This window comes from Molossus molossus, unplaced genomic scaffold (genome assembly GCF_014108415.1).
Source record: "Molossus molossus isolate mMolMol1 unplaced genomic scaffold, mMolMol1.p scaffold_m16_p_11, whole genome shotgun sequence".
In the NCBI taxonomy this organism is placed as follows: Eukaryota; Metazoa; Chordata; class Mammalia; order Chiroptera; family Molossidae; genus Molossus; species Molossus molossus.
In genome coordinates this window covers 64,642,367-64,786,545 of record NW_023425346.1, presented here as the reverse complement: position 1 = coordinate 64,786,545, position 144,179 = coordinate 64,642,367, and the positions used below count along the sequence as shown (strand labels likewise).

General features: G+C 39.3%; 2 protein-coding genes across 3 annotated transcripts; both read left to right on the top strand.

Moving 5' to 3' along the window:
- Positions 1-40,184: 40,184 nt before the first annotated feature.
- Positions 40,185-134,755, top strand: ITGAV (integrin subunit alpha V). 2 transcript variants are annotated; one of them, XM_036253859.1, is made up of 30 exons: positions 40,185-40,487; positions 50,273-50,403; positions 73,600-73,691; positions 74,606-74,720; positions 80,326-80,387; positions 82,207-82,252; positions 84,948-85,073; positions 86,865-86,909; positions 87,979-88,022; positions 88,110-88,166; positions 90,323-90,375; positions 90,768-90,970; positions 95,319-95,510; positions 98,071-98,116; positions 100,468-100,575; positions 102,200-102,258; positions 103,492-103,646; positions 107,898-108,035; positions 117,614-117,681; positions 118,336-118,483; positions 118,989-119,081; positions 122,262-122,341; positions 122,751-122,831; positions 123,329-123,434; positions 124,758-124,916; positions 125,881-125,994; positions 131,159-131,272; positions 131,372-131,479; positions 132,099-132,221; positions 132,494-134,755. In XM_036253859.1, the coding sequence occupies exons 1-30, from the start codon at positions 40,303-40,305 to the stop codon at positions 132,587-132,589; spliced, it is 3,147 nt and encodes a 1,048-aa protein (XP_036109752.1). In that variant the 5' UTR covers positions 40,185-40,302; the 3' UTR covers positions 132,590-134,755. The 2 variants fall into 2 exon arrangements, with proteins under 2 accessions (XP_036109752.1, XP_036109754.1); XM_036253861.1 differs by having other exon boundaries at positions 40,296-40,487; positions 50,276-50,403.
- On the top strand, positions 56,642-57,032 carry LOC118625209 (uncharacterized protein C11orf98-like). The gene has a single exon (XM_036253862.1). The coding sequence runs from the start codon at positions 56,642-56,644 to the stop codon at positions 57,008-57,010; it is 369 nt and encodes a 122-aa protein (XP_036109755.1). The 3' UTR covers positions 57,011-57,032.
- Positions 134,756-144,179: the final 9,424 nt, after the last annotated feature.

Genomic DNA, 144,179 nt, shown 5'->3' with positions numbered 1-144,179 from the left:
ACTGCCCCCTGCCTGAATTCAGCCCCCCTGCTTAGTCCCCTTAGGTTCATATCTCAGTTGGACTTTGATCTTGCTCCCTGGCACTTTCTTCTATAACTCTGAACTCCACATTCTCCAGACAACTGGTCAATTTCCATTATTCCCTGTCTCTCCCTGTCTGTCTTAGACAGACAGACACACACACACACACACACACACACACACACACAACCTCCCATCCCCAGGACCAGAGCTCAGGTTCACAGCCTCAAATTTAAACAAATACTTCAGAACCTTTAAATGGATGAGTTTACACCTTAGTTACAACCGAAAGGGAAAGAAATGAACTGTCCTGCTCTGGAAAAATTATCTATGTTCACGAGAATGCTATCTGCTAAAAACAGACTAGCAAGTCATCAAAATTAATTACTTGAAATTTTGTTTCCATTTAAAACACTGTGTTGAATGAGCAATTGTTCTGTTGAGGGATGGTATACATCTTTCCAGTCAGCAGGATATTGTTCAAACTGTGTTTCCACAAAAATAATGAGTTATGATGATTTGACACTTGCCCAAAGAATTGTAATTCCTGTTTTGAAGCCAACACAAGCCCAGATGCTTCTGACTGTGTTAGCACTGACTGGAAACAGAGCCTTTAAGTGAATGAATCATTGAACAAAATTATTTATTATTATTATTATTTTATGCTCACCTGAGGATATTTTTCCTATTTATCTTCAGATAGAGTGAGAGAGGGAGGAGAGAGAGAAGGAGAGAAAAACATCTAAGTGAGAAGGACACATTGACTGGTTTCCCCCTATATGGCCCCAACCAGGACTGGGGACGAACTGCAACCAAGGTACGTGCCTTTGACCGGAATCAAACCTGCGACTCATTGGTCTGCAAGCTGACGCTGTAACTGCTGAGCCAAACCAGCCAGGGTAACAAAATGATTTATTGATACTGACTTTACATAGGGCACCCAGCCAGACCCCCTACCTTCTAGTAGCTTGCAATATAACAAGGAGACAGGACAGGTGTGTGTGTGTGTATGTGTGTGTATGTTTAAAGATGAACACTAAAAAACGCCCTGGCCGGTTTGGCTCAGCAGTTGGAGCATCAGCCTGCGGACCAGAGAGTCTCGGGATCGGTTCCCACTAGGGGCACGTACCAAAAAAAAAACCAACAACAACAACAACAACAAAACACCCTAAATTATATGCCAATGACTAGGGTAGCCCAGCACTGCTAAGACTATCTAAACTGGAGTGTAGAACAATTACTGGTACTGTTTTATATTCTTAAAGACATTTCACACCTAATGCCAAAGCAAGAGTATGTTTTCTCAGCATTCCTACTGGGTATACTACAGTAGCATTTCAACAGTGCCTACAACACATGGCAAGGTGAAATAATGGGAAACGTAGTAAACATTGTTTTCTGGCTGCCCAATATCTACATACCCTACTTCTAGCAAGAGCTCACAATTTATGTTTGGAGATTGACCCCTCCTCACTCCCAAGGCAGGTAGTTCACATGCAGCTAATTTCCCTTTCAGTTCTGGAGGGTGTCATGTGACCCAGTCTTGGCCAGAGCATCATTTTATATGATGTCCATTACTAATTCACAAGCAAGTCAATCATGTTAATGAGACTATCAGGCTTTTGCGTGAGCCATCAAGATGGCAGACTCCTTCCTTCTTGCTGGACTGTAATCAGAAAGTCGTGAGGCTGGGGCTGCTGCAGCTCTCTTGTTACCATGAGGAGCCTTAAAATGAAACCTGAGCTTGGATCCTCATGTGGAGATTAGAGTTAAGTTAAAAGATGACAGAAGCCAGGGGCTTCCTTTAACTGGATTTTTCAGTTATGTGAGGCAGTAAATTTCTCTCTCTCTCTCTTTTTTTTAATCCTCACCCAAGGATATTTTTCTATTTCTCTTCAGATAGAGTGGGAGGGAGGGAGAAAAAGAGAGGGAGAGAAACACCGATGTGAGAGGGACACATCGACTGGTTGCCTCCTGCATGATCCTGACCAGGGCTGGGGATGAACTGCAACTGAGGTACGTGCCCTTGACCAGAATCGAACCCGAGACTCTTTGGTTCATGGGTCGACGCTTTAACCACTGAGCCAAACCAGCCAGGGCCAGTACGTTCCTCTCTTAAACAGGTTTGTGTTTGAGGGATTTTTTGTGTGTTTTGTTTTTGCCTAATACAACTTGCAAGTGTGGTTTATTTTATCTCAGACAAACAGTGTCTAATTCGGGAGCAAGTCCTTAAGGAAACTCCCTCCTCTCACTCCACTGAGTCAGTGCTGCCTCCCCTCCAGGATCCAGGACTCACAGGCTGCAGCCAGACTTGTTGCTCCTCTCCAGGCAGATTTCCTCTGCCACCCACTCTATGCTGGAAGTACCCCAGGAGCCACTGTGTGGGGGGCTCTATCACCTCTCCCACCTCTGACCTCATGGCACCGGGGCCATGGGGCCTGGGAGACCCTCTCCGCCTCCACCCTCTCTCCCCTCTCACCGCCTCGGCTGCTGCAGTCCTTCCTCTTGGCAGTTCTCCTGTGTCCATCCGTGAGGAAGGGTCTTGTCTGCCCAGGTGAAGCGTGGGCATCTTCTCCTCACGTTCTGCTCCGTAGGCAAGTCTAGTTAACAGTTGTTGAATGCACATTAAGAGTCACGGCTAAGAGCTTCATGGAGATAATCTCACATATCCTCCTAACCCTGACCGGTGGTTTAATTGTTCCTACTTTACAGATCAGGAAATAGAGGGATAGGTCAGCTGAATAAATTTCACAAGGTCACACAACCAGTAAGTAGCAGTGTCACAAGACGGGAAGGAATAGTACATCCTCCTGTGAATCTTGGCAATGATTGTTTTGGACTGATCATTTTTATATGTTACAGGACTGGGGAGGGAAGGGGAAAAGGAACCCAGGGTCAGGCAGAGACCAGATGATTCATTAAATGGAGATAAAGCAGAAGAATGTGTGTAAGATCTATCTAGGGTGGAAAAGAACAGAATGATATATATAATTACAAGAACACCATGTCTTCCCATTTGCAATTGCTCATAGCAAATACCCTTCTGGGAAGACGTGATGCCTCACAAATCCATGTCTCTTTTGTCCTGCACAGGCCCCATTCCAGAAACTTTGCCTTGCTATGTACTTTATCATCATTCTTTTTCCTTTCAGCATGTCCTCTGCATATTCATTTCATTAAGCAAGCAACTTTTTCTTGCGTATTTATTAGGTACCAGACATGGGGGTACAATTGAGGTGTTTCAGAAGAGACAGGGGGTCACACCGTGAGAGCCAATGATGGGAGAAGTAGCCCAGTGAGGGAGGCTCCGAAGAAACAAAAAAGGTATATATTTGGAAAACATTTGTTCAGGCCCTCAGTCCCCACATTGGTTTCAGCTGAAATACTCCCCTTCATGATTTTATTTCTATTTCTCAACTTCTGAACACTTTTAAGCCCTCTACAATGAATGCCCACACTCCACCACAACCCACCCACACACTACCCAAGCCAGCCCTTCCTACCTTTTGCCAAGCCCCGGCTCATTCTCCAGCCCCTAGCTCCCAATCCAACTACATATGTCTTACCTCTGTCTCATTCTCCAGGCCTTGTTCTCTTTTCAAATTGTGTCGTTGTGATCACTCTGCCTAGAGGTGGCAAAGACTGCCAACTACCTTGCCAGTATCCACCGGTCCCTTGTGCCTTGGTATCGAAATCTTGATTTTATTTGATATATTAATGTACCTAGCTAAAAATACTATGTTCTTCAGGCTCCCTGGAACTAGGTGTGGCCATATGACTAAATTCTGGCAAATGATATACACAAATGTTATATGAAAGCTTCCAGAAAACTTCCTAAAAAGGCAACTCTTGCCCTGGCTGGTTTGGCTCAGCGGTTAGAGCGTCGGCCTGTGGTCCAGAGAGACCGGGTTCGGTTCCCGCTAAGGGCACATACTTCGGTTGCAGTTTGTCCCCGTTCCTGGTTGGTTTGTGTGGGTAGCAGCCACTTGATGTGTCCCTTTCATGTCGATGTTTCTATCTCTCTCTCTTCATCTCTCTCCCGCCCACTCTATCTGAGCAAAACAATGGAAAAATGTCCTCAGATGAGGATAAAAAAAAAAGGTAACCCTTGTGGGCTGTTTGCCTCTTTTTCTTTTATAGCTCTTTCTCTTTTCTGCTGACTAGAATGTAGGTATGGTATGTAAAGGGGGAAAAACCACATTCTCATCATTCTTTCTCAGTGTTTCCCTACTCTCAATATTTGACCTGCACTCAGAACACGCCGCAACACTTCTGACACCAGATGTGTGGGTTTTCCACACACCGAGCAGTTCTGCGCACCAGCTCGGTGTCCTAACATTTAACTCAATTCTGACGCTATCTGCCTGGAACCAGGTCAGACCACAGTCCCACCGTCTGCCTGCCCCTCCACCCACTCCAGACACCAGTCAAGTGGGTTCAGGTTGTCACCTGTGATTCTGTGGGGTAGCTATAAGTCAGGGATTCCCACAACCCCTTCCTTGGGTTCAATGGATTTGCTAGAGTGGCTCACAGAACTCAGGAAAACAGTGCACTTACTAGTTTTTACCCACTTTTTATACAAGGGTTTAACTCAGGAACAGCCGGATGGAAGAGATGCACAGGGCAAGGTGTGCGGGGAGGGCTCGGGCTCCCATGAGCTCCCCAAGGGGCTCCTCTCCCAGCACCTCAGTGTGGCTGGTTTTCCTGGCAACCAGCCCTCATCTGTAGGGGCTTTCCAAAACTTACTTCATTAACATAAACCCTGGAGTGACTGAACGGTGTTTTTATGAATAACAAAACACATCTTTATCTCCCTCTCACAGGAAATTCCGAAGGTTTCAGGAGCTCTGTGCCAGGAACCAGGATGAAGACCAATGACACATTTCTTATTATAAATCACAACATCACACGGTGGCTGGAGCTAGAGCAGCACCCGTACCTGGCACACCCCTGAGCACGTTAATCCGTATCTTATTTCATCTTTACCAAAACCTGCCATCCTTACCCCTATTTCACATAGGCAGATACCCAAGTTTCAAGAACCGAGACACTGGATTGGTGGCATAGTGGACCCAACCAACAGAGAGCCCTTCCTACCAATTCTTAGTACTGTGAGGCAGAATAAAATAAATTATGTCATAAGTACCTAGTGAGCTTGCAATAAAGTATGGGAAACCACCAGACACTGAGAAGGAACTACAACTGGGCGTGCCCCTGAGCTGACGCTGCGTCTGCCCCGGGCGGTTCTCTGTTTGAACCTTCTCATTCAACAGAAATGAGAGCCGAGGCAGAGATTTGAAACTGAGACCTCTATATGAACTCAGACCCACAAAGGTCCCCGCCTTCTGTTCAAGGAGAACTGCAAAAAGGCTGCCCAAGAGTCCCCAGGAGAGCTCCAGGAAACTGTGCCAGGACAGATTGACGCTGGATCAGTGATGTCACTGAGCCCAGGAGAGTCAAGGGAAGAGCACTGTGGAGAGCTCTTCCATAAACACGGCCACAGCAGGCTCCCGCAGCAAGAGTGGCCTGCGGATCCGACACACCTAAGGAAAGAACTTCATGAGGGAGAGTCAGCAGACATTGTAACTGGGGAGATGAGCACGTCCATGAACTTGAGAAAATAGAATAATGTGAAATAGGCTACAAAATACGTATTTTGAAAATAAGGAAACACATAAAAGAAAGAAGAGAAACATAAGAGAAAAAAAAGAGAATAGGTTTCCCTGTGTGGTTCAGTTGGTGAGCGTCATCCCATACACCGAAAGGTCCCTGGTAGATTCCCAGTCAGGGCACATGCCCAGGTTAGGGGTTCGATCCCTGGTTGGGATGTGTAAGGGAGGTGGCCAATCAATGTCTCTCCCCAACCCCCTCTTTCTCCAAACTCAATAAAAACATATTTTTAAAAAAATAGGTAGATTTTAAAAAGGACCAGATAGATAAACTGGAAAAGGAAAATATAGTCACTGAGAGGTTGCCGTGCGTGAGGCCACTCAGCTAAAAAAGTGACAGAACTAGAGCTGAAAACTCAGCCTTGTCTGCTCTGCACGATGTTCTAAACATCTGGGCACTGGAGCTGGTGACTTCCACAGGAGAGTCTCACTCTTGGGTTTGGCAAAAAGCACTTCAGAGTGGGCATATTTATTAAAAATTACATGCAGGGTACTGAAATAAAACCAAAGTAAACCCTTGATTTTTGGTAGAAAATTAACAAGTTACAACAAAAATGGTTTATGAAATTGTTAAGGAAGATTTTTATAAATCATTAAGGGAACAGATCCATTAGCAGCTTTAACTTGAATGACCCAACTCGTCTATTTTTCTTTAAGCTTCTGAACCGCTGTCATGGGTGGTTGTTTGGATTAGTGGTGTTGGGGTCTGGGTGAGATTACTGTGTGGAGGTGGGTCATTGAGCCACAGAGGTGATACATAAGAAGAGAGGTGAAAATTCACATTCTTCTCTAGTTAGCTCTTGCCTTCTCCTCCCTAACTCTTCTACCAGTCCTGAGAAACAGGCCATTTATAGACCATTACTCCAACCTGAACAATGATGGCCACTGGGAGTTTGCTCAGCTTTGTTGTTCTAGGGGACTGGCAATAACTAAAGCATGAAAACACTGTTCCTCTGAGCCACGTCCAGGTCATGGAGCTAGATTTTTTTATATCAAACTTTTTATTTGAGGGTTTGTTGTATTGGACATTTAACAAATACATTATTGTTTTCAAGTAATACAGTCTCCAGTGCAAGGACCTATAAAGGTTATTGTTGATGAAAAACCCATGTTGCCCTTCTCCCAGATTAGCATTAGTTTGTAGGTTTATATCTCTTCATTCCCAGGATGTCAATGCAGTTAATGTCTTATACTATTCTTTCCACATTTTTTCATGTCACCTCATGCATAAAGTGTTCAAAATGTTAGCAAACACAAAGAAGAATAGAATCTAAGATAATTAATTTCAAAGGACAACCCCACTCTTTTTACTTGGCAAATATTACTAAAATTATGCATTATGTGGTTGATGCCAGGTGGTAAGCTATAAGGAAATGAACATGATATATATCCCCCTTTCTAACTGATGCCTGAATACAGGGGACATTGTATCTCCTCACTTCCAAATATGCTAGAACTTTCCAAAAGGTGCTTATTAAAACCTGAATCATGCAAGTAAGGGCTAACAGAGACTGGGCTTATGTTTTCTGATTTTGTGTTTTCAGTGTGTAATTTGATTTTGTTTTTGTCACGCAAGCAGAAGCTGGAAGATTTAAGGGCACTACCTGAAATTGGGCTAAGACTTCCCTCCAGGACATGTTCGGCAGCAGTGCTGAGCCAGCTGGGCAGATGGATAGCTCTGGGAGAGCATCTCTCTGCAGTCACTCAAGAAGGGAAGGTAGTCTGGTCATCCTCTCAGGCCATAATTACATTCTATTCCATTGACCAGCGGTAATTAATTGTACTTTGTACCCAGTGTAAAAATAAACAGACAGGGGAAAGTGCAGTGTCTGGCAAATGTCACAGGCATTCTTGGAATTTGGGCTGTTTTGTTTGAATGGTGTAAAGGAAGTGAAACCCTCATGTTTTCCCACAATAATATCAGGTTGCAGCAAGCAGATGACCCGTAAACCACCCCCAACGAGACTTTAAGTTTGGTAACTCTTGATAACAAAAACAGAAGCTTTACAAAATAAAGCATTAACATTGCTTATAGTCTCAAAAAACATGTTACCTGTACAAACCTACATAGAGTTAGACCTACAAATGCACTTTGAGAGAAAGACAAATTAATGTGCAGACTGCTGAGGATACAATGAGTGTAGAACCATAGACTAAAGGGCTAGCAGAAACAATTCAATACTTAATTTCTTGTTGGAGAAACTGAATTCAAGGAGTGTTACTAGGGCCTGTGTAAGGGTAGTTAGTAGCAAAGTTTGGATCCAACCTGCAGCCTCTGAACATGAGTCAGAAGCTCTTTCTATTGAATCAGAATGAAGCACATTAAGTGATTCAAATGTTTAAGAGAGTCAGGGATGTCTGAAATCCTTCTGCCTGAGACTAGGACCAGACAGGTGGGGAACTCTGTTTTCGACTATTTGGAATTAACCCCACAGGCCTCCATGGCTGACTGACAACCTGTGATTGAATGTCTTTCCTTTGGCTGGCCTTGGAGTCTGCTCTGATTCTATATCTTTCTGACGATAATTTGACTTTCCCGACAGGTCTGTCTAGAACCCTCAAATCTAGGGTCCAGAAGAATCCAAAAGCAATTAAGATTCTATTTTCTTTAGAATTACACTTTTCATTTCTTCCTTAATTTGAACATTTTCATATAGCTAGTGGAAAAAAGACTGCAGTCTTTTTTTTTCTTGTTACTCTAACTATTCTAGACTTTTGCCATTGAAGTTCTAAACTGCATGATTTTTGACATATGTGCATATCAACTCTACTATGTACTTTTAAAAAATGTATTTTAACCCCGGCCAGTTTGGCTCAGCGGTTAAAGCATCGGTCTGCGGTCCAGAGAGACCTGGATTCGGTTCCCGCTAAGGGCACATACTTCGGTTGCAGTTTGTCCCTGGCCCTGGTTGGTCGTGCAGGTAACAGCCACTCGATGTGTCCCTTTCACATCGATGTTTCTCTCTCTCTCTCTCTCTCTCTCTCTCTCTCTCTTCCTCCCACTCTATCTGAACAAAAAATGGAAAAAAATGTCCTTGGGTGAGGACAAAAAATATATATATATATATATTTATATAAATATATATATAAAATACATATATTTTTTATTTTATTGCAAAAAGACACATATTCCTGCCACAAATAAAACATTATAATTTGCCATAAATAGAAGGTAAACTTAGAAATGAACAAAAAACAATGTTACTAAGTTCTCAGTAGATACTATTGTCTACTAAAGATTCCCAGTCCAAAGCCTGTCCTTCTTTGTTAAAAAGGATGATTAGCAAATATGAGTGGTAATGTTAAACACAATTTAACACCAATCTGAACTTGCCTTTGTTATACGCAGAAAGACTGGGAGAAAATGGAAAAGTGAATATAATTCTTAATGTGATGTACTATATAACACTTCAAATAATCTTTAACCATGTGTTCAGTTGGAGGAAACTACTACACTTAATGCGTTTACAATCATTAACATATAAAATTAAGGTCCTCTAGGATCCTGGTATTCCCTGCAAGAACTATAAGTGTAGTGTAGCATAGTGGAAGCCCTATGTCATTCAAACACATGGTAGCTAAGCTAGCCTCGGGGTTTCGCCTCTACCTTGATTTGCTGGGATTTGCATCCTGGCCTTCCTACCCATTTATCTGTGTGACCATGGGCAAGTCAGCGTTCTCGAAGCTTCAATTTCTCCACTTTAAAAATACCAATGTCAATCGTACTTGTTGGGTGTTACAAAACAAAGATTGAATGGCCTAATGCATATAAAAACACATGGTGAGTGCATAATATAGATTAGCTTAGCTACTGTTTTGTTATAAGATTGTGTACTGCACTGCTATACTGTGGGCTAAGTTTTAAGTAAATGCGTATAAGCCTTTCGTGGCAGGAACGGTAAACTACCATTACAAAACATTTTTAGGTGGCTACTTTGTATGCAAGGCAGATCTTCCACTCTGTCCTCCCGGCTGCCAAAGTTGTCTGACAGGGCGCACTCGGAACCTGCAGCTAAATGCTTGCGCAGTAATTTGCCACCCACCCTCTAATGGTTTTGCTGTACCTCTTCTGAGCCAGCTTTTGGTGTTGGCAGCCTTTCAACCTGCTGATGGGGCCACCCAGGGTCAGGGGCGTGTGTGGGCCTCTGAAGGTTGTTTCCCAGGGTGTGGTAACTACTGCTGGAGTCGGTGAGGGAGGCGGGTCAAGGGAGAGGTCTGGGCACAGGTTCCAAGGTCTGGGCACAAGGTGGAGAGCTGTGCAGAGAAGCGATGGGTGTGCAGGCTGGGCATGAATGAGAGAAGAGAGGTCAATGCGTCATGAATGAAGTGGACAAAAAAAAAGAGAGAGAGAAATAAAAATAAAAATAAAAAGATTCTGTGGGGTAGAGTACAAGAAACCCAAAATGCTAAACAATTCTGCAGAAAAGATGGAAATTTCAGGAAGAGGACATAAAAGTGGATGACACGGAAGTAACAAAATTAGAAGAAAAAAGAGGAAGGTGTTTGTTAAGAAACAAGGCTTTTGTAGAAGTGTGCCTCCGCGGATTTTACGGTACCAGCTGTTTGCCCCGTGTAAATACGTGTTATATACACGCTATATATATGTCTGTATTTCTACCAGCAGCTTTGAGAACACACTTTTATTTTCATTGACATGTCTTTGTGTGAAAAACAAGAACTTAAAGATTTAATTTTCTTCCTTAAGTTACATTCCTTGACTCTAGCCAAGCCTCACTAAGAGTAACAGACGATAAATTCCAGTCTTTCCAAGCCAGACCGACTCTGAGGTGGTGGCTGTTTGGTTTCCATTAGAAACATTAAGAGAAATAAATTATTTTAGACTCATGGAAAAAATGTGTGTTACAGATATAAAATTTCCAAACTTGGAAAATACTTAGTGATCTAACAGTGAAAATAATAAAACCTATTGCTCTTTTTTCAGTTGCTTAGAAAGCATGACTGAAAGCGAAGGCGTTGCGAAGTCTGGGGTGGCCTACTCCCCAGCTCCCAAGATTGCAGCTCAGGTGTCAGGGTCACCACGCCAGCTCTGTTTCTCTAAAGGCTTTGCCCCCCAGCCAGGTGATAATAGACATGAACCAGTGCCAAACCGGCCTCATCAAAGACAAAGCTTCGCAACATCGGCTGCACACTGGAAACACCCGGGGAGCTTTCAAAAACATTCACAGAGTGGGAGGAACATTGAAAACCTTGTAACTGAAAAGTGTGGTCCATGGACGACCAGACTGTCAGGCCCCACCCCAGGCTGCCGAATGAGAATCTGAATCTTGCCAAAATCCCCATGGGGCTTAAATGCGCATTCAAGTCTGGGAAGCCCTGCTCTAAAGAATTCTTGTCGTTGATAATTTGTTTCTTTCTCTGATGTTAGACAGTCGTTACATGATAAACAAGAAGTGAAAGAAAATTAGCTCAACTTTGGTTTTCTAAAACTTAGGAAAATAGACTTTCCTCTCTGACATCTTGCAGAGTAATAAAAGGTGGATAATATGAAGTGAGATCCACACGTGTAGGGTTGTCAGATACTATAGGATGCCTAGTTAAGTGTAAATTTCCAGTAAGTGATGATATTTTGTTAGGATAAGTGTGTGACAAATATTGCACAAAACATACATACTGTATACTGGAAAAGTAGGCATTGTTTATCTGAAATCCAAATTTAGCCAGGCAGCCTGCATTTTTATTTGCTCAATCTGGTAGCCTTGCATGTGTTCCCAAGGGTGTCTCTTTGCTCTCTAGGCTTTCCCAGTAAAAAGGGGGAAATGATACCATAAATGGCCAAGGCCCTGCCCCCTAAGCTGTCTAGACCGATTGACTGTAATGTTGTTTCTTATCCTGCCCAGACAGCCAGCACTCTGTGACTCCTCTAAGCAGGCCTGGTGACTCACCCAACAGGAGAGTAATGGGAAATTTACTTGCTGACTCAGGAAGACATAAACCTTGGCAAGCTTTTCCTTCAGTCTAAACCAAAAGAAAAAATTTCCAGAGCAAATGTTAAATAGAGTACAATATATTTAAAACAGTAACTTGAAGCAGCAGGCAAATGCAGGGGCTTGTATTCACATGTTTTCTATTAGTTGATTAAAAAGACATTTTCATGGTGTGCTCCACTCTTGCACTCAGAAGCTGGTATTTTTCTTAAGAATTACTGCTATTTAAGCCTCCTCAGAGACCACTTTCCAAGAATGCATTTTAGATCTGTTCTCTCAGTACTGTATGCACTTTGCAAATAAAGTGGGAAATTCCTGAAGCAGAGACATGGGTGTGAATTGGATGGCCACCCTCCATGTGTCACTACGAATAGGTTTTGTAACAATAGGCACATCTGATATTTCAGTCCTTTCTCCTAGAATGATTTTTTAATTTTATAATCTGTACCTAACTTCTCTTTACTCTGTCCCACCACTTTACCATGTTAAAATAAGACCTCTTGCTGTTGTCAAATCACTAAATGATCAGCTATGTTAGAAGAAGAAACTAAATACATACTAGCCAATTCTGACTTTTTTTTTTTAATTTGGAAAAAGTTTGATCAGAAAAATCTGAATAAAATAGTTGTGGAAACTATGCAATCCTACTACATGAATGATTTTTCTTATATAATTTCGTAGTTGCTTTTGAGTAGGTTGAAAGTGGAAGTGTGGCCCTGGCCGGTTTGGCTCAGCGGTTGGAGCATCGGCCTGCGGTCCGGAGAGACCCGTGTTCAGTTCCTGCTAAGGGCACATACCTCGGTTGCAGTCTGTCCCCGGCCATGGTTGGGTTGTGTGGGTGGCAACCACTCGATGTGTCCCCTTTACGTCGATGTTTTTCTCTCCCTCTCTCTCTCTCCCTCCCACTCTATCTGAACAAAATATTGAAAAATGTCCTCGGGTGAGGATTAAAAAACAAACAAACAAGCAAAAAGAAAGTGGAAGTGTAGATACCCTTTTTGTAGTGTCGGAATTTTTTCTGCTGAGGTTGGGCCCTTATATTTAATAAGTTATGATATTGACAATCCAGGTTTCAGGACCTGAAAACAAACCAACTTGTTTCTAGCAAACATAGGAAGAAATTTCCATTGAAATGCAAAGCCCACCAAACACCATATTCCAGAAGTTTCATAACCACTTCAATCCTGCAGACATGAATATGAAGGCTAAAAGTATGAAGTACCTGATATGTACTCAGCAACACACTCCGAAGAGTCGGGGAATAGAGCCACAAAGGCTTTGCAGCTCACTCTGTCAAGAAATGGAATCTATTTTCCCATGCTTTGAACCTGGTCTGACCTGGTAACTGGCTCTGACCAATAGAATGTGACTGCAATGATGATGTGCAAATAAAGCCCAGGGCTCAGGGGAGCTTGCAGCTTCTACCTTGTTGGGACGCTGCCTTGAGAATGCCTTGTAAGGAAGTCGCTCCTGGTTTCAGGGGCCAAGTAGGGGGTGAGAAGCCACGGGAAGGAGAACGGAGGGACTCCTCTGACAGCCGGCGCCGGCTGACAAACAGTATGTCAATGCATGAGGCTGTTCTGGACTTTCCTGTCTAGCAGTGCCCCCACCAGAATGGTGCTGCCCCAGTGAGCCAGCAGAAACTGCTGGTCAATACCCATGAAGCAGGAGAAATGATAAGTCATTGCTTGAAGCCATTATGTATGGGGTGCCAGAAAACAGGATTGTTACTTAGCAATAGGTAACTAAAACTCTCCAAAGGAAATTGTTAAGAAGGCAGATCCCACCCTGGCTGGTTTGGCTCAGCGGTTAGAGTGTTGGCCCGCGGACCGGAGAGTCCAGGGTTCAGTTCCGCTAAGGGCATGTACCTCTGTTGCAGTTTGTCCAGGGCCGGGGTCGTTTGGGTGGCAGCCAGTCGATGTGTCTCTCACATCGATACTTCTCTCTCTCTCTCTCTTCCTTCCTGTCTCCCTCCCACTCTATCTGAAGATAAATGCAAAAACGTCCTTAGGGAGGATTAAAAAAAAAAAATAGGCAGATCCCAGGTCCCCACCCCAGAGACTCTGATTCAGTAGGTCTGGCTTGGGATCCTGGTATCATACTTTTCCTATGAGGACCCCCAATGAAGGTGGGCCTCAGGCTGTCCTTTGAGAAACACATCCCAGCAAGGTTTCCCTTGGTACTGAGCAGGCCTGAGGCAAGTGGCCACGGAAGAGGGCGTCCCACCGGCCGGTGGCGTTCCTGGAGTGGTGCAGGGACGATAGATGGCGTCCAGGTACCAACGGCACCTTTTAAAAAATGTGTGTGTGAAAAGATACAAAGAGAAAATAGATAAAATTTTTATTTTTGTTTACTTATAAAATAGCAATGGAAAAGGTATTTTTATTCTTCTCCCTTTGCCTATGATGGATTAATTGGGTGAGCAGCAACAGCACAGGCCTCCTGGAGAAAGATTTGTTGGGAGATTTTGAATGACGCTGATGTGGGCTAAAATCTTGAAGTAAGAGGCTAGATATAAGAAAAAAATGCAGCCGTATTGAGGCAGACACAAAGGACGTGCAGATTTCTGAGCATTGTGAAAGGAGGAGACAGGACAGGGAAGGCAGATGCTCAGGGAGGTTTTCTGAGTGGAGAACATGCAGTGCTGGTGAATGTTCTGAAACCACGATAGGAAGATGACAGATGACGGTGAATCAGCTTGAGAGAAACGAAGTCTTTTACTTGTGTGTGCTCCCTTATTTTTATTTATTTATTTATTTATTTATTTATTTATTTATTTATTTATTTTTTGGTACATGCCCCTAGCGGGAACCGAACCCAGGACTCTCTGGTCCACAGGCCGATGCTCCAAACGCTGAGCCAAACCGGCCAGGGCTGTGCTCCCTTATTAACGCCAGGACAGGTGTGCTGTGCTAGGTGGTGACCCTTGGAACTTCTGGGTTCTGCTTTTACCCTTCTTATATATGTGAATTCTGCTGACACATTGTCGAAAGAGAGGGTTCCATCGCCAAGAAATGTTTGAAAGCCAATGAGCTAAACGAGGAGAAAATGCTATTTAATTGAAGAGAAAGCTTAATTATCAGACAAGTGTCATTTCAGTTTCGGAGATGGCGGCTTCTCATGGGTGGATAGAAAGTAAAACTCAGTCTTCTCGGGGATTCTCTTTTGCCCTCAAGAGGTGGTGAGAACCTGAAAACCCTCAACAACTGATACCTTTTCAGGATCTTTGGTGAGGTCAATCTGCATTTTCTTTTGCTGGAGTGAAAGTGAAATCACTTGGGGTATAAATCCCACTTTCTAGTATGGTAACATAACATACCCAGAAATCTCCCTTTTCAGAAGCTGTTTGTGAAAATTTAGTTGCTGAAATGAAGAATAAGAAAAAAAATCAAGCTATTTACAGATAGCTAACATAGAAAATCCTTCTGGGCTTTTAGGGGTGTGAGACTCTGACAGTCACCAAACTGTGATCCTCGCTTCTCTTGGGAAAAGGTGGAATTAAACTGTCACTCTTTGGAAAATCACACAAATGTATGTGTGTTTTTGCATAGAATATAAATTATAAATACTGTAATAATGGAAAATATATAATATTTACATAATTATGGTAAGAATCTTTCTGTTTATAAATTACGCAATTTGCCCTGGCTGGTTTGGCTCAGTGGTTGGAGCGTCGGCCTGTGGTCCAGAGAGACCCGGGTTCGGTTCCCGCTAAGGGCATGTACCTCGGTTGCAGTTTGTCCCCGGCCCTGGTTGGGTCGTGCAGGTGGCAACCACTCGATGTGTCCCTTTCACATCAATGTTTCTCTCTCTCTCTCTCCCTCCCACTCTATCTGAACAAAAAAAATGGAAAAATGTCCTCGGGTGAGGATAAAATAAAATAAAATAAAATATGCAGTTTAACACATCTGTATTTGTCAGCATTGACTAGGATGTGTTACAGTATCAAATTAAGTCACAGATCTCAGTGGCCTAACCCAACAAAAGCTTGAATTTCACTCTACTGCATGTGAGACACAGTTAGTAAAAATGATGCAAACTTAAGGTTTTCAAATTCCTTTCCATATATCAAGACAGCATGTGTAACATACATTATGCTTTCTAGCCAGTAAAACTCCTATAAAAATAACGATGGGTTTTTCTGTCAAAGCTATAATAAATTGTCCCTAAATATAGTAGCAACCAAAGTGTAGTAAAGCCAAGAAACAACTTTCTAACCATCGCAGCCACACAACCTGGGTTAACCGAGGACATGGCTTGTTAGAATAATAGTTTTCACAACACCTAAAGATAGTTTATAATGTATTGTACAGAGAAAAGGTTTTTTGGCTGATGGTCAACTGTTACCTTTATTTTGTCTGAAAAGGTCTTCATTTTTGAAAAGTGTTTTGTTGGGATATAGAATAATTCTTTGACTATTTTTTTTTTCAGTAATTTAAAGTATATCAGCCTCCACATTTTCTTTCTTTCTTTTTTTCTTATTGGATCAATGATTTAATAAATAATCCTCTGATCATTTTTTTAAAAAAAGAGAGAGGAGGTGGGTCAAGAAGGCAGCGTAGGTAAATTCAATATCGCCTCCTCCCACAACCACATCAAAATTACAACAAAACTACAACACAACCATCTTTCAGAACCGCCTGACATCGAGCTGAATGGAAGTCCTACAACTAGGAAATTAAAGAAGCCGCCACATCAAGACTGGTAGGAGGGGCAGAGGCTCAATGGGCTGGTCCCACACCCACATGTGGTGGATAAAAATCAGGAGAGATCTGGCTGGGAAGGTCCTCCCTGAGGAGTGAAGGGTCCCCGTCCCACACCAGGCGCCCAGCTCAGGGTCCCAGTGCCAGGAAGAGAATCCCCATCACTTCTGGCTATAAAACCAGTGGGAACTGAGGCAGAGGGAGGCTGTGGCTTCTGGAGCCCCAGCAGTTCCTCTTAAAGGGCCCGCGCACAGACTAACTCAGACCCACTCCCTCTGAGCTCCAAGGGGAGGCAGCTTGAGGGGGCACCAGAGAACAGGGAAGAACTGAGCTGTTTGGCCTCCAGAAGAGGGCTGGAGGGGCAGCTTTCTCCTGGACAGAGGTGCTGGCGGAGGCCGTTGTTCTTTTGGTGAGCCCTTCCCTGGGGCAGGCAGACAGCTGCCATATCTGGGACTCCAGCAACCTGGCTCACACTGTTTGCCCCGCCAAGTGATTCCTTGAGGCCCCGCCCCACCCAGCTTTCGGGCCCACCCAAGTTATTTCCAAAGGCTTTACCATAGGATTGGCCTGTCTTGGATCCAGCTTCAGAGTTTCCTAAAATCTCTCAAACAAACAGCATCTAAAACCTGAGCCCACCAGTGCACCTGGCACCATCGGATCAGTGGACACCCTGTGTCAACACAGACAAGTACACAATAGTGAAGCTGTCAAGGTGCGATTGTGAAACCGCAAACCGCCAGGATCCCAGCACCATCCCCTGCAGTAGCAGCCTGATCAGAATCGAGATATACCCCCAGCAACAGAGGCAAGGGAGCAGACATCCATCCCCAGGCATCAGAAGCACAGACCAGCAGCAGAGAACCATCCCCCAAAACGATAGCAAAAGCTAAGCCGGAACTGAGCCCCACTGGGCAGCAGCACTCACCAGCCACCAGTGGCGGGACTTGGGGCTCCATAGGGCCCTGTGAAACACAGGTGCCCACAAAAGCAGAGAGAAGCCAGGAATCCAAAGGGACCTGTGCGACCAAGCATCCCACAAGAGCGGTATGGAGCCAGAGCTTGAGAGGGGCCAGTCTCAGTGAGCCCAATACCTCTCGTTAAGTGGCCCCAGGCCTGGCACTAAAAGCAGCTAGCCTTGGTTCACAACTTGGCTTTTCCTGGACACCTCCAAGCCCAGCACAAGAAGCAGCCATCAGCAGTTTACTTTGTAGCTTATGCCAGGTGGCCCTGGATAGAGCACAGGCAGTGGTTGACCTGGCCCAGAGTCAGCACACCTGGTGGACAGCTTCAGACCACATCGAAACACCACCACCCAACCACCTCCACAAGTGACATACTCAATGAGTGGATTTAGTGGGTAAGTCCTGCTGAAGTAAGAGCCCTGCTGAAGTAAGTCTTGCTCTGTGTGGTGGGCCCCTACACAGCTGATCCTCCAAGGTAGTGGCTAGTGGGCACAGCCAGTCCTTGCAACTGATCAACCTGAGTAAACCCCTCCCACTGACATGCCAACAGCAATCAATACTCAATTACAAGAGAAGTGTGTACAGTCCACACTAGAGGTGCACCACAAGGGCCCACCTGGGTTGATCAGGGAGACTGTGCCACTGGATCCTACAGGACACCTACAACAGCAGGCACCCTATGAAGCCTAGGAGGCAAAGCCACTCTGCCTAATACATAGAAACAATCACAAGGAAGCAGCCAAAATGAGGAGACAAAGAAACATGGCCCAAGTGAAAGAAAAGAACAGAACTCCAGGAAAAGAGCTAAACAAAATGGAGATATGCAATCTAACAGATGCAGAGTTCAGAACACAGATTATAAGGTTGCTCAGGAAACTTGGTGAGACATCCAAGGGACTTAGTGAGACCTTCAAGAAACTTAAGGAGACCTCCTAGGAACTTAGTGAGAACATCAACAACATAAAAAAGGGCCACTCAGAAATTAAGGATGTACTAACTGAAATAAAGAATAATTTACAGGAAATCAATAGTAGAGTAGGTAAAGCCAAGAAGCAAACCATCGATTTGGAATATAAGGAAGCAGAAAACACCTAACCAAAACAGCAAAAAGAAAAAAAAAAATCCAGAAAAATGAGGATAGTGTAAGGAGCCTCTGGGACAACTTCAAGCGTGCCAATATTTGCATCATAGGGGTGCCTGAAGAAGAAGAGAGAGAGCAAGAAATTGAAAACCTGTTTGAAACAATAATGACAGAAAACCTCCCTAACTTGGTGAAGGGAACAGACATACAAGTCCAGGAAGCACAGAGAGTCCCCAAACAAGTTGAACCCAAAGAGGCCCACACCAAGACACATCATCATCAAAATGCCAAAGGTTAAACACAAAGAGAGAATCTTAAAAGCAGCGAGAGAAGAACAGTTCATTACCTACAAAGGTGCTCCCATAAGACTGTCAGTTGGTTTCTCAAAAGAAACTTTGCAGGCCAGAAAGGAGTGGCAAGAGATATATATTTAAGGTGATGAAAAGCAATGACCTACAACCAAGATTACTCTATCACTTAGAATTGATGGACATATCAAGAGTTTTCCAGACAAGAAAAAGCTAAAGGAATTCATCACCACCAAACCAGTATTGTATGAAATGTTGAAGGGTCTTCTTGAAGGTGAAGAAGAACAAAAATATGAACAATAAAATGGCAATTAATAGATATCAATTGAATCCACAAACAAAATGAGCAAGCAGAACAGAAATAGACTCATAGATACAGAGAACTTCTTGTTGCTTGCCAGATGGGTGGGGGCTGGGGGGAAGGGTGAAAAAGATGAAGGAATTAAGAAGTACAAATTGGTTGTTAGACTGATGAACCTCAAAGGGAAAGGGGGAGGGAGGGTGAGATGAGATAAACCAAAGAACTTGTATGCATATGTACATAACCAATGAACACCAACAATAGTGTGGGGAAGGCAGGAGGGGGCGGGGATGGGGAAAAGGGGGTCAATGGGGAAAAAAGGGAGAAACATCTGTAATACATTCAACAATAAAGATGAGTTTAAAATAAGTAGATAAATAAAAATAAAAATAAGAGAGAAAAATAAAAATTTTAAGCCAACATTGCATTTTGACCACAAAAATATGTGAATGATTAAATAATTTTCACAGTTTAAAACCAACAAAACCAGCTTTACATAACAATAAGAAAGACTGAGGGATATTTTAATGTTTTATAATAGAGATAACTAATTAACACTGAAATTAAAATTTGGGGCATGCCCAGCCAGTGTGGCTCAGTGGTTGAGTGTTGACCCATGCACTAAGAGGACACTGGTTCGATTTTCAGTCAGGGCACATGCCCTGGTTGTGGGCCAAATCCCCAGTGGGGGGCATGTTGGAGGCAGCCAATCTGTTCTCACTCATCAATCTCTCTCCTTCCTTCTTCAATCTTTCAAAAAAATCAACAAAGGGAAAAAATTTTTTTTAAATTTGGGGCACATGCGGGGATACCTCCCTCGGAGATACTAAGATTTATTTGGGAAAAACTCTTTGAGGACAAGACATGTTACTTATGAATCCACAGTGGGCATATATTATATGTATATACACACATAACCAACCACTTTTAAAATTCATACAGTTTTATTTTTTAAATGATTTCTTTTCCAAATGTTTGTCATGCCATTTTTCTAGTGCTCATGAAATATTTCCCATTGGGGACAATATTATAAGTGGTTGTCAGATTCTCAGACATGTTTACAAAATTATATTTAACTCATGTTGCTTATGGCTATAACATAATGGAAAGATAAACACTTTTCAAGAGCCTGGCCTTATAGTCCCCATAACACTTTTTATTATTTTTATGACTGTGGCCAAATCTTCTCTGAAACTCATTTTCTTATAGCAATATATAATTATATGGCCTATCTATTTATTTGAAATAAAATTATATTTAAAAATCCTGAGCAAGAATCCTTTTTAGGGTAAAAAGTTTTTTTTTAACTTAGATTTTTATTTGAAAAATTGAGTCTGGCAATGTAAGTCCTAAACATGGTCTGAGAAAACAAGGCAAAGCAAAAAGAAGCTGAATTACTCAGAATATAAATACAAGAGAAATTTGGACATGCCCTTTGCCCAGAGGGAAGAAATGGAAGCCTGATAATGAGGTGAAGAGAAAAAAAGAGGGTCTGATGGAGATGGGTGCAAACAACAAGGTAGGGGGTCAAGAGTCCGAGGAGGAGACACAGGCGGAAGTTCCCACAGCAGGAATGCCGGGGGCTTTAAAGAGCAGGTTTAAGAAACAACCATCAAGATGGAAAGGGAACTCACTCTACAGGAGACCATAATTGCCAATGACACGTCAGATAGGGGGTTAATTTCCAAAATATATAGAGTACTCATACAACTCAACAAAAGGAAGACAAAGAACCCAATTAAAAAATGGGCAGAAGACCTAAAGAGACACCTCTCCAAACAAGACATACAAATGGCCAAGAGACATATGAAAAAATGCTCAACATCCCTAATCATCAGAGAGATGCAAATTAAAACAACAATGAGGTATCACCTCACATCTGTCAGAATGGCCGCCATCAACAAATCATCAAACAACAAGTGCTGGTGAAGGTGTGGAGAAAAGGGGACTCTAGTACACTGCTGGTGGGAATGCAGACTGGTGCAGACACTGTGAAAAACACTATGGTGTTTCCTCAAAAAATTAAAAATTGAACTTCCATTTGATACAGTGATCCCACTTCTAGGAATATACCCTAAGAAGCCTAAAAAACCAATCAGAAAGAATATATGTACCCCCATGTTCATAGCAGCACTATTTACAATAGCTAAGATCTAGAAACAGCCCAAATGTCCATCAGTAGACAAATGGATAAAAAAGCTGTGGTACATGTACACAATGGAGTACTATGCAGCTGTAAGAAAGAAAGGTCTCTTATCATTTGAGACGACATGGAGGGACCTGGAGAGTATTATCCTAAGAGAAACAAGCCAAGCAGAGAATGACAAATATGACATGATCTCACTTATTTGTGGAATATAATGAACGTAACAGTCTGAGAAATGGGGTAGTCCCAGAGACATGGAAGTGGGGTATAGACTGACAATCCCCAGAAGAGGGGGGGGTGGGGAGAGGTAAACCACGGAACTTATATGCATGTGTGCATGAACAATGGACATGGACAACAAAGCTGGGGACAGGGCGAGGAGTGTGGGGAGGCAGGTATCAGTGGGGGGAAAAGGAGAAACATCTGTAACAAAAATAACTAATTTAATTAAATAAAAAATAAAATTAAATAAAATTTAAAGTTTAATTTCTCCATCATACCAGCTACATTTCAAGTGCTCAATCATCACATGCACCTAATGCAAGTATTTGGGGTAGTATAGGTACAGAATATTTCCATCATGGCAAAAAGTTCTATTAGACAACACTGATCTATTGCACCCCAACCTTAGCTTGAATTATTACTTTAAAGTATGTTTTTATTGATTTTTAGAGGGAGAGGAAAAGAGAGATAGAAATATTGATTAGAGAGAAACATCAATTGGCTGTCTCTTACACACCCCTAGTGGGGATTGAGCCCACAACCTGGGCACCTGCCCTGACTTGGAATCGAACCAGTTACCTCTTGGTCCGTGGGTCAACGTTCAACCACTGGGCCACACCGGCTGGGCTTGAATTATTTTTAAGGAGTGTCATTCCCTATTAGTTTTGGGCCCAACATAATTGTTAGTCTGTCCTTGAAGTTTTTTCCACATATTTATCCTAGATTGTTTAGACATATGGAAATATTTATTCTCTATAGGGAGCATCTTATTATAGTAACAGTTTAGAAATTTTGTTAATAATAAATATATTTTATTATAAACTAAATTATAGTTTTATTATAAACTAAATTAGAATATCTAACCTGAAACAGTTAAAATTAAAAAGTTAATTCAGTTTCTTAAAGAATCTCATTTATGCCTAAAGAGCACTAATTAATATAACCATCTCCATGATAGTAATTTTTTCAAAACTCAAAAGAAAAAAAAAAACATCTGTAGAAAGAACTTTAGGCTTCATGAAAATGCTGACTATGTACTAAACCTTTCATTTAATTATTTTCTGTTTCTATGCGCTAAACCTAATGCAATTATGTAATTTAGAGTTCTGTATCTAACCCCTTAGTGATTGTGATTATTTCCTATTAAATCCAAATATTTAACATTTTATGAAAATTCCTTTATTTTTTCCTTAATGACTGAAAGGTAGAAATCGTTAATTAGTCTCCAATGCTTTAGAGGAAGTTAAGACTGGAGAGTTTAGAAAAACCCCTAAATGAATTATTTAAATGGGACAAAATTGGTGAATGACTAATCTATCTACAATAGTATTACTCACAAGAACTTAATTCATAATTCCTTTATTAATACCAACAACTGAATGAGCCTTCATAGGACATATAAAACTCTACTAGGCATTAGAGAGTGAACCAACTCTGCTTTCTGTAAATAATAATAACCTTATATCATCAAGAAAACTGTCAAACAATGCTTCTGTTTTAGCTACTTAAAAAAGTTAGAAAGACTGGCAATATAGCTAGAACAATTTCTATAAAATAGGGTAAGAATACAAATTTTGAGTACCAATACTCAAAATATAAATCTATTGTTTGAGGAAGTAAGGTGGGTGCAGTAGTTAGGATTAGTTGAGTTAAGGTATAACTGAAAACCTTAGTAATATCTGCTTAAACAAAGATAAAGGTATATTTTTCTCTCAGATAATATAGTCTGCAGAAATGATAGGTCATGTTTATCAGAAACCCAGACTTTCAGCCCTGTCATTCTTAGATCATGACCTCTTTTACCAAGTGAGGCTGCTGTAGCTCCAACCACCACATTCATGTTCCAGGCATCAGCTATACAGAAATTGCAGAAGAAAAGGGGACCTGATTGTTCAGCTATCCCCCTTCTAAGAGCTTTTCAGTAGCTGCACCTGACAACTCCCACTGATATCTTTTGGTTCTACAAGGAACTGGGTGAGAAGTGCAGCTTCTTTTGTTTTTAGTTTTTTGTTTTGTTTTGTTTTGTTTTTTTTCCCAGCTGGACAGGTTATTGCCACCACACAATATAGAGGTTTTATCACCAAACGGGGAGAAGACATAAATATTGGGTAGGTAGCTAGCAGTCTCTGTCAGAGCAGGCAGATTATCCCTTCCCTGTGCTATATATCCATTGTTGGACTGGTCACATTGTATATACTTATTTATACAGGAAACAGCATGTGTTGCAATAAAGAGCATAGGCTGTAATTAGAGTGATCTTATGTTTCAGTTTGCCCTAGAAAATTCCAGTGCATAGCTGCTATACCAATGTAATTATTAACAGTATCCCTGTCACTTTCTAAATTGACCCAGTTGGACAATAAATTATATGGTCCCTTTAGCTATAATAGACTGGCTGGAACATTGCTAACACTTTCTAGCTCTATGACCTCAGCAAATTACATAACTTCTCTAAGCTCATTGCATTAGTTATTTATTGCAGAATAACAAATTATCCCCTAAATTGGGGATAAGTTATAATCTCATAGTTTCTGTGGGTCAGTAATTAAAGAGCAGATTAGATGGATAGTGTCTGGCTCAGAGTCTGAGGTTAGATGAAGGCTTGACTGGGCAGAAGGATCCACTTTGAAAATGACTCCCATGCTGTAAGAAGGAGGCCTCGGGGCCTCACCACACGGGCCTCTCCATAGGGCAGCTTGTATACAGCAGCTGGCTTCCCATCCAGAGAGAGAGCAAAAGGAAGCCACAGTGCCTTTTATGACCTATCAACAAAGCTGTACAAATACTTTCTCCTTATTCTATTCATTAAAAGCAATTCACAAAATCCAGCTCACACTCAAGGGGTGAGGAATTAGGCACCACCTCTTGAGGGAACACAATTTAACATCACCACACTTATTGTTCTCATCAATAAAATGGGACAAAATTACCCACAGGCAGTAATAATTGTACTGTGATGAAGATGCGTGATCCACATAAGCATTTTCATAGAGCACTTGGCACACAGTAAAATATGTCCCTTAGTAAAACATGATCTAATATCACCTACTTATTTGTCTAATTAAACTAGTTTTTTTGACAGGAATCATGTCTGATTTCTATTAGTAATTCAAACCCCAACTGAAGTGTTGAGCATATAGAGGGAATGTAATAAATATTTTATAAATAAGTGAATGATTAACATATTCTTTAATAAGACCAATTAAGTGGAGCATTCCTATAAGTGGAAACATACTGCAATAGACATTTGAATAAATTCATGTGGTTTTTGTGTGTGTGTGTGTGTGTGTGTTTGTTCAGGTACAGTGGGAGGGAGAGAGAGGAAGAGAGAGAGAGAGAGAGAGAGAGAGAGAGAGAGAGAGAGAGAGAGGGAGAGAAACATCGACGTGAAAGGGACACATCGAGTGGCTGCCACCCGCACGACCGATCAGGGCCGGGGACAAACTACAACCAAGGTACATGCCCTTAGCGGGAACCGAACCCGGGTCTCTCGGAACCGCAGGCTGATGCTCTAACCGCTGAGCCAAACCGGCCAGGGCATCATGTGGTTTTTTAAAAAAAGATTTTTTATTGATTTTTAGAGAGAGGAAGAGAGAGGGAGGGAGAGAGAGAAAAACATAGATGTGAGAGCAAAACATTGATTAGCCGCCTCCCACAGGTCCCACCAAGCCACAACTCGTGCATGTACCCTGACTAGGAATCAAACCAGCAACCTTTTGGTGCACAGGGCCATGCTCAACCAACAGAGCTACACCAGACAGGGCAAGTTCATGTTTTATTTGTGTTAAAATTAGACTTTCATAGCTCCTTATATAATAGGACATGAAAAAGTGCATACTAATATAACGTGTACTAAGTTTTGTAACTTTAATAATATTCACTTATATATATAACGCTATTATAGGATCACCTTCTTATATTCTTGATATTAAAATTGTTTCTTCAGAATTGTGTTTTGTAGATGTATATCTAACTATGTCTTTTTGAGACACAGAGATTATTTTTATTACTGAAGAAAATATTTCAATAATCACTTAAATTGCATATTACTGCCCCACTGGTGTGGCTTAGTGGTTGAGCGTCAACCCATGCACCAAGAGGTCACTGGTTCAGTTTCTGGTCTGGGCACATGCCCAGGTTGTGGGCCTGATCCCCAGTGGGGGGCATGCAGGAGGTGGCCAACTGATGTTCTTTCTCATCGATGTTTCTATCTCTCTCTCTAAAATCAATAAAGAAGAAAAAATAAATAAATCAATTATATATTACTGAACTATAGGATTAAAGCATGTATCTAAGGAAAAATCTTTTGGAACTATACACACATATGTATTATATTAATGGTGTGTTTTGTCATTAATGACACATTTTCTTGCCATTTTTCACCCCCCAAGAAGTAAATATATATGTAACTTTGTAGATATAGTTGTTAAAGATCTTTGGTTATGAGTGTTTACATTTATCATAAATCTGAAGAAAAAAGAGTTAGAAGGTTTAATTTATAATATCCAGATACAACAAGGCTACATTTATAACAATAATTAGTAGGAGGAAAGTAATAGCAGTCATCTACCAAGTGCCAGAAACATTTTAAATTATGCCACATGACTTCTTTTATGACTCATGACAGAAATAAAACATAGTGAATTTTTAAAATGTTATGCTTTCTTGATGTATTTTATATTTTAAAACTTATTTGCTAATTCTGAATATACCACAAATATTTTGCTTTCTATATCCGAGCCTTTCATTTGACTTTTCAGTGATAAAAGAGTCACTTAGACAGCATTGCCTTCTTCCAAACATGGATTTTTCTTGTGGTGTCAGCTCTGTACAGAAAAAAGTGATTTATTTTTAATTAAAAATTTATTTTTCTTTATTGATTTTAGAGAGAGAGGAAGTGAGAGGGAGAGAGAAATAGAAACATTGATGAGAGAGAACATTGATTGCCACCTCCTGAATGCCCCCCACTAGGGATTTGGCCCACAGCCTGGGCATGTGCCCTGACCAGGAATTGAACCGGCGACCTCTTGGTTCACAGGTCGGCACTCAACCAGTGAGTCACATCGGCCGGGCGTGATTTATTTTTTAACACACATCAGAGCACACTTCAACATTTCAAGCTTTTAAAACAAATTAAATCCCTTTGGTAGTTAAAATGTAAGAAAATGCTGTAATCTTTAATGAACTTAAATGGAATAATAGACATAATTATCCTTTTACATTTCATAGTTAATCATTTGACGGGAAGTTCTGAAAGCCACAGGACATGTCCTTGAAGCAAAGACATACTTGAGAGCACAGTGCTTTTCCCCAGTGAGAAGTAGACGACTCCAGGAGGGCACAGGATGTTTCTTGCTATTCATGATTAATTTTTATCTCCTCATAAACCCCAAACCCTTTTCCCAGATTGCAGCCATGAATGAAAAGTATCTGCACTATCTTAGAAACACTATTCTAGATGAAGTTATTTTAATGCTATTTCTTCAGCAGTTAGGCCGTGAATCTACTAGATATTGCTAAGCTTTTCTACTTCTTGAAAAGTACATATTCATTCATTAGCGCAAGAATACTTATTATTCCCTTCATGTGTTCAATTTATAAAGGTGACAATTGCTTTTTTATTCATACATTCATTCATTTGTCCTTTGGTTTCCTGCTATTCAGTAAATTGTGCTGGGACTGTCCATGTACTGATGGATAAGATCAACATGCTCTTTACAATGTTGTCAGTTACATCTCAGTAAAGCTGGGGAGGGGGAAGATTAACATGTTCACTTCCCTCATGGAATTTACAGACAATTCATCAACAAGTTCCTTGTGATGTTTTAAAATATAAATTTAGCATTGTAGTCAATGTTATTAGAGAATATATAAATTAAGAAAACATAGCTTCTATTTTTAAGGAACTGATCATTTTACTAGGGAAAAAATACTAAGATGCCTGAAATCATCAAGAATTACTATCAAATACTGTCAAGATGCTGACGTTTGGGTGAAATTGGAATAGAAGAGCAGGTGAAAGAATGATATTGCAGGTTGAGAAGAAAAGGACCTCAGGGACAGAGGCGCAGAGGAGGTGGCTAGCGCCGCGCATTTGTCAGCCTTGGGGAGACCAGCACAGGTGCTCACCTTGCAGAAGCGCCCCACCCAGTGCTCTGCTCCCTCTGGGCACCAACTGCAGGGCTGGTCTGCCTTTCCCAGGTACAAAAGGATTCTTAGGATTTTTATACAAAATTAATTAATATGGTCTTTTCAATTTGACCTTTAAGTCCCACAGTATGAAAAAGAGAAGCTGAAAATTTCAAAACCAGATTGTATAAGTAAACCGAGTAGACTGAATGCATGTTGGAAAGAAAACAGAGATTCAGATGGTAAAATATTCTACAAGATAACAATCTAGAGATAAAAGAGTACATACAGGATTTGGTGAAAGTAGATTTATAGTTGTTCATATGGAAAATAGTATAGTAACTGATAAGCAATAATATAAGAATAAACTCACAACTGTAAACATACTTTTGTCAGAACCTGTATTTTTTTTTTTTGGCTTATCAACATAACCAGTCCTGAGGGGACCTATCCAAAGATTAGTTATCTGTGTCTTGTTCTTTAAGCAAAGGAACTAAGTCCACAACATTTTCTCAACATTTATCTGAGATTTCTTAAGTTTGTAACTAACTTTTTCTAGTACATGGAAGGAGTATCTGATCAGAAGGCCACAAATGATTGATTTCCTACTGTTTTGAAAATATAGCTATATTACCTATCAATGAAGATGAGAAACATTCCCCTTTTCATTCCTGACATTCGTGGATGTGAGCCGGTTTATCCTCGGTCATATCATTATTCTGCCTAGTGTACGGGAAAGATATTTGAATGAGACCAGATAGCTGCATTTCATGGGGGCTATCAACAACACCTTAATTACTCGGAAGAGGCCAACGAGACCCCAAGGTCTTGGGGTGGGCAAGATCTCGGAGATCATCACCAGCTTCCGTCCTTGCCCACAGGATATGAAGATCAGGAGGTGTGAAGAAATTAGCAGAGGAAATATACACACAAAATTGTCTCTTCTCTTTGAGATTAACTCCATAAACCCTGCCAGTGTGGCTCAGTGGATTGAGTGTTGTCCCATGGACTGAGAGGACCTGGTTCGATTCCTGGTCAGGGCACATGCCAGGGTTACAGACTTGATCCCCAGTGAGGGGCGTGCAGGAGGCAGCCCATTGATGTTTCTCTCTCACATAGAAGTTTCTAACTGTCCCTTCCTCTCTCTCTCTAAAATATATATAAATGAATAAACAAATATATATATATTAAACAAATATATATAATATATTATATATAAACAAATATAATATATTGTATATATTATATATTATATATATAAATAAAATCAATAGATTAACCCCACAGATATTCATTTACAACTATTTTCTTCATGTTTAAACTTTAGTAAATTAAGACCATTTATAATCCTTACTAAAATCATAGATCAATTACTCTTTCATAATTTCTTTTTTAAAATATGTTTTTATTGATTTTTTTTAGAGAGAGAGGAAGGGGGAGAGAGAAACATCGATGTGATAGAGAAACATCAGTCAGCAGCCTCCTGCATACCCCCTGCTGGGAATCAAGCCCACAATCTGGGCATGTGCTCTGATTGGGAATCGAACCAGGGCCTCTCAGTCTACGGGATGACGCTCAATCCACTGAGCCACACCAGATCATAGTTTCTTCTTAGACAAACTTTTCTAAGTTTTTAGAACTTATTTGATAAATATAACTCATAATAAAGTTTGATTAAAGTATTTTATTGGTAAACATTATGCTATAAAAAATTCAGTATTTATCTTTGTTTATTCTTATAGATATTATATATTTTTATATTGTAAAAGGCGACTTAATGCCAACAAATGTGAGCTTGGAGTCAGATCATCATGCAATCAAAATCCGCCTCTGACACACTACCTTTGTGACCTTTGATAAAGTATTCAATGTTGAAGAAAATCAGTCTTTACATCTTTAAATTGTGACTACTAATAGAACCTACCTGGTAGGGTTTTATGATTAATAAATAACTTAATATGTTCCCTAAATCCTTAGCACAGCACCCAGCACATAATAAGTCTCCAGACAATGGAATTATTTTCATCGTTGAGCTCAATGATGAGCTCAGACAATACAAAAACAAAAAGGCAGGTTCTTGATAGAAGGTTTCCTTTAGGACATGATGATGCTTGATACACATCTCGAAAGAAGCGTAGGAAATAGCAGGCAGAGAACATTGTGTAGGTTTGTATGTGGCAGAAGGATGAAGATGAGGGATGTGCTTACAGAGGAGGGCCAACGACTTCTAGGAAGACAGAACCCTGTGAGCAAAGAGCATGCTGAGGAAGCTGTAAGTGATCAATTTAATATTGCTAAAACGTCTTTGTGAGGTGGCTTGTGGGAAGAGGTGATAGCGGAGAGCATGACAGTGAATGAGATCATGCTGGGGTTGCGCAGAATGAGAAACGCAGTGAGTCTAGGAAAGAGGCCTGGACAACCCTAACACTGAAGGAATAGATTGGGTAGTCAAGCCCAGAAAGAAGATAAGCTTCCTGCTTTCCTTCTCTACTTTCTATGCACCCATTAAGCATAGGTGTTGGGAATCTTCTATGATACAGATCGGGTAGGAAAAGGCAGCATTGGGCGTGGGAGTGGGGGTACAGCCAGAGAGGCCAAGTCACTCTTCCTACACAGCTGGGAGAGGAGAGGTAGGAGAGGCAGACAAAAAAGCAACAGCAGCAAACTGTGGAGCTGGGTTTGGCGGATTAGAAGCTCTGGAGCAATGAAGAGTGGAAGAAGGGAATTTCAGAAGGGTTTCGGTGGATTATGAACTGAATGTGCTTTGATATTCTCCGAGAGGTAAAAACTTGAAATTACTCTTAAATTATTTTGGGGTAACTTGACTGAGCTCCTTTTTGTGCAGAGAAAAATCAAATGGAACCTTGGTTTGATTATGGTTATTAAAGCAACTTTTGGATTGGTACTAGGAGAACTAAGAGAGTGCACTAGTCATACAAATTTACTATTACTACTGTACTAAACTAACAGTACTGGAAGTGTTAATGGCAGCAAGTACGATTCAATTCTATGGGGTAGGTGCTATCAGTATTGCCATTTAATAGACTAGAAAACGGAGGCAAAGGATGGCTGGAGTGATTGCCCAGGGTCACACAAATAACTATTCCTTGATGAAGCCAGGAATTAAACTCAGGCATTTGAATGTACAGAAACAACTAGAATCAAGATTTTAACTAGAGGACAAAGGGGTAGAGGGTAAAATTTAAAGTCAAAATTCTTTTTACTATCTCATATTTTATTTTCTCTATTAGAAAGTGATTATACTAATATAGATATATTATAGAGCTCTTTCAGTTGGAAAATCGCTACAATGTAGTTTAAAGAGTCCTGGGAATAGGGGAGGGGAGACAGAGCTTTTCTTCCATAGAATAAAATATACTTTTCCTTTTCCCATGCACACAGTAACCCAGCACATTGTGGATTCTGGCTGAATGTATGTGTACCGCAAATTGATATGTACTGTAATAAACTCCCCCAATTTGCAAGGCACTGGGTAGATGACTACTCAAGCATGACTACTCTGTTACAAAAGTGCATGCATTTATAACCCAGGGTGATTTAAGGCACTATATTAGTCCAAGTCACTGTCTCCTAATAGAAATAAGGTCATGATACACTCAAGTTTTGGTGAGCACAAGGGTGTTACCAGTGCTGTGGTTTCGTCCTTTCCCTGTTCTTCTCATTTCTTCCCTCCCTTCCTCTGGTCTGTTGGACTTCTGTCAGAAGTTGGGCAGTGGGAGGGCTGACTGGGTCCAGCCAGAGTATAGACCTCTTCTGCCTTTGCTATCTGGATGGATCGGGGTGGGAAGTGTGGGGAGAGACACTGGTATTTATATATAAGTATTTGTGTAGGATGGGCTGTTTTGCATGGTAATTTCCTTTAGGCAAGTTCTGGACCATGGTTTGTAAAACGTGCCCAAGGTTTTGCTGCATATCTTTTAATCAAATTTAAAAATAAAAATTTATAATGCAATTAAGCACTATGTAAATTCAAATCAGACCTTTCATTTCAATTTAGATACATATCACTTCAGAGGATTAAGTTTTTTAGGTTAATGTGCATTGTGATTAACTTTTAATAGTTCCTTTGGGAAAACAATCCGAAATTACCATTTCTAGTATTTGTAAGTTTTTAAGGTCCACACAATGTATTTATACTCTTAGTCTTGTTCACCAAATTCTTTATTTTATTTTTAATTTTCTTTAATTTATTTTTCAATTACAGTTGATGTGCAAATATTACATTAGTTTCAGGTGTACAACCCAGTGTTTAGACATTTATATAATTTACGAAATGATCACCCCATCTGACACCATATATAGTTATTACAATATTATTCCTTATGCTATGCTTTACAACCCATGACTATTTTGTAATTACCAATTTGTACTCCTTTTTTTTTTTAATCCTCGCCCAAGGATATTTTTACATTTATCTTCAGACAAAGTTGGGGAAGGGGGGGAGAGACATCAATGTGAGAGAGATACATCTCTTGGTTGCCACCCGCACTTACCACAGCTGAGGTGCGTGCCCTTGGCCGGAATCGAACCTGGGACTCTTTGATCCGCAGGCCAATGCTCTAACTCCTCTAACTGCTGAGCCAAACCGGCCAGGGCCCAATTTGTACTTCTTAATCCCTTCACCTTTTTCACTCACCCTTCAACCTTTGCTCCCATCTGGTAACTGTCATAATGTTTTCTGTATCTATGAGTCTGTTTCTATTCTGCTTGTTCATTTGTTTTTTCGATTCCACATATAAGTGAAATCATATGGCATTTGTCTTTCTCTGTCTGATTTATTTCACACAGCACAATACCCTCTAGGTCCATCCATGTTATTGCAGATGGCAAGATTTCATTCTTTTATATGTCTGAGTTGTATTCCATTGTATATATGCAATATTTCTTCACCCATTTATCTATTGATGGACACAAGTTGATTCCATATCTTGGCTATTGTAAATAATGCTACAGTGGACATATGGATGCATATGTCCTTTTTTAAAAAAATGTTTTCTTTATTGATTTAGAAAGAGAGGAAGGGAGAGAGAGAGAGATAGAAACGTCGATGAGAGAGAACATCAATTGGCTGCCTCCTGCATGCCCCACACTGGGGATCAGGCCCACAACCTGGGCATGTGCCCTGACCGGGAATCAAACCGGTGACCTCTTGGTGCATGGGTCGATGCTCAACCACTGAGCTACACCAGATGGGCTGGATGTATATGTCCTTTTGGTTTAGTGTTTTGTGTTTCCTTGGATAAATATCCAGAAGGGGAATTGCTGGGTCCTTTTTTGTCTCTTGTTATAGCCTTTGTTTTAAAGTCTATTTTGTCTGGTACTGTGTAAGTATTGCTACCCAGATTTTTTTCCCCATTTTCATAAAATATACTTGTCATCCCTTTACTTTCAGTCTGTGTGTGTCCTTTGATCTTAAGTGAGTCTTTTGTAGACAGCATATGTAAGTGTTTTGTTTTCTTATCCATTGATCAATCCAATGTCTTTTTTGTTTTTATTGTTGTTAATCCTCACCTGAGGATATTTTTCCATTGATTTTAAGATAGAATGGAAGGGAGGGAGGGAGAGAAGGAGAGACAGAGATTAGTGTGAGACATTGATTGGCTGCCTCCTGTACAACCCCCACCAGGGCCTGGGATGAACCTGCGACCCAGGTACATGCCCTTGACAGGGTATTGAACCATGACCCTTCTTTTTTTTTTTTTTTTAATCCTCACCCGAGGACATTTTTCCATTTTTTGTTCAGGTACAGTGGGAGGGAGAGAGAGGAACAGAGAGAGAGAGAGAAACATTGATGTGAAAGGAATACATCGAGTGGCTGCCACCCGCACAACCGACCAGGGTCGGGGACAAACTGCAACTGAGGTACGTGCCCTTAGCGGGAACCGAACCCGGGTCTCTCAGGACCGCAGGCCGATGCTCTAACCGCTGAACCAAACTGGCCAGGGCAACCATGACCCTTCTGTCCATGGGCTGACACTCTAACGGCTGAGCCAAACTGTCCAGGGAACATTTAATCCATTTGTATTTAAATTAATTATTGATAGGTATGTATTTATTATGACCCTTTAACTTTTCTTGTAATACTGATATGGCGGTGATCTAGCTCTTTATCTGTTCTTTGATTCTAAATGATAGCTTTGCTGAGTAGAGTAATCTTGGTTGGAGGTCCTTGCTTTTTATTAATGTGAATATTTCATGCAAATTCCTTCTGGCCTGCAAAGTTTATGTTGAGAAATCAGCTGGCAATCTTATGATAGCTCTTTTGTAGGTAACTGTCTTTCTCTTGCTACTTTTTTTTAAAAAAAATTATTTATTAGAGAAAGAGAAACACTGATGTGAGAGAGTCATATCAACTGGTTGCCACCCACACGACCCCAACCTGGGCCGGGGACAAACTGTAACGGAGGTACGTGCCCTTAGTGGAACCGAATCTGGGACTCTGGTCCGCAGGCCGACACTCTAACTGCTGAGCCAAACCGGCCAGGGCTTTCTCTTGCTACTTTTAGGATTCTCTCTTTGTTTTTAACCTTTGACATTTTAATTATGAGGTGTGTTGGTTTGGGCCTTTTTGGGTTCATTCTTTTTGGGACTCCCTGTGCTTCCTGTACTTGTATGTCTATTTCTTACACCAGGTTAGGGAAATTTTCAGTCATTATTTCTTCAACTCGGTCCTCAATTCCTTGCTCTCTCTCTTCTATGATGTGTATGTTGTTATGCTTGATGTTGTCCCAGAGGTCCCTTGTACTATCCTCATTTTAAAAAAATTCTTTCTTTCCTTTTCTTTTTTGTTTAATGCTCTGACTGGGTGTTTTCTGCTGCCTTGTCTTCCAAATCACTGATTCGATCCTGTGCTTTATCTAATCTGTTCTTCATTTCCCATAATGTAGTCTTCATTTCTGACTGATTCTTTTTTTAAGATTTCTATGTCTTTTTTTATACCGTTGCAGTTCTCACTAAGGTCCTTGGGTATTCTTATAACAGTTGTTTTGAACTCTGTATCTGGTAGTTTGCCTGCCTCCATTTCATGCAGTTCTTTTTCTGGAGATTTTTCCTACTCTTTCATTTGGGACATGTTTATTTGTCTTCCCATTTTACTGCCTCACTGTGTTTGTTTCTATGTATTAGGTATATCTGCTATGTCTCCCAATATTGGGAGGGTGATCTTATGTAGTAGGTGTCCTGTAGGGCCCAGTGGCACTGCCTCCCCAGTCACCTGAGTGTGCACTTTAGGTACTTCCCCCATATGGACTGTGTGCACCCTCCTGCAGTAGCTGAGCCTTGATTGCTGTTGGCACATCAGTGGGAGGGACTGATCCGTAGGACAATCAGCTATAAGAACCAGCTATGACTAAGGCAGAGGAGCTGCTGTGCAGGGACTGACCCCCATGGAGCAGAACTTGTTTCAGTGGGGCTCTGGTACAGGCCGAGTCCACTACTTGAGTGTGTTGCTCATAGAAGTGATTGAGTGGTGCTCTGGCATGGTCTGAACCTGGGCACCTGGTGTGCTGGCTCTGAGGCCTCCTGGGAGTGCAGGTCAAGGTCAGCCACTGCCTGTGTCCTGAGCAGGGCCACCCTCTGCGAGCTACAAAGTGATCTGCAGATGGCTGCTTTTTGTGCTGGGCTTGGAGGTGCCCAGGAAAGACAGAGTGTAAACAAACTTTTAGTTCTGGGCCTGGGGCCATTTAGCAAGAGGTACGTGGAACACTGAGGCCAGGTGTTGCTTGTTTGGGGTTTGTGAACTTTTGAGAGAATATAGGAAAGTCAGCAGCATAAGCCAAGACCTACCATTTGTATGGAAAAAGCACCAGAGGCAGCTTGGGTGGGACCTCAAGTTGGGTAGTGCAGAGTCTCAGGGAATTATCAGGGCAGGGGGGAAAGTGTTAGTCAGGTTGATGGAGACTCAGATATGGCACCTGCCTGTGCCTGGAAGGGGAGGGCTCAGCAAAGGAACAAGGGCTTCTGCCAACACTTTTGTCTGTGAGGAAGCTGCCCCTCTAGAACCTCACCCTAAAGCCAGAAAACTCAGTTCCTTCCCATATGTCCCTGACACCTTCTGAGCTGCTGCTCTAGCTCTGGAGCTCAGAGTGAGTGAGTCCAAGTAAGCCTGGGCATAGGCCCTTTAGAACAAGACCTGGGACTCCAGCAGCACCAGGGTCTTACTCAGCCACACTGTCTGCTGGTTTTCACAGCCAGAAGTTATGGAGAGTTCTCTTCCTGGCACTGGAACCCTGGGCTGTGGAGCCTAGCACTGATTTGAGACTCCTTGCTCCTTAAGGGGATCTCTGCAGCTGAGATATCCCTCCTGATAATTAACTGCCACATGTGGGTAGGTATGGGACAAGCCAAGTTCCCCTTCTTTTTTTTTAAATTAAAAAAAATTTTTTTTATCCATATTGTTGAATGTATTACAGATGTTCCTCATTTTTCTCCCATTGACCCCCTTCTCCCCACTCCTGCCTCCCTCCTGCCTTTCCCCACACTGTTGTCTGTGTCCATTGGTTATGCATATATGCATATAAGTTTTTCGGTTTATTTCTTCCCACCCCATAACCCTCTTTCCCTTTGAGGTTTGTCAGTCTAACAACCAATTTGTACTTCTTAATCCCTTCACCCTTTTCACCCATTCTCCCAACCCCCCCTCCCATCTGGCAACTAACAAAATGTTCTCTGTATCTATGACAATGTTTCTATTCTGCTTGTTCATTTTGTTTGTAGAGTCAATTGTCCATAGATATGTATTCATTGCCATTTTGTTTCTTCATATTTTTTATCTTCTTCTTCAAGAAGACCCTTCAGCCCTGGCCGGTTTGGCTCAACATTTCATATAATAATGGTTTAGTGGTGATGAACTCCTTTAGCTTTTCCTTGTCTGGGAAACTCTTTATATGGCCATCAATTCTAAACAACAGCTTTCCTGGTCGGTTTGGCTCAGTGGTTAGAGCGTTGGCCTGCGGTCCAGCGAGACCTGGGTTCAGTTCCCGCTAAGGGCATGTACCTCAGTTGCAGTTTGTCCCCGTCCCCGGTTGGGGTCGTGTGGGTGGCAACCACTCGATGTGTCCCTTTCACGTTGATGTTTCTCTCTCTCTCTCTCCCTCCCACTCTATCTAAACAAAAAATGGAAAAATGTCCTCGGGTGAGGATTAAAAACAAAAAAACAAAAACAAACATACCTACTGCACTGCCAGTTTTAAATAAAAAAAAAAATAAACGACAGCTTTGCAGAATAGAGTATCTTGGTTGTAGGTTCTTGCTTTTCATCACTCTGATTATTTCTTGTCACTCCCTTCTGGCCTGCAAAGTTTCTTTAGAGAAATCAACTGACAGTCTTATGGGAACTCCCTTGTAGGTAACTAACTGCTTTTCTCCTGCTGCTTTTAAAATTCCCTCTTTGTATTTAACCTTTGGCATTTTGATGATGATGTGTCTTGGTGTGGGCCTCTTGGGGTTCATCTTGTTTGGAACTCTCTGTGCTTCCTGGACTTGTATGTCTGTTTTCTTCACCAAGTTAGGGAAGTTTTCTGCCATTATTGTTTCAAATAGGTTTTCAATTTCTTATTCTCTCTCTTCTCCTTCTGGCACCCCCAGATGCGAATGTTGGCACCCCTTGCAGTTGTCCCAGAGGCTCCTTACACTATCCTCATATTTTTGGATTCTTTTTTCTTTTTGCTGTTCTGATTGGGTGTTTTTTGCTTCCTTATATTCCAAATCGATGGTTTGCTTCTTGGCTTTACCTACCGTACTATTGAATCTGTGTAAATTCTTCTTCTTCTTCTTTTTTTTTATCCTCACCCGAGGACATTTTTCCATTTTTTGTTCAGGTAGAGTGGGAGGGAGAGAGAGGAACAGAGAGAGAGAGAGAAATATGGATATGAAAGGAACACATCGAGTGGCTGCCACCCATACAACCGACCAGGGCCGGGGACAAACTGCAACCGAGGTACGCGCCCTTAGCGGGAACTGAACCCGGGTCTCTCAGGACCGCAGGCCGACGCTCTAACCGCTGAGCCAAACCGGCCAGGGCATAAATTATTCTTTATTTCAGTTACTGTCTCCTTCATTTCTGACTGTGCATCCTTCATTTCTGACTGGTTCTTTTTTATGCTCTTAAGGCCCTCACTAAGTTTGCTGAGGTTCTCATTAAGTTCATTGAGCATCTTTACAAGCAGTGTTTTGAACTCAGCATCTGTTAGGTTGCTTATCACCATTTTGCTTAGTTCTTTTCCTGGAGTTTTGTTCTGTTCTTTTATTTGGGACCTGTTTCTTTGTCTCCTCATTTTGGCTGCCTCCCTGTGTTTGTTTCAGTGTGTTACTTCACTAGAGGTATGGGGCTAGCTGAGGCCAGATGCTGCTTGTTTGAAAGAATTTAGGAAAACCTGAAGCAGGGTCCAAGACAGGCCAATCCTATGGTTAAGCAACTGGCAACAGCTTGGGTGGGCCTGAAAGTTGGGTGGGGCAAGGCCTCAGGGAATCACCAGGGCAGGGCTACCAGTGTGAGCCAGGTTGCTGGAGTCCCAGATATGGTGACTGTCTGCCGCCCCAGGGAAGGGCTCACCAAAGGAACAAAAGCCTCTGACAGCACATCTATCCAGGAGAAAGCCCCCTCTCCAGCCCTTGCTCCAGTGCCAAACAGCTCAGTTCTTCCCTGTATGTCTCTGGCGCCCCTCCAGCTGCCTCCCCTCTAAGCTTAGAGGGAGTGAGTTGGATAAGTCCATGCACGGGCCCTTTAAGAGGAGCTGCCTGAGCCCTGGCCGGTTTGGCTCAGCGGTTAGAGCATCGGTCTGCGGTCCTGAGAGACCCGGGTTCAGTTCCCACTAAGGGCATGTACCTCAGTTGCAGTTTGTCCCCGGTCCTGGTCGGTTGTATGGGTGGCAGCCACTCGATGTGTTCCTTTCACATCGATGTTTCTCTCTCTCTCTCAATTCCTCTTTCTCCCTCCCACTCTACCTGAACAAAAAATGGAAAAATGTCCTCGGGTGAGGATAAAAAATAAAAAAATAAAAAAATAAAAAAATAAGAGGAGCTGCCTGAGGCTCCAGCCGCTCAGCCTCCCTCAGCCTCAGTTCCCGCTGGTTTTTCCAGCCAGAAGTTATGGGGACTTCTCTTCCTGCCACTGGTATCCTGAGTGGGGTGCCTGGTGTGGGACGGAGACCCCTCAGTCCTCAGGAAGGACCTTCGTAGTGGAGGTATCCTCCTAATTTTTATCTGCCACATGTGAGTGTGGGGCCAGCCCCTGGTGCCTCCGCCCCTCCTACCAGTCTCCATGCGGCTTCTTCTTTAATTTCATAGTTGTAGGACTTCCATTCAACTTGATTTTAGGTGGTTCTGAATGATGATTGTTCTGTAGTTTAGTTGTAACTTTGATGTGGTTGTGGGAGGACCCTCGTTTACCTACCCTGCCATCTTGACCGGAAGTCCCAGTTCCCCTTCTATCCCCCTCCTAATAGTCTCCCCATGCTTCTATATAACATTAGTTATAGAACTTCTGTTCAGCTTGATTTCAGGTGGTTTTGAATGATGGTTTTTGTGTAGTTTAGGTGTAATTTTGACGTGGTGTGGGATGATGCCAGTACCACATTTACCTATTTTGCTATCCTGACTGAAGCCTTGTGTTGACCAAATTCTTTAGTGAGTGATATGCACACAATACAGGAAAGTCACTTCTCTGGGTAAGTTGACTCATCATTTCATGTTCATTCATTCACTCAACATTTTATTTATTGCTTACTATCTGCTTGGCAAAGTGGTAAGATTTGGGAATGTAAAGAAAAAGGTCAAGGTCCTGACCTCAAGGAAGCCGCTCAGTCCCTGGGCATGGTGCAACATTCCAAGAGCAAGCAAGCCTAGGGGGCCTTATTTAATAAGAAAACGATGCATATTCTTTCTTCATACTCTAAAATTGCATTTCCACTCCAATGCCCTAAATCAATGACCACAACTAATCTAACCATAGGTCTTCGGCTAATGAACTAGGAATAAGGTTTTGACTAGTCTGACTTTATGACGATTACTGCGGGTTCTTTGCCTTGCCTATCCTTTCGTGGACCACTGAAGTCAGCCTTGAACACAACTCGCCCTGAAAGAGGCTGTGCTGGCATTCTGGAAGTTTATAATTAAGTTCAGTGTTTGCGTGCGGGACTGAGTGGGGAGGGAAACGACCACTAATTATGGAGTTTAGATTGTCAGAGCCTGCTAGGCTTTTAAGTAGCAGAAATACGAGAAGCGGATAAAGCTTTCCTCCTTTTAAAGTAAAAGTTGCACGGGAGTTCCCGGCCAGATCCGGGGAGGGGTGTCCTTGGGGCTCTGGTGGACGCAGGCGGTTCGGACCACCAGGAGCGCTGCCGCCCGCGGGGACTCCGAGGGTCTGGGGCTTCGGTACAGACGCCCTATTCACCGGACCCGAGGCGACAGCGCTCAAGGAAGTGCAATCGGGCTCGCCCCAGGGGAGGACGACTCTCCTCCTTCACTTCCTCCCGCACGGCGGCTCGGCCTCCGGCCGGCTCCACCTCCTCTGCCTCCTCCCCCTGCTGCCGCGGCTCTCGGGCAGGGCGTGCGGCGCTCACCCCCGCAGTCCCGAGCCGAGCGAGGTGAGGGGCCTCCTGCGCCGCTGCCCCGCCTCGCGCCCCACTTTCCCCGCGGCCGCTCCGGAGCTCAGCCCCCTGCCGCCCGGGCACTCGCCGGGAAGCCAGAGGCCCGCCAGTCTCGGCGCGCAGGCGGCGGGCCGCGGGCACCGTGCGCGCCGGGCGGGGTGGTCGCGGCTCGGGGCTCGGCGCTCGGCGCTCGCGCGCACTTCAGCGATGGCTTCTCCGCCCCGGCGGCGGCTTCGCCTTCGCCCCCGCCGCCTCCTGCTCCTGCTCCCGGGATTCCTGCTGCCTCTCTGCGGCGCCTTCAACCTGGACGTGGACAGCCCTGCTGAGTACTCCGGCGCCGAGGGAAGTTACTTCGGCTTCGCGGTGGATTTCTTCGTGCCCAGCGCGTCTTCGTAAGTGCCCGCACCGCGAAGGGGAGTCGGCCCGCGCCCCCGCCGCGCGCACCCACCCCGCGTTTCCCCAGGGGGAGAGATTCTCCCCGAGAGATGCCGGCGTCCGTCTGTCTGTCCGCCCCCCCCCCCCTCGTCCACGGGCTGGTTTAGGTTCTGGGTGGATGAAACAGTTGGGGAGATGAACGCCCGCGACACCCACCACCCAGTTCCCTCCTCTCCAATCCCTAGAGGGAAATTTTTGAAGCCGACCTATGCCTAAAACTCGGGGAAAGTGGAGATCAACAAAGGCTGGTCTGGCGGGACTCCACGCCGCCTCTTCCCAAGTCTGGGATGTGGTCAGTTCATCCCCGAACTTCCTTCTCGGTACCACTTTGCCTTTCCTGGTAGTGATTCTCTGCTTCACAGACTTCAACACCCGTCCTCTTCGTTGTCCCTAAGCAAGCCCTCCCCCACTCTTTCCGCTTTTCAGGCTGATTAGTTTCTCCTCATTACTCCTTTTCCAGACATTCTGATGACTTAAGTGACCATACTGTCATAGAAAATTCATTGTCCCCAATCTCTGGGATGTCAGACCTTTGCACATTTGAGGGTGAACAGATGAATTGAATGTGTCATCTGTTCTTTTTATAGTGATTCATTATTTAGGTCATTGTTCGGAAAGAACAAAGGTCTTTGCCCTAGTGTTCATTCACTACAGGTCATTTAAATAATGCAGTATTTAAGAATCAGTTGTTTTCAAATTCCCAACGTTTTGCGTGCAAATACCTCCAGAATTTGTAACAAACTTACTGCCATTTATTGGACTAAAAGTTGTCTTTGACTTTACCAAACGCTGACATCATTCTTACCATCCCAGCCCCATATTAGTGTCAGAAATACTGATTTAGTAAGTGTTCACTGGATGTCTTTTGATGTTTAAATCTTGTTTTCAAGAGGGAGAACTGTTCTTGGTGTTCTCTCCAGGCTCTTAGAAATTGTAACAACATATTTTTGTTTCTTTTTTTTTTTTTTTAATGTGCTGTTTTGGTGGGTAGAGGGAAGATCATTTTGATCATCAGCATTTAGATAAGACCATTTTTCCAATTTATACATTCCTAATTTGAAGACGATCTAAATAGTGTTCCATGACTGTTAGGACATTCAGCAGGATTTATTCTCATTGTCTTTCTGGATGTTGCAAAATATCACTCATTTTGGTGACAACCATTGTAGCAGTAAATAGGTTGGAAGCAGTTAGTGGAAGCCGCACCTTGTTTTACATAGTGAACTCGATTTTATTTGTTGTTTCTAGCTTCAGTGCGTTCTGTGAGACCCGCACAGATCTTCCAAAAGCAATAAAAATAATCATAAACTTTAGGTGACATTTACTATCTTCTCTTTGATTTAATCATTTTGTCAGCCTTATCTGTTACTTACATTTTTTTTTCCAGATATTCCTAAGTGTCTGCCTTTGTGGTACAGAGGATTTTGGTTGTTGCCAAGGGTGCACTTTTAGATTTAATTTGTACAGAAATTCTGATAATTTTGAAAATATATTGTCTTTTGTCAAGAGTTAGTACTTAGCATGAGTTAGCATTTACATACTTCAAAATTGGTGGAGAATTTTCCATATGTTGCTCTTAATTCAGTGGCAACCCTCTGAGTTTAGAAGTATAAAGATACATGACAAGATGAGAACCTTTAAGTGTTTTTACCACGGGAAGTGCAGTAATACTGAACTGTTGACATGAGATATTTACTGTTTTTGGTTAGGAAGCTGGATGACTAATCTTTGATTAGTCATTGTAGTGGATGTCTATGCTATGACCTCACAGGTTTACACTATCTCCCACGTGGGCCTTCAAGGGTAGGTAAAATTGAACTTGGTTTGATTTCATATACTGTTTTGAAATCTTCATCAGTGACTTTGTTACTGATAGACTAGTGAGCTCCAGGTATAGCCTAACTTAAAAAATAGAAATCAGCCCTGGCCAGTTTGGCTCAACGGTTAGAGCGTCGGCCTGCGGTCCGGAGAGACCCGGGTTCGGTTCCCGCTAAGGGCACGTGCTTCGGTTGCAGTTTGTCCCCGGCCCTGGCTGGTCGTGCGGGTGGCAGCCACTCGATGTGTCCCTTCACGTCGATGTTTCTCACTCTCTCTCTCTCTCCCTCCCCCTCTATCTGTACAAAAAATGGAAAAATGTCCTCGGGTGAGGATAAAAAAAAAAATAGAAATCAACTTTGAGTTTTAAAAAAGAAACAAAATTTATGTAAACAAAAGTTTCTACTTTTTTGAGTTTTTCAGATGTAAAAAAGATTAATGGAAAATTATGCTTTATTTTGTAAAAAGACACTTTAAAATGTAGCAATCCTTGGAATCCAAGGTGCATGGGATGCCATTTATAATACCACCACCTGCATTATTGTAGTTGTTTAGTGTGATCATAAACTTAAAGAAAAAAAAATCCACATAATAAAAAAGTGTTTAGGATTCCTTTCCTTTGAAAGAAGAATGCCTGGACTAATGAGGAAGCAATGGTAATAAAGTCTCTCCGGTAATAAAGTCTGCCCTCGCAGCTTCCAGTTTCTGCAGGTGTCTAAATACCTCCGGCAAGTTGTTGAATTGTTTTATGTCTAATTTTGCTTGTCATAGAAAATTGTTATTGAATTATTTCCATATTGTTGTAAAAATTAATGAATTAATGTTTATTGAAGAAAAGGAAAATTAAACACTCATCAAAAATATTAGGGTGACTCCAAGAAAATCCTTCAGAAATGAGTTTTAAGTATGAAATAAAAAGTCACAAAAATACTGATTTAAAAATTATATAAAATAAAAGTAAAAATAAAAAAAATTTCATACATTTTTCCTATATGCATTAATTTATGATGGTCATATTGCCAAATTTATAAAATGTAAATATCACATACAAGCCAAGAAATAAAGTCATGTTTTTCTTGTGGAGAATAATTGGAGAAATTAAAAATTGCACCCTAGGTTTAATTATAATAATTCATTACATTGGCTGACCTACTTTATAGTTTACAAAGCACCTTTACTCATGGTATTTCATTTCAATCTGTAGCACAAACCACCAGGGAAGTAGGGAAGCAGATACACTCTTTCTCATAGATGAGGAAGCTGAGGCCAGAAGAGCTTGCAGGCTTTAGTTGTTTAAGTGGGTTAGTGTGTGGGGTAGTGGGCCAGGTGTGATTAAAAGAGACATGGTATGGAATTCAGTTTTCATTTAATTTTTATATTCAACTTTAAAAATTTTAAGAAGAAAATAATTGAATAATTTTCTTATTCTTCAACTATGTTGTGTTACAGTTCTCATTATACATATTTATTTTAATTTTAATTTTATTTTTTTATATTTCTTATTGATTTTAGAGAGAGAGGAAGGGAGAGAGAGAGAAAGAGAGAGAAACATTGATGAGAGAGAACATCGATTGGCCGCCTCCTGCATGCCCCCCACTGGGAATTGGGCCTACAACCTGGGCATGTGCTATGACCTGGAATCGAACCAGCGACCTCTTGGTGCATGGGTCAGAGCTCAATCACTGAGCTACACTGGCTGGGCACATATATATTTATTTTTAAATAATGCTATGATGAATTCTTGTCTTTGCCCCTATTAAACACTAATGGTGACTTCTTTACAGTTACTTCGTGTTTTTTTTGTTTTTTTTTTATCCTCACCCAAGGACATTTTTCCATTTTTTGTACAGATAGAGTGGGAGGGAGAGAGAGGAAGAGAGAGAGAGAGAGAAACATCGATGTGAAAGGGACACATCGAGTGGCTGCCACCCGCACGACCAGCCAGGGCCGGGGACAAACTGCAACCGAAGTACGTGCCCTTAGCGGGAACCGAACCCGGGTCTCTTCGGACCGCAGGCCGATGCTCTAACCGCTGAGCCAAACTGACCAGGGCTACTTCGTGTTTTTATGACCCCAAAGGCAAAGTGTAGGTGAGTGTGTCCTGGTCACACAAGGTCTTGCAGAATGTTTAGTGGTTCTCAGTCCGAACACCTGAGCTTTTACAATAAAGCCTCTGCCCTGGCTGCATCTTAGATCCAAAAGTAGACCTCTGACTTGGTATTCCAACAGCCTGGGGGTCATTTCTCCTCAACTAGCCCATCTTAATCTCAATCTGATGAAAAATGAACCCCTTTTCACTAAGAAATGTCAGTTATACCTTTATTTTTATTAATGGTGCCATCGTTGTCTCTGTCGCCTGGGAAATAATTTCATATTCCTCCCTCTCATTTTCTATTTTTCTTTGTTTCTATAACTGCACCCTCCTAATATTAGTCAGTGATTAGTCACCAGTCAGAAGGTCCTAGAAATTCTTCCTTGTTAATGCTCTTGCTTCCACCTCTGCTTTCCACTTCGGCCACCACCTCCTTGTTTCAGCCCAGTCATCACAAGTGGGGTCTGTGGCACTCACCCCTTTGCCCACCATTTGGCTCTTAAACCTGCAAAATATCTCACAGGTTTCTGATAATCTAGTCTTTCTGAAACATCTTTTTGATCATGGTATTTGGCTGCTGAAATTTCCTCAACGGTGTTTCCCAAGGCTAGAGAGATAGACCAAATTGCTTAATTTGGATGAAGGCCCCTTTCAGTCTGCCCTAATCTGCATGTACGTTTAAAAGTTCACATCCCATTTCTCCCCTCACCATTGTAACCATCTTCACAACTCTCGACAAAATGACGCCAGCTCATTTTCATGAATTTTAGTGTGACTCTGGCTATATTGTTTTTTTTTTTTTTCTTGCTGTAAACAATAACATGCATAGACTATAGCCTTATTATTTAGAAATTAAATCCTATGTTGATTACTCCTGATTAAAGCCCAAGGTTTATAGGACATTATAAAAGAGAAGTGAAAAATGTATAGAATGTATATTCACATCTGTTTTACATCATAAATGTGTTGACTGTAGCATTTTCTAAATGAAAAGCAAATAGCTTGAAATAACATTCTGTTCTAAAATTTTATACACATTTATTTTTATAAAATATGTGGTAATTTTCAGAAGTTCCTTTTGGTGAAAGCTCATTGGTTAATGCAGAGTCAGCCAAGTATATTAAACATGCTTTATCTTGGAGAGAGAAGTCAGTGCTGAAAGCAGCCAAATAACTTAGTTCATTTGGAGGGTTTAAAAAATGTACTTGTCATTGTTTGGCTGGTTGCTTCTCCTTGGTAGTCAAGGTCACATTCCCTGAAGCAGCTGCCCTTAAAGTAACACTTTGTGTAGAAAGTGCACCGGAAGGGCATCCTTCTCTTTGGTTTCTTTAATCCTCTTGTTTGTGTCTCCTTCCCTGTCTTCCTCTCCATCATTCTGTGCCTCCCGCTTTCCCATCTCCCTATCCTTCCCCTCCATCCCCCTTCCTCCTTTTTCCACCCCTAAGCCCTGCCCCCCACCCCAGACCCTAAGTACACACACTTGGCCCTTTACCTTTTAGCATTTCTTGGCATGATATTAACAGCCTGTTTATGTATGTACACCTTAATTTTGAAGTTATTTGATGGAAATGTCTCAAGTCTTTTAAAAAGAATGGTGAGGATGGGGATCCTGATACTGTTCTTGGACAACATTTTTTGAGGGAGATGGAGTCTGTCAGGAGGAAGTTGCAGGCATAGGAAACTAAATTGGCTGGGCTTCTGATTTTTGCTGCTGATCAGTGAAATCTGTCAGCCTCAACTAACCCTGTGTATCTTCCCCAAGTCTCCACCATTGTCAGGAAGTATTGCAAGCCAACTGTTTCCTACTCTTCATTTCTCCTTGAGATTTTGCATTTGAGTTAATTAATGGCCCTTCAAGAAAACCAAGGCAAGAAAAACACTTTTTTTTTTTTTATCCTCACCCGAGGACATTTTTCCATTTTTTGTTCAGCTAGAGCGGGAAGGAGAGAGAGGAAGAGAGAGAGAGAGAGAAACATCGATGTGAAGGGACACATCGAGTGGCTGCCACCCGCATGACCAACCAGGGCCGGGGACAAACTGCAACCGAGGTACATGCCCTTAGCGGGAACCGAACCCAGGTCTCTCCGGACCACAGGCCGACGCTCTAACCGCTGAGCCAAACTGGCCAGGGCAGAAAAACACTTTTAAAAATAGATTTTAACTTTTATATCTCCTATCTTATTAGAGAGTATTTTATTAATTGCTGCTTTTAGTCCTGATGCCATTATCTTGTGTTTTTATGATGCTTTCAGATGTTCTAAGTGTGCTTTTAGCAATTATCCACATTCTGAAAATTTATTTTGTAGGTAATTATAGTTGGCATTGTTATCTTCATTCAAAAGAAGAGGAAACAGACTCAGAGATTTAAAATGACTTTCTCAATTGATTTATATAGTGATTGTAACTTTTAGTCCCAAATTGTGTTCCTTAGACAATGCTGCTTGTATTGCAAACATTTTTTTTTTTTTTTCTGGTCTGTCACTTCTGTTACTCTAATTAAACTGTTGTAGACATTCATTAGATAGTCTTGGATGAACTTCATGTAACAATTATTTAATTTTCTATAAAGTGTTTCATTAACAGACTTTTGTTGTTATTGTGTCAAAAAACACATGGCATAAAATTCACCCTCCCAACACATTTAATAGGCTTTTGTTTTCTGTAATTTGTGTTGTTTTTATATTCCTGCATTTTCTCAGCATCTTTTACCACACTGTATCCTTTGTTCTAGACACATATTTAATTTTCCTCTAGACAACTCCCTCTTAAGACTTTAACATTTGTCTTAAGGCAATTTTACTTTCTCCATCTCTCCATTTTTCTTTCTCATTTTTAAAAACTTTCTGTGATACTCTTAAAAGTAACTTAAATAACATGTTGACATTTTAGACAAATAACTTTATTCCTCACCTTCTTTTCCCCCCATTAACCTAGCATTTAGGAACTGACCGTGCTCACACATTCCTTTTATGTTATTCTGCCATTTCTGTAGCATTTCACCAGTGTACAAGACTGCACATGAAGGTATGCGTAGGAAAACTTGATGCTTAGTACATCTAATTACCATCATTTCATGCTTATAATGTGCAAATGGTCTGATGAAAAGCAGCCTTGTTCTTGGTCTTATCCACGGAATTCAGGCTGCAGTTTCCATTCAGAACTCCGTCCCCTAGTGACTTCCCAGACCTCTCTGTCTTATAGTGCCAAGAAAAGAAAGTATCTGAAATCCAAAATAAAATAATTTTACTGATAACTTAAATAATTGATTGTTTATTAAAAGATGATTTCCTCATATTCTAGAGGTGTTGGGGATAGTGGAAATGGCTTATTTATATATGGCTATTTTAAGTTGAACGCCCGTAGCTATCAAATTTACTTGCTACTGGGCTGTTAATTTAAAAAACTTTTCTTGAATGCTTGTTATGTGGCAGGGACAAAGATGAATTAGAGTCCTCTACATTCAAGGGAGTCATTTATTGTACAGTGGGGAGAAAAGCGTTGATAAAAATGTGTAAATGATTGTGTAATGTGGTATGTGATGACAGTCCAGAAGTGAATTTTGCTTGTAGGGATTTAGGCATATTCTGAGAAACAACTCTCCTGACCTTATCTCCTGGAACCTGACCATTATCCACAACACTGCATTCCTATGCATACCTGTGCTTGTATCACGTTTATTAGGACTGGTGCAGAAATGCCCCTCCTCCTTTTTACATGTACACCCGAAAAATACAGTTGTCTGAAATGTTCTTTTTTCCCATCATGCACTCAAAAGTAATTCAGTTCACATGAAGAGGGGAAGTTTTATGGCACATTTTTTAACCTGTCGAAATAAAAAACATTCGTGTATATACAAAATTATGTCTTTTTTTTTTTTTGGTACTTGCTCCTTACAAGAACCGAACCCGGGACTCTCTGGTCCGCAGGCCGACGCTCCAACCGCTGAGCCAAACCGGCCAGGGCTATATACAAAATTAAGCTCTTACCCAGCTCTGCTGTAGAAAAGGAGAGCGCATGAGGGCTCTCTTATAGTCCAATTTTTTTTTCTTATGAAAGGTTCTTGCTGAATGGAAACTAAGTTGATTTTTTATCCAGAGGCATTTGGCTGTGATGAGAGAGTTGCCAGCATTGGTGTTTTACTGATGCCAAATATGACTGCATAAAGCTTTATTAAATAGGGTGTGGTTTAGTTGGAAATTTTGTCTATTTTGAGTATGGAGTTTTCAGATTAAAGTCGTAGAGCAGGATTTTCATAATGTAGCAAGTCACACAACCAGCTCTTGAACACTCTAAACATGACTTGGCAGATACCACCCACAAAAAATGAAATCGGAATGGACAAATCAAAGTTAAAATGAATGCATTCCATATAAGATTACCCACGTGAGAACATCCAAACCTGTAGAAAATTTTAATAAATATTTACTTGAGCCAAACAGGATATGCCTGAAGCAAGATCTCAACAGACTGAGTAAAATGCTTCCTAGAATGGCATCTTGCAGCCCTTTTTATGACTTTTGAATTGAGAAGGTAACATTAGGAAGATTACACGAAGGTGGGAGAGAGCAAGGCAGGGATTGGATTACAGGGTCATGGACAAGATGATGTGCTCTCTTGAGGGTGGTTTCCATTCTGAGAAGTCTGCAAGGGGGCATTTCAAAGGCCTTATCCTAGCTGCACAAAAGCAATGGATGGGGCTTGCCTGAGGGACAGATATACCTTTTACTAAAGAAGTTAAATGACTGGGGTGTGACCGTCCACCATTACCTGCCCACTTGGGAATTTATGAACAGTTCATCCTGTGAAGTTTCATTTTGGTCACTAGATTTCTCAAATTTTTTGTAAAGCCCCCTTTTTCCTCCACCATAGTCAAGAACTAGAGACAAGATCTCTTTTACTTAAAAATTTGACTCCTGATGACTTTGTCTTCTGAGAATTTTACCCTGATAAGAAGTTGAAGCCCTGGCCGGAGTGGTTCAGTGATTAGAGCACTGGCCTGCGCACCGATGGGCATGGGTTTGATTCCCTGTCAAGGACATGTACCTGGATTGCAGGTTTGATCCCAGGCCCCAGTCAGGGCGGGTGAGGGAGGCAGCTAATAATCATTTTGTCTCTCTCACATTGATGTCTCTCTCTCCCCCTTTCCCTCTCCATCGCCCTCTCTCTCTCCCCCTCCATCCCTTCCACTCTCTCTCTCAAAAAAAAAACCAGTGGAAAAAATATCCTCTGGTGAGGATTAATAAAAAAAATAAATAAATTGAATATGATTAGATTAATGTGAGGAGAGATTTGTTAGTCACTATTCTTTTAAAAATTGAAGTACAATAGTTATAAAACAAGTCTTACAAATGGAAAAATGATACTATTTAGAACTACCATACTTCAGAATTGTTTATTTAGAATCATTTTTTAATTCAGCAATCAGGATATAGAAAGCGTATAGCAAAACACACACACACACAAAACAAAAAACAAAACAAAAAAATCAAAACAAATCCATGACTCTAGCCAGGCTACATTTTTAATAGCTGTAGTGAGATATAATTGACATATAATAAGCTGTACCTATTTAAATTTGACCAGCACACATTTTTAAATGACTTGTAACCCTGAAGTTGCCTTATAATATGTTCTTAGGATGAATAAATGATATTGAGTAATGTATGTATGTAAGAGAGCACCAGATGAATAATGAATATTATGTCCTCAGTGAATAGTTTTAAAAATATGTATTTGTGGATAATATCAAAAGAATGATTGCTGTTTCTAAATCATACGATACTTTTTTTTGCTTTGTGCCATTTTGAAAATCTTATTTTCTCTTTTGTATTCTAGCAGGATGTTTCTTCTGGTGGGAGCACCCAAAGCAAACACTACCCAGCCTGGGATTGTAGAAGGAGGGCAAGTCCTCAAGTGTGATTGGTCTTCTCACCGCAGGTGCCAGCCAATTGAATTTGATGCAACAGGTAAATGTTCATGCAGTAGCCACTTTTTTATGTTGTCATTTGATTTTTTTAAGATAACAATTTTTAAAAGTACTTGCTTTAGTTTAAGTGTAAAAATTTAATGAAATACGATATGTAAGATCTGTGCAGATCCCCAGAGGAAATTATATCAAGACAAATGACATATTATATGATTTTCCCCCCCTACAATTTTGTGGCATATAAAAGCATTAAAAATACATTGCATTTCTACTGCTTTGGATATCTTCAACTTTAAACTGATGTCAGCCTACAGATACTTGGGGAAAATCTATTGAAATGTTTTTGTACGTCTTCTGAGAAGAGGGAGTTCATAGATACAGCAAGGTTTTCTGTCCTTCCTCTTTGGCAGAATTGAAGCTTGACTCACTGACAGCTGTAGAAGACCCCTGTCTAACCATGCATACACCTGGGCCTGGAGTTGTGCCACCAGAGCCAATTGAGGAGTCTTTTGCATTCCAGTAGATGTGGTTTACTTTAAAAAACGTTTATCCAGCCCTGGCCAGTTTGGCTTAGCGGCTGGGCATTGGCCTGTGGACCAGAGAGTCCCGGGTTCGGTTCCTGCTAGGGGCACATACCATAAAAAAAAAATTATTATCCAAAATGTATTTGGAACATTAGGTGTTATGGTTCTGATAACATTAGAATTTTATCTACAGGGACAAATTTTAGTGTCAGTCAGGATTGTGTTAGGGGAAAAATAGCGGGAGGAAGATGAGAAATAAGAAATAACAAGTTTTACATTTCGATTGGTGAAATAAAAAACATATAATCCTGCACACATTTGTATTGGTATATTTATATATATTTGTGAAAGCTTAGAGAAGCCTCAGAAAGAGTAGTGTGACATTCTTCAGGTGCAATGTTTTTATCAATTTTTCAAATGATTCTGGCTCGCTGGCTTTAATAGACTATTTTAAGATAAGCCTGAAGAAAATTAATTATTTTTCCCATATTATTGTTTTCTGCTGCTTCTAATATATATTCATTCTGGGAATTATAGTGTCAATGAAGCGGGAATTATGATGTGGACTGTTTTTTCCACTGACATCGCGATCAGTGCCAAAATGAGCGTCAGTCATTAAACCAACTCTTATAGGAATCAGGTCACATGTTTGTTTTTTTTCCATTTGAAACCATCTGCATTAAGCCCTGTTGTTTTTTCCATATATGGCTGACATTTGGAAAACCCCAAGAGTGTGTAATTAGGCTCAGGTTTACCACAAATGGAGCAAGACCTGTGATACGGAATATTATGGGTCAGGACCCGGGCTCACTCCCCACAGCAGAGCCCCCCCAGGCCCCCCCCAAAAATATTATGGGTTAGGACATTTGTGTCTTCTAACTAAATACGATTACTAACAAGATGAAACTGTAGTTCAGTTTTGATAGTTTGAACTGTTCAGATATGTTTTCGATTTCAACACCATAGGTTTTTGTGTAGTGCAAGATAGTTTATTACTGGTCCTTTTTGAAATTTGGCTGTCTTTCTTTCTTTCTTTCTTTCTTTCTTTCTTTCTTATCCTCAAATGTCCATTTTTTGTTCAGATAGAGTAGGAGGGAGAGAGAGAGAGAGAAACATCAACGTGAAAGGGACACATTGAGTGGTTGCCACCTGCACAACCCAACCAGGGCCGGGGACAAACTGCAACCGAGGTACGTGTTCTTAGAGGGAACCAAACCCGGATCTCTCTGGACCACAGGCCGACGCTCTAACCACTGAGCCAGACTGACCAGGGCTGAAATTTGGCTTTATATAATAATTTTGTTTATTGAAATAATTGCACTTGGTAGAAAAAATTTCAAGCAATGCAAAAGTGTATGGAAAATAGGACTATCTTACATCAGCCTGCTCACAGGCAATCACTCTGAACAATATTTTTGATCCTAGAATTTTCATGCCTGTCAAAAAAAGGAACTCCCAAATAGGAATATACTAAATATACTGTTAGGCCCCTGACTCCCCCCACTCCTACTCCATATCTAACAATATAAATCTCTTGTTTATCTTTCCATATAGATATTTATTGATTTGCCTCATTCTTTGCAAATCACTGATAGTATTGTATATGTAGCCCAGTTTATTCTACTCATATTTCTTACTGATGGACACTTAGGTTCTTTCCAGTCTCTTGTTACTATAGATGCTGCTACAGTGAAAAGCTTATACACCAATATTTGTGTATATGTAAGTAGTGTGTAGGATAAAGTTCTAGCATGGGATTTTTAGATTAAAAAATATATATATATATGTGTGTGTGTGTATATATATATATGTGTGTATATATGTGTATATGTATGTGTGTATATATATTAAAGTTTTGATAGCTAACTGCAAATTTTTCTTCACAAGGTTTATACCCCTCCAGTTACTGACACCCATGTCAATACCAATCATCACCATATTGTTTATCTTTGTCAATTTTATATTGTTATAGTATTATTATCTTTATGTGTATAACATATATAATGTTACTATATTGTTTTATGTTGTTATATTAATTTGCATTCCTTTAATTAACAGTGAGACTAAGCACTTTTGCATTTGTAAGCCATAATACTTCTTTTAAAAAATTTTTTTTTCTTTATTGATTTTAGAGAGAGAGAAAGGGAGAAGGACAGAGAGATGGAAACATCGATGAGAGAGAACATCGATTGGCCGCCTCCTGCATGCCCCCCACTGGGGATTTGGCTCACAACCTGGGCATGTGCCCTGACTGGGAATTGAACTGGTGACCTCTTGGTGCCTGGGTCGATGCTCAACCACTGAGCCACACCAGCTGGGAAACCCTGGTACTTCTTTTCCTGATATTTGCACGTATTTTGTATTGATTTGTGAATTTAAAAAATGAATCTCAGTGGACAACACTCCATCCTTTCAGTTGCTTAGGCCAAAATCTGGGCTTATGCCTGACGATAGATTTGTCCACCAGTCAAAAATCTTACTGCGTCTTGTTATTCTGCTGCTAACATTTTCGTCTGAGCCTCCATGGTCTCTTACCTGGACTGTTGCCCTGGACTCCTGAATAAGTCAGGGTGCTGCCCGGAAAGGGTGGCACCCTTAAATTAGGGTAGTTTGAGGAGCTTTTAGTAAAGGACTGTTTACAAAGGATTGTGCAGGGTCTCACGGTTCAGTAGTGCCTAGTCACTAGTTAAAAACTGGCCTCTGGGCCTGAAGGGAGCGGCTGCCAGAATCCAGACAAAGGGAAAGTGGAGAGAGCCACGGGACAGGAGCTGTGGCTATCGTCAGAGAGCAGTAGCCAGCCCGAAGGGGCCGGAAGGGAGGAGTAGGGGAATAAAACCCTGACTTCACTCTGCTTCCTCCTTTTGATCTGCTGTACCTGCTCCCCACGGGCTGAATCCAGCTGGGAACCGGAGGCATGGCAGTGCATGTGTTCATACTGGTCAGCCTCCTGGGCAAAGAGCAGGCTGCAGAATGGTACACAGGAAACCTGAGGGCAGTGGCAGGGAGCCCACACACCTCACTGTTCTTTTTACTTCTGCCCTGGATACCCCCTGATTTTTCTCTACAGCAGCCAAAGCGATCCTTTATAAATATTCAGATCATAGCACTCCAGCCGAGATCCCACCCATATCCTCCCATCTATCTAGTAGCCGAGAGGATGCTGAGTATTCCAGCCCACTATTTCTATCTGAATCTTCCTCTTCTTTTTTTATCCTCACCTGAGGACAGTTTTGCATTTATCTTCAGAGAGAGCAGGAGGGAGAGAGAGAGAAACATCGATGTGAGAGAGACACATTGACTGGCCGGCTGCCACCCACACCACCCCAGCCGGGGCTGGGGACAAACTGCAACCGAGGTACATGCCCTTAGCAGGAACTGAACCCGGGACTCTGGTCTGCGGGCCGACGCTCTAACTGCTGAGCAAAATTGGCCAGCACTGAACCTTCCTCTTCTACTGTTCTCCCCACCTTCACTCTCTTCTGGCCTCACGGGCTGTCTTTGCAGTGGCCTGTAAACACTAGGTACACCTCCACCTCCTCTTTGCCTGGGTTGTTTCCTCTGCCTGGAGCATTGTTTTCCCGAATGTACATTGGGTCCCCTCTCCACACCTCCTTTGAGAATTACTTCAATGTCATCTTCTCAGTAGTGCGCTGATCATCTCATTTAAAATCGCAGTCCCCGCCCTGGCCGGTTTCGCTCAGCGGTTAGAGCGTCGGCCTGCGGTCTGGAGAGACCCGGGTTTGGTTCCCACTAAGGGCATGTACCTCGGTTGCAGTTTGTCCCCGGCCCTGGTTGGTCGTGCGGGTGGCAGCCACTCGATGTGTCCCTTTCACATCGATGTTTCTCTCTCTCTCTCCCTCCTGCTCTATCTGAACAAAGAATGAAAAAGTGTCCTCGGGTGAGGATAAAAAAAAAAAAAAAAAAAAAATTGCAGTCCCCTTTGCCACCTTGTGTTCCCATCCTCCTCTCTGGTTTACTTTTCACTGTAGTGCTCACATTGCTGTATGCCATTTATTTTTAATTATTAGTGTCTCTTAACAAATAAGTGCCATGAGGATACTTTTTTTATCTTGTTCAGCGCTGAAACCTCTGGGCCTAGAACAATGCCCCGTGCCGGTACCAGTTGGTGCCCAATAAATTGAATAGCTGATGAATGAATGAATCATAAGAGCTTTTTCTATAGTGAAGAAATAACTAAAGTCCATTAGTTATATATGTACAATTATGTATTTTTTGTTCTATTCTTTTGTGTCCTTGCTTATGATATTTCCGTAATTATCTTGTATAACTTCAGAGCCTTCTCTTACGAAAAGAATATACAAATTAAGACTTCATTTTTTTACATTAGAGTTTTTATCCAAATAGTGTTTTAAGAATTTAAGGAAAGAGGACGATATAGATTTCAGTAATCAAGCCTTGAGAATGTCTATCTAGAAACAGCACTGGTAGACTGAGTCTTGACTTTATGTAACAAATGCTTAGAATTTAGAACGACCTCTTCAACTTTCTTCAACCTCTGTCCCTAGGAGCCATCGCCCCACCCTAGGCCAAACACAGAAACATCTCTGCTCCACAACTCTTTTTGATCTTTTCCATTATCTCTGGAGATGATGTTGTTTCTCTAATTCTTTCCCTTATCTCAGTCTTGACCTTAGCTGAGTGGTTGATAAGTGTGGTTTCTGGAGGCAAACTGCCTGGGGTTCAAACCCTGGCCCTGCCATTTACTTGGTTACTGCCATCTCCCTGAGGCCGTGTCCTTAGCACACTTTCTGCATAGGTATGCCTTAAACGAATGAGTTGATTTATGGATCATGGCAAGTGCTTAATTCAGGGATAGGCCCTTTGCAGTGGCTCAGTAAATGTAAGCTGTTTTATATTGTTATGACTTCCGCCCGTCTCAGGTACTCTGACTATTTCTTCATTTATTCTAGTTCTGTATTAATACATTGGCTCTTTTTCTTTTTTAAAAAAATTTTAATTTTTTTACAATTTTTTTTTCTTTATTGATTTTTAGAGGGAGGGAGAAACATCGATGAGAGAGAACACCGATTGGCCGCCTCTGGCATGCCCTGCACTGGGGGATTTGGTCCATAACCTGCGCATGTGCCCTGACCAGGAATCGAACCATTGAGCTACACTGGCGGGGCTCCTTTTTTAAAAAAAAACAAAAAACTTTCCAACATGCTTCACATTTTTCTACCTGAAAAACTCATCAAAACCACTTTCCCTTGAACTTGTGTCTTCTCTGAGTCATTTTCCTTTCTCCTTCTCTTCACATCCAAAATATTCAATGTGGTGCCTCTTCATTACTTCTCACGTTTATCCATTTCAGTGGAGCAGCGGCCTATGCCCCGCCCAGCCGTGGCCCTGGCTGCAATCGTCCAGTGGACACTTCTGATCCCTCATCTTACTGAATCTCCTACAGTTTGCCCCACTGACCATTCCTTCCCTATTTAAAGTCCCTGCTATTTGTTGGCAACTCCCCTGCCCCCTTATTCCTCCTGATTTCCTTGATACTCATGTAGAGTTTGCCCTTTGACTCTTCTTTCTTCCCTCACTCCCTGTTTGCTAGACGTCATGATGTCATGAAAAAGAACTAGGCCTTGGAGGCAGACAGACTTGGGTTCAAATTGAGGCTCTGTCATTTTTCCAGTGTTATTTTGGGAAAATTACCTACCTTTCTGTATTCCACACTACATTTCTGGGGTGATCAAGAAGAGTTGGCGGACCCGAAACCCGCAAAGCTGCTCAGCCATGGGTGCCCCCGGCGGGAAGATCAGCCGGCCCCGGTCGGAGCTGAAGAAGGAACTGTTCAAGCGATGGAGGGTGTTGAACCGGGAGCGGCGACTGAAGCACCAGGTGGTCGGGGCCATGATAGACGAAGGGCTCACCACGCGGCCCCCCCTCAAGCGCGCGTCCAGTGCACGTGCCAGCATCACTCTGTCTGGGAAGAAGCGCAGAAAACTCCTGCAGCAGATGCGGCTTGCCCAGCAAGAGAAAGCGGCCATGGAAGTGGAGGCCTCTGCAAAGCCAGCCAGGACTACTGAACCGAAGCCCAAATCACAGAAGAAGACAAAAGCCCCCCAGGATGTAGATATGGAGGACCTTGAAGATGGAAGCTAAATCATACCCCTTTAACCAGAAGATTCTCACCCGCAGCCAGGAGGACTCAGTGGTGGTTTTAGAAGACTTTGGAGCAAACACTGAACCTTTCACTCTCCCCAGATTCCTCTTCCACAGTGGCCTAGTGACCTGCCGTGGAGGGATGTGTTGAGAGGGAGAATGGAAAAGAAGGATCAGAGAGGTGGCTCCTTAGCAGTCAACTCCATTTGTAATAAAGCCCGAGAATCCTCTAAAAAAAAAAAGAGTTAAAATTAGTTGATTGTCTGCTTTACTTTATTGTGTTTCTGAGTTCAGAAGAGACTTTAATGTTTCCAGGGGTTCCATTCGTTTTTTAAACTTGGGAAACAAAATTTATAAAATTATTTTACTTAAATTAGCTCTGATTTATGTGATGTGGTAGATACTACAGCTATTCATATTGTGTTTCTAAAATTTCTGGGAAAACCCTTGAATTTAGGTATGCCCATGTGACTTTTTTTTAAGCCAATAAAACATGAGCAGAAGTGTGCAATTTGTGGACAGAAGGGTTTAAGAGTTGGGGCATTGTTCTGGTTAGTGATAGTTTGAATGATAGAGCCTCCATCAGCCTGGGTGCCAGAGTGAGGAAGACATGAAGCATAGATTCTTACTGACCCACAATATATGTGTACAAAATAATTTTTTGTTATTTTTGACTAATGGATTTTGGAGATGTTTGTTACTCCATCAAAATGCAACCTAACTGAATAGCTTGGGGTTGCCAAAAGTAGGTTTACAGTTGTGAGTACATGAAACATAGAGTTTATGTTTGCATTATTATTTATTAATTATTGTGTTATTTATTTATATTACAACTGTAAACCTACTTTTGCCCACCCCTGGACATACAGGGATATTATAATTGTATATTATCAAGTTGGCTGTTGGGAAGTGGTTATTAAAAGCCTTTCCTATTCTACATGACAATTTGATCTTCTGTTAAGTTTCTTGTTCTGTTTTACTGGGTCATGAGTGGCTAAGCAACTAGGTAGTATTACTTAAGCCAAAAATGGCTTCTTGTTGGTTAGTTGCATTTAGACTTTGGGAAACCATAAGTAGATGGTAAGTACTGGACAGGGATGCTGTAGCCTTGGGGTTCCTTGAGTATAGTGACTCTTGTCACTGGCAAGTTCCTTGCAGGAACCTTGACAGCTAGTGATAGCTACAGAATCATTACAAGAGATGTCATTCCGCGAGACAGGAGGCTTTGAGCCAGGATGGCTTTGCTATCCACTAGATCTTGTTTCTTCTGAGCTGTCATCTGGTGAGGCAAAGAGGAGAGTTCTGGACAGCTGTGTGTACTGCTGCACAGGAAGTTCATATAAGGACTCTTGTCAAGGAGGTATGTCTGGTTCTGTCCTGCATCCTCTAAATAGACTGGTGCTACGTGTGGCCTTTGGTCGTTTGTTCGTCTGAAAGTTCAGTTGAGTCATGAGAAGCCCTCCAACGGTTGTTGGGTCAACATCTGAAGTCTGTAACTGTGCGAAGTCCTTTTGGCTCATTTGTTTCTTGGGCTGTTTCTCTGTAGGACAAAAACAGAACAGTGACTCTCCTTTCCTGTAACAAGAGCAGACCTCAGCTAGCTTTGGAATCACAATAAAAATTTTTATAGTAAGGCTCTTTTAAATGATTGTTGTTAAATATTATGAAGAGTTCTTTCCCACTCCCCTCATCTTTCTTGTAGGTCAGCTTCTGGCTGAACAGGCAGTCTTAGTGCAGAGTACAGCTCTTTTTCCTCATTAAGCTGCAATTTATGTTTCTTTCTTTTTTCTGCTTATCTTAGATATATTTGTTTTCCTGACTAGGTTGTAAGCTTTCCAAAGCAGGGAACACATTTATTTCTGCTCACCATTGTGTGACATATGATAGATCGCATATGTGCGTATATTCTATGCAGGTGTTGGGTTCTTCGTGAAAAGCAATAAAAACAGACTCTAGCTAAATTTAGCGGAAGAGAAATTTACTGGAAGTGTATTGGTAACTCACCCGTTTTCTGAAAAATGGACTGGAACCAAGTGAAATGAACAGAGGAAGAAACCATTAGTGCTGGGTTTACTGCTGCTGGAACTGGTATTGCTAACTGGGGATACATCATGAGAATAGGTTCCATCCCTGCCTCTGCCTCACTTGGCTGGAGACTCAAAGCTTTTACGGTAGTATCTGACTGTTGGGTTTGTCGCGTGCCGTTGAAGGTAAGGGGAAGCCTCTTATCTCACGCAACTAAGAAATGTTAGATTATGAACTTGTGTAGGGAACTAAAGCTGAGGGTCCTTCAAAAGAAAAAAAGAGAAGGAATAATAGTGTGCCTCTTTCTCTTTTTGGTTGGAAAACCAGGTAGCAGAAAGAAAGCATCCTTTATGAGTACAATGTGTATTTGTTGATTAATAATTCACGGACTAATTTTACTTCCCCCAAGGTGCACCTGGATACTAGACAGTGTATAATTTATTAGAAGGCCATTTCACTGTGGCTGGTTTACATGCAGTAAGGCATGTATTAGGGGCTAAGGAAGAAAGTCTGGATTTTGATTTGAAGGTAGCATAACACTTAGTTTCTTAGCTCTTAAAGAAGAAAGATGTGCTTTTCTTCCTACCCAAGGCATGATTTTGGGTAGTGGGGGGGAAGGGAAGGTTTCGAAAATATGTTTGGAAAACCAATCTAAATTTATTTTACTTTAACTCTGAGCAGTAGAAACAAGTAGATTTATACCAAAAGGAAGGAGGCATAACCGGAAAGTATCTTAACTCTGGGTCCTTTGAGGAAAACCTCCCAGATTAGTTGGTGACATTTGAGCTAGCTAATGAAAAATGAGATGGAGCCCTGGCTGGTTTTGCTCAGTGGTTAGAGTGTCGGCCCGTGGACAGGAGAGTCCTGGGTTCAGATTCCGCTAAGGGCATGTACCTTGGTTGCAGTTTGTCCCTGGCCCCTGTTGGGGTCATGTGGGTGGCAACCACTGGATGCGTCTCTCTCACATTGATGTTTCTCTCTCTCTTCCTCCCTCACTCCCTCCCGCTCTATCTGAAGATAAATGCAAAAATGTCCTTGGGTGAGGATAAAAAAAAAAAAACAAGTTGGAATTCACTGGATGTGGAAGACGGGTCCAGGTAGAGGAAACAGTTTTTTTTTTTTAATCCTCACCAAGGATATGTTTTATTGATTTTAGAGAGAAAGGAAGGGAGTTGGGGGAGGGGGAGAAAGAGAGGGGAGAAGACATCAATGTGAGAGAGAAACATTGATTGACTGCCTCTTGTATGCACCCTGATCAAGGATTGGACCCATAACCTAGGTATGTGCCCAGACTTGAATTTGAACCTACAATTTTCTGATGTATAGGACGTGATCCAACCGACTGAGCCACCAGGCCAGAGGAATGAGTTTTTGCATAGATTAGTAAAAGATGTTAATGAAAATCGTGTAATTCCATGTGACCCACATCTACATGTCTATATGTAAGTTCAGCGTGTCCTCAAATAATGTTATTTCATTCAATGTCATTTCGTTACAACCTTGATGAGATGCTGTAGAAACCTCTTGTTTATATCAATTAGCCTATTGTAAAATTGGTTTCATTATGCATCGTTTAGCTTAGTGGCGAAACTTATCTATGGGCAGTGTTAAGTGAGGATTTGTGAGGTTTGTATGTGTATGTATGGTGAGGGTCCTGGGACATTGAGGGTATGGTAAGACATGAAACTGGAAGTAAGCTAAGGAAGGTTCTAAATGCATTTTAAAGAGGTGCTAAACTAAGTCTAACCAAATTCACCATAAAGCTTAACACACACAGAGCACTGTGTTAAAAATGAAAGGATAGACAGCTCAGTGGGTAGATCTTGGGTAGACAGTTGCTTGCCATGTTAAGTAGATTTGACATGAACATTACAGAGCAAAACACTTTCAGTACATTGTCTGTTAATTTTCTCAGTCATTACTTTTGGTATAATTATATAAGTTATAATATTATCATATGAATATTTTTAAAATATGGTAGGCATGCCCTGGCCGGTTTGGCTCAGTGGTTGGGGCCTCAGCCTGCGGACCAAAGAATTGTGGGTTCAGTTCCATTCAAGGGCATGTACTTTGGTTGCAGTTCAGTCCCCAGCCCTGGTCGGGGTCATGCGGGAGGCAACCAGTCAATGTGTCTCTCTCACATCGATGTTTCTCTCTCTCTCCCTCTCTCATCTTCCCTGCCCTCCCACTATCTGAAGATAAATAGAAAAATATCTTTGGGTGAGGATTTAAAAAAAAAAAAGGTAGGCATGCCTTTTAAACATTTAAGGGAAAATGTAGGAGTCTGTGATGAAAAATTTAGTTTATCAGAAAGTTCAATCCAAGATGGCAAGCTTACTTGCTGCTTTGTTTTTTTGTTTTTTTTGGTTAATCTTCACCTGAAGATATTTTTGCATTGATTTTTAGATAGGGTGGAAGGGAAGCACATTGGTTGGTTGCCTCCCACATCAGGTACGTGCCCTTGACCAGGAATTGAACCTGAGACCCTTTGGTCTGAGGGCTGACGCTCTAATTGCTGAACCAAAGAGGCCAGGGCTGCTTTGATTTTTTTGAATTATTTATGCGTTTGTGAGCCTGCAGAACAAAAGGAAACCTCAGTCTAAAATTTATGTCTTGGATCTGTGAGATTTAGCTGCGAATATATTAATTTTCTTTCTAGCTTGCTTTCCTAATTTTTTCTTTTTTAGAGAGAAGAAGCAGGGGAGAGAGAAAGAGAGAGGGATATCTTTTGCATGCCCCCTATTGGGGATTGAGCCTGAAACCTGGGCATGTGCCCTAATTGGGAATTGAACCAGGGACCTCTTGGTGCATAGGATGATGCTCAACCCACTGAGCAACATCGGCCAGGGCTAATTTGTAGTTTTAGCCAAGAGTTATATATAATGGCTGAAAACTGATGTTTTCCCACATTGACAGAATCATATGACCTTTGAAGAATTGTGAAATTAGTGAAAATGAAGGGGTCATTTTGAGATAAGATTTGTTTTACACTAAGATGATTGATTGTAGCAAACACTTAGTTTGTGTAAATGTGGAATAGTACACCTTCAAAGATGAGCATATGATTTAGTTTTAGGATGAATGATCTGTGTATTTTAGGAAGTAAATATAAATGTATTCCAAACTCCATTGTGTCAGGATGCAAAATATTAATGAGCACATTCATGTAGCAGCCATGGGGTGGTCTGTTATTTCAATTTTGTCTTTGTGCCTGAATTATTTTCTTACTGCTGATGTAACAAGCAAGTATAAACTTGGCTTAAAAATAACTCACATTACCTTTAGTGCTGGAGTTCAGGTGTCCAGAATGATCTCACTGGGCTAAAATCTAGATGTCCACAGTGCCGCATTCCTTCTGGGGAAGAATCCCTTTTCCTGCCCTTTCCAGCTTCTAGAGGCCACTCATTCCTTGGCTTGTGGCTCCTCCTCTCTCCTAAAACACAGCAGTGGCCAGCGCAGTCTTTCTCAGGCTGTCATCTGACACTGACCCTTCTCCCTCCCCTTTGTGATTACATTGTGCCGACTGATAATCTAGAGTAACCTTCCATTTCAAGGTCCTTAATTCAGTCACATCTGCAAAGTCCCTTTTGCCACGCGAGGTCACCTATTCACATGTAAGGTTCTAGGGGTGAGGACTTGGACATCTTTGGGCAGCATGTGGGTCTTGAGAGAGGCATTATTGTGTCACCACCGTGCCCTCCCTTTTCTTCATTTTGTTGTTGATATTGCAAGTTATCCTAGGGCAAGAACCAGTTTACGTAAGCAGGCTTTGTTCCCTCTCTTGTTCTTTTTGCTTTGGCTCTGTGATTATGAGGAATGTAAATTAGATTTTAGAAGATGTAGGCTCAGATTCAGGCTCTGACACTCACTAGATGTGACCTTGGGTAAAGGACTGAAGTTTGCCAACCTTGGTTTTTCCCATTTGTCATATAAGCACAATCCCCGCGGCTCAGGGTTTTCATGTGGGTGAAATGAGATAATATCTAAGAAGGTATGGGAAAATCCGGTCCTTGCAACATGCTTTCCTTTTCTGGAAAGCAGATGTTACTAACAAACCGATTATGGCTCAGGTTTCTCAATGCTAAGTCTTTCTGAAAGATAGACCTATGATCTGCACTGAGCAGGGAGAACATGCACCACCTGGCCTGGCAAAGTCTCTTCGTTTAGAAATGCGGGCTTGCCAGCATCATGGTTAAATATGTCCCTTAAAAAGGCGAGAAGCTTCTGTATTCCAAATTCAGGGAATGGCTGTCCCCTCCACCGATAATATCTATCCTAGAGAAGGTTGGAAGTCAGATCACTCCCCTGCCCACCCAAAACGGCTGGAACACTTCACCACGGGTTCCCAGAAGGGCTTGGCTGTGGGCTGTGGGCTAAGCCTGGCCAGGCCAGCCCTCTCTATTCAAGAAAAATGCTGTGGTGTGTTTTCTGGATATTACAACACTTTGTATTTAATAAAAAATAGAAAACGTTTAGCTGTTCTCTAGCCTCTGTGCCATCTAATTTCCAACTCATTGCAATTAAAATCAGGCAGACTCCCAAACAGCCTCTCAGGTGTCACTTTGTCCTGTGGTGTATTGTCTGTCTTTCAGAATTGTGTCTAGGTCCTGCAAATTAGAAGGTTAAAAACACAGAGAAAAACAGTCTCCCCTCCCTTTTTAATACAAAATAAGCTTATACTGAACTAAGGAATTGTTTTTTTCCTTTTTAAATCCTCACCCGAGAACATTTTTTGTTCAGATAGATTGGGAGGGAGAGAGAGAGAAACATTGACGCGAAAGGGACACATTGAGTGGCTGCCACCTGCACGACCCAGACAGGCACAGGAACAAACTGCAACCGAGGTACGTGCCCTTAGCGGGAACCGAACCCGGGTCTCTCCGGACTGCTGGCTAACGCTCCAACTGCTGAGCCAAACCGGCCAGGGCTTCCTTTTTTCTTTTTAATGAAACTGTTTCTCCAGATATAATCTGTCATCCCCTGGTACAGAACAAATACAGTTGGGGAGCTGGTAAGCAACCTAGAAATCAGTTAATCCAGTTCCTTTTATTACTAGGTGACCAACACTCCTGCAGTTAGTTGGTATTTTAACACTTGGAATGTTCTGCCTTAGGATCCTTTAAAGCCCCTTTCCTGGCCACCCTCACCTGACACATACCCATTTTTTTAAACATTGACTTGGCTTAAAAAAAAAAAAAACCTTTAGCAAAGGGTTTTTGTTTTAGAATGTTAGATGCTTTCAGGATCATTTCCTTCTCATCACTAGAAGGAAACAAACAGGCATTGATAAAGGCAGTGGGCGTTTTCAAAGGGCTGTATTCTCCGCGCTGCCTCCAGCAGGACCATCACACCTGCTCAGGGAAGGGCAGGGAGGTTTTGATTCTCTGTCTGCCCCTGTGATAGAGGGAACTCCGTAAATACATAAGTAAAGACTGATCCCAGTGAAACGACTTTCATCATGTTTTCTTCTGGCTCTACTTTCCTGACTTTTCTTGTTTGTTTTCGGAAAAAACTATCTAATTTTATATAAAAGGTTTCTGGTCTGCTCTGTGTAAATTAGTAACTTGTTCTTATGTTCATAGACTATGATTTTAGAATCTATTTCTATATTCACAGATGATTAATTTTTCAGTAAACAGTGACTCCAAACATTTTAGCTTTAGGGACCTTTATTTCTTGTCATTTTAAGTCAACAATTATACTTCTGGAGACATTTAAAGACACGTTGACGTTTATAAGCAAATCATCCTTTCATTAACACAAATATCTAAGTACTGACTATCTGAGTTTCTTAAATTAGGTACTGTTTTTTTGATTAAGTCAAATAAATTATTTACCTCCATTTTTTCAGTACTGTCTAGGATTTTGATTTTTTTAGTGTTTTTTTTTTTGTAATATACTACTCTAATAGTTTGACTGTAAGACATGGAATAGAGAAACAGGAAGGATAATGCTTATAAACATTGCTAGGAGGTGCTTGTTCATTTTAAATGTTCTTGAATTTTAGGAACTAAAACTCCTTCGTGTGTGGAAGATGAAATGTAAACATAAAGTTAATTAAAAGGGAATATGGAAGCTCCTAACTAGTTTGTGGGGGAAATTAATGGACATGTATCCACACTTCTTTTTCCCCCACCTTTTATTTTTATTTTATTTATTTATTTATTTTTTTATCCTCACCTGAGGACATTTTTCCATTTTTTGTTCAGATAGAGCAGGAGGGAGAGAGAGAGAGAGAGAGAAACATCTATGTGAAGGGACACATCGAGTGGCTGCCACCCGCACGACCAACCAGGGCTGGGGACAAACTGCAACCAAGGTACGCGCCCTTAGCGGGAACCGAACCCGGGTCTCTCCGCAGGCCGACGCTCCAACCGCAGGCCGACGCTCCAACCGCTGAGCCAAACCGGCCAGGGCTTTCCCCCACCTTTTAAAACATTATACAAATTATGCATAATCATTAATTGAACAAATTGAGAAAACACTGAGAAGCAAAAAGGAAATAAAAATCTCCCAGTTGGGTACAACAATGGCTATAGGATATGTTTGTATGTGTAACATATTTGTGTGTGTACCTGTGGTCTGTGTATATACCTGTATGTGTGTAGAAATACATAAAATTATAAATTAGTCAGTCTATTTCCTATTGTATTAGGTATTTAAGCACTAAACAGTGCTTTAAACATGCTTATTAAGTCTTTGAATTTTAATTACCTATTTAGGATCCATTTCTAAAAATGAAATTTAGAAGTCAAAGGAATGTGAAAACTATACAACCTATTTCTAAATCAAACTTGATATTTTTCTTCTTAGTCTGTCAGGTGAAACATTTATTTAATTTGCATTTCTGATTTCTAGTGAGGTTCATTTCTCATTAGCTCTTTCTGGTTTATTATGTTTTGTATTATCTATTCTTATTCTTGGTCTATTTACCCTACTGATGCATTTTTTATTTTCTGTTAACTTTGAACAAGTCTTTATTTTGTACACACATTTCTATTTAGTAATATTTGAAGTAAAAAGGCTGCTTATGGCCCTGGCCAGTTTGGCTCAGTGATTAGAGCGTTGGCCTGCGATCCAGAGAGACCCGGGTTCGGTTCCCGCTAAGGGCACGTACCTTTGTTGTGGTTCGTCCCCCGCCCCGGTTGGGGTTGTGCGGGAAGCAGCCACTCGATGTGTTCCTTTCATGTCGATGTTCCTCTCTCTCTTCCTCTCTCTCCCTTCCACTCTGTTGAGCAAAAATGGAAAAATGTCCTCAGGTGAGGATAAAAAAAAAAAAAAAAAAAGGCTGAGTGTGGGGTGGCATTGTTTTATTTTTATTGAGGTATAATTGATATATAATATATTAGTTTCAGGTGTAAAACATAGTGATTGGATATTTGTATATATTACAAAATGATTACTATAATAAGTCTGGTTAACATCCATCACCATACATAGTTACAGTTTATTTCTTGTGATGGAAAATTTTAAGATTTATTCTCTTAGCAACTTTCACATATGCTATATAATATTATTAACTATCATAACCATGCTGTACATTACACTATTTTACTAGCCACTTCTGAGGTCAATAAATAAGTTCTCTGAGGGCCTAAATTCTTTTATTATTCATAGAATCATATAGTAAAATGCTTTGGCATTCCTCTTGAGTTTGACCTTTTCAAAAATGATGACATAGTCTTCTTGCTCCAAAGGATTTTCTTTAGGCATAAAAAGAAGAAGCAAAAAGTTTAGCTTTAGGATGATAAGATAACTTTGTCTAAAAATAAATATTTCTGTAATTCTCCAGCAAGTTAAATGTTTGACATTGTCTTTATTTTTTTTTTTGCAATTTTTTTTCTCTATTGATTTTTTGAAAGAAAGAGGAAGGGAGAGGGAGAGAGAGATAGAAACATCGATGAGAGAAAACACTGATTGGCCGCCTCCTGCATGACCCTACCGGGGGATCTGGCCCTGACGCTGAATCGAACCAGTGACCTCTTGGTGCATGGGGTGAGTGCTCAACCACTGAGCCACACCGGCTGGGCTTGACATTGACTTTTGAAACACTCTGAGTAAATGAGAAGAGTTGGCTACTAATCAAGGGGCAGAGTGTAAAGCTATGACAATTTGCTCTGCTCAGTAGGCTTCTGTCCCGAAGTCTTCAACCATGGGAGCCTGATAAAGTGCAGTTGACGAAATTAAAAGCCAACAAAAATAGACATTACATTTTCACAGTCTCAAGTGATTCACTTGCTAATCAACTTCAGGTTTCTCGAGCAACATTCTCCTCTATTTTTGAAAGTGATAGAATAGAGTCTTATGTTAATTTATATAATATAGGACATTTCTTCTCATGTTTACTGTTGTATGAAATACTCATTAAGTTATTTGGAAGATCAAAGCAGATATTCCAAGGTGTTTTACAGAATTATGGACAGAAGTCTTTGTTCTTTCTTGACTATTGCTTGAGGAAGCAGTTCCTCCTGCCCTGGAATTTCTGCAGTTGTCTGTATCTGATTTCCCTTTTGCAAATGTTTGGTGGCATGGTCCAAGCAGCCTGTGGAGTTCCGGCATCACTTGAAATGGTGACTTAGGGCTGTGACTCAAAATATTTACTTCACTCATGTGTCCCCGATCAGCTGCCAGTTTCAGCCAGGTCATGAATGAACCTTTTGTGTGTGTGCGTGGAAAGCAGGCTTTCCTTTTCTTCCCCCCACCCACCTCTTCACACTTCCTCTAGAAGAGACATTTTAAGACTAGATCTCTGGAAAAAAAGTTCTGAGTGGTAAAAAAAGAACTTCACCATCTTTCTTGAAAATATGGTGATTTGAGGTTATGACCCTGTTGAAGCTGAAGGCATTCAAAGCAATGGGTGGTACATGTATTTTTGAAGACTGTTCACTAAGTTTTGTATTCTGCTGTATGCTAATGCATTATATCCAAATATATGTGACTTCCTTTGTTTGGTAATATAATTGAAAACACATTTAATCACATGATGCTTTAACACATGCCTGTTGTTTTGGGGCATACCTAAGTTTTGGTAAAGCTCTAGGTTTTTCGAATGTACTTTTTTTAAATCAAGAAGAACCATGTTGTCTGATTTTTTTTTTACCTTTGATTGGTGCTCCTTTGTTTTCTTTAAATACTGTTGGTAAATAGCTTGCCATGTGGAAAGGGCTGTGGATTTTTGTGCTTCACATACTTGATGATGAAAGTAAAACTAAAAAGATATGTAAAATTTGTACTATATTTCATCACATCTTTTAAGCTTAAGTTAAACCTGATGTCCACAAAAGTAGATATTCATAATTATTATCGCAGGGAATGTTTTCAATAAAAAGAAAACAAAAACAAATAGTACATGGTAGTGATGAGAAGCATATGCTACTTGACAGTGCACAGTGACATCCTGTGGCTGGTTTATTTCACTTAGCATAATATCCTCCTTATCCATCCATGTTGTCTCAGCTGGCAGCATTTCCTTTTTTGTGGCTGAATAATATTCCAGTGTATGTATCTACCACATAGAGTTTTTTTTAAAAAAATTATTTTTTCCTCAAGAAATTAAAAATTGAATTGCCATTTGACCCAGTGATCCCACTTCTAGGAATATATCCTAAGAGGCCTGAAACACCAATAAGAAAGAATATATGTACCCCTATGTTCATAACAATGCTATTTACGATCGCTAAGATTTGGAAACAGCCCAAGTGTCCATCAGTAGATGAGTGGATAAAAAAGCTGTGGTACATATATACAATGGAATGCTATGCAGCTGTAAAAAAGAAAGATCTCTTATCCTTTGAGACAACATGGAGGGACCTGGAGAGTATTATGCTAAGTGAAATAAGCCAAGCAGAGAAAGACAAATATCACATGATCTCACTTATTTGTGGAATATAATTAACAAGATGGGTTGACAAATGAAATAACCCCAGAGACATAGAAAGGAGTATGGTTCAGACTGACAAACCTCAGTGTAAGGTGACGGAGTGGGGGGGGATGGATGAGATGAACCAAAGAACTTATATGCATGTATGTATAACCAGTGGACATAGACAACAATGCTAGGAGGGATGGGGGCGCAGGACGGGGAGGAGGGTGTCTGGGGGGAAAAAGGAGAAATATCTGTGACAAAAATAAATTAATAAAAATTGGAAAAAATTATTTTAATTTATAAATAGAAAACATCTTGGAAGAAAAAAAATGAAAGAACACAAAACATGTAGGTAATTTTTTTACTCGATAAGCTTCTCAAATCTTGACTGTTCACTAATCTCCAAGATAAAAAAACCCTCCTCTAAAAAGGTATTGAGTCACCAAAAGTGATGTAATTAATAGGGATATGGAATAAGTTCACAAGAAATCCAGTGAACCCCACTATAGCAAATCCTATTGCTGTTGCCATAGAAATCTTCTGGAATTCTTTTCTATCAGGTTTGGTGCATCTTTTAACAAGCCAAATTGAATGTTTCACAAACTGCCAACTTGGCTCAATGAACTTCATTACCTGATGAAAGATGCTGTCTGCTGATACCTCAGACACTTGGGACCCACATAATCTTTTTAAAAAAATCTTTTTCTGGCCCTGGCCAGTTTGGCTCAGCGGTTAGAGCGTCGGCCTGCGGTTCGGAGAGACCCGGGTTCGGTTCCCGCTAAGGGCACGTACTTTGGTTGCAGTTTGTCCCCGGCCCTGGTTGGTCGTGCGGGTGGCAGCCACTCGATGTGTCCCTTCACATCGATGTTTCTCTCTCTCTCTCCCTTCCTCTCTCTCCCTCCCACTCTATCTGTACAAAAAATGGAAAAATATCCTCGGGTGAGGATAAAAAAAAAAAAAATCTTTTTCTGGCCAGTGTGGCTCAGTGGTTGAGCGTCGACCCATGCACCAAGAGGTCACTGGTTTGATTCCTGGTCAGGGCACATGCCCAGGTTGTGGGCCAAATCCCCAGTGGGAGGCATGCAGGAGGCAGCCAATCGATGTTCTCTCTCATCAATCAATGTTCTTATCTTTCTCTCCCTTTCTCTATCTCCAAAATCAATAAAGAAAAACATTTAAAATAATCTTTATTGAATTTATTGGGGTGACATTGGTTAATAAAATTATATAGGTTTCAGGTGTACAAGTCTATAATATATCATCTATATATTGTATTGTGTGTTCACCACCCAAAGTCATATCTCCTTCCATCGTCATTTATTTCCCCTCTACCCTCTTCTGCCTCCCCTCATCCTCCTTTTTCTCTGGTAATCACCATACTGTCGTCCGTGTCTATGAGGTTTTTTTTTTTTTTTTTCCTTAATTCCTTCACTTTTTCATCCAGCTCCACCCCTTCCCTCCAACGTCTCTCCTCTGACAGGTCAGTCTGTTCTCTGTATCTCTGAGTCTATTTTGTCTGTCCTTTCAGCCTTCTCCTTGGAGCCACAAACTGAGGTCTCCTCACAGGACTCTCGTCTGCTCCACCCTCCCTCTAGCAGGGCCCAGAGTAAGTGGCTGCCAGTGAGATTTTGGCATTGGCCCTCTAGCAGACTCCTGTCTCTGGTGGACAGAATCTTCATTAACTTTTCAGAACCAGATGTTATATGGATGCTTCTTCCTGGCTCTGGTTCTCTGGGCTGGGGAGTGCACTGTGGGCTTGAGACCCCATGCTCCTTGTGTAGGGGGGCTTTGCAGCTGAGATATCCCTCTGGAATCTTAGCTGCTACCCATGGGAGTTGGTCCAGCCCTTTTCACCTCTCCTCCCTCCCTCCCTCCCTCCCTCCCTTCCTCCCTCACTCCCTCCCAGTCTTGATGTGGCTTCCTTCTTCTGTAAATCCTTTGTTATAATACTTTTTTTCAGCTAGTCTTCAGTTGGTTATCCAGGTTGATTGTTTTATATTTTAGTTGTAATTCCAGTTTGGTCCTGGGAGGATGTGAGTGTACTTTCCACCTACTCTTGTCACATCTTGGATCCTCATATATTCTTTTCTTATTTATTTATCGGTAGGCATTTGGATTGCTTCTATGTCTTGGCTGTTGTGAATAATGGGAGTACAGATATCTCTTCAAGACAGTGATTATATTTCATATGTATCTATCTGTCTATCCAGAAGTGGGATTTCTGGATCATATGGTAGTTTCTTGTTTAATTTCTTGAGTAACCTATATATTCTTCTCCATAATGACTGTGTCGATTACATTCCCACCAACAGTGTACAAGGGTTCTCTTTTCTTCACATTCTTGCAAACATTTGCCTTAAAAAATAATAATAATAATAGCCATTCTAACTGGTATGAGATGATACCTTATTTTGGTTTTCATTTTCATTTTAATGATGATTGTTACTCTTACCCACTCTTAACTGTCTTGAAGTAGAAGCAAACTTGAACTGCCACTTCTGCTCTTAGCTTATTGGCAAGAACTGGTTATGTGGCTTTCACTTAACTATGGAAGGATGGTGAACATAGGCTTCAGAGGCAAGCCAACCATTGCTGGGAGAGCCTGGTTTTCATGGTGAAGGGCATCTATCAGCTAGTTCTATTTCTCCTCTTCCTTTTCTCTGCTTATAAAACAGTGCTTTTGTGACCACTGACAGAGAACAGTCAGTGGACTACAGATAAAGGCCTTTGGAGATTGACACATTAAAAAAGTTTTCAAAACTATGAAAGAGTTAAAAGGAGATTACGATGAATGAGGTTACACCCTTCACCTTGCCTATAAGTCACCTGGCATTATTGAAATTCTCATTACTTATATCTATTTAGTCAGTGTTAAGTCTTCAAAATGGAATTGAATAACCATAGTACTGCTAGATGGGTGAGACTTAGGGAACAGATTTAACCAAACCTTTCGATGATATTTACATGTTGACCTGCATTCTTAAACTTGACACCGGTGTGCTGAATTTATCCAATGGAGTCGTAAAGAATGATTATTATAAAGGGATTTTAAGCAGAACAAGTTAGAGTTTAAAAATTATTAGTCTTTCTGAACATAAATGGAAAATGCCCTCAGGTGTGGATTCAAAAAAAAAAAAAAAAATTACCACATAACGTGTCTCCTTACCAAAACACGTTATGCATATGTTTCTGTATTTTTTTCTTTCACCAGATCAAGAGCTTTACTGTGGAAAGGATTTTTATCTTTTTAAAAATCTTAGTGCTTTGCATGAGTACCTGGTACTTTGGGAATAATTTTCTCAATAATGTAGCCTGAAAAAGAAATGTTTGCATTTCTTTTTTTTTATCCTCACCCGAGAATATTTTTCCCATTTATCTTTAGACAGATTAGGAGGGAGGGAGAGAGGGAGAGTCGATGCGAGAGAGACACATTGGCTGGTTGTGTACAAGGGACACTGTACCCACGCAACCCCCACCAAGGCCGGGGACAAACTGCAACTGAGGTAAGTGCCCTTGGCTGAAATCGAACCCGGGTCTCATTGGTCCATGGGCCGATGCTCTAACTGCTGAGTCACACCGGCCAGTGATGCATTTCTAATTCCAGATCTAATTCTTTTTCCTACCAGCTACATTGTATCTCCTGGATTCTAACTCTTGTATTGCGATGTCACTGGACCATCTTGGTCTTTTCCTTTAGTCTTTTACTACTTGTTTTCTACAGAGATGCTTTTATCTTATGCCACAGAAAGAACTTCTGGCAATACAGTAGGTAATCACAAGTATTTGTTTAATAGTTAATTATCTTGCGATTTAGCAATTGGAAAATGTAAGAACGAGGCGGAACAAGGCGGTGCAGGGTCTCCAGAAGTGCAGGTTTATTGGCGATTAGCCTGCGGGACTACCTCTAAGGAGGGAGTAGCAACCGGCTTGTACAGACTAGGGATTTTTAAACTCAGGGCTGGGGTGGTGGTCGTTAGCCGAGGAGTCATGGTCGTCTTTGATTGGTCAGGCCTGGGGTCTCCCGAGTTCTTGATTGGTCGGGGCTGGGGTCTCCCGAAACTTGTTTTTCTTGTCCAGCGACCTTTGCAGTTTTGGGTGGGTTAGGATGGTTCCATCATTCCGTTCCTCCTGACCGGAGGGATGGGTTTTGGTTTTCTGGAATGAGAGGCTTAGGGCAGTAATATGGAAGTTAAGAGCTAACAGAAATAGGATAGACTCAGAAACACGGAAGTAGGGTACAGACTGACAACCCTGGGAAGAGGGGGTGGTGGGGGGTGGGAAGGGATAAACCACAGAATTTATATGCATGTATACATAACCAATGGACATGGACAACAAAGCCCGGAACGGGGCGGGGGGGATTGGGAGGAGGGTGTCAATGGGGTAAAAAAGGAGAAACATCTGTAACAAAAAAATAAAATAAAACCTTAAAAAAAAAAAAAGCTAACAAAAACTTAGCTCAATTGCTGTTACTTTTTTACATCCGCCTAAAGTAATTGATAAGGTTAATATCAACCCTAAGCTATTTCTAAGCTATCTTTTTCTGATTAGCTGAAAAGTATATGAGATAATAAAGCAATGTGGTATTTAATTTACCAGAGCCACCCTATTCTTAAACCTGGCTGAATTTAACTAAGCTGTTAAACTAAGAATATATGTTTTGTTTCTCATCCCTCACAATTTTTTTTTTTTTTTTTAGGCAATAGAGATTATGCCAAGGATGATCCGTTGGAATTTAAGTCCCATCAGTGGTTTGGAGCATCTGTGAGGTCAAAGCAGGATAAAATTTTGGTAAGATTTTTGGATATTTACTCATAGGTCAGTTTAGTCTGTTTACGTGAAAACAAAGGAAGTTTTATGTTTGAAAGCTGATAGTAAAACTTACTGTGCTGGTGGGGCACAGGGTGTAATGAGATAAGGCAGCTTCGACCAAAGGCCACCCTGTCTCTCTTGCTCTTCCACAGACTTGGCTTCTGCAACTTTCCAGCTTCATTCCTACATTTTCATTTCTCCCACCTCACTTGATAGTTCCTCTCAGTTTGTTTCTGTCCAGCCGGGTTTAGGAATAGCATGCCTTTGATTAAGCAAACCCTCTGCTACCTCTTCTCTTTAAAAATGCAACTATTTTGCTTTGCCTCATTTCCCCTGTGCCATGGCCCCATTCTCTTGCTGCTCTTTTCAAAAACTATTGGAAAGTATTTTCTATGGTAACCATCTCCAATTCACTTCACATTTTCTTCCCAGCCACTCTAGTCAGGCTCAAGTAGACACGGCCAAGGTCACCCTTGACTCTCAGCTCCCTGAAATCCACTGGTACTTACTATTATTGACTCCTCAGCACCATTCAGCTAGGTCAGTTGATTCATTCTTTTCGAAATAATGTTCTTCTCTTGGCTCCTGGGACACTGTATTTCCTTGGTTTTCTCCCATCTCTCTGCTTACTCCTTTGCAGTCTCCTTTAATGGCTCCTCTCCTGCCCAGTTTCAAACTGTGGGCTGTCCCTGGGCTCTGTGCCGGACTCATGTTCTCTGACTAGACCTTTGACTTAGCTGTTCCTGTCCTGTCCCGTGGCTGAAAATACATACACAGTCTGTATGCCATAATCCTCAAATCTGAGGATGATTTCTCTGAGGTAGTCTGGATGGTCTGAAACACTAGGTTTTTTTTCGAGAATTTGTATCCATGGGCTACCGCTTTGATTCCAGGCCTGTGCCCCACTGTACCACTGGAGGACTGAGCTGAAACAGGAGAGGGAGCCTGTCGGAACATGCTTTCTTCAGGATGGAACGAAGACTGTTGAGTATGCTCCATGCAGATCAAGTATGTAGAGGAAGTTGTACCAGCTTTTAAGAAGAGGGCTGGGAAGCCTAATTTGTTAAAAATGCGAGTGTGTGTGTGTGTGTGTGTGTGTGTGTAATGTTAGACTTTACAGACTTGTGATGTTTGATGACAGGAAAATGAAAACAGTCCTATTAATGTAAAGTAATTACAAATGTGAAGTCCACAGGCTTGTCTCCCCAAGAACACCTTTTCATCATCCTTGGTTAATAATACTTAATATATGATTTTGGAAACCTGTATTTTTACTCACTTTTAGTCAAAAGATGCTCCACTGAGCTTTTCTAGCAGAGATGGTAGAGATTCTGATTTAGTAGGTCCAGGTCAGGCCTGCATTCCTGCATTTTAAACAAATTCTACAAGGTGAATTTGATGGATAATGAAGTTTGAGAACTTTATAGTAATAGAGTTTTATATTAATAATGATATTAGCCCTGGCTGGTTTGGCTCAGCGGTTAGAGCATCAGCCCATGGACCAATGAGTTGCAGGTTCGATTCCGGTCAAGGGCACGTACCTTGGTTGCAGTTCAGTCCCCAGCCCTGGTCGGGGTCGTGTGGGAAGCAGTCGGTGTGTGTCTCTCATATCGATGTTTCTCTTTCTCCCTCCCACTCTATCTCAAGATAAATAGGAAAATATCCTCGGGTGAGGATTAAAAAAAAAAAGATATTAAAAATGAAAAATTTAGTCTTAAGGAGCCAGAGTTTCTATGGGAAGGTGAAACATCAAGCTCAGGAGTCTGAATCTGAATCTCCTTGCTTTTATCAGAGTTTCTTTATCAAGTTGTTATCAGGCTTGCTCCTCTTTTGATAAAGATCTCACACTGTTCTCTAGTGTTGTTTGAAATTTCAAGTTAAATTGATATTGTGATTAAAGATGATTTTAAGCACTTATAATTTTGATTATGCTTCTCCAAACTCTGTACTTCCTTTTCCCTTGGAGATTGGGATGCTTTTGCCTTCCCACCTTTTGTTAAATTGGTCATTGCTGCAGATGCTCTCCATATCAGATACAGAAGAATAGCTTATTGGAGTGCAATACGGTGTTTCTACCTAGAGCACTTTCGAAGCCATTACTTTTTATGTTCCGCTGGTCACCAGATAAGTACAACATGTAAGGCTCATACTGCTAGATTCATTTTTGTCCATGTTTAACAACTTATGGCACCAGGTCAAAGGAACTACTCAGTCCTCCAAATTCTAAGCAGCTGAACCTCTAAGAAATGGCACGTGATTTCATGAAACACTCATTTCTTGGCCTACCTCCTTGACCCTACTTGTAGCTGAGTGGTAAACATTGAAAGAATGATACCTCCTAGAACTGCATTGTTTATTAGGACAGGCTAGAAAGCACACCCTACACAGGACAGAGGAGGTTAGCAGCTTTATCCTCAGTGCTTGATGCCAACAGTATCACCTTTTGTTCGTATTTTGGTCACAGTACTGTCATCTCTGTGGTGTGTGGAAAATGTGAGGACTAAATTTGTGTTTTAAATTTCTGTACTGCAAAAGGGTTCCTATTGTGAGAAGATAACTTTATAGCTATGAAGAGTGAGCTAACTCTCGTGTGCCAGGTTTGTAACTTCTCACTTATACAACGGACAAACATGCAGAATCACCCTTATGCTCCTATGATAGATATGGGAACTGAGATTCAGACAGTTGAAGTAATTAAAATTTTTTTTTTTCTTTATTGAATTCAGAGAGAAAGGAAGGGAGAGGGAGAGAGAGAGATAGAAACACTGATGAGAGAGAACATCAATTGGCCGCCTCCTACATGCCCCCAACTGGGGATTTTTCCCACAACCTGGGCATGTGCCCTAACTGGGAGTTGAACCAGCGACCTCTTGGTGCATGGGTCATTGCTCAACTGCTGAAGTAATTTTTTTTCTACGTCTTATGGTCTTGAGTGGCTGAATGAGGATTTGAACCAGGTCTATCTTACTTCAAAGGAAGTTTTCCCCTGTATTACTAACAATAGGAAATGTTTTCTACTTCAATCACCTCGATGTTAAGCAGTTTTGTTTTTGTTTTTTTTTTTAAACAAAGAATACACCCTAAGACTTAAGAGGTACAAATTTAGTATTTTGTGTCTTTTCCATACTTCAATAAATTATGCAGCTCAGTGATTAATGTTACATGTGGTACCAACTTTGTAGGGCGATGTTGCTAACTTCTTGATTACTCCACTTGTTTTGGTGGTGGTAATTTGTCGGGATTTTTATTTGTTTGCTTTTGTTTTGAACATGACCTGTGTGGACACCCTGGACATGGAACTTTACTGTCTGTAAAAAAATTACCCTAGTACTGGTTACATTTGCTTTTGGCTTTTTATAACTGTATCTATGACCATTCCTGGCGTTAGACAATAGGCCACATGTCTTTCTGTTCTGAAAGTGCCAGAGCCACAAATCATATGACTTAGACATGCTTTCAATTCCGTGCTCAGACGGAGTCTTTTGTTCCTTTGTCTTCGTACTGATGATGATGTTATTTGTACATAGATTTTTCTTTGTTTTAATTTCTAGTTGGCTTTTCCTTCCCCTTGCTTGTTACTCAGGGAATTACAAATACATTATTGATTAGAGGTATTGCAGCCTCCTGGTGTAGACATGCCTGGGCTTGGATCTGTGCATTCTTATTTACTAGCTAGTTTGACCCTGGTCAAGTTACTTAACTTCCTTAGGTCTTGGTTTCCTTATCTGTACGTTATGAGTAATAACAGTGTGTCACATAGAATTGCTGTCAAGATTTAAAAAGATAAGGCCAAGGAAATGCTTTAGACTAGTACCTGGCTCACAGTAAGGGCTTAATAAACATTAGCTGCTCTTACTATCATAATCCATAATATTATTATGTATAATATTGTCAGACTTGTGGTACATATACACAATGGAGTACTATGCAGCTGTAAGAAAGAAAGATCTCTTATCCTTTGAGACGACATGGAGGGACCTGGAAAGTATTATCCTAAGTGAAATAAGCCAAGCAGAAAAAGACAAATACCATATGATCTCACTTATATACGAAATATAATGAACATAACAGACTGAGGAATACGGTAGACCCAGAAACATGGAAGTAGGGCACAGACTGACATCCCTCAGAAGAGGGGGTGGTGGGGGCTGGGAAGAGATAAACCACAGAACTTATATGCATGTATGCATGACCAATGAACATGGACAACAAAGCCGGGGATGGGGTGGGGGTGGGGTGGGGAGGGGGGTGTCAATGGGGTAAAAATGGAGAACATCTGTAACAAAAAATAAATAAAAAAATTTTAATAAAAAAAAATATATTGTCAGACTTAATGAGTGGGAGAAATATTAATTGTCCAAAAAAAAAAGCAAAAGCTTTCACTGAAGTACGTTATAGTCAACATAAAATTCTTAATATTGGCAGAAATACTGGGTTTAACATGTACCTGTTAAGAAAATTTTAAAGGACAGTGATATTTTCTAGCGGACTGTTCTGGGAAATCATTTAAAGCATATAATTGTACAGTATGATAATAAAAAAAAACAGGACATTTTTATCAATAGCCTGAAATAGTTCCCCAGATACAACTTGAATAAAGGAAATAAACTGCAGGCTTGAGGTCAGGGCAGAATTCCTGAGTATGAATTCATTAGATGCTGGAAATCCTAGCCCTATATTTTCCCAGTCCCTCTTGGTTAGAAAATTTTACATTGGGGTAGCATTATACTCTTGAGGGTATTTTCAAAACAAAAAGTCTAAGTTTAGATAGTAAGTGTGTAATCATGGGGCAGTTCCCAAGTTTTTAAAATGAGTTCAAAATTTTTGATGGGAGTATTTGACAGAAATTCTTGTGAACTGTCCTATGACTTAAAATAGATTTTTTTTTGGTTCCTCTATTTGGGTGGCAAAAACAATAGTACTCTAGCATAATTATTTATATATTGTAACTTCGGCTCCAAGAATACCTTGATAGCCCTGGCTGGTTTGGCTCAGCAGTTAGAGCATCGGCCTGCGGACCAGAGTCCCGGGTTCGGTTCCCGCTAAGGGCACATACCTCAGTTGCAGTTTGTCCCCGGCCCCGGTTGGGGTCGTGTGGGTGGCAATCACTTGATGTGTCTCTCTCACATCGATGTTTTTCTCTCTCTGTCTTCCTCCCTTTCTCCCTCCTGGTCTATCTGAAGAGAAATGAAAAAATGACCTCAGGTGAGGATAAAAAAAAAAAAAAGAATACCTTGATATTATCAGGATGATCACTTCATAAGTTATATAAATGTCCAATCACTGGGGTGAACACCTGAAACCAATATAACACTGTATGTCAATTGTAATTGAAAAATAAATTAAGAAAAAAAATTCTTTGATGACTGAAGAGTAGTGTTTTTTTCATTGTTCCTTGTTACCCTCAAAATAAAACAAGGGAGACTCTTCAGTTTCATTTATTCATAGTACTCATGATTAAATTTAATATAAATTGATTTACTAGCTGTCTAGAAATCATTTCTTTCTGTGAAAACTAAAAAAAAGGGTAGCCACCAAAGAGTAAAATGATGAATATTTTTTCTTTTGGAAAATACTTGAAAGTGTCATATTTGAAAATGTTTACTTTTATTAGACCCCAGTACTAAGTGTGTTGTGGGATAGGTTCATATTTAGCTTTTCATAGACCATTAAGTTAAGTTCGGCTACACCCTAAAATTTGGATCTACATTTTTTAAATAGATTTTTTGTTGTTGTTGGCCATAAAATGTACGTAGGAGATGTACGTGTTAGGAATGTATGTATCTCTTTACTAGTGCAAAGACCTACTAACTACAGGATAAAAACAGTAAGAAACAGGGATTTCAGATTGGAGTTCATAGCTCACAGATCACAACTCATCATTGTTTTATAAAATTAAACTAGTGGGTCATAACCAGTAATTAAGAAAAAATGTAATGAAATATATTAAATATAAAATATTAGAGTATATTATGCATAGTAATAGTGATATTGTTTTGTGAAATTATTTTATTTCTATATATGTATGTTGGGTTTTGTGAGCTGTGATTTAAAATACACTCTTGCTGTGGTTTGTGATTAAAAATAAGAAGTTTGAAATTCTGCCCTGACCGGTCTGGCTCAGTGGTTAGAGCGTCGGTCCGTGGTCCAGAGAGACCCAGGTTCGGTTCCCTCTAGGGGCATGTACCTTGGTTGCAGTTTGTCCCCGGCCCTAGTTGGTCGTGCGGGTGGCAGCTACTTGATGTGTCCCTTTCACGTTGATGTTTCTCTCCCTCTCTCTCTCACTCCCACTCTATCTGAACAAAAAATGGAAAAATATCCTCGAGTAAGGATTAAAAAAAAAAAGAAGTTTGAAATTCACCATCTTAGATGTTGTTGCTATTTCCTGTGATTGGTCAGGGTACTTTAATCTCTCTGTGTGTCATTTCTGAGAAAATAGTGCTGATAAACATGCATACTTTTTTAGAATGTGATAACTCATTAAGTACCTGAGTGAATGAACACTTTCAGAAACTAGTACACTATTTTATGATTACAGTGATATCAGATTTTTCTCTTGTTTTGTGTTGTTCATTTTTTGGGTTTGTGTATATTTCCAATCTTTTTGTTTTAGAAAATATTGATGCTGATGGACAGGGATTTTGTCAAGGAGGATTCAGCATTGATTTTACTAAAGTAAGTTCTCATTTAAGACTAAACGAGATTCCAATCTGCCTTCTTATCTAAATCATAGTTAAAAATTAATTGATCAGTACTTCAGCTTCTGTATAACTATTACTTGTTTTAGTAAAATAGCTAATAAAAATGACCCCTGCATTTTGATGTTCTTGCATTCTCTCCCTAGATGTTGCTTATTTGAAATTGGCATCAAAATGGGAATGGAAAAGAGTAGAAAATCTCCTTAGTAAATGATAGATAACTATTATGACTTAATAGTAACATTTCCAGTTAGATCAACTCCTATTTAAATGTTAAAGTTTTCTGATTTTGACTGAAGTTGATTTTTCACAAAAGCTTTATTATAAAATTAGAGTTTATTAATTACATAAAAGCTGAGAAACATGCATATTTGCCATCTGTCGTGTGCCTACAGGCACCAAGTAAAGCTGAAACAAATTGATTATTATAATACATCTTATATTCAGGATTCTGTCTGTGTATTTTCAGCTAAGCTAATATGCTTTCCAGAGTTGATAGTTTTTTATCTATTTTTCTAAAATAATGACTGTATTTATATTTTCAAAGAAAAATTTTCTCGAGTACTTTCCTTTATATAATTTTGTATGTGTGATTATTTTTTGGTGGGATGTGTGAACATTTTGAGTATCAAATTGAGAATATTAATTATTTCTAGAGAGGTCTCAGATATGTTGATTGATTAAAAGTAGGGTTTCCTTGGAAAGCCTAATGTGACCTTCTTAGAAAATGCGTAGAAGAGTGCCTTAAACAGCAATGATAATGAAATCATTTTCTTTTTTTTAAATTTATATTTTTATTAAAAATGTTTTCTAGATTAAGGTATTGATAGTTATAGTTAGCTCTCCTTACTAATTGAATTGAATTTTCTCAATTTGAAATTTATAATTCAAAACTTAGTTCAAAATGAAAGGAAGCAAAACAGAGATGTTAACAAATATTAGGTTTACATTTGCATGCTATATGTCCAAATAAATATTGTGTTTTTAAAAAGTGTCAATGTTTTCTATACCTATGCCTGTACAGCTATAACTAGAAATACTCTCATCTGGTACATAGTCATTTCTAAGTTAACTGTTCATTTTTTTCAACTCATTTCTGAAAAAAATGTAATTTTAGAGTGGACAGCTTAGAGGTATCTCTTACATAGCCAGGGCAGGAGATTACTTAAAGGGCTATACAAACATTTTGAGGGGGAAATAATTTCTTTAACTTCTAGCAAGAAGAAATTTCCGAAATATTATACGTAAACACTAAATACTTTGAATTAGATATTTATAGTTTGCTAGAGATATAAGATACAAGAAGTGTAACTTGTATATACAATATACCCTAAAAAATTTACTTTCTAACTTCACTCCTGTTTAGATCTACAGGACACTAAAATTTTTCCTTTAGCTGAAACATAGTTTAAGGATTGTTAGAAAGGAAGTTTGCCTATGTGGTCACAAATGTAATATACAGTATTAAGGAATGACAACCCACTTCGCAGTAAGTACCCTGTACCAAGTTTGCAAAGCAGCCAAGATTCACAGAATCTATATATATATATTATATGTTTGTTTATTTTCATATATTAAATAAATATATTATAACTTTTCATTTATTAAATTGTATTTTAGAAAAGGTACAATAAAAATAACTGAAACTGAGATGAGTTTGAGATTTATGATTTTGTTTGCTTTAATGTTATATTCATATATATACACATATATGTAGCTTTTATATTACATTGCTTTCAGTTTTTAAAGCAACCTGCTTTTAAATACATATCTCTTTGTCATTTGATTTAATCTAGGCTGACAGAGTACTTCTTGGTGGTCCTGGTAGCTTTTATTGGCAAGGTAGGTTAATACTCTTAAATTACTCAATAATGACTGTGTTAAAGTTTACCTGTCTTATCATCTGCCTGTGAGATTTTTAAAATTATTTTAAAGAAAAAAATAGAAAAATACAATTTGGATATGTAATCATTATTTGTTAAACAGTATTTTTTTAAAAAAGGGTTATATTTATATATAGTGTATTATATGTAAAATATATAACATAATATACTCTTAGTAGAAAATAATCTGAATATTCTAAAAGTAAATTATCAATTAAATTATACAGTGATTGTCTGGATGGTGGCTCAGTGGTTGAGCATTGACCTATGCACCAGAAGGTCACCGGTTTGATTCCTGGTCAGGACACATGCCCAGATTGTGGGCCAAATCCCCAGTGCGGGGCATGCAGGAGGCAGCCAGTCGATGTTCTCTCTTATAGATGTTTCTATCTCTCTCCCTCTCCCTTCCTCTCTCTTTAAAATTAATAAAGAAATTTTAAAAAGTTATACAGTGATTTAAAATAATTCGTTTTTAGTATCTGTGGTATGTACTTCCCCATTTCTGTACTCTGGAGGCCACAATGTGAGCATTAGGCAGTGATTAGAGCATTAGCAAGTGATCTGTGAGAGGTAAATTGTGGCATTCTGAGAGCTCATGATTTTAAAAGTATTTTGAATATGCTCATTAGAATATTTAAATGGTGATTTTCTTGTTAATCACTGACATTAAGAATGATTTCTTTGTGTTGGGGGAGTTTTTGAAATAGAGGATCTTATTAAGGTTCAAAAGAATATAATTAAATTGGCATTGATGATTGATATAAAGATAAAATACCACATTCTTCAGTCATTCTGGGAGGTCTAGTAAAATGACCATTTAAACAAATGTTTAACAAGTCATTATTTACTAGTTTGAAAACAAGTAACTAAATCTGCTTATTTGCTTAGTTTATGTTTTATTCGTCATTAGATGTACACATTTATTTAGTCATTATATTCACGTTTATTTTCTGCTAAAAAGTGCTGTTTACAAGATTAGAACTCTTGTTTCTTGGCATTCTGGTATTGTAGCATTGTCAGTATTTGGAAGAACTGGAAAACCCATGACAATATTGATTTGCAAGTCCTTTCTTATACTAAATTTTACTTCCGTATTCTATACTACGCTTTCCTTGCTTTGTAGGAAAACCCATGCTTTGGCTTTACAGAGAGGGAAGCTAAAGAAAGAAATTTGCTGAAGGAAAATAGGATGAAGAAAGGGAAATAAGGAACGAGAAAGGGGAATAGCTGAAAAGTTGAAAGGAATGGCAAAGGAGAGAATAAAAAAAAAAATCCAGCAAAAACTGGGATCAGTGTGAGAGACATACTAACTGAAACTACAAAGTTTGAATTTCTGTGAATTCTACAGCTCCTGGAAAATGAAATGGTTTAGGGAAATTATACTTGAGTTTTACAGTTTTACAATGAAAACAAAAATAGTTCTAATTGCATATGAGAAAATAAGTATATAATTATATTAATGGATATAAAACATAGATTTATTTGTCTTCTTTTCTGCCAGGTGTGTCATTCATTGGAGGGGAGGGAATGTCTCATCAGCGTGCATGGGAAACAAACATAGATTTTGTGATTCACAGGACTGCTTGTTAACTCTGCCTTTTCAATAGATAGAGCTGTGAACATGATTAAATTACTTGAATATTGCCTAACATCTGTACATTCCTATCTATCATAAATTATGACAGATATACTATTACTATTATGTTCATTGAAGTTTCACTATAAATGGTATATATATGTAGCTATAGAAGACTCAGAGAGAATACTCTGTTTTAATAAGATTAAGATCACCAGCTTTCACATTGAATAAATATGTTAGAATGAATTTTTTCCATAAATCTCAGAATTGTCCTGTAGACCTGAGAAAATGATAATGATGTTTTATCCCAAAGAGCTGATGAATTTTTCTGTGTTCTTTGCTTCAAGAAATATTTAATGAGTTCCCCTGTATGTGTTAGGTACTGTTTAGGCACAGAGGATAAAGTAGAGACCCAGACAAGATGTTTTTGCCTATAGATTCAACTTCTGTGACTGGACATATTGGAACAGGACTGAAGTCTTTAGCTATTATGAATTTCATCCCAAAACAGAAGAAATGAAGATATTTTTCTCATGCTATAGAGATGGCATTTGATAAATCAGCCAACCTTTCTTGGCAGGGTTCAGTCTTATTTTTGTATAGTTGGGTAGATTTCTTGTCTACCTAGTAAGTTAAGATTGTAAAGAAAAGTGAACTCACCCATTAGTCTACTTCATAAAATGCATTTAAAAGATGAATTCACTTACTCTTATTAAAAGGTAAAAGTATTTAATTATTTTAGTTGATTTTTTAAGTTCTCATGGATTTGGTTGGGAAACAGCCCTTGATTTTATAATTCCATTTACTTAACATTGTTTTTTTTTTAGTGAATTAAGATAAATTCTGTATTTAGAAATTTTCGTTTATTAGCAGAGACAAATTTTATGTCTAAGTTGAATAGACATAATTGTGACTTAAAAATAATATCAAATTTCATATTTATTATTATGAAGGAGTTAAGGCTAATAATTTGAAATACTAATATCTAATGCTGTTTTCTTTCGTATAGGTGCCATCCATCATCTGCATCATAAAGTTCCTATTAGAAAGTTATTTTTTTATATTTATTTTTCAGGTCAGCTCATATCGGACCAAGTGGCAGAAATTGTATCTAAATATGACCCTAAAGTTTACAGCATCAAGTATAATAACCAGTTAGCAACTCGGACTGCACAAGCTGTTTTTGATGACAGTTATTTGGGTAGGTAAAACCAAAATATGGGTTCATTTTCTGGAATGAGGGTGGATTTGTTCTGTATTTGCACATGCTGCTTTAAGTAGGAAAATATTTTATGTGAAATAGATTAAGGTCTTTTTATTTTATTATTTTTAAAATATGTTTTTATTGATTGTTAGAGAGGAAAGGAGAGGAAGAGAAAGATAGAAACATCAATGAGAGAGAAAAATTGATCCGCTGCCTCCAGTACGTCCCCCGCCAATGGGGATCGAGCCCACAACCCTGGCATGTGCCCTGACCTGAAATTGAACCTGCATCCTCTTAGTGCATGGGGTGATGTTCAATCACTGAGCTGTACTGGCCGGGTTGAGGTCTTTTAAAAAAAAATATATATATATAAGGAGCCCTGGCTGGTTTGGCTCAGAGGTTAGAGCATCGGCCTGCAGTCTAGAGAGACCCGGGTTCGGTTACAGCTAAGGGCACGTACCTCGGTTCTCTCTCTCTCTCTCTTTCTCTTCCTCTCTCTCCCTTCCACTCTGTCTGAACAAAAAAATGGAAAAATGTTTTCAGGTGAGGATTAAAAAAATACACACACACACACACACATATATGGAACATATAATTTCAAATTATTATTGAGTACTTAGGTTATGTTGTATTTCAGTAACTGAAATTTAAGAGCATGATTATTTATACTATGATAATAATAATTGATAACCTTTAAGATATGCTTATAATATTCTGGGTATTGTACTGAGTGCTTTTTAGTATTAATTCATTTAATCCTCACAAGAAGTCTATGAAAGTGTATTGTTTTTGTTCCCATTTCATATAAAGAAACTCGGGCACAGAGAGGCAAAATAACTTGCTGGAAGTCACTCTCTCTTTTTTTTTTATCCTCACCCAAGGACATTTTTGCATTTTTCTTCAGATAGAGCCGGGAGGGAGGGTGAGAGAGAGAAGCATCGACTGGTTGCTACCCGCACAACCCCAACTGGGGCCAGGGACAAACTGCAACTGAGGTACTTCCCCTTAGTAGGAACCGAACCTGGGACTCTCTGGTCCGTGGACTGATGCTCTATCCGCTGAGCCAAACTGGCCAGGGCTCCAGAAGACACTCTTACCACTGCTGTTCTGATGTTCGAACCCAGGCAGCCTGACTCTTGAACTTTTATTACTCACTATATTAAACTGTAGTTTTGATCTTTAGGAATTATTAACTTTTGTTCTCTTTTTAAATCTCTTATCAATTAAGCCAAGTACACATGACAGAAATAATACTTTGCTGATTGAGAAAATCTGTTATTTGTTGCTACTTTATGATGAATTGCAAATTTACCGTTTTAATTTTTTTTTTCCTTTATTGATTTTAGAGAGAGAGGAAGTGAGAGAAAGATAGAAACATCAATGAAAGAGAACATCGATTGGCTGCCTCCTGCATGCCCCACACTGGGGATCGGGCCCACAACCTGGGCATGTGTCCTGACCGGCGACCTCTTGGTGCATGGGTTGATGCTCAACCACTGAGCCACACTGGCCGGACAAATTTACCCTGTTTTTAAATAACTCCTTTGTAATGTAGATAAAACAGTCTTATTTTTCTAATAGAATTATACTCTTTGAATATTTAGCTCAATTATTTTCTTTAAGGTATATGTACATTTATCATACACACGTGAATCTATTACCTCTAGAGGACAAAATATTACATAATTAGAGGAATTACTTGAAGACAGCTTCAAAGAAAGTTGAGGCAGCGAGTATACTGAAGATAACTAGCCCTGATGTTATTTCACCTTTTGGTTTCTTGTTTAGGTTACTCTGTGGCTGTTGGTGATTTCAATGATGATGGCATAGACGGTATGATGTACTTGAACTATATCTAATTCTTTTTAAAAATGTAAGCATTGAAAAATTTCAGCAGTTAAAGAGTTTTGAAATCATCGTTATGGAATGTAACGGGAGAATCGAGGAAGACATTAGTACATGGACATGAGCTGGGCCTTTGTTAAACTTCTTTAAGCTGTGGCTGAAATTGAGCCTGTGTTGGGGACCTCGGTCTCTTCCTCATCTGCTCCTTTTCTAGCACTTGCAGTTCTTTTTTTTTTTTTTAAGATTTTTTTAGAGAGACAGGAAGGGAGGGAGAGGGAGAGAGAGAGAGAGAAACATCAATGTAAGTGAAAAATCAATGTGCTGCCTCCTGCATGCCGCCCACTGGGGATCGAGCCTGAAACCCAGGCATGTGCCCTGACCAGGAATCGAACTGGCAGCCTTTCGGTGCATGGGATGCCGCCCAATCCAGTTAGTCACACTGGCCAGGGATCAGATATTTCTTTAGCCCCTTCTTCATTGCTTTCTGCAGATTCATGGAGAGGAGGCTTTGTTTCTTTTTCTTTAGGCATAATTTATAACCTCTCTCTGGGCTCTGTGAGCAAGGTTGTTACTCTATCCTCTCTCTGTCCACCCATCATCCTTCCGAGCTCAACTGGAAATCCTAGACTTTTCCTGATTTTCTCTGGTCTGTGGGCCGATGCTCTAACCAGTGAGCAAAACCGGCCCAGGCAGACTTTACCTGATTTTGATCAAATTTCTGTGCAGCTGCCACCTCTACCCTATTTCATTTGCTCTCTGTTGGTTTTCATTACTATAAATATAGCTTTTCTTCATTCTTAGGTCACTTTATCTTATCTGTGCTTTTAACCAGGTTACAAATGCCTTGAGGGCACACATGCATTTATTTGAGGATCCTCATGGATCTTTCTATATTTTGTACATATTTGATTTTGTCATTAAAACAACTGGAGTACCAATTTTTAAAAATCTCTTATTGTCTATTGAAATAACAAAACTTAAAGCTGTCTGACATATCCCCTTTCCCCTGCAATTTCTAATATTGGTCTTAAAAAATGAATAATTTTTTTCTTTTCAGACTTTGTTTCAGGAGTTCCAAGAGCAGCGAGGACTTTGGGAATGGTAGGAAAGTTAAAAGGTGTTTTGAAAAAATCTCTGGGTTCTCTTATATTTTCCTATATTTCATATATTTTTGTTTTTCCTGCACAGGTTTATATTTATGATGGGAAAAATATGTCCTCCTTACACAATTTTACTGGTGAGCAGGTATGCTTTTAAAATTTTTTTCACTTAACATTTTAATATCAGCATTTCCTAATGTCTTAAAATTTTTCTTGGCAATATCCTAATGGTTTAGTATTCAATATATAATAGATATTGCTTTATATTCAATGTTACAGATATAAATAGGCTTTAAATATTTCATATTTGTTTTAACTAAAGTAATTTGTTTAAGCAAATACTTTTGTAATTGCATATTATGGCTAGTTTATTTTTTAAGAAAATACAAAATCAAATTGCTTACACCAAAAACCAGAAACTTCCTTTTTCTTTGCAGATGACATTAACTTCCAAGGAATGATTCGTGCCTTTTAATTTTATTAGATGCAGTTTTATTAAATAAGTTACTAATGATAAAGGAAAAGTTAATTAGTATGTAGAGAAAAGAAATCTCCTAGTTTTCAGGTCTAGGATTCAAGTCCACTTGTTCAGTTGAGATGGTTGGGCTTTTCGAGAGGATTGATGGGATGAGGAAGTAGACCCAAGGTCGCGGAGACCTCTTCCCATGTGTGCCGCATCAGGGTTGCTGCACAGCAGGCAGTGGACTGCAGTGCACAGGCCCTTAGAGTTGCTGCAGGGTGGGCATCCATTTGTGCTGCGGTGACTTTTTCACTTCAAGCAGCTTCTCCTCAGCTCTTTTGTGGCTGGGGAAAAACTTGGGCTTTGCATTAGCACTATTAGGACAGACCTGGGCTCTCCATATTTAGCATTATTGCATTGAATGATGCATAAAAATAGGGATACTGGTAACTTCCTAATGGGGTTGTGGTGACAACCAGATGAAAACATTTCAGCCCTGGCCGGTTTGGCTCAGGGGATAGAGCGTTGGCCCGCGGACCAAAGTGTCTCGGGGTCAATTCAAGTCAGTGGCATGTACCTCGGTTTCGATTTGAGCCCTGGTCCTGGTTAGGGTTGTGTGGGCAGCAACCAATTGATGTGTCTCTTTCACATCCATGTTTCTTTCTCTCTCTCTTCCTCCCTCTGTCCTTCCCTCCCTCCCACTCTATCTGAAAATCACTGGAAAAATATCCTTGGATGAGGATTTAAAAAGAAAACATCTCAATCATTGTGCCCAGGACAAAACTTGTTTCAGTAAATGCCATCCTTCCTTTATACTTTCAGGCCAAACACCCTGACGGAATAGGCCCAAGCATAGTATTCTGTTAAAACCCTGTCATCACATCAACGTGGTACCCCAAACGCAATACAGTTTATTACACATGCTCTGATCATGTAACTGAATATAGAACATGTCTTTCATTTTCTCAGTTACACTGGATCAACCTAAAATAGATAACATAGGAATCTCTCTTATCATTCCCTCCTGGCATCTCTGCTCTTCAAATTCTGGAAGTTTTGCTAACTTGACAGTTTTTGGTTTGTTGACTCATTATTCACCTTTGTTCATCTCTAGGTTGTCATCTCTCCTAGTTTTGCTTTGTATGTTGGCTTCTCTTTAGAACTTTCCTTTCTCACATGTGTTTCTGCCAGGCTACTCTGTCTGTGCTGGCCAGCAGTCTCCAGTGGTGGGGAGGGGACATTCCTTCTCCCTCTGCACTGTGATAAACCCAAACACATGTGTACTGTGTGTAAATCAGCAAAACCACTGGCATGTAATCAATTGAGATGTGAGACAAAACTGAACTCCATTTCATATCTTTCCAAATAGTAATTTTTTGAGGGTTGTAATAGTTTGACATGGAGAGAGCCAATTAAAACCTATTAATAATTATTATCTATTATCTTTACTCCATAGACATCCATTTATATAACCTCTTTGGATTCAAGTAAAACATCTGTCTGTGACAATGTCTTTCTGATACTGTGTCTGTCTGGTGTGTTTTGGATAGTGGAGAGGAAAGGAGACAGGTTAGGCCTGGGCAGGAGCATTGATTGTACTTGTACTTAAATGGTATGTATTTAAGTAACTGAAATGATATACATGGGATAGTTTTGCTCATAAATCTAGAAAAACAAGCCTCGTTACCTGATTTTCATTGTGTTGGTAGAATAAACCAAAGAGAAGAGATTTAGACTGAGAAAAAAATAGAATCCTTTCTATTTGATAAATAGACTACAAATATCAATTGTTAAACTAGTTGGATGGAATGTAAACATGTCATTTTCATCTTGTTATCCAGATGGCTGCATATTTTGGATTTTCTGTCGCTGCCACTGACATTAATGGGGATGAGTAAGTTAAAAATAATGTTTCCAGAAACAGTTTTCCTCTCGTGTTTATGAACGCTCTACTGAAACTAAACATTTCTTCCTCTGTTTTTCTGTCCCTCTCCTGCTCATTTTTCTGTTTAGGGGACCATTTTGAAGAACTTTATCACAAATACTAGGAAACCTCTATGTTTTCCATAATTTATTTTAATAGCTTTGATAATACGAAGGAATAAAGTAACTTTGTGAACTACTCATAGTTTTGTAAGAGTTGAAAGAGTGTTCACATTTGGAATGATCATTTTCTGCTTCAGTGTAGCTATGAGAGATGTGGAAAGGGAACGGTGTTTTAATAAGGAAGTGATAATTAATAGATGGAATTTGATCTTGCTTTTCTGAAAAATATTCTGTTCTTAGTTATGCAGATGTGTTTATCGGTGCACCGCTCTTCATGGATCGTGGTTCTGATGGCAAACTCCAAGAGGTGGGGCAGGTCTCAGTGTCTCTGCAGAGAGCTTCGGGAGACTTCCAGACAACCAAACTGAACGGGTTTGAGGTCTTTGCGAGGTTTGGCAGTGCCATAGCGCCTTTGGGAGATCTAGACCAGGACGGCTTCAATGGTAAGGTCAGAGTCCCGCAACTGTGGGTCCCTGATTTCTGTGTCCATAGACTTGTACCCCCATGAGCAAACTTCCTTCCTGGAAAGGATTCGAGTGACAGCAATTAAAACACTAGGTTAAACGTCAGATTGCTCTTTTCCCTTAAAAATCAGAGCAAAAAGTTCAGAAATTGATTCTCATGAGTTGTTATTTATGTAGACTCAAAATAGATGGTTGGAATAGTTCATGTCTGAAAGGAACTTGCATTAGTATGGAGCCCCTTGTGAGCTGGCGATTGTCTCCTGCTTAGCGGCAGTGCCCTCTAGTGTCCATTTTGGGTACAAGTGCAAAATATGCTCCCAAGCACACTGTCAGGGCATTGCTGACTGTAATGTATATTTTAAAGCTATGATTCACCGTTAATATTTTTAAAGCCATAATTTTGTTGTGACTGTCCAAAATATTCTGAGGGGGGTTATATCTGAGGGCAAGTAAAAGGAATAAGCTCAGTGTTTTTTAATAGCCCCATTTAATAATTTAATTAATAGCTGGAGATATTTTTAAAAATCTAGGTTGGCTTTTATTATAGAATGAAATATAGATTACACATTTACCAAGATTCTTTTTTAAAAAAATAATACTATTATAAACCTTTCTAGCCCAGATAGTGTGGCTCAGTGATTGAGCGTCGACCCATGTACCAAGAGGTCGCTGGTTTGATTTCTGGTCAGGGCACATGTCCAGGTTGTGGGCTAAATCCCTAGTGGGGGGCATGTAGGAGGTGGCCAGTCGATGTTCTCTCTCATCGATGTTTCTGTGTTTCTCTCCCTTCCTTTCTCTCCCAAATCAATAAAGAAAAATAAATAAATAAATTTCTAAAAATCACAGAATAGACTGTTGAACTGTTAGCTTGTATCATCAACAATAAATAGGGAAATGCCCCTTAAAAAAAGTTATAAATTAAGAAGAAAACTTCAAAAAATACAGATGACATATTTTTCAAGTAGTACTGGAAAAGGAAATCGTGGGCTGGGCCTCAGGACTGCACTCCTGCCTTGTTGGCAGTTTGTATTATGCACTGAAAGTGTCACCACTAAGACTCACCCTAGACATTTTCAGTGTAAGTGAGAAACTACTCAAAGGGACATTTTTGCCTTCTAAAATTGAGCCTTAAAGATTTTTTTACTGTCAAGAGAACGTAACATAAATCAAATGGAATTCTTGTATAAAGTTCAAAATAGAACTTGGAAAGAATACTATAGAACAGACCAAACCACTACTTTTGGATAACAAAAAGTACTTAGAAAACACAGGGCTGGATTTGAGGTTCTACCTTGAATAAATCTGATGAGTTCTTGGCTGTGGCCGGGCCTCTGTCTCCAGGCGTCTGGGGAGAGCCTCGGCATGTGTGCCGTGACCGTGTCTGGAGTCTATTTCAGCCACTTTAAAGAGTGCTTCCATTGATAATCTGGCCAAAATCTTATCCTGCTTTCTATATTTTTATTAAAATGTGTAATCTGTGAACACAACAATTATAAACAAAAAAAGGCTAAAAAATTGAAGTTTTACAACTATTTTACAGAGAGATTTTACTTTTAAAGATATATACCATAGGGCATTGTTCTCCCAAGGTTTCTCCTGGGGCTTTATTGTCCCAAATAGTAGATTGTGAATGACAATGTCTTTAATGGAAAATGATCTGAGCTGTCTTTATGTCACTGTATATATTATATTTTATATGTAGCTATAGTTTATATACATAAAATGAACTATTAGTTATAACCTAGAGCTTTCCTTTGTTCAAACCTGATGATATTAACCCTTGGTTATGCTCCTGTATTCCTCCCTTTCCACCTACACCCACCAGGAATACCCAGGCATCATCGAGAGAGATACTGAAAACAAAACAAGAAAGTTAGGTTCAACAATTATGTGCAGTTTTTCTCCATACCCCTCCAGAAAGGCAGAGGGAGAAACACACACACACACACACACACACACACACACACACACACACAGAGAGAAAGGAGCTACTAAAAGGATCAAAGGAAGAAATTGCATTTTTGAAAGAGTAGGACTCTTCAGCCTAGACAGATGCCAGCCAAGAGAGAAAATGATTAGAATGTATAAAATAATGAGAGGCTGAGAAAAGTTAAAGATTACTTTTATTATAATAATCTTTTAATACTAGAGCTATCTTCTGTTGGGAAATTATATATATGTATTTTTTATCCTCACCCGAGGACATTTTTCCATTTTTTGTTCAGATAGAATGGGAGGGAGAGAGAGGAAGAGAGAGAGAAAAACATCAATGTGAAAGGGACACATCGAGTGGCTGCCACCCGCACGACCCAACCAGGGCCGGGGACAAACTGCAGCTTAGCTAAGTATGTGCCCTTCTCGGGAACCAAACTCGGGTCTCTTGGGACTGCAGGCCGATGCTCTAACTGCTAAACCAAACTGCTCAGGGCAGGGAAATTATATTTTAATTAATGCTTTTGTCAATTTGGAAGTTATGCTTCTCTTTGGAAACTTGAACAAGGACAAATACTACCTTTTTTTTTTAAGGATAACAAATTCTTAGTTGGTGCTTACTGCTGGCCAAGTACTGTTCTAGGTGCCAAAAATGAGAGGATAAGTTGGAGCCCATCCATGCCCTTAAGGAATTTAAGCATCAACATGGGCAACTTTTGTGTAAACAAGTAGATACTAGAGAAAAATCACCACGGTGTTTGGGGTATTCCTGGGCATAATGGTTTTACATAAAAGACGAATGACCAGGCTGTCTTTGTTGTCTTTGGGGATGATGTATTGAGGAGGCTGAACACGTTTGGGTACATTAAGTACATTGAGGCAGTTTGGAAAGGCTGGTCTGTCATAGACAAGATGGACACACCTCTTTCATGAAGCTTCAGTTTTGTGGAAGAGCCATAGAGTAAACACGTTTGGGGAAATTCAGATAATGATAAGGCTGTGGGTTTAAAACAACAACAAAAAATAGGCAGAGTGATATGATAGCAAGTGCCCCGTTAGAGAGGGGTGGGGAGGCGAGAAGGCATTGCTTTGTAGTGTGGCCAGGGAGGACCCTCCAGCAACATGGCATTTTATCTGTGATTTGGACAGATAGAAGGAGCAAAGCTTGGAACGCTCTGGAGCGAGATCTGTTAAGGCAGAAGGGTACAGCAAGTATAAACCCAGAAATGGGAACTAGCTTGGCGAGTTTAAGAAAGAAAAAGGCCAGGATTGGTAGGAAGAGTGAGTGAGGGTTAGAATTGCGTGGGGGTTGGGGGGAGGCAGGAATGAATGGACAAACCAGGAAGCAGTTAAAGCTTTGGAAATAACTGAAGGATTTTAAGAAGGAAGGTGACAAGATACTGACTTTGGACAGGTTTGGGGAGAATGGATTACAAGGCCAAGCACAGACGTGTAGTCTGCTTTAGGGACCCAGCAGGCACAGAGGGAAGTGGACATACTTGTAAAATATTTCAGCCTTAGCCAGTTTGGCTCAGCGGTTAGAGCGTCGGCCTGCGGTCCGGAGAGACCCGGGTTCGGTTCCCGCTAAGGGCACGTACCTCGGTTGCAGTTTGTCCCCGGCCCTGGTTGGTTGTACGGGTGGCAGCCACTCGATGTGTCCCTTCACGTCGATGTTTCTCTCTCTCTCTCCCTTCCTCTCTCTCCCTCCCACTCTATCTGTACAAAAAATGGAAAAATATCCTCGGGTGAGGATAAAAAAAAACAAAAAAACAAAGTAAAATATTTCAGAGTTAGGAAATGTTAGAGTGGTCATTTGGTGCTTTTGGTTTCTGTTTTTATTTAAAAGAACAGCAAACTTTCTATTTGTTTATGTTAATTTCAATAGGTTGAGCAGGATTGAGATGAATTTCTAACCCCCAAGTTTCTGAGCCAGATTGACTTCTGCTTTGGAAAGAAAAGCAAAAAAAACCCAAACCATGCCCAGATAAATTAACTAGAATGCTGAGAGCCAGAATGAACCTTAGAGGAATGTTTTGACATGTCCCCCTCCCCTCCATTAAAGGACCAGGTATTTGAGATCTGGAAAGGTTAACTGGCTCGCCCAAGGTCTGACTCCAAATTAATGTCATCTCCGTACAGTTCTGCTTGAATTTCCCCGAATTTCGATCGTTGGTTATGAATAAAGAGTAGTGCATTAGCGAACTTTGAATGAAGATTTATCTTGATAAATGGATCCTATAGTTACTAAGATCTTTTCATAAATAATGCTAAGTGCTAAGACTTCCTTCTGTCTCTGTCTTTCCCCTCTTCTTTCCTTCTTCCTTTCTCCTCCTTCCCCTTCTCTCCCTTTCTTCTCTCCATCTCCTGCCCCATCCCCGCGTCCCCTTCCCTGCAGACATCGCAATTGCTGCTCCCTATGGGGGTGAAGATAAAAAAGGAATTGTTTATATTTTCAACGGCCGGTCCACGGGCTTGAACTCGGCGCCATCGCAGATCCTCGAAGGGAAGTGGGCGGCCCAGAGCATGCCCCCAAGCTTCGGCTACTCCATGAAAGGGGCCACCGACATCGACAGAAACGGATATCCAGGTGCTGCATAGACGTACATAGAGCTGCGCAGATCTTTCAATCTGAGTAGTAAATAGTTACTGTGCTTTTGATACATGTTGTAAATCATTTCACCTCAATATTTCAGGTACTGTTTAAGCCCCTACTGTTGTTTAAGGTACTGTTCTCATTACTGAAAGGGATAGGAAGTAAAGGCAGCTCTGTTTCCTGGGAGTGTCCAATAACCAGCTCATAATCAGAGTGTCTTTTATTGTTTTGACGTCTGTAATGAAATGTCAGAGGAAAATGTCGTAGACGTGATAAACAAAAGCTAAATGCTCATCCTAAGTTTTTGAATGTCAGCCACCTTTTTTGGTGTTCAGTGATCTCACATTTCTGCAGACTTGACTAATCATTGTGGGTTTTAAAAAATGTATTTTTTCATTTAATTATCTCAGTAAGGCTTGTGAAGAATATAAGCCAGCTCAGCTCATTATTATACCATTTTCTGGATGAGAAAAGACTGAGGAAGATAATTTGCCCAACATTGTCCACTGGTTTCAGCCAGTACAGAACGGGAGATTTTATTTTGGCTCATACATACTTTGGAGTATTGTAATGGATCTAGAGTTATAATGGATCTATTCTTGAAATGAAATAAAGTGCAGAAAATTTAGACTACCTTTGTTGTTGAAGCAGTTAACATGAGCTCAGTATGCAAGTGTGTTGAAGTACTTTTAGACAAAGGATATGAAATTCATTCTTATCTATGTCAGCGTTAATTCAAGAATTTTTTTGTTATAAATGCAATGTAATTACAGAACTTTTAGAAAATACAGCAAAACATATGTTGCAGTTTTTCATTGCATTCATGCACATTTTAAACAAACTAGAACTATGCTTTATTCACTATTAATAGCATATGTTAGTCACTTAATGTACCCGAAATGTCTCTCCATGTTATTGTTCTTCAAAAACATGAATTTTATGTTTTTCATTTTATCAAATTAAATGGCTGTATCATAGCTTATTTAACCTTATTTTGAGGCATTTGTCTTCTTTTTTTTTAATCCTCATCCGAGGACATCTTTCCATTTTTTGTACAGACAGAGTGGGAGGGAGAGAGAGGAAAAGAGAGAGAGGGAAACATCGATGTGAAAGGGACACATCGAGTGGCTGCCACCCGCACGACCAACCAGGGCCGAGGACAAACTGCAACCGAGGTAGGTGCCCTTAGCGGGAACCGAACCCGGGTCTCTCCGGACCACAGGCCGATGCTCTAACCGCTGAGCCAAACCGGCCAGGGCGCATTTGTCTTCTTGTATATAATTCTGGTACATACATTTTACCATTTTTTATTTTTTTATTATTTCCATAGGACAAAGTTTTAGAATTGCTGTGTCTAAGATAAGCAGCATTTAAAAAAATGTATTGATACATATTGTCAGAATACAATCCCACTCCCTCCAAAAGCACTTACCAGCAGTGAGTGATGGTCAATTTTGCACATTTGTGCCCATGTTGGGTGTCATCTTTTGTTCCCATTTTCTCCCCTTTTATTTTGCTATTGTTCCTTTTAAAGTAACTGTAAGCTATATGACAGGTGGAAAATGTTATTTTGTCTTCATTTCTAGTTTTTTGTTATTTATGAGGGTAAGCATTTTTGTTTATTTGCATATATTTACTTTTGTGAATTTCTTTTTTACATATTTTTTTCTCAGTTTCTATTGGGATGTTTTTCTTAACTTATTCATTTCTTTTAACTTGTGGCAGTGCCTTAAATATTGAGAATTTTAACTCAATTCATATATAGGGACGGGGCAAAAGTAGGTTTACAGTTGTTCATATGGAAAATAATAACAATAATTAATATATAATAGTACAAGAATAAACTGTGCTTCATAGACTCGTAACTGTAAACCTACTTTTTCCTGCCCCTGTATGTTTCTTAGTTTGTCACATTTGCCTTTTTGGGAAGTTCTTAATTTTTATGCAGTACAATCTGCCAGTATGTATTTTTTACCCCATGTACTTTTCTGCCTAGAAAGGGCTCCCTCAAATTTAGCTTGGTTAAGCTGTGAGACAGATCTCTGATACCATTTTTACCCGTTAATATACAAACTAATGCTTTATGTTTGTGGATTTGAGTACTACCTGCTGTCAGTCTAAGTATTCTAAATATATGTCGTATGCTTTTTGGTTTTGTTTTATTTTTTTAAATAAAATAAATATAATTTTTAAATAAGAAATTTTACAGTGAAGCTGTGAAATCCACAGGCATCTACAGATTTTTCCTTTGGGGTATGTGTGTTTGGGGTTACACGTCCCCATTGTGGCTGATTTTTACTAAGTATCCATGAAAAAGATTTTATCTATCTGAATGAAATACTAATTTTATGATCAGTTTTTGCCATTGATGACTGCTTATTTCGAATTTTCACATTTTACCCTTTCGAAGGTTATCTTTAATCACCTAATGAAGATAGTTTTGAGATTATATCTAAATCTGTATTGTATGTATTGAAAGTTTTATAGAATGGTATGTGAATTTAAAAAGAAATCATGATTATATTAACTTTTTTTTTTTCTACTCTTTTTTAAGACTTAATTGTAGGAGCTTTTGGTGTAGATAGAGCTGTCTTATACAGGTGAGCATGTTTCCATATCTTATTCTATTCTGAATTATTTGAAAGTTTTATAGTTAGATACCAGTGTGTGAATTTAGCTTAATTTTCTTGAAGTAATGGTAAAATTTGTTCATTCTTTTTTTTTATCCTCACCTGAGGACATTTTTCCAATTTTTGTACAGATAGAGTGGGAGGGAGAGAGAGAGAGAGAAACATCGACGTGAAAGGGACACATCGAGTGGCTGCTACCCGCACGACCAACCAGGGCCGGGGACAAACTACAACCAAAGTACGTGCCCTTAGCGGGAACCGAACCCGGGTCTCTTCGGACCGCAGGCCTATGCTCTAACCGCTGAGCCAAACCGGCCAGGGCTGTTTGTTCATTCTATTTAAGGTCTATTGCAAACAAGTAGTAGTATACAAGGAGATCCTAAAGTAGAGAAAGCTGTAGATTTTTTTTTTTTTGAAGAAAAATTTTATTAAGATAAATCCAGTAAAATTTTGTGGATAGACATATAGTCAGAACTGCCCTTCTGAAATAAACATTTGTGTTTCTTCTAAAAATGAAATTATAATTTTATGTTTTCCCAAACTAAAACTAGTCACATTTGGAAAAGATAATTCTAACTCCTTAGCATAACATAAAAATAGTTCAAAGCAACCTAGAGAACCACACATCATTTTTTCCTTTGAGAACTCTCCACTTTATAAAATTATCACACACAGAAGTAAAAGTAAAATGCAAAGATTTAACACATAACTTACACAAAGGAAAATTGACAAAGTTGAAAGCATGTTTTTTTTCCTATACATTCTACTATTATAATCACAAAATTTATGAAGATTTCATGTTAGGAAATTTGTGGCTAATGATCAGTATGAAGATATTCTGAAATTCAGGTAATGCTAAAGAAAAACCGTGTTTATAAAGTATTTGATAAAAATATTTATCTCTATTAACATTACAACATGGAGGTACATATTACCAAATTATGAAACTACATAGGGCAGTTTTAAACAATACTCTGAGACTCTTCTTTTTTTACCTCTTCTTTTTCAACCACTTCTTTTGCAATTTCAGCCTTATTTTCATTTTCCTTCTCATCTCTTTCGTCTTTCCCATCTCCTTTTCCATTTTCCTCTTCTTTTCTTTCGTCCTCTTTTCTATCTTCTTTCTTCTCATTTATACCTTCATCATCATTTCCATCTTCACCCTCATTTTTATTAGATATTTTTAATTACAAAAAGCATTTAGAATTTTACTCTTTATTCTTGAAATTATGTCTAGAAATATTCTCTTACATTTAAATCTCTCTTAAAAATTATAGGAGTTTACATTTTTTCTCAGAGAGGCAAGAAATTGGCTTGGTGTTTGTGCCACAACATTCTGTGACTACAAAGGCAGTATGGAAGGACTTCCAGAACTGTTTTTTAGAGCATTGTATAAATCCCCATATCTGAATCTCCCAGTTTTATACATATTCCCAGTTATTCTCTGTAGTTGATCAGTTACTCATGCCTTGGAATATCATCTGGCATCCTAACTAGATTAAGATGTTTACTCTTCTCTGGGCCATGTTTATACATGGCAGGAAAACTAACATTGAAACTGTGTAATGGAGTTGGTGATGCATCAAGGCGGTATGTTTCATGCAGATGCCAGGATTTTTCATGATCAAGACAGGCACACTATCCTGCGCCTACTGTATTTTTATACAGAGTTTAAATCTGTGCATCTGAACTTTGGAAAACTACTTATTGTTTCAGTAAAATGGCTGTTAATGAAGTAGTAAATGCATGTGGTAAATATTCAAATTATATAAAAAGGGCATACAATAAAAAGTCTTTTCTCACACTGGTTACTAGTTTATTGGTATATACTATCAGAAATATACTATGCAATAAAATAATCATATGTGGTGTGTATGCATGTATCCTTTGTACATTGTGGATTTCCCCCCATCATATTAGAATTGTGTCTTGCCCGTACCTCAGAGATCCTTCGTAGCGGCGCAGAGGGAGTTGTGGCAGTCCTTTCCCTGCTGTATTGCATGGCATTGCGTACATATCCCATGGCTTGTTTAACAATTCTGCTTTGATGGACAGAGTTCAGATAGTTTGGCGACTTGTCCCGCTTTGCCTGGGACTGAGGAATTTACTGGGTCGTGGCACTTTCCGTGCGAAGGCCAATCGGGATAGTTGGTCATTCTGAATTTAAGTTGTTTCTTTTCTTTTTGCTGTTGTAAACACTGCTTCAGTAAACACTGCATTGTGTATACAGTGAATGGGAACCTAAAATGCTTAGATCAATCTAACATTTTAAACAACTTTTTAATTTTTCCCCCTTATTTCTGACCCCCTCCCCGCCTCAGAGCCAGACCGGTCATCACTGTAAATGCTGGCCTTGAAGTGTATCCTAGCATTTTAAACCAAGACAATAAAACCTGCCCACTGCCTGGGACCGATCTTAAAGTTTCCTGGTAAGAGTATTCGTTTAATAATAGTTATTACTGTGATTAGTGGTTCAATTATTGTAAAAACAATTGAAAATGACGGCAGAGGAGTGAAATACTGCTAAAGCAGTTTCCATGGGTGTACTCTGTTTTCATGTCATAGATTGGCTTATAGAAATATTGTTTCGAGGAAGAGATATAGAAAGCTTTAGATGTATGGTAAAAAGTTAAAGTTTTAAAAAATGCATGATCAATGCATATATTCTGAAAGAAGGAAAAGCTGGTAATCAGAATTAATTTATACTTAATTCTAAAAAGACCTATGAACATTTTAATATTTAAAAGACATATTTTTTAGATTTAATAATTTGTGAGTAGCTGAATGAAATATATTATTTTGCTCTAGCTACTAGTCTTTTACTTGTTCCTTCACTAGTTTCTAAAGAAAAAAAATATTTTTTTGTAAATTTAATGTCTGAATTTCTCTATAGTTTGGTGTTTCTCAAGTCTTCATTATTTTTATGCTATTCTTTCCTATGTTGCATGATTTTGCTATATTTTCGCTTTTGGCTTAAAATATTTTAAAATGGAGCAACCAGTGTCTCACACATTTCAAAATAAATATAACATTAATAATGAAAAATCTGGACCCATATGCTATTAAAATCACTATGAGTACCCCTCTTTGGGAGACACTATTCAAGTTCCTGGCACACAAGAAAATCAGAGAACTTACAGAATGATTGGAGGCTGAGAAGTTTTTATTTCAAAAGAGCTAATGAAAAAACATTTTTCTGGATTTTGTCTTTGAATTATTATTTAAATCATTTTTCAAAATGTTATGTCTTTCATTTGATTGCATTGACATTTTTGTACTATTTGGCTTTCATTTTTATTGCTTGGTGGTGAAGTTGCTTTGAAGGTTTTTGGCTGTAAGTGTCGCTGCCTTTCAGCTTCTTCCCTCCACTCATGCTGCTTGTCCACTTGAAGGTGCTCAGCGTGTGCTTGTTAGTGTGCACTTGGGCCTTAGAATACACTACAGCAGTAGCCTTCATATGTTTTCGATGGTGGTAGTGGTACATAGTACAAAATGCATTTTGCATCAGAATCCAGCAAACACATGTGTGTAATTGAAAGAACAGTTTCAGGAAATCTTAACCTTTGATACCTAAGTCAGTTTTATTTATTTAATGACTTTTTAAAATATGCTGGACACAACCCATTAAACTGATTTCAGGACTTGCTAGTAAATTGTGAAAAACACCATCCTAGGGATGTTTGCTAGTTAAAGGACGCTTTGGTGGTTTTTTTTTAATTTTTATTAAATGAGACATTCTTTGAAGTCGGGACCATCATTTCCCTCATTTAGATTTATCTGCAAATTCTGTAAACTTGAGGAAGTTAGGAAATTCTTTTCTTTTTCCCCTCATCAGGGCCTATGAAAGCAAGAGCACTTGAACTAGTGAAGGATGAATTCGATTGTTTTATATAGTTTCATGTTTTAAATGTAATATTAAGACATGGAGGAAGATACAAAGCTTCACAGTGTAAGCTATATGAGGAATGTGAGACTTGAAGAGACTTGAATGGTACTAAAAAAAAAATGTCTAAACTGAATTACAGGATTTGTGTATTTTTTTATTCCCTACAGTTTTAATGTCAGATTCTGCTTAAAGGCCGATGGCAAAGGAGCACTTCCCATGAAACTTAGTAAGTGTTCTGTGGAAAATTGTATCATTTTAATGATGTTGCTAAAACAACACTTAAAAAACTGTCTTAGGGTATTTAAATAGTTACTCAAACAATTGTTATTTGAATGTTTAAAGCCGTTTAATATTGTAACATAGTTACTGTGTTTGGAACCTCATAACCCAATTCAGAAATAATACATTTATTTATTGACATTGTGAAAAAATAGCCCCCTAAATGGTGAATATGATCTTCACAAAGTTCAGTGGTTACCCCTGTGAGGTGAAGGAGCTTGAGGGGAAATGAGTTTCACTGTTTATAAGTAGATGATTGAGAACTTTATATTTTATGTCTTGGAGAAAGCCCAAGCAGTCTCTGGAGTACAGGTGGGTTAGAAATCATGAGAAAAAACTTTGACCACTATGTTTAATACATATTGCAAGTTCAGAGTTGACTCTTTATTTCCAAAATGTGATTCTGTGGTCCAGAGAGCCAGGTAGGAGAGTTAAGGAATTGTTGCCGAGAGCTGTCAGTATGTCAGTGACAAGTGCTAAGGGAAGAGTGGAGCAGGGCGAGAGGGCAGCATCTATTGGGTGTGTTTCTGCAGGAAAGTTCATACAGGGTTGCAAGGAGAGGGAGAAGCTGGCGGATGTCTAGAGGAGTATTGTGCACAGAGGAAATGGTAATTTCAGGAGGCTGGGGGCAAGAGCATGCTTAGTGTGCTTGAGAAACAGCAAGGAGGGCAGTGTGGTGAATGGAACAGAACTGGGAGCAAAATAACCCTGGGTTTTCACCCACATTTGACATGAAGTTCAACAGTTAGAGAAACTTGGGAAGACATTTGTGGTTTGAAAGACCTGCACTCTTTCCCCCTTTGAAGAAACTCCTTAAAGACCGGAGTCTTAGAAGCAGTAATCCTAACAGATGTGCTTCAGACTATTGGCTGCACATTCATTTTAAGGTGATTCTTGATCCAGACAACTATATGTGGTCACTTGCGTCCAGAGAGACATATTTGTGTGACAATTTGATAGTCACAACAGTGGCTTAAATGGAAGTAGGATGCAAACTGTTCATTCATCCTAGTGTTTGATATAGTAGTATTCACCACAATGTTTAGAAATCCTTGATGAATTATGAGCAAATTACTTTTTAAAGGAATAAAAATTTCTGTTTACATGAAAACTCATGATGTCTAGGACAGATAGATATCCAGAAACATGATATTGGTTATAAATCCTTTGGTTTGTATAGACTTCCAGGTGGAGCTTCTTTTGGATAAACTCAAGCAAAAAGGAGCAATTCGACGAGCACTGTTTCTCCATAACAGGTCCCCGGGTCACTCCAAGAACATGACCATTTCAAGGGGGGGCCAGATGCAGTGTGAGGAACTGGTAGCATACCTGCGGGTAAGAGAGATTTCTCTGCTCCATTATCTTTTCTTTTGACTTACTGTTTTTTTTTCTCATCTAGATGATTTTCCTATTCTATACATTTTTTGAGTATTAAATCAATAGGAAAGCACAGGAAAATACACTTGAGGAAGTGTGGCTTTTTAAAATGTCAAACCTGAGTAATGGACTTCTACTCTTGGTAGACTGGATATTCCAAATAGCCTTCCCACAATAATGCTGCGGATGTATTTCTTAAAAACTGCTGAACTCTCAAGATAGTACAAGAAATTTTCAGGGTCCCCCCAAATAAGCAAGCAATTAAAAACTGCCATTGGCTGAATCTGACTTGTGAGTTGTAAGCAGACATGTGATCCAGGGTGACTGGGGTAGGATGGATTCAGGGGAGAGGGTGAACAGTAATTGTAGACACCAGCACAGGGGGTCAGACTTGCCTGGCTCGATATAACAGACCTACATAGAACCTGGCACCCAACAATTAGAGAATATAAAAGTTGATTGTATATAGGTCATAAAGAAGTCTAAACCAATTAAGAAATTGGTATCATAGAAAATATGCTATTTGATCACAATGTGATTTTTGCAAATCAATAACAAAAAATAGAGAGGTAGAAGTTGTGACTTTAACATAGGTCAAAGAAGAGATCATAATGGAAATTTACTTAGAATTGAATCATAATGAAAATATTGTATATCAAAATGTGTGGGGATCCAGGATGGTGGCAGAGTAAGTGGATATTACACTCACCTCTTCCCAGGACCAAACTGAATTACAGTTAAAATATAAAGGGAGCAACATGTATAACCAACTGAAGACTAGCTGAAGAGAAGCATTTTCTTTTTGATTGAATTTATTGGGGTGACATTGGTTAATAAAATTATATAGGTTTCAGGTGTATAATTCTATCACTTCATCTGTATATTGTTTTTTGGGGGGAGGGGGTATGTGCCCCTAGTGGGAACTGAACCCGGGACTCTCTGGTCCACAGGCCAATGCTCCAACCGCTGAGCCAAACCAGCCAGGGCTTCATCTGTATATTGTATTGTGTGCTCACCAACACAAGTCAAGTAGAGAAGTCTTACAACCAAGGATTTACAGAAGAAGCCACATTGAGACTGGTAGGAAGGGCAGATATGCAAAAAGGGCTGGCCCCGCTCTGTGGGCAGAGGCTGAGATTCTGGAGGGATAGGTCAGCTGTGGGGGGTCCCCCTGAGAAGTGTAAAATACTTGTACTCAGAAAATTATGACACTGAAGAGAGAAAGTGAAGAAGATACAAATAAGTGGAAGCATATATTGTGTTCATGGATTGGAAAAATTAACATTAAAATGTGCATACTACCCAAAGCAATCTATAGTTTCAATGCAATTTCTTTCAAGGTACTAATGGCATATTTTATAGAACTAAAACAAGTATTTCAAAAATTTAAATGGAACCACAAAAGACCTCAAATAGCCACAGCAATCTTGAGAAAGAGAAAGTTTGAGGAATCACATTACCTGATATCAAACCATACTACAAAGCCATCATAGTCAAAACAGCATGAAACTGGCATAAATACAGACATACAGATCAATAGAACAAAATAGAGAGCCCAGAAATCAACCCACGTCTTTATGGTCAATTAATATTTGACAAAGGAGATAAGAACATACAATGGGGTAAAAATAGTCTAGTCAATAAATGGTGTAGGGAAAAATTGGACAGGTATGTGCAAACTGCCCCCCCCCAAAACAAAAAAAACTAGCCCACTTTCTTACACCATACACAACAATAAACTCAGAATGTGTTAAAGACTTAACTGTTACACTCAAAACCATAAAAATCCTAGAAGAAAACATAGGCAGTAAAATTTCAGACATTTCTCGTAGCAATATTTTTTCTGATACATCTCCTTGAGCAAGGGAAGCAAAAGAGAAAATAAACAAATGGGACTACATTCAACTAGAAAGTTTTTGCACAGCAAAGGAAACCATCAACAATATGAGAAGACAATCCACTTAATAGAAGAACATATTAGCCAGTGATACATTTGATAAGGGGTTACTATCCAACATTTATAAAGAACTTACAAAACTCAACACCAGAAACAAACAATCCATTTAAAAAATTGCAAAGGTCCTGAATAGATGCTTCTCCAAAGAGGACATACAGAAAGCCAATAGACATATGAAAAGATGCTCAGTGTCACTAATCATCAGAGAAATGCACATGAAAACCACAATGAGATATCAAATCACACCTGTCAGAGTGGCTATCAATAAATCAACAAACTAGTGTTGGTGAGGATGTGGAGAAAAGAGAACCTTTGTGCACTGTTGGGGGAATGCAGATTGGTGCAGTCACTGAAAAGTCGTATGGAGTTACCTCAAAAAATTTAAAATGGAACTGCTCTTTGACCCAGCAATCCCACTTCTGGGAATATATCTGAAGAAACTGAAATACTAATTTGAAAGAATACATGCACTCCTATGTTCATTAAAGCATTATTTGCAATAAGATTTGGAAGCAGCTCAAGTGCCCATCAGTAGATAATTGGATAAAAAGTTGTGGTACATTTGCACAATGGAATACTACTTGAACATAAAGAAAGAAATCTTGGCTTTTGCGACAGCATAGGTGGACCTGGAGAGCATTATGCTAAGTGAAATAAGCCAGTCAGAGAAAGACAAGTGCCATATGATTTCACTTATATGTGGAATCTAATGAACAAAATAAACACGACAGAAGTAGACTTATAGATACAGAGAACAAACTGACAGCTGTCAGGGGCTGGGTGGGGCAGATGAAAAGGGCCGAAGGTGTTAAGCAAAAAACAAACTCATAGACACAGACAACAGCGTGGTGATCACCAGAGGAAAGTGGAGTGGAGGGGTAAGTAAAAAGAGGGTAACGGGGGACAAATGGTGATGGAGACTTGATTTGGGGTGGTGAACCAGGTGTATTTGTACACCTGAATTGTACTCCTGAAACCTATATAATTTTATTAAATGTCACTCCAGTAAATTCAACATATATTTAAAAACAAACAAAAAATGGGATGTCACAGTTTATCAGAATGTAAAGATAAATGCATAGCCTTAAATGCTATTTAACTTAAATGAAAGGTTAAGAAAAAAAAAATGAAGGGAAAAACCTCCACAAAATTAGGCATTGAAAACTACAAATAAAAGAGGAAACAAAATTTCATGCCAGTCTTACACAAAGACATAGATGCAGAATTACTAAGCTAATGAAATTCTAGGGTGTGTTAACATTAAAAATACTGAAATGTAAATGAATATGAATAAACTGAAAAATCACGATCATGTTACTTAAGTGTACAAAAAGATTTTGATTAAATTAGATAAATGTGATTTAACCAGGACAAATGCTTTGTTATAATCATGAAGTAATACTGTCTTACATTCAAACAAAATCTTCCAATACCTGTCAGTTGGTGAAGATGTGAATTAATGAGAATCCTTACACATTGCTAATGGCAGTGTAAATTGTTTGGGTATTGATAAGGTTTACAGCTGACAAACTCCTTGTTGCTCTGTAGAAGAATCATTACAACACTATTTTTGTCATAGCAAAAACAAACAAAAAGCACTACAAAATCCAAGTAACGTTTGGTAGGAGAATGGACAAATTAATATTGGATTCATTATATGATGAAATATTACTCAGTGGTGAAACTTAACCTCAGCTACATGCAGCAGCATGGGTGAATCTCAACAAGAGTATTGAACAGAAGGAAGCAAATCACAAAATAATATATTTGATCTAATTTTAAATAAGTGGGAAAAGCAAACTCAAGAACATTGTTTAGAGATATATACACTATGTTAAAACTGCTGAAAGCAGTCAAGGGAATGGTGAACTTCAAATTCAGGACTGTGGTTACCTCAGAGACAGAAGGCAGAGGGGTTTAAACAGGAACACATGGATAGCTTAAGTAATATCAGTAATGTTCCAGTTATATCGGGTGTGCATTGAGTGCGCATTTTATTAATGTGCTTGGTATATTTTTGTGTGAGTCAAATATTACATGACAATACAAAAACTGAATAAGCGTTCTCCATGAATAATGATAATCTTTTTGGATACTCTATTTATAAGGATAGTTTTACCAGAGGGGTTGGTAGAATTGGATCAAGAGATTAGTAATACAGCTACCTGGCTTTGTATTCTGCACTTACGGGTTTCTCCAGTTTGATGTCATAGGTTGATGTCATCATTAATTCATAGCTTTTCCATTTCTAGGATGAGTCTGAATTTAGAGACAAACTCACTCCAATCACTGTTTTTATGGAGTATCGGTTGGATTACAGAACAGCTGCTGATTCCACAGGCTTGCAGCCCGTGCTTAACCAGTTCACCCCCGCCAACGTCAGTCGACAGGTACCATAATTTCTCACTTTACCACTAATTTTATACTTTTCTGTTTTAAAAAAAATTTTTTTTAATGAATTTTAGAGAAAAAGGAAGGGAGAGGGAGAGAGAGATGGAAACATCGACGAGAGAGAACATCAACTGGCCACCTCCTGCATGCCCCCACTGAGGATGGGACCCACAAACTGGGCATGTGCCCTGACTGGGAAGCAAACTAACCCGTTGGTGCCTGGGTCGATGCTCAACCACTGAGCCATACTGGCTGGGCTATACTTTAATTTTTTTATGATCTTGCAGTTCATACTTTAAAATATCACAAGGGCCCTGGCTGGTTTTGCTCAGTGGTTAGAGCATCGACCTGTGGTCCAGAGAGACCCAGGTTCAGTTCCCGCTAAGGGCACGTACCTCGATTGCAGTTTGTCCCCGGCCCTGGTTGGGTTGTGCAGGTGGCAGCCACTCGATCTGTCCCTTTCACATCGATGTTTCTCTCTCTCTCTCTTCCTCTCTCTCCCTCCCACTCTATCTGAACAAAAAATGGAAAAATGTCCTCAGGTGAGGATAAAAAAAAAAAAAAAAAAACCACAGGGGATTGCTTTGATAATCTTGGGATTTTAGTCAAAGAAGTCAGAGGGGAAGGAATCTGAACTTTCAGGTTAAAGATATTTAAAGCCACTTAGAACTTAGTGATATGGAAAGAAAGATGAGGTCATATAAAACAGTTAAATAATTCAAGGAAAACATCAGTACACCAGTTTATTTACATAGTATTTTAGTATTTTGCTGAACAAGTTTTATATCTGTTTTATCTTTGACTTACAATTTAATTATAAAAAATACATATACATCTATAGTACATTCTTTTCATAAAACTAAAGCCATAAAATTTAATAAAGACTGTAATATATTTTAAAAAATTTTATGTAAAACCCATGTATTCAAAAATTATGATTGTATTTCTTATTTCTTCCTCTTTTTTATTACATGTTCATATTTTTAGATTAATTTTTTTCTTTTGTAGAATGCTTTATCCTGAATTTTGGTTGTTATTTCTTCTTTGTCTAAAACTCTAATATCACAAAAATTCTTTTTTGTGTGTGATTTGATGAAACTATATATGGTAGATATATAAGGCAAATTAAAATATATTTTAAGGTATTCCATGATTTGTATATTTTAATAATTTAAAAAAATGTTTTATTTTGCACATGAATAATTAGGATATATGTGTCACTTTCTACTACCCATTTATATAAAACTTGTAAACACAGCCCTTTATATTCTTTATATTTTATATTCCTTTTCTTTATATATTTTTTAGAGGATCCATAATATTATGTTAATTAATAATTTAATAATGAACATTTGAGCCTCTTAGAGGCTGTCATTCAATTTTATACTCTTTTTTTAATCCTCATTCTAGGACACTTTTCCATTTATCTTCAGATGGAGTGGGAGAGGGAGAGTGAAAGTGAGAGAGAGAGCGAGAGAGGGAGAGGGAGAGAGACATCGATTGGTTGCCTCCTGCACGACCCCATCCAGGGCCAGGGATTGAACCCACAACCCAGGCATGCACCCCTGGCTGGGAATCAAACCCACAACTCTCTGGTCTGCAGGCTAACACTCTAACCACTGAGCCAAACCGACCAGGGCTAATTTTGTACTTTTTAAAAGTTAATTGTTACTTGTACTTTTACATTATGTGTTTTGATTTTGGATTATAATTATTTTCTCTCTAGAGTTTTAGAAATTTTTGGAAAACATTTATTAGTGTTAACATTACTTTTTTGTTTCTTTTTGTGTGTTAATTGTCACCTGAGCATATTTTTCCATTGATTTTTAGATAGAGTTGGAAGGGAGGGAGAGAGAGAGAGAGAGAGAAAGAGAGAAATATCCATATGAGAGAGACACATTGATTTGTTGCGTCCACCAAGCCATGACCTGGGCTAGGAATCGAACTTGCAACCCGTTGGTCCGAGGGCTGACGCTCTAACTGCTGAGCCAAACTGACCAAGGCTTAACATTACTTTTTATTAACTTAGTGAGATCACCAATCTCTTTAATACCAATAGAGTGTATAAGCCAGATAATCAAGTAACTAGGCTAACTTTTGAAGTCCTCTGAGAGAAATACTAACTTTAATAATATTTGACTTCCTTTTTTCCTCCTTCTTTCTTGCGTTTCATTATTTGAATGTTTCTTTTTTCCCTTGTGTTCATTTGTTTCAACAATAGCATTACTTACATTTAGGCATTTTTCCTTCTGCATTGGGAGCTTTATTATTTACTCTCATTCCTATATTATTTGCCCACCCACCATTCTTATTATTTACTACTTTTTAAAATTGGTGCTTTATTGCCCTAGCTGGTTTGGCTCAGTCGACCTGCAGACCAAAGAGTCTTGGGTTCGATTCCGGTCAAGGACACGTACCTTGGTTTGACCCCCAGCCCTGGTTGGGGTCATGCGGGAGGCAGCCAATTGATGTGTCTCTCTCACATCAATGTTTTTCTCCTTCTCTCTCTCTCTCTCTCCCTTCCTCCCACTCTATTTGGGAATCAATGGAAAAATATCCTCGGGTGAGGATTAAAAAAAATAAAATAAAATAGGTCCTTTATTTCACTGGTCATATTACAAACTTGTTTACTGTATGCTCTATAAAGTCCTTCTGTTCAACAGAAATATAACATGAGCCACATTTGTAATTTTAAATTGGCTGGTCAGCAACATTTTGTAATTATTATTTTTATCCTCGCCAGAGGACATTTTTTTTTTTGTTTTGCATTTATATTCAGTTAGAGTGGGAGGGAGAGAGAGAGAGAAACATCGATGTGAGAGAGACACATCGACTGGTTGCCACCCACATGACCTCTTCCGGGGCTGGGGACAAACTACACCGAGGTACTCGCCCTTATCGGGAACCGAACCCGGGACTCTCTGGTCTGTGGGCCGATGCTCTAACCGCTGAGCCAAACCGGCCAGGCTGGTCAGCAACATTTTATTTTTTTTAATTTTAAAAAAATTTTTTTTTTATCCTCACTCGAGGACATTTTTCCATTTTTTGTTCAGGTAGAGTGGGAGGGAGAGAGAGGAACAGAGAGAGAGAGAGAAACATCGATGTGAAAGAAACACATCGAGTGGCTGCCACCCACACAACCGACCAGGGTCGGGGACAAACTGCAACCGAGGTACCCGCCCTTAGCGGGAACCGAACCCGGGTCTCTCAGGACCGCAGGCCGGCGCTCTAACCGCTGAGCCAAACCGGCCAGGGCTGGTCAGCAACATTTTTAAAAAAAGATAGAAAACAGGCAAAATTAATTTTAATAGTATATCTGTATTAGTTTACTTGGACAATCATAACAAAGTACTACAGAGTGGTGGCTTCATCAATAGGAATTTGTTCTGGAGGCGTGAAGTCCAAGAGCAGGTGTCAGCAGGTTAGTTTCTTCTAAACCTCACCCCTGGCTTGTAGACGGCCATCTTCTTCGTCTTCACATGGTCCCCCTGTGTGTGTCTGTGTCCCAATCTCCTTATAAAGCACCAGTCATGTTGGGTTAGGGCCCACCCTAATGATGTCATTTTAACCTAATTACCTCTTTAAAGACCATATCTCCAAATATAAGTCACATTGTGGACTTCAACATATGAATTGGGGGGAACACAAAACAGTCCATGAAACTAAAATAATATCATTTGACTATGTAATCAAATTAAACATTATCAGTGAAATATTTCGCATTCTACTTTTTTTACTGTCTTCAAAGTCCAGAGTGTAATATTACACACAGCATCTCTCAATTCAAATGCTAAAGTTTCATCACAGATATTTGTTCTGTATTTAGAATTTATATATTTTGCAGCTGAAAAAATAGATTCACATAATTAAGTTCTAAACATACTAGAAGTTTTTTAGTTTAAAGAATCGAGTATCAAAGGATCAATGAAACAAAGAGCTGGTTTTTCGAAAAGATAAGCAAGATTGATGGACCCTTAGCTAGACTCACCAAGAAACAAAGAGAGAGCACCCAAATACACAAAATCAGAAATGAAAGAGGAGAAGTAACAACCAACACCACAGAAATACAAAAGATCATTAACAACTACTATGAACAACTATATGGCAACAAATTCGACAATCTAAGCAAAATGGACAAATTTCTAGAAACACACAGTCTCCCAAAACTATTCCCGGAAGAGATAGAAAACTTGAACAGACCAATAACAACTAAGGAAATTGAAGAGGTAATCAAGACTCTTCCAGCAAACAAAAGCCCAGGCCCAGATGGCTTCATGGGGGAGTTTTACCGAACATTCAAAAAAGAACTAACACCCATTCTCCTCAAACTATTTCAAAAAATTCAAGAAGAAGGAAGACTTCCAAACACGTTCTATGAGGCCAGCATAATTCTAATTCCAAAACCAGAAAAAGACACTACGAAGAAAGAAAACTACAGGCCAATATCCCTGATGAACATAGACGCCAAAATCCTGAACAAAATATTAGCAAATCGGATCCAGAAATACATCAAAAAAATTATTCACCATGACCAAGTGGGATTCATTCCAGGGATGCAAGGCTGGTACAATATTCGCAAATCAATAAACGTGATACACCACATAAACAAAATGAAGAATAAAAACCACATGATCATATCAATAGATGCTGAAAAAGCATTCGACAAAATCCAGCATCCATTTCTGATAAAAATGCTCAGCAATGTAGGAATAGAGGGATCATATCTCGACATAATAAAGGCCATATATGAAAGACCTACAGCCAACATCATACTCAATGGACAGAAACTAAAAACATTTCCATTAAGAACAGGAACAAGACAGGGATGTCCACTTTCGCCACTCTTATTTAACATTGTACTGGAAGTCTTAAACACAGCAATCAGACATGAAGAAAAAATAAAAGGGATCCAAATTGGAAAGGAGGAAGTGAAGCTGTCATTATTTGCAGATGACATGATATTGTACATAGAAAACCCTAAAGACTCCACCAAAAATCTACTAGACTTAATAAATGAATTTGGCAAAGTAGCAGGATACAAAATTAACATCAAGAAATCGATGGCATTCTTGTACACCAATGATGAACTCACAGAAAGAGAAACTGAAAAAACAATCCCATTTACCATCGCTCCAAAAAAATTACGATACCTAGGAATAAACTTAACCAAAGAAGTAAAGGACCTATTTGCAGAAAACTACAGGTCATTGAAAAAAGAAGTAGAGGAAGATATAAAAAAGTGGAAGCACATACCCTGTTCATGGATTGGAAGAATTAACATCATTAAAATGTCCATACTACCCAAAGCAATCTATAGATTCAATGCAATCCCCATCAAAATACCAACGACATATTTCATAGAACTAGAACAAATACTTCAAAAGTTCATATGGAACCAAAAAAGACCCCGAATAGCCACAGCAATCTTGAAAAAAAAGAACAAAGAAGGTGGGATCACAATACCAGATATCAGGTTATACTACAAAGCGACTGTAACCAAAACAGCCTGGTACTGGCACAAGAACAGGCATATAGACCAGTGGAACAGAACTGAAAACCCAGAAATGGACCCAAAGCAATGCACTCAATTAATATTTGACAAAGGTGGCAAGAGCATACAGTGGAGTAAAGACAGCCTCTTTAATAAATTGTGTTGGGAAAATTGGACAGCTACATGCAAAAAAAATGAAACTAGACCATCAACTTACACCATACACAAAAATAAACTCAAAATGGATAAAAGACTTAAATGTGACCCGTGAATCCATAAAAATTCTAGAAGAAAATGTAGGCAACAAAATTTCGGACATAATACAGAGCAGAATTTTCACTGATACATCACCTAAGACAAGAAATAAAGGAGAAAATGAACACATGGGACTACATCAAACTAAAAAGCTTCTGCACAGCAAAAGAAACAATCATCAAAATGGAAAGGCAACCCACTGTATGGGAGAACATCATTGCCAATGATGTATCAGATAAGGGGTTAATTTCCCATATATATAGAGTGCTCCTACAACTCAACAAAAGGAAGACAAAGAACCCAATTAAAAAATGGGCAGAGGAGCTAAATAGACACCTCTCCAAACAGTACATACAAATGGCCAAAAGACATATGAAGAAATGCTCAACATCACTAATCATCAGAGAGATGCAAATCAAAACAACAATGAGGTATCACCTCACACCTGTCAGAATGGCCGCCATCAACAAATCATCAAACAACAAGTGTTGGCGAGGGTGTGGAGAAAAGGGGACTCTAATACACTGCTGGTGGGAATGCAGACTGGTGCAGCAGCTATGGAAAACAATATGGTGCTACCTCAAAAAATTAAAAATTGAATTTCCATTTGACCCAGTGATCCCACTGCTGGGAATATACCCTAAGAAGCCTGAAACACCAATCAGGAAGAATATATGTACCCCCATGTTCATAGCAGCACTATTTACAATAGCTAAGATCTGGAAACAGCCCAAGTGTCCACCAGTAGACGAATGAATAAAAAAGCAGTGGTACATATACACAATGGAGTACTATGCAGTGGTAAGAAAGAAAGATCTGTTATCCTTTGAGACGACATGGAGGGACCTGGAAAGTATTATCCTAAGTGAAAGAAGCCAAGCAGAAAAAGAGAAATACCACATGATCTCACTTATATACGGAATATAATGAACATAACAGTCTGAGGAATACAGTAGACCCAGAAACATGGAAGTAGGGCACAGACTGACATCCCTCAGAAGAGGGGGTGGGGGGGTGGGGGCTGGGAAGAGATAAACCATAGAACTTATATGCATGTATGCATGACCAATGGACATGGACAGCTAAGCCCGGGACGGTGCGGAGGTGGGGTTGGGTGGGGGGTGCCAATGGGGTAAAAAGGTAAAATATCTGTAACAAAAAAATAAATAAAAAATTCATAAAAAAAAAAAAGAATCGAGTATCAGTTTTTAAATTGAAATTAATTAAATTTTTTTTCTATTTATTCTCAACTGAAGACATTTCTGCATTTATCTTCAGATAGAGTGGGAAGGAGAGGGGGACGAAGAGAGAGAGAGAGAGAAACATTGATGTAAGAGAAACACCTCAACTAGTTGCCACCCACACAACCCCACCCAGGGCCAGGGACAAACTGCAACCAAGGTACATGACCTTAGCGGGAACTGAACCCAGTACTCTCTGGTCCGCGAACCGACACTCTAACTTCTGAGCCAAACTGGCCAGGGCTAAATTAATTTAAATTTAATAAAATTCAAAAAGACATTTCTTGGGCCCTGGCCAGGTGGCTCAGTTGGTTGGAGCACTGTCCATACACTAAAAGGTTTCGGGTTTGATTCCTGGGCAGTGTACATACCTAGGTTGGGGGTTTGATCCCCAGCTGGGGAGGCATACAGGAGACAGCCAATCGAAGTTTCTTTCTCACATTGATGTTTCTCTCTTTTCCTCTCTCAAATCAATAAAAACATACCCTCAGGTGAGGATTAAAAATATTAAAGTAAAATAATAGATAAATTTCTTAGTCACACTAGGCGCATTTCAACGGCTCAAAAGCCACATGTGGCTGCTAGTGGCTGCTGTATTGGCCAGGGTAACTCTGGGGTTTCCCTTTCTGCATCCTAATTCTTTGGAGTTAGAGGTTTAGTGCTTTCTGGAGAAAGATTAGTGTTTTTCTCCTGCCCTTCATGTATTTATTCAAATGTGTAGTAAGTTCTTATTCTGTGCAAGGTATTAAGTATTTAACTAGAAATTTGGTTCTCTGTAAATGGAAGACATTGCTGTATACTTTTGCATTTCTGAAACGATCATTTTTTTTTTTTTTTTAAATATTTTTTCTTTATTGATTTTAGAGAGAGAGAAAGAGATAGAAACATTGATGAGAGAGAACATCAATTGGCCGCCTCCTGCATGCCGCTCACTGGGGATTGGGTCCACAATCTGGACATGTGCCCTGACCAGGAATTGAACTGGTGACCTCTTAGTGCATGGGTCGATGCTCATCCACTGAGCCACACCGACTGGGCATGAAACAATCTTTCTTGATAGCATATTTTAATACTTTAGCTACACCAATGCCAGCTAAGCCTGTTTTCTTTGATATAGAGTGATGGTTAGCCAAATATCCCTGTACTAGTTTATTAATATTTCATATATATTTCTCATTCCAAACCTCAGATACTCATCATTCTGAAGTTTTTAATATACACCATGTCACTAGTTAATTTATTATCTGCAAAATCCACACTTTTTATTCCTGAGCTAATTTAGCTGTGATTGTGTTTGGTATGACTTAAAGAATCATTTTCTAATGGTCCTGCCCCACTAACCCCTTCTTGAAGTGCATAGAAACGGCTTACATCTAGGTTTGGGAAATTAATTTACATACATTGTTGGCTTTCATTGCCAATTCAATTTACAGTTAAGATGTCTATCATATAATTTTATTCTGGGTGGCTGTGTATCCCTTCTAGTGACTTGGAAGCATACAGTCACCTTTTAAAAATTTTTTTTCAGGGAAGGTTTTCCTTATTTTTCCCCTTTAAATCTTTTTTCTCTTTCTGTCTGCTTTTGGAACTGAAGCCCTTTGGATATTAACAATAGACAAACCCAAAGTGGCCTTATTTTTTTTTCTTTCTTCTTTCCTTAATTTTTATATTCCTTCTTTCAAGTCATCCTCGACCTCTTTTGCTCCCTCCCACTATTTCTTCCACAGTTTCCATATCGCTCCAGCAGGCACGCTCATGACCAGACTGGCGAGAGAAGTTCAGGTGTTTGCTTACTTCACCTGTCCTGGATAGGCTGACCTGAATGCATCTAGAACATTTTCCTTCATCACTGCCAGTTTCTGTTCCCTTTGGTTTGCCTGTCTGAATTGCTCCTGTATATCCACAGCTCCTTATTCTTTTACTCTCTGTAGCCATATTCCCATGATGTTGGCAGAGGCACAGTTTGTAATGAGAAACCCTAGAAGGGAGTTTATTTTGCCCAAGGTCACACAACTTAACTAGTGGCAGCTGAACTCTCATTTCTTGCGTTACTTTCTCTTCTGCATGACACTACATGCCAAAATCATAACAGCTTGATTTGAGATAGAACTAAATGGCTCCAACTAACTGTATTCTGTCCTATGATTCTTTTTCTTCCTTGTCACTCTTGACTGTTTACTGACTTGTTTAAAAGTAAGTGGCTATGCCTGGCTGGTGTGGCTCAGTGATTGAGCATAATGTACCAACAGGTCACCGGTTTGATTCCTGGTCAGGGCACATGTCCAGGTTGTGGGCCAAATCCCCAGTGGGGGGCATGCAGGAGGCAGCGAATCGATGTCTTCTCTTGTCGATGTTTCTGTCTCCCTCTCCCTTCCTCTCTCTCTAAAATCAATAAAGAAAAAAAAGTAAGTGGCTATGATTACTTTTCCATTTAGATATGCAAATAAGTCGATGAATCTATGTAAATATGTGCGTGTATGTGTGTGTATGTATATTCACATACTTTACATATATTTTGGTGTATACTGCATGTATGACCCGTATTGCTATCTTTTTCATGTAGGAAAAATAAATTGCTTTTCTTTCTTAGGCTCATATTCTCCTTGACTGTGGGGAAGACAATGTTTGTAAACCCAAACTCGAAGTTTCCGTAGATAGGTAAGGTTGGATCCAACTATTATACAATATAATAAGAAATTTAAATGGAAGAGCTCATTTTTCTACTCAAAGTAATAGTATATTTTAATGAGAATTAGTTATATTAGAGGATAATAGATAATTTTTTATAATGGTAAAACTATGAGTATTGAGCTTCAAAAAAATAGGTGCTGTGTTTCCACTGGTTGTTGACACCTATTCCCATTCTTCATTGAATAGTGTCACAAAGTAACATTAAATCCTCTTAAAGACACATTTCATTATTGATATACTCCTAACTAAAGGAATCTGATTACCATTTATATGATATGTAAATTAGAAAGAATTCTGTGAGAATCATGACAAATGATTCAATATTTTGGATAAAATCAGAGAATTAGTAAGTACATACAAAGAGATATAAGATTACTTCAGTAAAGATGTGAATGGTCGTGATATGCTGGTGGCATCAACATTCTGTCGCTTAGAGAAGCATTGGATTTGCACCCAGTGAGCTATTTCCAGTTTTCTATTAAGCTGTGAAGTTGTCTTAAAATATCTTGAGACGCTGTGGAACATGTCAGTGCTATCTGTGTATTTGTCTCTTCTTCTTTGAACAGTCATGCTATCCCTATGCAGTCTTCTTTCATTGTCTAGATTTGTATTAACTTGTAGAGATCAAAAGAAGATCTATGTTGGGGACGACAACCCTCTGACATTGATTGTGAAGGCTCAGAACCAAGGAGAAGGTGCTTATGAAGCTGAGCTCACCGTTTCCATCCCACCACAGGCTGATTTCATCGGGGTTGTCCGCAACAGTGAAGTAAGCAAACTGCCGGTTTAAAAATCGAAACGCACTCCTAGGTCTCATTAACATTAATGAACTAATCCCCTGTTTAGTGCAGTGCAGGTTTAGCCATTCTACCTAAGGCAAAATTGCTAGACAATAGAGTGCCCATCTTACATAATTCCTTTAAAGCCTGATACTCTGCATAATGCATTGATATGACATTTTTAGAATTGCTAGCTAAGTGCCTGAAACAAGGTCAGATAGATAAAGTGTCTAAGCCTGTCCATCAGAGTATTTGTCAGAGGTAATATGGTTAGGTATCTAAGTCCTCAGGGGATCTTTCAGAAATACTTTAAAATTTATATGTGGCAGTTGCAGACAATTCCAGCTTCTGCCTTCCCATCTCATTTGCTCAAATGGATGTATTTGCTTTGTAAAACAAGAAACTTAAGTATCTAACTGCATATTGTCTAGGGAGTTTTTAGTCTTAAGGCTTTTTTTTTGTCACTAATTTATTTTCCTTATAATCGTTTTTAAGGCCTTAGCAAGACTTTCCTGTGCATTTAAGACAGAAAACCAAACCCGCCAGGTGGTATGTGACCTCGGAAACCCAATGAAGGCTGGAACTCAAGTAAGGCATTTTAACTAAATGAAATTTTTTATCTTCTAAAGAAAGTAGCACATTTTTTCTATTAATTTGGCCACAGTAATTAAAAAAAAAAACCCCAAAACGAAACACTTCAAAATGGGGTCTTTAAATTGATTTCAGTTTAGAGTGCAGTGATTAGTAGAGTTTTGTTTAGTTTTGACTAAAATAATAATTTACTTTAGTATTGTGTTGTTGCACTGTATTCAATAAACTGGTCTTGACACTACCTTCAGTTTGGTAAATGGATGAGAACATGTTTTAAGTACTGAAATTGTAACTTTGATATTTTAAACGAATGGTTTAATGAATTCTCAAGCTACTCTGACAAATACCAAGACTGTCATTCTGAGGTGAGATAGAATTTCTTACTAACTTGAAACCTGTGTGGTTGTCCCATGCAGGATCAGGGAGCACCTTGTTTGAATCAGGTAGGTAGTGGAGGAGGTAGCCCGGGAGCTTGAGAAGATGCACTCAATGGGTTGCTTCCTAAATCCTCTAAAAAGTAAACAAAATATAGGGTGGGGCAAAGTTCTTTGTATGGAAAAAATACAGTAATTAATAAATAATAATAATATAAGGGTAAACTGTGTTTTGCATACTCTCAACTGTAAACCTACTTTTGCCCCACACTATACTTTGTAGAATTGCTAGTATCAAGGGAAAATGGCAGTGTTTTGTGTTACGTTTTTCAGTTGATATAGATACTGGTCATTTGAAGATCTGTGATAATATGGGCTAAATATTCCGTATTTACCCTTAAACCACATCTCTTCTAGGACCACAGACTTGCAACTAGTAGTAAGTAAGCCTTAGAGATTTAATGCACTGAGAATGTAGATAATAATGCTGTATTATAATCATCACACGTGCTGAGACTGGATCTTAATTATTCCAGCTACAAAAAAGAAATGATAATTGTGTGACACGATGAAGGTGCTGTCACTACAAAGGCGGTCGTTACAGTTTATTAATGTATGAAATCATGTTCTATACCTTGAATTCATACAGTGTGTATATCAAATAAAAATGAAATATTCCATAATTCTTTAAGCATAATTTTCATTAAACGTCATTACTTCTAGATGTATGAGCTCTTAGATAGTAGGGTTTGAACAAAATGCCTAGAATTGCATTTTTTCGCATATATTTAACCCACTGTGTCATTAACAAGTTGAATATGCTTTTTATTTTTTCATATTCTCATTCTCTCTACCTTTTCCACTCATAGCTCATTCAGTACGATGTTTCCAGGTTATTTAAAATGGCCAGCTTTAGACTTTGTAAAGTGGGAGGCAGTTTGAAATCCCCCAGAAATACCCTGTGTGTCATTTATATGATCCCAAAGCTTGCTTTCTCTTATCTTGTAACTCAGTTGTTCTCTTTATTTTTTTTTATTAAAAAGAATTTTTTTTCTTTATTGATTTTAAAAGGAGAGGAAGGGAGAGAGAGAGAGAGAAACAGAAATATCGATGAAAGAGAACAGTGATTGGCTGCCTCCTGCATGCCCCACACTGGGGATTGGGCCCACAGCATGGGCATGTGCCCTGACCGGGAATCTAACCGGTGACCTCTTGGTGCGTGGGTCGACGCTCAACCACTGTGCCACACCGGCTTGGCTCAGTTGTTCTCTTTAAAATATCAGTTTTCCGCCCTGGCCGGTTTGGCTCAGCGGTTAGAGCGTCCGCCTGCGGTCCGGAGAGACCCGGGTTCGGTTCCCGCTAAGGGCACTTACCTCGGTTGCAGTTTGTCCCCGGCCCTGGTTGGTCGTGCGGGTGGCAGCCACTCGATGTGTCCCTTTCACATCGATGTTTCCCTCTCTCTCTCTTCCTCTCTCTCCCTCCCACTCTGTCTGTACAAAAAAAAAAAATATATATATCAGTTTTCCAACAATGAGGTATCACCTCACACCTGTCAGAATGGCCGCCATCAACAAATCATCAAACAACAGGTGTTGGTGAGGGTGTGGAGAAAAGGGGACTCTAGTACACTGCTGGTGGGAATGCAGACTGGTGCAGCCGTTATGGAAAACAATATGGTGCTACCTCAAAAAATTAAAAATTGAACTTCCATTTGACTCAGTGATCCCACTGCTGGGAATATACCCTAAGAAGCCTGAAACACCAATCAGGAAGAATATATGTACCCCCATGTTCATAGCAGCACTATTTACAATAGCTAAGATCTGGAAACAGCCCAAGTGTCCACCAGTAGACGAATGGATAAAAAAGCTGTGGTACATATACACAATGGAGTACTATGCAGCGGTAAGAAAGAAAAATCTCTTATCCTTTGAGACGACATGGAGGGACCTGGAAAGTATTATCCTAAGTGAAAGAAGCCAAGCAGAAAAAGACAAATACCACATGATCTCACTTATATACGGAATATAATGAACATAACAGTCTGAGGAATACAGTAGATCCAGAAACATGGAAGTAGGGCACAGACTGACATCCCTCAGAAGAGGGGGTGAGGGGGTGGGGGGGTGGGAAGAGTTAAACCACAGAACTTATATGCATGTATGCATGACCAATGGACATGGACAACTAAGCCGGGGACGGGGCGGAGGTGGGGTGGGGTGGGGTGGGGGGTGCCAATGGGGTAAAAAGGTAAAATATCTGTAACAAAAAAATAAATAAAAAGTCATAAAAAAATAGAAAAAAATAAAAAATAAAATAAAATAAAATATCAGTTTTCCACCTGCAGAAGTTAGAACGCTTGGTCTTGATAAGTTGTGAACAGTGTGGAGAAATCCTGGTTCTGGTCCTACTTATGCATTCTTTAATCAAGTTTTCTTAGTCATTTAAACCATCCATTTCTTCCTTCCTGCTCTGTTAACATAAGGTCATTTGTTAGCTTCCTGTATCCAAATCATTGTGCATAATTGTTTACTTTCATTGAATCAATAAACATTTACCTTTGCTTTTCTTTGTAAAGACTAATTAAGAACTGTTGTTCAATAGACTCCATTATAGATTGGCCCAGGTGTCTTAAAAGAAACTTGGTAGAATGATCAGATTTAATTTTTTTTGTTAAAATACTTTCAGTTTATTGTAAGCTCAGAAAAACCCTATTTTAGAATATTCCTTTTTATTGGATGTTGAAATTTCACTAATTAGATATTGTGTTAACTGATACTACCATCTTTTCTTCCTCCTTCAGCTCTTAGCTGGTCTCCGTTTCAGTGTGCACCAGCAATCAGAGATGGATACTTCTGTGAAATTTGATTTACAAATCCAAAGGTATAAAAACAATCTTTTCTTTTTTTATTGAATTTATTGGGGTGACTAAAAACCACCTTTTTAATTTATAACTATTGAAGAAATATTTGTTATAAATATGTAATGTAATAGAATTTAATATGGAATAGACTAAAATTTTTTGACGTGATTACACCATTTTAAAATCATTGGTATATCATAAGAATAATTTTATCAGTTTTGAGTTTATACAACAAAATTTAAAGTTAAGTTGAAACTTGACCATCTTCTTGGAATTAAATGCTATTGAAAATAATTATTTTGATTTAATGTGTTTCATTTCTTTGTTGCTTTTAATTTGTTCATTTTTAGTGTCACTGCATTTGCCTCTGTATGATTTTGATGATGATGATGTCCAATTCAGTCCTAACTGTATTTTTTTCTCTTTCAGCTCCAATCTTTTTGACAAAGTAAGCCCAGTTGTATCTTACAGAGTTGACCTTGCTGTTTTAGCTGCTGTTGAGATAAGAGGGTCAGTATAATTACTGAGTTGGTTATCTCATTCTCATGATTTAAACTACTTTTAAAAAGTAGTTACAAAGTAAACTATTAGGCCCCCTAGCTACTTTTGGATAGCAGGCACTCCATGTTTGGTGATGGTTTACAAAAGAACTATAGCTTCTGTAGAAAGAAAGTTCTAGGTGTGTGTTCCAAGTATTTCTTTGATTATCATCTGGAAATAAACCAGATATGACCAAAGCAGGCACAAAATATGTTTATTGAACTTTTGACATCAATTCACAAATTGACATCAATTCACCTGCTATGTTAGATTCAATAAACAGTAGTTTATGTATATGTGTATGTGAGAGTGTGTGTGTATGTACATGTATAGGTCTTTTTCTTTTATAAATATATAGCGCTTTTTTTTTATTCTCCTGTTATTCATTTGGATACAGGGTGCTCTAGAAAATGAACTGACTGTATCATTTTGATATTCATGGTAGGTTTTCTTTGGTCATTGTTTAGAGTCTCAAGTCCTGATCACATCTTCCTTCCGATTCCAAATTGGGAGCACAAGGAGAAGCCGGAGACTGAGGAAGACGTCGGGCCGGTCATCCAGCACATCTATGAGGTTTGCAGTTGTTTTAACTGACACCGGGAGGGAGCCAGCAAAGAGAGGAACAGACAGGCTACTTTTAAAAGACAAGTCTGTTTAATTTTTATGTCAACCATTCATAGTTTAAGTATGTACCAGAGAGTTCTTTGAATTTTTCCCCTATTAATTCACAACTTCTTTTTTTTAAATCTTCACTGAGGATACTTATTTCCATTTTTTAAAATCTTCAGATAGAGTGGGGGGGGGCAATATTGACACGAGAGAGACACATCAATTGATTGCCTCGTGCATGACCCTGACCAGGGCCAAGGACCCAACCACAACCAAAGTCTGTGCCCTTGACCGGAATTGAACCCATGGCTCTTTGGTCCGTGGGCCACCACTCTACCACCAAGCCAAACCGACCAGGCCCACAAGTTCATTTTTATTAGACAAGTAGCTACAAGTGGTTAAAGAAAGCAGTTTATACAAATTATTTTTTAAAACCTATTAGTACTACTTGAATAAAACAATAGGTCATTGAGTATTTTCATATGGACATTTTACAGTTCCGATTAAAAATTGAAAATGCTGCCCGGGCCGGTTTGGCTCAGCGGTTAGAGCGTTGGCCTGCAGTCTAGAGAGACCCCGGTTCGGTTCCTGCTAAGGGCACGTGCCTCGGTTGCAGTTTGTCCCCGGCCCTGGTTGGGTCGTGTGGGTGGCGACCACTTGATGTGTCCCTTTCACATCGATGTTTCTCTCTCTCTCTTTTTCTCTCCCCCTCCCACTCTATCTGAACAAAATATGGAAAAATATCCTCGGGTGAGGATAAAAAAAAAAAAAAAATTTGAAAGTGCTTATAGCAGATCGACAAAACTTTGTTTCTGTAGGAAGAAAATTTTCTATGCCATCTTTCGTCAAGAACTTTTTTTTTTATCCTCACCCGAGGACATTTTTCCATATTTTATTCAGATAGAGTGGGTGGGGGAGAGAAAAAGAGAGAGAGAGAGAGAGAGAAACATCGACGTGATCATGCCCTTAACGGGAACCGAACCCGGGTCTCTCAGGACCACAGGCCGATGCTCTAACCGCTGAACCAAACTGGCCAGGGCTCGTCAAGAACATTTTTATATTTTCCTCTTTTGTTTATATTTTTATCATAGCATATACTGCCTGACACTTGAGGTCAATACTGAGTTTGATCTTTTTTCATAGTAACAGTCATGTTGTAATATTAGAGTAACTATGGAAACTTCACTGTTTCAAATCTTGTTGCTAATGATTCCTTAAGTTGATTTAGGGGAAGGATTATAGAGTAAATTTTTGTCCAAAGTATTGACATTTTCTTTTCTTCATTAGCTGAGAAACAACGGTCCAAGTTCATTCAGCAAGGCAATGCTAACTCTTCAGTGGCCTTACAAATATAACAACAACACTTTGTTGTACATCCTCCAATATGACATTGACGGGCCCATGAACTGCGCTTCAGATGTGGAGATCAATCCTTTGAGAATTAAGGTAATGGCTCAATAGCGGCTGTTCATTATGATATTTTATTGCTTTAAAAAAAATGCATGAAATGAAACAACTATTTTAATCCATAAATCCGTTCTGCAAAAATATTTTAGTTTATCACCAGTACACCAAGGGTGAATTGTTTATTTGTATAATGAGTAAGGATCAATTCTGTGAAGTCCTAGTGAACTGTATATTTATGTGGTATCCAGAGAGCCTCAGGAGATATATATATATATATTTTTTTTATCCTCATCCGAGGACATTTTTGCTTTTATCTTCAGATAGAGCTGGAGGGAAAGAGGAGGGAAGAGAGAGAGAGAAACATCAATGTGAGAGAGACACATCTCCTGGTTTCCACCCACATGACCCCAAAATGCAACCGAGGTACGTGCCCGTAGCGGGAACCGACCCAGGACTCTCTGGTCCACAGGCCAGTGCTCTAACTGCTGAGCCAAACCAGCCAGGACAGGAGATATTCTTAAGTGACCCAGTTTGACTTTGGTTCCATTGCATTGTGATTTGTCTACATATAATATTGTGTCAAGGATGCTTTATTGTCTTTGGGGATAAGATACAGCATTTTACTGTGGGTTCTCTTGACTTAAGTGACCCAGAAAAATGTCATTCTCTGGAGTTCTATATACTTTTGGATATAGTCACGGCCATCCTAGCACATACATTGCACCCTATGAAATTGCAGGCTCTTTCAGTGTGTTTTATCAGTTTCCCCTCTAGGCTCTGCAAGGGGAGAAAAATCATAGCTAAGCATAGGTAACTTTTTCTTACATATTCAGGACTAATACTTATTTTCTGTGCTTTTCACCATATAAAGTACGTAGTGGATTTTCTGTCATACCAAAATGTCAGTCACTATGTTTTAATTACACATAACAGTTTATGTAAAAATGTCAATGTAAAATGTTTTTCATGATTATTTACCACCAGTTTATTAATGTGACCCTAGGTGTCAAATTCGCAAGCAGCGGAGAAGAACGACACCGGTGCTGGGCAAGGGGACCGGAACCATCTCATCACTAAGCGGGATCTGGCTCAGAACGAAGGAGATGTTCACACTTTGGTAGGTGCCATTTTGACAATAAGCACTTTAAACATTTAAAATACGTGATTATAGAACTGATGCCAAAGAACATTTCAAAAATAACAACAGCTGCGCTTGAAAGAACAACGTATATTTTTATACTATTCAGTCCTCTTACTTTTCTTGTTTCTAGTCAAATTAATGCCAGATTTTCTTCAAATGATCTATCTCTGTAGATTGCTAATAAAAATTGTTACAACTTTTTTGTTCTGACTGTGCTCCTTTAACTGACCTCTTTCTTGGTCTCAGCCTGATCTTTGAGGCTTTAGTGCAGTGCTCCAGGAAAATCCCAGAGACCTCAACAAAAGTATATTACAGGAATAATTAGCATTATGATTAACTTTTGTTGAGTCAGCCTATATAATGACAATATGTTATAAAGCAGCTTATCAGTTAAGTTTCTGAAATTTCACAGTTCTGCAAAGCATCAACTATAAGAGAATCTGGTATAGTGTTTATGTTCATTTGTGATCACCAGTTACTTCCACATCATCAAATTCCATGGTCCTTGGTTCTCTGCTCAGTGACTTTTTGCACAATAAATCACTTCCTCCTTTGGGAAGCACTCCTCATTCACTTCTGGGACTACTGTTTTCTGGTCCTGCATCTACCACAACTGTCTACTTCTTAATCTCCATTTCCAGACCTTTAAACAATAAAGAGTATCCCAGGGCTCATGGCTCAGATTTCTTGTCTGTGCCACCTCCATTCATTCGTTAGATCCGTGCTGTCCGGTGTTATGGACACCAGCTACATTTCAGGGTTCGATAGCCACATGTGGCCAGTGGCTAATACTTTGGCAAATACAGACATGTCCATACTGAAGATCTCATCATTGTAGAAAGTTCTGTCATACAAGAGCTTGCACTGGATGATCCTCTTCACCCGTGGGGCTGTGAAGACTGGCTCTGTGTGAATGACTCTGGTTGATATTGGCAACCTCATCCTCTGCATCGAACTCCAGACTCCATTTTCCTTCCTCCTGCTGGAACCCCTCTTAATATTTCATAGGAGTCTTAAACTTACTTTTAAGAACATCCCTCAGTTTTCCCAGCTCTGCTCTTTCTGTAGTGTTCCACATTTTAGTAATATCAATTTCATTCTCTGTCCACACCTGGATATCACGCTTAACTTCTGTCTTTTAAGCCTCACATCCTATATAGCAGCAAATTCTATCAATATCTACTTTCAAAGTACTCGACTCTGGCCCCTTTCACCAGCTCTACCGCTGCCACAACCTTACCCAGGTCACCATTCTCTCTCGGGCTGTTGCCAAGCCTCTAGTTGGAGTCCATATTTCTGCTCTTTTCCCCGCTACAGTTCATTTGCCACTCAAGCCACAGTGATCCACAGAAGCCACAGGTCAGGTCATGTCACTCCAGTGCCTCTCATCTTACTCAGAAAACCAGAACCTGCAAACCCTTTCAGCGCAGTGGGATATAGCCTTGTCTGCCTTGGGCCTGCATTTCCTCTCCTTACTCCGCTCCTTCCATTTTGACTGTGTCGCTCTTCCATGGACAGGCAGCCCTAAGCATGTTTCTACCTCCAGGATTTGAAAATTGTTCTCCCATCTGTCTGGTATGCTCATTGTCTGATGTCCTTATTTATAGCTTACTTCCCATCTCTTTCTGGTGTCCTTAACAGATGACAGCAGGGTATTCCTGACCAACCCATGTGAAATATGAATTACTTTCTAGACCACCCCACTTTGACCCTGTACTCTCTATCCTCCTACAGAATTTCATCTTCAAAAGAACTTGAGATAAAACTTACGTAACATAAAATTCACTATTTTAATCATCTTAAAGTGTCCAATTTAGTGATTTTTAGTGTATTCACGTTGTGCAACCACCATCATTATCTAATTCCAGATCATTTCATCACTTCGAAAAGAACGCTGTGCCCCCGTTAAGTGGTCACTATCCATTTTCCCCTACCACCTGCCCCTGGCAACCACTAATCTGCTTTCTGTCTGTAGCTATGTCTATTCTGGACAGTTCATATAAGTAAAATAATACAGTATGTGGCCTTTTATGTTTGGCTTCTTTGATTTAGCATAATGTTTTAAGGTTCACCCTGTAGCATATATTGGGACTTAAATCATTTTTTATGGCTAAATAATATTTCACTCCATGGATATGTCACATTTTGTGTATTCATTCATCAGTTGATGAACATTTCAGTTGTTTCCACTTTTTGTCTCTGCTGAACATACATGCACAAGTTTTGATGTGAACATGTGTTTTCAGTTCTCTTGGGAATAAACTTAGGAGTGCAGTTGCTGGGTCAAATATTGACCGGGCAACTCTGTTTAAGTTTTGAGGAGCTGCCGAACTGTTTTCAAAATGGTCGCACCAACCACAGAACCTACAGGCATGTACGCATGACCAATGAACATAGACAACAAAGCTGGGGATGGGGTGATGGGGAAGGGGAGGAGGGTGTCAATGGGGAAAAATGAGAAATATCTGTAACAAAAACAAATTAATAAATAAAAAATTAAAAAAAAATGGTCACACCGTTTTACGTTCCCAACTGGCAATGTGTAAAGGTTCCAGTATCTCCCCATCCTTGCCATTACTTGCTGTTGACTTTAAAATACATATATATATTTTTTACAATCATCCTCATCAGTATGCAGTGGTATCTCATTGTTTTATTTGTATTTCCTTAATGACTAATGATATTGAACATCTTTTCACTTGTATGTCTTCTTAGAGAGCTGTCTATTCAAATTCTTTGTCCTTTTTTTTAAATCCTCAACCATGGATATTTTCCCATTGATTTTCAGATAGAGTAGGAGGGAAGGAGAAATGGAGAGAGAAACATCGATGAGAGAGACACATCGATTAGCTGCCTCTTGTATGACCTTGACCAGGGCTGGGGGATCGAAGGGCCACCGAAGTATGTGCCCTTGACTGGAATCAAACCCACGACTCTTTGGTCTGCAGGCTGACACTCTAATTGCTGGGCCAAACTGGCCAAAGCTTCTTTGTCCATTTTTAAATTGAGTTGTTTGCCTTTTATTGTTGAGACATAATTCTTTATATATTCTGGATACTACCCTTATCAGAGCTATGTGTGCACACATTTTTTCTCATTCTGTTAGTTGCCTTTTAGTTTCTTGATGCAACATTTTCAGTTTCTTGATGCAAATATTTTTTTAATTTGAATAAGTTCAAGTTTTTCTTTTTAACTCCTACCAAAATTATTTTTATTTGTATTTTCTACAGAAACAGTGAGTGGTTATTCATGGCACTTGTTAATTGGTCCAGACACAAAAGAAGGTCTATGAAATCACCAAATGCCATTTTGAAGTCTTCTGATAGGCCTGTTCAGTAGAACCCAGTACTATTCCTTCAGTGCTTTATAAATGGACTTTTCTTCTACTTGTATCCATTTCCATTTTCTCCAGTCTGTTTCTTCTTTTGTCGCGTGTACTTTTGCTGTCATATTTAAGAAAACATTGCCTGACCCAGGTCCAGAAGATTTACACCTACATTTTCTTACATTTACGCCTACACGTTTAGCTCTTACATTTACATCCCTCTGCCCATTAAATGGTCTTGGCAGCCTCTTTAAAATGAATTGACCATAAATGTGTGGGTTTATTTCTGGACTTTCAGTTCTAGTCCACTGATCTACACATGTATTCTTATGCCAGTTCCAAATCGTTTGAATATTGTAGCTCTGCAGCAAGTTTTGACACTGGGGAGTGTGTATCCTCCAGTATTTCCTTATTTTCAAGATTGCTTTGATTATTTAAGGTCCCCTGTAAATTTATATTTATATGAAATTCCATATGAATTTGGATCAACTTGTCCATTTCTACAAAAAAGGTAGTTGGAATTTTGGTAGGGATTTTATTGGATCTCTCAGTTTGGGAGTATCGCCATCTTAAGTCTTTCAGACCTTGAACATGAGATAACTTTTGTGTTTATTTAGGTCTCCTTTAATTTTTTTCAAAAATATTTTATGGTTTTCAGTGTATAAGTCTTATACTTCCTTAGTTAAATTACTTCCACATATTTTATTATTTTTGATGCTATTTTAAATAGATACCTTAATTTTAATTAATTATTTTATTTTCAGATTTTTTGGTGCTATAGAAATACAATTCATATTTATATATTAATCTTCTGTACATTTTCTGTATTTGTTTATTATCTTTAATAGTTTTATTGTGGATTCTTTAGTATTTTGTATGTATAAGATCCTGTTACCTATGGATAGAGATAGATTTACTTTTTCCTTTCCAATCTGGATTTTTTTTTTTCCTTAATTGCACTGGCTAGAACCTTCTGAACATGTTAATAGAAGTTTTATGAGTGGGCATCTTTGTCTTGTTCCTATCTGAGGAGAAAGTATCCATTCTTACCATTAAGTATAATGATAACTATAGACTTTTCATAGATGACCCTTATCAGGTCAAGAAAGCTTGCTTCTGCCGTGGTCAGTTTGGCTCAGAGGTTGGAGCATCGGCCTGCGGACCAGAGAGTCCCAGGTTCAGTTCCCACTAGGGGCATATACCAAAAAAAAAAAAAAAGAAAGCTTGCTTCTTTTACTGGTCATCAACTGAAGGTGCCATTTACTAGATGGCATTGTGAGGTGTATGCAAGTGATGTGTCTAATGCAGTTTAGCCAGCACATAGAAGATGGGAAAACTTGTTACCTTTGGCAGTCTGCCTTCAAGTTACTGATAAAAACACTGAACGTGGCAAAGCCTATCAGCATACCACTTGATTTTTACATGGAATAGCTGTTAAAGATTCACTGTTTCTTTTTCTTTTTAACAGAGATATTGTGGTCAAATAAAATCACCCTACTTTGGGTTTTCCCAGAATGTTGAGAATCTACCCATAGATTCTCAGAAGAATGTTCAGTTCCAGCCATAAAATAAATATTTTAATATTATAGATCTTATCTTTCTATAACAATTTACATTAAAATCTACTCCTTTATAACGAAAAGCATTCATAGACTCTAATATTAGCCTGTTCATTTTAAATGTGCTTTCTATAAGACAAAAGAATCTGGGTCATCTTTTTAGCCTTCAGATGAAATGAATAAAATGTCTGATTTTCAGGAGTTGAAGAGATAACAGAATGACCTTTTCTTGTAAGTAAATATCTTGTTTTGGTAGGGTTGTGGAATTGCTGAATGCTTGAAGATTGTCTGCCAGGTTGGGCGACTAGACCGAGGAAAGAGTGCAATCCTGTATGTAAAGTCTCTCCTGTGGACCGAGACCTTTATGAATGTAAGTGCACAGATGCAGCATTTAGCAAACATCCATTTTTTCAAAGAAATAAAAACAGTCTGACATCCAGAAAATCATTTTATTGTTACTTCCATACAGAAGGAAAACCAGAATCATTCATACTCTCTGAAGTCATCTGCTTCATTTAATGTCATCGAGTTTCCTTATAAGAACCTTCCAATTGAGGATATCTTCAACTCCACATTAGTAAGTCATTTATTTGGGGAAATGGAATAAATGCACCCAGTTTAATGCCATTGTTATTTTTGCCATAGTTATTTTTAATTTATTTTAAATAATGGCAGTTTAACTATTTTCATAATTTAAAGTAATTAAGAGTTAACTTGATAGGATTATAACTTAATTGAATATTACTTTACTCCCTCACTCTAGAATTATTGAAGGTAGACTTTTTGCTTTAGCATCTTGTCCTATGCAAGTGATTCTTAGTATTCACTGAATTTCATGGGGAAAGTTTTTTTGGGGATTTCTTTCCATAATGTTAGAAAGTTGGAAATTAACTGCAAGAAGTAAAGGCATTTTAAAGATCTTTAATTTGAGGATTAAAAATGGGACCAACACATTATAAACTGGATTGAATTATCTAAAAGTCATTTTAGAGGTGACCAGAAGTTCACCTGTTGTTGGGAGTTTTATGTGTGTATGTGTCTGCTGTTGATACCAGATGTATAATCATAAATTGTCATACACAAGAAGAGGAAACAATGTGAATACCGTTAAAATAAAATATAGTCAACATTTAGATAGTTGTTGAATAAGTCAGTGAACTATTTTTAAAACTCAAAAACTTCTTTTCCCTTGACAGGTCACCACTAATGTCACCTGGGGCATTCAGCCAGCGCCCATGCCTGTGCCTGTGTGGGTGATCATTTTAGCTGTTCTGGCAGGATTGTTATTATTGGCTGTTTTGGTGTTTGTGATGTACAGGGTAAGTAATGGACTTAGGAAGAGAAAGGGAGAAGAAACAGAAAGAAAAGGGGAAGAGAGAAAAGGAAAGAAGGGGAAGAGAGAGAAGGAAAGAAGGAGAAATGGAAAAGAAGGAAGGGAAGGAGGAAAGGGACCTTTGATGATGATGATGCATGATGAATACTACATACTATTTGAAGGGAGACATTTTTTTGATGATAATATAGTTAGTTAGAATACTTCTGATATTTTTCACTGATGCGGCAGTAATGTCAGTTTTTGTTCAACCGACAGATGGGCTTTTTTAAACGTGTTCGGCCACCTCAAGAAGAGCAAGAAAGGGAACAGCTTCAACCTCATGAAAATGGTGAAGGAAACTCAGAAACTTAACTGTGATCTTTTCAGTTATGCTACATCCTGACCCATTAGAATTAACAGCGTTATTATAGATTTCAGTTTCCTTTATGAGGACTAAAATTCCAAGACTTGACTGCTGATGGTGCCCATTGGTATTAACCACAAAACGAGAGCAATATCTGTCAACCATTTTGTTATAGAGAAGTTCAGACATACAGTTAATACACATTCATTGACTTGTGTTTTAGGTATTTAAATAATAAAATTTCAAGTGATAGTTCTTTAATGTACATAACATAGTGCCTGAGTTACCACTTTATGTAAAATAGTACCTCCTATAATTACTGTTTCTGGTTTGTATGTTGGATTTTGTTGTTTGTTGTTGTTGTTATTATTATTCTAAAGCTATTCATATTTGGACCTTAGCATCCACATTGTTTGCACAAGTACTTAATGTTAATATTCATTACACTATAGTTGAGTTTTCAAGTTATGTAAGACTTTATAACTCCGAGAACTTGGATTTTAATATTACCTACATGGTAAACTTAAAAAAAAAAAAAGTTGACCTTCTCAAAATTCTTTCCTAGGGATAGTGTTTTGTTTTAATATGAAATTTGGATACATGCTATTAAATTTTTATTTCTATTTAATCCACAGTCCATTTTACTACATTCTAATTATTTAAGTTTAAATTGTGTTTCAAATACTTTAAGTCAACCTATACTAAAAATTAGTACTTAAATCATAAATGCCTCTTTTGTGTAATGGCTTAATTTCAGCTAAACATCATGATGCTTAAAGCCATATGGAGTTGGAAATCATTTCCAAAGTGCATTTATTCCATTGTATTAGTCTGGCCATTTACCATACAAAATAAGAGCATTTTAATTTAAAACTTATGTTTGTAGTTCTTTGATAGGATTGCTTATTAATAGTATGTTCTTAGATTAGATCTAGAGTTTTTAGTTGGGATTAATTTATTTTCCTCCTATAGATGTATTTTTTCTTGTATTTCCAAAACTGTTACTGGCAACAGGTCAAGATCAATGAGGAATCTTTGGAACCCCTCAACCCCATGACAAATGCTTAGGATTGAAATTCTTAAAGTAGCAATAGCGTGATGCTTCTTACTGATATTACCTCATTTTGAGCAAGGTGTAATCTGTTAAACCAATCTCAGCTCTCAAAATAACTTCTAAAAGCTATTTTTATAAGCAATTCAAGTTATTGGAAACATTTTAAAACTTTCTTAGGTTTATTACCATAAATTACTTTTCTAGGACTTTTTTATAAAAGCTGCATAGGTGGCAAGTTGTATTTTTATATGTCTGTAAGGTGATGAATTTTCTAGAGGAATATGTGATTTATTCACAGTTCTTCAAAGCCTTGGGATGACTATTATAACTATTTTTGTGCAATTACATCATGTTATGCATTAGCAATTGAGGGTTAATAGCTTTTAAACTGCTGTCTTCGTTAGGTAATAATAAATATTTCCCTTAAATAATTGAATATTGTTCTGTTTTAAAAACAATTGGAATTTATCTTGCCATGTCTTGTGTTATAATTTCCTATACAAGTGGCTTTAGTCATAAAATAGAGGCACATGTAGGTGAGTTATACAAGTTAGAACATTGACAGGACCCTGTATTTAGCTTTAGTGAATTTCAAAAGTAATAGATTTTATAATATAGATTTTATTAGTAATTTAAGAGATCTTAGTCATATTCAGTGGGTAATTTTATTACCAGTAAATTTAAATTTTTTAAAGAAAACAATATTTTTATCCTAGGGCCTGCCACCAGTCACTAAGTTGTTCTATAACAACTTTCACCTCACCTGTCTCCCCACATATTAACAGTAATTCCTGAAAATATATATTGGATAGAAATTTACTCTTTTCAAAAAAAAGTTTGTATTTCCTTTTGTACAATCTATTCCTTTTATGGATGCTATTTCAAGGTATAATCTTGTATAGGAGGTTGAAGGATGTTGTCATTAGAATTTAACATGTTTTAAGTTGCCTTTATGAATTGTAGTCTTAGGCAATGGTATTTTCTTTTAAAAATTAAAATTTACATCTAAAAAACATGGTAGAAGTATAATTTAAGAGCCTCCTCTTTGAGGAAAATGTCTAGATTCCTTTATCTTAAAGTAGTAAGTGAATATATTTGGTTAAAATGTCAAAAAATAATCCTGTGAAAACTATTGTAATTTTCAAATATTTTAAATACTATTGTGTCATTTAAAATCCATTTTGAATATAAAATTCATATAATTTGATTTCGTTTAAAAACACATGAGTGAGGTAGAGAATATATAAAGCATTTGATATTGGTAAGAAATATTGATACTATTGTTGATTTCTTCTATAGGCATTTATTTCAGAATGATATTTTGAAAAGCATTTGTGTAAGAGACATTCTTTTTCTTCCCTTTACTTTTCTCTTGTGATTATTATCATAATTCTGATTGAGTTCTTAATTCTGAAGTGTAAAAACAATCAAAATATTACTGCCACAATTGTACTTATGTTATGAAACTACTTATTCATAGTGCATTCTCATTAATACTTATATTTATATAAAGAGAAAATTTAAGTATTAAGAAAAGAGACTATACTGACTTCTTTAAGAAGGCTGTGAAAGATTTTTAATAATGAACCATGACCCTAAGAGAGAGATTTATGTGACAAAAGTATAGTATATAAGAGATCGGCTGGGTTTTATAAGGCAACCAGAACTTGTAAGTGGTAGACATTCCTCTGTTGCAGAATGTAGTACCAAGCATGGTGAAGACCAAGTCATTCTTGGAATGCCTGGGTGTGACCATTGCCTATCTCAGTGTCACCTCATTTGTACTCTTACATAGCTTGTTTACATGGTGGTTTGATAAATAAGAAAAATAAAATTTGAAAATTGAATATAGGATCAAAAATGGTGAATGAAAAGACAGTACTCAGTGTTTTGGAGAGTTTCCCCTTTTTACTCGTTGGTACGCTGGTTGTGATGATGAGCCTACGGATGTGCAGCATGCATGTTGCTTGTATTTGATTGTAATTTCTGATAATGATGAATTTCCTGTGAGAGGTACCGAATCTTTAATTTTTGTTGTAATTTTTCTCAGTGCAATATAACAATGTAACCAAACCAAGATAATTTCCAAGGCATTATTAATTTAATAAACCCTAATCTAAATGGAGATTTGTTAATATTTTGTTAGCAGGAAGGAGTGATTCTGCTATGGACATACAGATGAAGTTATTTACTCCTAAAAGGTCCATTTTACATTTGGTTTTAGGCTGGACATGAACTATTCCCTATTAGTTTTGAAACACTTTGAAATCTCTCAAGGTAACTTGGAAGCAGTGTCTATCAAATTAGTTTGCTACCTAAGTAACATAGGTGTTCTTTATTTAGCTTTTCTTGTGATCACCCACATTGGGTGAGGCATCAAATGAGCGTGTTCTAAAATTTGTCATTTTCTAACTTGATCTGAATTTGTGAAAACTGGTACAATGTTCTTCATAATGTCCAGTGTGTAACTGTGTCTGTACAATAAACTTGAGCACATGGTGCCACTCTTGTGTATGGATATATTTTCCCTCTATGTTGTCTTGTTATGTTTTTTTTATTCACATGAGCAAGCAATAATGCCCTTGAAAGGATGACCTCAGTGAGATGACACACCTCTCTAAATGTCTGAATTCTTTAGAGTGTTAGTTATTTGAAAAAAGGTTAACACAAAAGAATTGTGTTAGATGAATTGAATTCATTCAAACTGAAGCACTGAGGGAAGGAAGTGATTAAAAAATATTCTCAATGAACCATGGGACAGTCTAGGTACAAAAGGAGATTAGAGAGGAGAGAGAAAATGGGTCAGACAAGATACTGGAAGCCAAAAAGTTTCCAAATTTGGTCAAAAATAGCAACCTAAAATTTTGGAAACTCAGTGAATCCCAAACTGGACAGTTACAGAAAACACTATCAGTGCACATCATGGTCACACTGCTGAAAATCACAAGTTAGAACCGGTTTACCTAATCAGCTTGGATGTCCTAAATCTCCTCCAAACTAGGTATGGGTGAGGTTGGGTATATCTATCCTAGGGTGCAGTTTCTCTCTGTATGTGAGTTGTGAACGAAGGAAACGAGTTATCCGCTCCCAACAGAGCATGGTGGGACAGGCATATGATAACAATTATAGACCTTCTGGTTCACAAGAAGGAAAAAAAGAAGTCACTGATCCCAAGCAGTGTTAAAATCCAGCGGGGCAAACTCCATTTGGTTTCAAACGATTCTGTGAATAATTCTCTGACCCCTGGCTCCATACTGAGTCGTCGTTTCTCCCATGAAATACAGCACATGTTTGCAGGTGAGTGTTGGTAAAATTGTGTGGGCCCAGTATGCTTTTCCATTTTGTACTTTTTTTTTTTATCCTCACCCAAGGACATTTTTCCATATTTTGTTCAGATAGAGTGGGAGGGAGAGAGAGAGAGAGAGAAGCATTGATGTGAAAGGGACACGTCGAATGATCGCCACCCACACGGCCCTAAACAGGGCTGGGGACAAACTGCAACCGAGGTACATGCCCTTAGTGGGAACTGAACCTGGGTCTCTCTGGACCACAGGCCAATGCTCTAATCACTAAGCCAAACCAGCCTGGGCGCATTTTGTACTTTCTTTTAGACCAAACTGGCAGTGTTTCTGCTGATGTAAAATTCACACGAGACTTGTGGATCTCCAGTGCCTACCAGAGAGCAATTGACCATTAGTGTGTGGATGTATTTCTGGGCTTCCATTAGTTTACATATCTGTTTTTTATACCATTACCCTGCTGTTTTGGCAATTTTATATTATATTTTGAAATCAGGTAGTGTATTATCTCCAGCTCTGTTCTTTTTGCTCAAGATTGCTTTGGCTACTTGTGTTTTTTTGAGGTTTCATATGAATTTTAGGATTGTTTTTTTTTCTATTGCTGTGAAAAATGCCATTGGAATTTTGATAGGGATTGCAATGAATCTATAGATGGCTTTGGGGAGTAGAGACATTTTAACAATATTCATTCTGCCAATCCATGAACAAGGGATATTTTCCCATTTATTTGTGTTTTCTTTAATTACTTTCGTCATTGTTTTGCAGTTATTGGTGTACAGATCTTTCCTCTCTGGTTAAATTTATTTCTAAGGTTTTTCTTTTAATACTACTGTAAATGGGATTTTTTGTTTTTTACATAGTTCATTGTTAGTATGTAAAAACAACTCATTGTTCATTTTGTATCCTGCAATTTTACTCAATGTGTTGATTAGTGTTATCAATTTTGGTGGAGTGATAAGATCATTTCATCCACAGACAGTTTTACTTCTTTCTCTCTGATTTCAATGTTCTTTCTTTTCTTCCTACCCCCATTGCTTTGGCTAGGACTTCCAATACTATAGTTAATACAGTCGTGAGAATGGGCATCTTTGTCTTGTTTCTGATCTTAGAAGAAATGCTTTCAGCTTTCACCATTAAGTGTGATGTTAGCTGTTGTGGTTTTGTCACATTTGGCCTTTATTCTGTAGAGGTACAGTCCTTTAATACCTAATTTGTTGAGTTTTTTTTTTTTAAAAAGTCATTAAAGGGTGTTGAATTTTGTCAGATACTTTTCAGCATCTATTGAGATGATCATTTGATTTTTATACTTTATTTTGTTAATGTGGTGTGTCACATTAATTGATTTGCAGATGTTGATGGCGGAGGATGGCCTGGACCCTGGATCCACTGGAGTCTGGATCTGTGGCTACTGGTCTGGTGCTAGAGTGGGCCTGGAGCCTGAGGCCAAAGGAGCTAATCTGGTGGACCGCCAGGCCTGGAATTTGGGGCCCTGGGTGCTAGCCTGGTACCTGGGGCCTTGGGGAGGCCATCCTGGTGCTGGGGCAGGCCTGGAGCTCGAAACTGCAGGGGTGGATTCTTTCTTAATTCTTGATAGCATTCATATTTTTTTCCAGAATTATTTGGCTTCCCTGTAAATTTTTATTCAATATTTGTTACCTACACCAAAGATTTTATCCAGTCTTTCTTACCATAACACACACACACACACACACACGCAGTTGATCCTCATTATTCATGATCTCATGTTTCTGAATTTGCCTATTTGCTAAAATATGTTTGTAACCTCAATCAGTAGGTTCACAGCTATTTCTGGAAATGTGCAGAGCAGGGAAAAATGTGAGTTGCTGACATGCACACGCCTGGCTGAGTTCAAACGGGGTGATGCTTTCTTTTCCTTCTTTCAGCTCTCATTGTAAATATAAGTTTCCTTTTTGTGGCCTATTTAATGCCTATTTAATATATATATATATATATTTTTTTTTCCAGTTTTGTATTTTTTGTTGGTGATTTTGTTGTTTAAAATGACTTTGCCCTGGCCAGTTTGGCTTAGCAGTTAGAGCGTCGGCCTGCAGACCAAAGAGTCACGGGTTTGATTCCAGTCAAGGGCATGTACCTTGGCTGTTCATCCCTGCTGTGGTTGGGGTCGTGTGGGAGGCAACCATTTGATGTGTCCCTCTCAAATCGATGTTTCTCTCTCTCTTCCTTCCTCCTCCCTTCCTCCCTCCCTCCCACTCTATCTGAAAATAAATGGAAAAATATTCTCAGGTGAGGATTAAAAAAATCTCCTAATTTTATAGGGCTACAGTGCTGTCTAGTGTTCCTATGATCAAGAAGGCCATGATGTGCCTGACAGAGAACGTACGTGTTAGATAAGCTTCTTTCAGGCTTATCTAACTGTTGGCTGTGAGCTCAGTGTTAATGAACGAACACTATAAAATAAAGTGTCTTTAGGCAGAAATACATATAGAGCAAGATTGTGTATTGATGAGTTGATGAAAATGTTGTGACCAGAGAGGCTCACAGGAACCTAACTCTATTCCTCCTAGGAGCAATGGTTTAGTATTTGCTAACTTAGTGTTTACAGTGACTTCATAGAACATAATTGCCAAAAAAAAAAAAAAAAGAGATTCGACTCCATATGACATACAATTTTATATGCATTTAAAATATATCAAATAAAACAATACATAACATTAACAAAAGGAGCAGCTGGCATTTACTGAACAGTTTCTATAGCAAGAAACTCTATTTTATATTATCTCATTTTGTTACATAGGTGCTATGATTTCTCCCATTACACAGTTGAAAAAACAGGTCAGGAGTCTTATGTAAATCCCTCAGCTGTGAGTGGTGGATACCAGAGCACTGATTCCGGGGCCCTCCTCCAGCACCAACAGCTCTGCTTCCTAAAATTGACTTAATTTTATCAGCCCAGTAATCAAGCTATGTTAGACATTGTAGGAGGAGTTGGAGACAGCTATGAACATGATGGCTTGTGGAACATTAGCCCTGGTGGAACCTACACTAGTGAGGTTATAGGCACATAAGTACCCATTTTAAATAGAGTACGAAGGGGAAATATGAGATGCCATGCAAGCTCATAGCAGGGGCACCTAATCAAAGCTAAGGATGTCGGGAAATGTATACTGGAGGAAGCAATATCTAAGCTAACCCTGCAGGGTCTATGGGAGCCCGTCAGTTAAAGAGGTGTTGGAGCAGAGTTCCAGGCACAAGGAAGCAATATGTAAAGGTTGTCTAGGGGCAACCCTAATAAGTCTAGTTCAAGGAAATAAAAGAAATCTCTCTCTCTCTCTCTCTCTCTCTCTCTCTCTCCCCCTCTCTCTCTCTCCTCTCTCCGTTTATCTCTTCTTCCCTCTGTCACTCTGTGGGGGAGGTACTAGTAGATCTTAAGCAAGGAAGAATTAATATATTAATATACTAAGTACGGCATTATACTTTGCTTTCTGATGGCTCTTGTAGTATTTTTATAAAATGAAGAAGTTCGAACATTAATGATTACATTGTATTATGCATGAACAGTATCATGAATTAGGAACTTGAGAATAACTGACTGGATCAACTGGCATCTTCCATTCTTTGTGATTGCACTGACTGCCAGGGAGGCAATGCAGTCGGACACACCTTCCTGAATGTCTGCTTGGTTTTGCCCCCACCTGTTGGTTTCTGAGTGTGCTGAAAGTCAGATGTTTTCTCACCAATTTGTTTTTGCGTGTTCTATGTGTTATAAGGAATGAATGAAATAGAAACTTGATTAAAATATAAAGTTCTGTATGAAAATTAAGTTTAATATTAAGTGGGTTAGAAAATTGTAAAAATACGTATGGAGAAAAGTGAACATAGAAGGATTTGGCACTCAAATGGTCAAAGACTCCTTTCAGTTAAACTAAAACTGCACATTATAGGGGTGCATTATAATTGTGATTTATCACTTCAAACCCTAGGATATGGCTAGATAATAATAATAATAATAAAAAAAAGTACTGACCTTATATTGAAAGATTGCTAAATGAACATACGTTTACTTATTTAAGGTAAAATAAACAGTTTAAAGTATTAAAAAAATTTTTTTTCTTTATTGATTTTAGACAGAGAGGAAGGGAGAGAGAGAGAGAGAGAAAGATAGATCAATGAAAGAGAACATCAATTGGCCGCCTTCTGCATGCCCCCCACTGGGGATTTGGCCCACAACCTAGGCATGTGCCCTGACTGGAAATAGAAATGGTGATCTCTTGGTGCATGGGTTGATGCTCAACTACTGAGCCACCCTGGACAGGCAGTTTAAAATATATTTAAGATATATTTATTTTTATATGTTTTATTAACTTTTTTTATTTACCAACTACTACCCCTGATTGCATCAGACAACATGGCTTTTGTCTATTGCACAGAAAATAAGCATAAGCTTTATGAATAATGGAACATTTAAAAACCACCTCGACTGACAAAATTCTCTTTCAACAGCGCATAACATTGAAGGATTTGATTTCTAACCTCTTCTGGGGGCCAGAGAATCATCGGCCTGCCTCCGGAAGGTCAGCCACTAATACATTTACGATGACTTGGCCACCAGACGAGGGGTGACGACATCCTGGCAGCGTTCCTTTCCCCTTGATCTGCCAGTCAAGTTTCTGGAGCCATTTCCAGTTTTTCCTTTCTTCTCTCTAGGAGTAGGGCTAAATCGGAAGAAAATGCAAGAAAAACAGGTCGATGAAACTAACGAAGGCTCTGCATTCAGCCTCCCCTCCATCCGCGTGCCTGTCCACACAGATGAGGCAAAGCCTTGCCGAACCACTGGTGCTTAGTGTAGGGGCCTCACTTTGGTACTTATTTTCCAAATAATTCTGTACCTGCATAGCTTATTGGTCTAAAAATCACTTTAAAAAAGCAATACAGCCCTGGCCAGTTTGCTCAGTGGTTAGAGCATTGGTTCGTGGACCGGAAGGTCCCGGGTTCGGTTCCCGCTAAGGGCACGTACCTCGGTTGCAGTTTGTCCCCGTCCCGGTTGTGGTTGTGTGAGTGGCAACCACTTGATGTGTCTCTCTCACATCGATGTTTCTCTCTCCTTCTTCCTCTCTCTCTCCCTCCTGCTCTATTTGAAGATGAATGCAAAAATGTCCTCGAGTGAGAAAAAAAATTTTTTAAAATATATAAAAAAATAAAGCAATACAAGCTCATGGTAAAAGTTTCCAATGGGGTAGAAAGGTAAAATTACACATAATTAGTGTGTCCTTGGGCAATCAGTAGCCTCTCTGATCTTCAGTGTTTCCATTTGCTGAATAAGATAATGAGGGCTAATTTGTAGGATTGCTCTGGGTGTACAATGTATGCAAAATGCCTATTATTATTATTATTATTTTACTTTATGGTTATATAGGTACTATTTATTTTATTTTTTTCCCTTTATTAATTTGAGAGAGAGAGGGAGAAAGAAACATCGATGAGAGAGAACATTAATTGGCCGCCTCCTGCATGCCCCCCACTGGGGATTTGGCCCACAACTTGGGCATGTGTCCTGTGCTCAACCACTGAGCCACACCTGTCAGACCATAGGCACTATTTCTTTTTTATCCTCACCCAAGGACATTTTTCCATTTTTTGTTCAGATAAAGTAGGAGGGAGAGAGAGGAAGAGAGAGAGAGAGAGAAACGTCGACGTGAAAGGGACACATCGAGTGGCTGCCACCTACACAACCCATCCAGGGCCAGGGACAAACTGCGCCCGAGGTACGTGCCTCTAGTGGGAACTGAACCTGGGTCTCTCTGGACTGCAGGCCGATGCTCTAACCGCTGAGCCAAACTGGCCAGGGCTATAAGCACTATTTCAATACCCTTGACCAAAGAATAATTTTCTACTACTGAGAAGTTTGTTCTTTTTCAGCATCTTGGGAGCATCCCAAGGAACACACATCAGAGTGGTGAGGGTGGAAAGGGACTGTCCATTCTGTCAAATCAGCTGAATCAACTACGATGGTAGATGATGCTGTGATGTCACCAATCACATTATTATACCATTGGATGTCACATGGGCACTCTAAATGCAGAGAGATTACAACTGAACAAGCCATGGCTTATCACTTATTCTGCAGTCTCTATTATTTAATCTTGATAATGTCATAAGCAACTACCCAGGATCTCAGTCTGGCAATTAGGTGTTATACTAGACATGTTCATCTCTCTTCCTCCCCTCCCAGCTCAAACAATCAACCATGTCTGTTGATTCTAGCCCTAAATACTGAATCTTCTCCTTTTCTCTTCCTTTTCAGCCTCACAACCTTCGGCATCTCCCCGTGGCCTTTTACAAACAACCTTTAAACTGGTCTTCTCCAATGCATTCCTCTGTAATCCATCCTCTGTACTGATAGGAAAGTGATCCTTCTAAAATGCATACTGGTAGCAACTCCCCTGATTAATTTCTTTCACTACTTCACAATCACTTGCAGTGTAAATTTCTACTTCCTTATATAGCACCCACAATTACAGGAGTTAACATATATAAAGTGCTTGAACAGTGCCTGGCACACAGTAATTGCTATGGAAGGATTTGCTATTACTTTTTTAATGACCTGATTTCCACTTTCCTTTTCCATCTAAAACAGTCACTCTGACACAGCCATTATTCCTCAGTGTTCCAAGCACCTCCTAGCTTTTCACGCATGCAGAAACACACACACACGCACACGCACACACCCCTCTTTTTAGACCTTATTACTTCCATGTATGTGTGGAACTCTTATTCTCCTTTAAACACAACCTCCCCCAGTATTTCATAGCCCCTTCCATACACCACATGGTTCATTTCTTCCAATTCATTGCAATCTCTGCACATTGTAGGGTTTCTCCAGTGGCAACCACCACACTGGATTACAATTTGCTTTTATGTTCCTCTTTCCTAACAGGAAGTGAGCTTCTAGTATACAGAGGTTATATCATGCTTATTCCACACACCTGACTAAATATTGGCACAAAGTGCTCATTTAGTAAAATATTTTTTGAACAAATGAGAAGTGTAGGCTACAATTAGACAAAATATAATGAAGATTTTACACTATAGAAAAAAAATCTACTCAAGCAGAATTAGGAAGTTTAGTAAAAATCTGGAGAGCCACAGTTTAATGCCTAGTTAGTCAGTGATGGCTGTGAGGCAGTACAGCCTGCATGGTTAAGAGACCCTGGCTTTTCGATCTGCTGGGACGGCTTCAAGAGTTGTAGGAGGGTAGTCAGTGTG

What these genes read in the sequence shown, in the direction of transcription:
- ITGAV (XM_036253859.1), top strand. Translation starts at nt 40,303, where the DNA reads ATGGCTTCTCCGCCCCGGCGGCGGCTTCGCCTTCGCCCCCGCCGCCTC. An exon ending in AATTGAATTTGATGCAACAG is followed by an intron (nt 50,404 to 73,599) that starts GTAAATGTTCAT and finishes TTTTTTTTTTAG; the next exon opens with GCAATAGAGATTATGCCAAG. An exon ending in CCGCCAACGTCAGTCGACAG is followed by an intron (nt 108,036 to 117,613) that starts GTACCATAATTT and finishes TTTCTTTCTTAG; the next exon opens with GCTCATATTCTCCTTGACTG.
- LOC118625209 (XM_036253862.1), top strand. Translation starts at nt 56,642, where the DNA reads ATGGGTGCCCCCGGCGGGAAGATCAGCCGGCCCCGGTCGGAGCTGAAG.